Source organism: Heptranchias perlo, chromosome 33, assembly GCF_035084215.1.
Source record: "Heptranchias perlo isolate sHepPer1 chromosome 33, sHepPer1.hap1, whole genome shotgun sequence".
NCBI lineage: Eukaryota > Metazoa > Chordata > Chondrichthyes > Hexanchiformes > Hexanchidae > Heptranchias > Heptranchias perlo.
The window spans coordinates 13,316,089-13,460,267 of NC_090357.1; the positions used below are offsets into that span (position 1 = coordinate 13,316,089).

At 42.3% G+C, this 144,179-nt stretch overlaps 1 long non-coding RNA gene across 2 annotated transcripts; it reads left to right on the top strand.

The window, feature by feature from the left end:
• Positions 1–55,972: 55,972 nt before the first annotated feature.
• On the top strand, positions 55,973–95,456 carry LOC137301308 (uncharacterized). Of its 2 annotated transcripts, none has more exons than XR_010958264.1 (4): positions 55,973–56,091; positions 67,802–67,901; positions 69,649–69,688; positions 95,069–95,456. It is a non-coding gene; the product is annotated as an uncharacterized lncRNA (long non-coding RNA). The 2 variants fall into 2 exon arrangements; XR_010958265.1 differs by lacking the exon at positions 55,973–56,091 and adding an exon at positions 66,119–66,150.
• The last annotated feature ends 48,723 nt before the right edge of the window (positions 95,457–144,179 follow it).

The following is a 144,179-nucleotide window of genomic DNA, read 5'->3' on the forward strand; positions in this document are numbered from 1 at the left end:
AGCCCACGACAGCTCTAACTCTAGGAGCCAATTAGCTATGAGACTATCGAAGTAGCATTGCCAAATGAGCAGGGAAACTTTCTCTACAGAACAACAACTGCAACTTGCATTTATATAACACCTTTAATGTAGAATGTAGAAAAACAAACCAAGGCACTTCACAGAGGCATAAGGAAAATGGACACGTAGCCTAAGAAGAAGTGATTAGGAGGGGTGACCAAATGCTTGGCCATAGAAGTGGGTTTAAGGCACCTTAAACAGCGGAAGCAACATGCTATAGACAGAGCTAAGCGATTCCACAACCAACGGATCAGATCAAAGCTCTGCAGTCCTGCCACATCCAGTCGTGAATGGTGGTGGACAATTAAACAAATAACGGGAGGAGGAGGCTCTGCAAACATCCCCATCCTCAATGATGGTGGAGTCCAGCACGTGAGTGCAAAAGACAAGGCTGAAGCGTTTGCAACGATCTTCAGCCAGAAGTGCCGAGTGGATGATTCATCTCGGCCTCCTCCCGATACCCCCACCATCACAGAAGCCAGTCTTCAGCCAATTCGATTCACTCCACGTGATATCAAGAAACGGCTGAGTGCACTGGATACAGCAAAGGCTATGGGCCCCAACAACATCCCAGCTGTAGTGCTGAAGATTTGTGCTCCAGAACTAGCTGCGCCTCAAGCCAAGCTGTTCCAGTACAGCTACAACACCGGCAACTACCCGACAATGTGGAAAATAGCCCAGGTATGTCCTGTCCACAAAAAGCAGGACAAATCCAATCCGGCCAATTACCGCCCCATCAGTCTGCTCTCAATCATCAGCAAAGTGATGAAAGGTGTCGTCGACAGTGCTCTCAAGCGGCACTTACCAATAACCTGCTCACCGATGCTCAGTTTGGGTTCCGCCAGGACCACTCGGCTCCAGACCTCATTACAGCCTTGGTCCAAACATGGACAAAAGAGCTGAATTCCAGAGGTGAAGTGAGAGTGACTGCCCTTGACATCAAGGCAGCATTTGACCAAGTGTGGCACCAAGGAGCCACAGTAAAACTGAAGTCAATGGGAATCAGGGGGAAAACTCTCCAGTGGCTGGAGTCATACTTAGCTCAAAGGAAGATGGTAGTGGTTGTTGGAGGCAAATCATCTCAGCCCCAGGACATTGCTGCAGGAGTTCTTCAGGGCAGTGTCCTAGGCCCAACCATCTTCAGCTGCTTCATCAATGACCTTCCCTCCATCATAAGGTCAGAAATGGGGATGTTCGCTGATGATTGCACAGTGTTCTGTTCCATTCGCAACCCCTCAGATAATGAAGCAGTCTGAGCCCGCATGCAGCAAGACCTGGACAACATCCAGGCTTGGGCTCATAAGTGGCAAGTAATATTCGTGCCAGACAAGTGCCAGGCAATGACCATCTCCAACAAGAGAGAGTCTAACCACCTCCCCTTGACATTCAACGGCATTACCATCGCCAAATCCCCCACCATCAACATCCTGGGGGTCACCATTGACCAGAAACTTAACTGGACCAGCCATTTAAATACTGTGGCTACAAGAGCAGGTCAGAGGCTGGGTATTCTGCGGGGAGTGACTCACCTCCTGACTCCCCAAAGCCTTTCCACCATATACAAGGCACAAGTCAGGAGTGTGATGGAATACTCTCCACTTCCTTGGATAAGTGCAGCTCCAACAACACTCAAGAAGCTCGACACCATCCAAGATAAAGCAGCCCGTTTGATTGGCATCCCATTCACCACCCTAAACATTCACTCCCTTCACCACCGGTGCACTGCGGCTGCAGTGTGTACCATCCACAGGATGCACTGCAGCAACTCGCCAAGGCTTCTTCGACTGCACCTCCCAAACCCGCGGCCTCTACCACCTAGAAGGACAAGAGCAGCAGGCACATGGGAACAACACCACCTGCACGTTCCCCTCCAAGTCACACACCATCCCGACTTGGAAATATATCACCGTTCCTTCATCGTCGCTGGGTCAAAATCCTGGAACTCCCTTCCTAACAGCACTGTGGGAGAACTGTCACCACACGGACTGCAGCGGTTCAAGAAGGCGGCTTACCACCACCTTCTCAAGGGCAATTAGGGATGGGCAATAAAGCCCGCCTCGCCAGCGACACCCACATCCCATGAACGAGAAAAAAAAGGTGGGTTTAAGGAGGGTCTTAAGAAGGAGTGTGAGGTGGAGAGGTAGAGCGGTTTAGGGAGAGAAATACATTATTAGCAGCACCTCTAAATTTATGTGGACCAGACAACAGTTCATTTACAATTTCCACTACTGTAGATCATAACCATAACATATAAGCCGACTTCTGAAATTATGTCATGGGATATGAGTCCGCAAACACTTTATGTATTTGCTCGAAATTCTTCTCTCTTCCATTTTAACAGAGCCATTAACCTGTTAAAAAGAAATGGGTAATGCTTCCACTAAGTTTGCAAAGAGAAGAATTTAAAATGAATGTATTAAATGTTCATATATTAGTATCACATGGTGTAATTTCAGGGCCATTATCTTTAAACTTGCAACAAGTTTTGCTGTATCTAAATCTGATTACATAATGTCCTCTCACAGTTACAATGAATTCTTATAGGCTTTTTGTCTTTTGCTGCCTAGTCACATGTCCATGGAACCTCATGGAGCACATAAGCTTAAATGAACGTTCTCTGTAATTTACATGTATGTCAAGCTGCTGACCTGATTTAGTATTTATTCACCAATAAGACTGTGTTAAGAACAACTTTTTCCAATCCTCCAGGCCCTCAGAATTCAAACAGGACAAACCAACGTGTAAGAAATATAAATGCAAATACTTTTCAAAGCTGCCTGGGCTTAGTGACCTTGATTTTTAGAGCTCATGGACCATGTGTGGCCCACAGGGCATAGTTTGGACTCCCCTGAACTATAGCAATTTATTATATTAAGCCAGTTATTGTTGAAATAAAGAGCCGTGGAGGTTCAAAAACAAAAGATAATGTGGGTTAGATTTCTCACTACTTTTTCCCCTATCTTTATCTGCTTCCTTGGCTAATGTTTGAATTTATCGCTCCAAAAATAACACTTTTTCTGACACTTTGAGGATAGGATAATCTAACTTAAATTTAGAAAGTATCAGATGACTCTTTGAGTTCATTAATGATAAACTTACTTCTGTCTTCCTGTTCTGTCTAAAATTCTGGAAAACAATTCATGGTAGAACGATCAACTAAGTATTTGAAGATCTACCACTTCTTTCCTGTTGTCAATCACACTGTCATGCAAACACTTCATGGAAAATGTACAAACTCTCTTGTTCAATGAGGCACACAGAGAGATATTAGCCAATCTCTTTAATTAGGTAAAAGATATTAACTCCATTAATCACACAATTCTGCGTAGTAACTAAGTTAGCTTTGACCTATCAGTTAATTGGTTCATCAACTGGTTCCAACCTTATATATCCAATGGCTGGGAGATTGGAAAATTCTGTTAAGTAATTGGCAATACAAGTTGAAATGAGGAGGTAAAAAGAAAACTGTGAATGCTGGAAAACTAAAATAATACCAGAAAAGGAAGAGGAACAGTATATGAAGAATAGCGATGCATTAACACTTCAGGTGGAACCCTTCATCAAAAGCTGGAGTTGTCAGGACCCTTATCTCCAGCGCTCTATACTCATTTCATTATTATAGTTTGCTATTCTTGTCTTATTAATAATCTTCCTAAACATAGTTAGATAGCAAGGAGAAAGAAAGAACTTGTATTTATATGGTACTTTTTACATTCTCAGGACATCCCAAAGCATTTTTTGACTAATGAAACACTTTTGAAGTGAACTCACTGTCTGAATTCATGCAAACAATACTGTTTTATGCTACTTCTCAAAAATCAATTGAACAATTATTTAATTTTCAATCACAAATATAACAGGTTCCACACTTAACTTTTGCACATTATTCTACTCCAGGGCAAACTCTAGATGCCTCTTGTTATCAAGTTCAAATACTCTGGACATAGTTGCATAAAGAGAAAGTGATTGAGAGGCAGGAAATGGATTTTATCACTCAGAAGAGACGGGCGACATACTATGCTGCTGATTTAATATACTCTGTGGGAATAAATCTTAACAGTGTACATAATCAGACCTGGTTCAGCAAGCTTCACTCCATATATGGTTATGTGGGCAATTTGAATCAAATAAATGCTTCTCTGAATTATCTGTACATTCTAGGTCACTGGCAAACACACTATTGTGTTACAGAATCTGGACATTCCAGGAACTTGTATCAGTCTACACCCTCCGACCTTAAACTCTCTCCTGGCACTCAAAGTTGGACATTTTTTTAATACCCCGTAAGAACTATCTTGCTAGAAACAGTATGAACTACTTAGAGATTAGCACAAATTGAGAAAGTACATTTCAAAATTCCATGATATACCAGTGATTTTTCCCGAGGAGGCTGCCCTGGAATTTCTCCACCAAATTCTGCCAGGGACAGGCCTTTTAAACATGTTTTCCTCCCATAGCTCCGTACCAAATTTCACATTCTTTTGGCAGTCTCTCTCCCTGGTAATCACCTTGTCCATATTAGATGGCTGCAAGTCTAAATCACTGGCCTGGTCCACTGAAAATGATTTCTTAAAGCTAGATTTCTTTTGCAAAAGTTGATACTAGGCTTATGGTTTATTTTTAAAAAGCATTGGTATTTAGTTGCATTTTGCTGTTTGTTACTGTGAAGGGTAACAACAGTTTCTGCATAACAACAGAGTTTCCCTGGAATTGTTGTTTTCTGCAATTGAAGTATTGAGGATAGAAATTCTTTTGGGGGTTGTCATAGCACTCCATAATTTAGATGAGGGAGACGAGTTCACTGAGACCTGAGGTGTCAATTTCATACCCATCAATACCCTAGTCCCTGCATTTATTAACCCCCACACTCTTACCTGATGTGACAAGGAAGAGCTGCCATCATCGTCTTTGATTCACCAGAGAGAATGTCATTGAGCTACGTCCATCTGCTTCAGGCTTGTCTGTAGATAATTTCTACCATAGGCTCTTCCTGTAATTGTAGAGATTACCACAGCATAAAGCTTTTATGCTACTTGCCGCTCAGACATAAAGCTACTGTTTTGGATTGGCTGCCCATTATAGAAACTGCCCAATTTTAATTTCCATTTATTTCAATGGAAATGAATATTGGACGATTCCTATAACAGGCAGCCGACCTGCAATGTTAGCATTATGCTTGGCAAATTTAAAATCCACCCCACTATGTTTATTGAGGACTAACGCTTTTATCACTTTCCCTGTGGAAAGGAAGAATCAGCAGAGAGAGCACAGAATATTCACTAGATGGCAGGGTTGCCAAGAATCCAAGGCGTAATGGATGGTATTATAGCACCTCACATTAACTCCATTGTCTAGATTGACAGAAAAGGCTTTCATCTAATTGATGTTCAGTTGGTATCTGAGCACACAAATATCTCAACGTAAGTAAATGCCTGCAATGTGCTCCAGTCCACGGTGCCTTTGTTGTTTGAAGGCTCAGACTGAATGGGTGGCTGGTGGGAAACCTGTACAACCATGGTTGCTGATCCCACTGAGAAAACCCTGAACAGCAGTGGAACGTGAATACAATGAATGGCATATCTCCATCAGAAAATTTGTAGCGCACACCATTGGAATGCTAAAGTAAAAATTCCACTGCTTGGGCCGTTCATGAAAGGTGTTCCTCTGTAGCCCTGAAAAGGTGAACAAAACACTCATGGTCTGATGTGTGCTGCATAATTTTGCAATACAAAGAGGAGTAAGTATGCAGTGAGAGGAGAAAGTGTGGTGACAGGGGACACTATATCTCTGGGCACAGGGTCCTGAGTTGGCACTGCAACTGCTGAAGCCACATCCAAAAAGGCAATGGTGGCTGGTGCCTACTTGCTAATTGCCACTTCAATTCTTTGACTGAGGCGCGGGGGGGTGGGTGGGCAATGGGCAAGCTGGGATGGGCCGGTGTGCAGTAACCCAGAGAAGAAACTGCCTCTTCCTATGGCCTAGGTGCTGGACATACCTGCAGGATGACCAGCGATCTGCATGAGAGCAGGGTTAGTCACCACTGAGGAGTGTTACACTTGCTGCCGTGACTCCCTGGAGCTGATCTCATAGCCAATCAAATTCATTAGTGACAGACGTATAACTTGGTTGCCTAGGGTGACTTCCTCACGTTGGGGAATTTCCTGTCAATGCACGTTAACTCACAGTGATTGTATGTAGCCTGCTCCTGGAAACGTGCACAAAGCATTCAGGAGTCACAAATTGACTTGCTGAAGGTACTAGAGCTTACAAGTATGTTTTGGCTGATGCAATTTATAAAATAATGTAAAATAATATATGCAAAGGTGAGTACACTTACTTTGGCACTCCTGATAATGCAAGACTTCTTCTTCAACAACTACAACTTGCAATTTTATAGCGCCTTTAGCATAATAAAATGTCCCAAGGTGCTTCACGGGTGCACTATCAGACAAAATTTGACACCAAGCCACAGAAGGAGATATTAGGATAGGTGAACAAATGTGTGGCCAAAGAGGTAGGTTTTAAGGAGTGTCTTAAAGGAGGAGAGAGAGGTAGAGAGGCAAAAGTTTAGGGAGGGAATTCCAGAGCTTAGGGCCTAGACGACTGAAGGCACGGCCGTCAATGGTGAGGTAAAGGATATCGGGGATGCACAAGAGGCCAGAATTGGAGGAAAGCCAACTTCTCTGGAGGAGATTACAGAGATAGGGAGGAGCGAAGCTATTGAGGGATTTGAACACAAGGATAAGAAATTTAAATTTGAAGCTTTGCAGGACTGGGAGCCAATGTAGGCCAGCGAGCACAGGGATGATGGATGAACGGGATTTGGTGCAAATTAAGATACGGGCAGCAGAGTTTTGGATGAACTGAAGTTTATTAAATGATGTCTTCCTCATTTGTTCTCAGGTCCAATGGAGACTCATTCATTCTCTACGCTTCTTCCAACCAAACAGATTTGAGCTCAGCTTTGACAGGATGGTGTCCAAAGAGATCTACCCTCTATTTCATCTGCTGCAGCAGGACTTCCAAGGCAACCTCAATGAATGGAGGCCTTTTCCTTCACATCCTTACTAGCAGACATTTTTCTTCTCTACATAGTTGAAGCATTCTTACTGCAGCTGGTTAGTGTTCTTCACCTCAAAGCCAAATTTTAGCTACAACAAAAACTCTCCTTTTTAATGGCGAGCAGCAGCCCTTTAAGAAGTGCTGCCTCACTAGATTCCTGCCCCCCACCAGCCAAGCACATTGCTGGTCAGGTTCCAGGCTCCGATAAAATATAGAGTAGCTAATCACACAAAATTTAGCAGAGTGAGCCATCCTTTTGATTATCATAGGTTTACCTGCACCATTGCCGGATACAGTTTGCTAAAATTGCAATATTGAAGCTAAATGTCAATCGCATCATTAAACCCATTAACAGTCTCTTAGGGAAAAACTGTCGCTCCTCTTCTTCCCCAGCCCCAGTGTAGGTTTGTGTAGTTTGCAACTGCAGTGCTTCTGAAATATTATATTTCATATTCTTAACCGTTTTTTGATATTCTGTGTCATTGTAACAAGATAGAATGTTCACTGAAATGCTTGTCTGAAAAATTATCCTTTACTTAATGTCAAGGAAATCAATATCCCATTGTTCCTAGTTAGAAGCCCATAAATTATGGTGGTGCATAAATAGAACTCAAGTGGAACATATTTCTCATGTGAAATCCTGTATTAACTAAAAAGATACAGTTTCAGTACCAAAGCGGAATCTATTCTTAGTGCATATATAATTTTCTCAAAGTGCTGCTTATGTGCTGTTAATTTTAGAGTCAGACATGAAAAACACTTATTGATGGCATCAAAAGGTTCTTTTCACTGCGGATATTTCAATATTCTAAATTTATCTAAACTGAATCACCAGTTTCAGCAGCATACAATTGTGCCAGGTTTTGCAGTTTTGGCATTTGGTAACATGGCAAATGTTCATAAATTCTCACTGTTCTACAAATGTTTGCATAACCTTCCAATTAAATATTTGTCTGCTAAAATTTTCAGGCCAAATGGTGAAATTAGTATTCGCACTAAATGATGGTCCAATTTAAATTCCCATTCACTTACAAGTCTATTGGCGTTAGATCCAGTTAGACAGTAGCTTCTTTAAGGGTTGTAGTCAGCCATAAATATGGAGGCTGTGCTGGTGTCTGAAAAATGGACTATGTGTTCATGCTGGTACAACTGAGATATGTGGACAATGCTGCCCTCCTAGATGATGGGGGTTTGGAGATTCTGCAGCAGGAACTGCACCAAAGGAGGGTAGACTTATTTGGGGCTAAAGACCACCCTCCATTGAATGTGCGGGTACCAGCTGCACAGAGGGAAGCCACCAGCTGAGTCAGTGCAGTTACCCAGCTCCCTTATTTTTGGCAAATGTAAGTGTCCTCTTCATTTTTAGCACACATTTCTTGAATGTGGCCTGTCAAGCAAGGCATTAACCTAAGTTGGGAACTGTTATACGAACTCACAAAAATGATGGACGGGAAAAGACCAGCTGGTCCATCGAGCCTGCCCCATAAAGTCAAGATGCCTTAGGTATCCTGATTCACAACCTCCCCCACACACCAGTAACCAGGTAATCTCCTGGAAGAGGCATTACACTTCAGTTGCCCTCTGGGAGGTATCATTTGAAGCATTATGTATAAGTGTTGCCCTTTTGTGCACACTCTTCCATTGTGCCAAAGCTCCAAGGCACACTTTTCTTGAAGGTGGAGATGGCAACTGAGCAATAACAAATAGATGTTGAGGCAATAGGGCAAGATGCTTCTCTGCTATAAAGAGATTTTTAAATGAGGTCAAATACCTGCTTTCTGAAGAACTAATCCCTCAGTATTTCTTCTCCTTCAAATAATGCAGGCACTATGGATTGCTAGACAATGGCTGCTTTTTGGATAATGGTCGATGACACACATAATGATATTACTGTGGTCAGATTACATCTTAACATTAATTGAGCGCAAGCCCTTTCTGTTGATGGAGGCCATGAGGTTGATTTGAAGAGGTTGGATGCCCACTTGGGTTCCATCTATGTTGCCTTGCAATTAAGGGAAACCTACCACCTTGTGCAAGCTGTGCAGCCTGTCTGGCTGATGTCTCCTTTCCATAGCAAAAGTGATGAAGCTGTAGTCTTTTGTAAATGTAATGGTTTTTCTCGATATATCTATGGACTGCTTGATGTGGTGCATGCCCATTGGGGTGGCTTGGAAGATCCAATAGCATGAAAGCTAAATGCTGTAGTAACCTTCACTTCTACAGGAAGAATCATCCCTAATCTAGATGTTGTTTAGCAGATGGCACAACTATATGGCACCTGTCTTCTGAAATGGAAGCAACAAAGACAGGTCTCCTTTGATGTGTGGAGCGGATGTGGCTAAAATGCTTCAGAGAAACTGTACCTTTATTTGTTGGCTGATCCCAAACTTCTCTTCTCATCTTAATTGTGCCGTGCATTCAAAACTCACAATGGAATATCACCTTCACCTCTTTGTACAGCGCGATTTCAAAGCAAGAAGCAAAGTATTGGCAAGTAAAAAAAATCCCTCAAATAAAAATTAAGAACAATCAACTAATGCAGGGAGACAAATGCAGAAAGAGATAATAAAAAACAAAAAATATATATTCCTTTTATCTGGAACAAAAACCTATTTGATTAGGTCAGGTGCTGGGACTCCTCGTGGTTTTTTCTTAGGCAATCAGAAATGTCGTGAGATTCGACATGGGATCCTTTTTATATTTACTCAATAAAGTGAGGCCACACATCTCAATCTGTAAATCAGCTCTCCAGAACTGCAGCAAATTTGAGAGCAATTTGCTCTCAGTTCACTTTGTGTGGAGTAAGTACATCTTTATACAGTACTATACTATGTTGAACTGAATCCAGCTAATGTTAGGCTGTGGGAGTCTAGAACTAAGCTGTTGCTATTATCTTGTTTGCACTAGTGAAATAAATATATAATGTTTTTAACATGTAATCATGGGTGGCAATCTGGTGGAGCGGATTGCCCACCTGATTTTCAATGGGGTGAAAAATCGAGCGAGTTCTACAACAGGCGGGCGATCAGCTCTGCCAGGTATCTGCCGAGGAGGTGAAGTCCTTGATAATTCAGAGATAGGTATGTGTTAAATGGCACCTCAAACATTGTCAGTTGAGGGGATTTTGATCTTTTAATTTTAATCTGGGTTGTGATTTATGTTGAGGGATATAGAACAAGCTAAATCCCATATCAAATACTAGAGATATGTAAATTTTGATACTTTAGGGTAGAAATTTTGATTGATAAAGTTCACGTATGCAAGCTCAACACACTTGTACACATTCCTGTGCGAGCTATTTTTATGCAGAAATTATTCCCTTTCAAAATAATGCCCAAGTAAAAATAGCACACAGGGGAATGTAGTATGAACACATTAAGTGTTTGTACATGAACTTCACGAGATGGAATTTCTACCCTCTCTTTTCCAACAATGTCATGCATATGAATGTTCTGTAACTCTGTGTATTCAGACATAAAGTGGCTAAAAATTGAAAAATTTCAAATATCATTATTAATTGGACAAGAATAAGAATCTCTTATTTAATTGCATACTTAAAATTCTAACATTTTCATAATCATTTGTAATGGCTCATCTTATTTTAACCCATTGGCCTAATTTTTTAATTCTGCATTTTTCAGTCTTGCTGTGAGGTGTCACAGAAATTACAGTTAAGCTAAATCAGGTTTTGTTCTCAACTATACTATGGTTGTGAATTATCCTCCTAAAAGGCAACAACAGTCTATCTACATAGCAACAGTACTTGTACTCTGAAGTAATTAATGTGAATGTGAAGTACCTTTGAGATGTTTCTGATCTGTGATAAGGTGCTACATAAAATGCAAGTCCTTTTTAAAATTATATCAAAAGCAGAAACTTTACAAAGGACTCCTTTTATTGGCACCTTGAAGTAAATATTTTTCACTTGAACTTATATGAGACATTTAGCACCAAACACAGTCTAATTATAGGATGTGACAGTCCATGCAAAATCAGCTAGACTATCAGCAGAAGACTTCCTGGAATTAGGTATCAAAATTTCTTTGCTTCCAAGACAGAAAGTTTGCTTCACTCTAGCCTGTAGCATAAGAGTCACCCGGTGAGCCATTACAACTAGATACCAGGGCTTTTGTGGATATTATGGCAAAATGAAGATTGCCCTGACTTTGATTCCCCAGTGATCACTTTGGGATTCAGGGAAAAGATAGAAATACACACCAGAATTTCCCAAACCTCCGGAAGATGAACCATCCATCAATACTTATTGAAACAGAACAGCTCCAGTAATTGTTGTCACCTAAGATAAGAAGATCCATCAATAGGTAGTGCTATTCTAGAGTATCATGTAGACTACTGTTCTGTTTAGGATGAACATATGCGGTAGGACTGTATTGTGACTGAGGAAAATTGCCACTAAGTTTTCCATGCTGGCCTGGAAAGTTAGCTCGCTCCTCTTACACTAGTGCTCTGCTTTCACTGCATTCTTTTGCACATTTCTTGATTTTGTAGCTAGAACAAGGCTAGGAGTACAACAGTATATTTACTGGATATTGTCTGACTGGTAGGTTTTTGCTTAGTCAGTATAATATAAGGAAAATGCTTAGGAAACTGTTGTAACAATAGGCTGATCTAAAGGTTGATGTGACTTGAATATCACAAGAAAGTGTTTCAAGGGAAGCTTGGTTACAATACTCTTGTTCCTTTAAGGCTTGTGATTGAACTTGGTTCAAAGAGACAGTTAATTGTCCCTCAGTAGTTGACACCAAAAGGAAGTCATACACCATGTTTTGAATTTCAGCAGCTATTCTAATAACTGTAGTTATATATATCTTTACAAAGTAAGTGAGGCCTCTGAATGAAGAAGTAGTTCCAAAAGCTGAAGACTAAGGGTAAAGGCTTGACAAACAGCCATTTAAAGCAGGTCCTTGGAATCTTAAACCTCCACTTTTCAAGTGGTCTTATCCTCTTCTGCTGTTGAGTTGGTTACCTCAGCCTAGATTACATACTTGGCAATCCTATGAGATATGTCAAGCTGAGGAGCACAGAATGCCCATCATCATGCTGGCAACTTTCAATAGATCCACTTTAAGAATATTAAGATTTTGCTTTAAGAATGCTGTATTCAAGGTGCAGCATAACCAGAACACTGTACAGTTTGATCACAACTTTCTCTCACTTATACTCTACTGTTTTGGATTTGAGTTTAACATTCTATTGGCTTTGTTGATTGCTGCTCTGCATTAGTTGGACATGTTTAGCGCTAAGTCCATAACAACAACTTGCATTTATATAGTGCCTTTAACATTGTAAAACATTCCAAGGCGCTTCACAGGAACAATTACCAAACAAAATTTGACACCGAGCCACATAAGGAGATATTAGGACAGGTTGGTCAAAGAGGTAGGTTTTAAGGAGCGTCTTAAAGGAGGAGAGAAAGGTAGATAGGCGGAGAGGTTTAGGGAGGGAATTCCAGAGTTTAGGGCCTTGGCAACTGAAGGCACGGCCGCCAATGGTGAAACGAAGAAAATCGGGGATGTGCAAGAGGCCAGAATTGGAGGAGTGCAGAGATGTTGGAGGGTTGTAGGGTTGGGGGAAGTTCCAGAGATTGGGAGGGGTGAGGCCATCAAGGGATTTGAAAACACGGATGAGAATTTAAAAATTGCCGGATTGAGAGCCAATGTATGTCAGCGACAGGGGTAGAGGTTGAACGGTACATGGTGCGAGTTAGGATATGGGCGGCAGAGGTCTCTTTCAGCTTCATTCTTAATTACTTCAACACCATTCCTAGAGTATGTGTGTCACCTATTTTTCCTGTCTCTGTGCTGTACTTTGCACTTGTCTCTGTTAAATTTCATCTACTGTTGTTTTCCCTGAAAACAAATCTTGTCTAACTCATAAAAACATAAGAACATAAGAAATAGGAGCAGGAGTAGGCCATCCGGTCCCTCGAGCCTGCTCCGCCATTCAGCAAGATCATGGCTGATCTTCTACCTCAATGCCATTTTTCTGAACTATCCCAAAATACCTTGATGCCTTTAATATCTAGAAATCTATCGATCTCTGTTTTTAATGTACTCAATGACTGAGCCTCCACAGCCCTCTGGGGTAGAGAATTCCAAAGATTCACCACCCTCTGAGTGAAGAAATTTCTCCTCATCTCAGTCCTAAATGGCCTACCCTTTATTCTGAGACCGTGACCCCAGCCAGGGGAAACATCCTCCCTGCATCTACCCTGTCGAGCCCTGTAAGAATTTTGTATGTTTCAATGAGCTCATTTTGTAATTACTTAGCTGCCTCCTCTGATTCCACTGACCCTCCTAGTTTGGTATCATTTGCAAATTTGACCACTATTCATTGAATTTCTGAATCCAGACCATTTATGGAAATTAGAAACAGTGGTGGTCTCAGCACTGAGCCCTGGGGCACACCATTTCATACTTTGCCCCAGCCCAACATAATTCCTCTAATGAGTACTTGTTGTTTTCTACCCTTTAGCCAGTTTTTGGTTCATTCCCAGGGTTTACCGTGAATTCCCAATGCTTGAGTTTTACTAATAACCTTTAATGTAGAACATGCTTTTTGGAAATGTAGATACGCTAAGGCTGACTTTAACTTCGTCTCCCCATGGAAATGGGGTAATAGCAGCCCTAAAATGCTGCATTTGACACCGGGTTCCCACTCCGATCCCACCCACCACCATTTTTTCCTGGAACTTTCTGCTGGGCAGCCCAGGAGCCCACCTGAATCAGGAGGGAACATCATTACTGCATGCAAATCAGGGTCCTATGATGTATATCAGACCCTGATGTAATTTTAAGAGACAATGGGCGGAGCATGCATTCCCAGTCCGCCCAGTTGTACCAAGTGGTGAGGCAGTAAAGGTCTGAAAAGATAATCTGCTGGTAACTACCGAGTGATCAGTTTCTCTCTCATAATGTGTAAGTGCATCAGAAATTTCTTCCCCTTGTCTCTTTCATCATTCTGAGATATATACCTTCAATCCCTGGCGATTTATTTGTTTTAAATGCTAGAAAGGAGGCAAGAAAATTAATGGGAAAAAATAAACCAAATGGGGAATACACAGGCAGAATGATACGGAACCAAGTGTTAAGTGTGAGGATAAACTTGAAGATTTTTTTTTCTGAGTGAATTACAATGTATATGGTTTCCTGGATGAGCTAATTTGTGTAAAAATGGGTTACTCTGAACTCTCAGAACTCAAGGTGAAATACATTCTCTTGTTCAGTAGTCAGGCACATGATATTTTGCTTAACTTGAAAGAATTGGTTACAGCATTTGTTGTGCTAACCATATGGCGTTCACTTTTATTTGATAAGGCTAAGAGGTTCTGATTGTATAATGGCACAGTTTTCTTGATATAAAACACAATGCAGAACACAGCAGAGTGTGTTTTTAAAATAATCTAACGTGTAGTGCATCCATTAGTGTAATTTGATACAATGAACAAGATTATACAAAGTCCTGTCATTAAATGAAGTGAACACAATGTGTAAAACTGATGCAACAAAGATTGCTCAAGCCCCCTTATCATATTTCTTAGCAGTTTCTGCTGATTTCTGCAGTGTTATAACCGGTGCAGAAATTCTCCCTCTCTATCTTTAAGAACCTTCTCAAAGCCCATTTTTTCGACCAAGCTTTCAGTCACCCACCCCCTCCCAAATCTCTCCTTCAATGGTTCAGCATCTGTTCCTTTTCTCCCTTTTTATCTATTTATTTTCTTTCTTCCCCTGACCCTTTTTGTAAAGCACTTTGAGACATTTTATGTGTTGAAGATGGTGTCTCTCTTCTCTTCCGTGCCTGGCGGCATTTTTCTTCCGTTGCTTTTTACAACCAGCAGATCATCTTTGGATTGTTTCTATAGTGAAGACCCTTTTTCATTTGGGCAGGTCATTAACCTGCACAGTAATGCAAATTATTGTTGTGACAGGAGCTTCTCCTCTTCTTGGAGTCCAGCGTGGCATACATTTCCTGATAGAGAGAATGGGCCAGCTGGTCTAAGCTGTCCACACTGGTCCTGGATTGCAGCTGTGAGGTATATAATTCACTATTAACTTCCCTATGCTTTCAGTTGCCTGGAAAGCCCAGCTCAGATCAGGAACTCATATATGGAGGCACACAGAGAGGAGGCTACGTTTAATACAAGTGCAGCATGGGTTAATCTGCCAACTCTCTGTGGAGTTGGGAGGAGGAGAAATTGCGATGCATCTTGCATGTTTTTGGAGTGCGAAATGGGTGTAACGAAGTCCATTATAGCAGCACAACAGAAGACTGCTGGAAGTATGCGCATGCTATAGTGGTCCAGGTGCTCGATAGGCATCCACGTAGCCACCTGCAACAAACACAGCCATCGTTTAAATATAATAATAAGGGCTTTGCACGTGAATCAGGGCCCTTTTGTTAAATTGGTGTCCGCGCCAGAAACATAATTTCCTAAACCCGCCCATCACTTCAAGGCGGGAACAAGTGGTAAGCAACTTTCACAAGCAGTATTGAAAGGGATTCTTACTTCCATTAGGTTAAGTCAATGGTTAGTCCTTTTAGCCTGATTGGGTGTTTTGGGACCAGGATTTTGGCTGTTTTGGCAAGTGTTTCTCCATTTAATACTTTTGCAGAGTGAGTTTGTGGAGGGCAAGAACTGTTTCATGGAATTTGCTTGTTCTGTATTACTAAACATGGGAAGCTGCAGGGCTTACCATTAACGCTCGCAATTCCGGAGGAGGAGCAGCAGCAAGGAAGACGCAAAGACCTGCACAGGCTGCAAGTAGAGGGCGAAGGAGGCAAGGGCTACAGCATGTGGGGGATTCATGAATAGAACATCATACCTGAACTGAACTGCCTGTGGCCATGAAGGTTACTGTAGCTCTACATTTTTATACCTCTGGCTCCTTCCAAACTGCTTCTGGTGAATTCAGCACCGGGTGGGTTAGGTTACAATCGGGACTTGAGGATTGAACTGACGCATTGTTTGGATTTTGAATGTTTATGATCTCATCAGATCCACAAATCTGATTTGAACAATTTTTTACTAGTTTCCCGATAATTCCAAACTTAAAGCTTTAGTAAACTTTCTTGTTATATAAAATGCCAAAGAATTTATTTGCTTTGAACAATCCAAAAATTCCAAATTGTTCTAGGAGTACTTTTGGAGTATCTGCCTTTGCTAAACATAATATTAGATCTAAGGAAACTATTGAAATACAAGGCAGTAATTGAGTCAAAAGATTCAGGTGGCATCATAAATCCTGAGAACAAAGATTGAGCAGTTTATTTTTGTCGGCTGAAACCTGGGATCAGATTACTCTACAATTCACAGACATACAGGAGTAGAAATTGGTATACACTGCACCTGTTTTTTGGGTGTAAAATGGGCGCAAAGCCTACCAATCTAGCAGTGGGACTGCCTGCGCCCAAGTTGCACAGGCGTTGGTCTCACTGCTAAATTTGTGGGGCCCTTTCTTTAGACATCCCGGGCAGATGCCTAAAATAGGTGATAGGGTCCCTTAAATGTGTAAATTAGGAACCTAGCGCCTGTTGAAGGACCCCATTGAGAAATGTTGCAAGTCGCGCCTCCACACCCAGCTTGCCCAGCGTATGCTGATGAGGCCATTTTCCATCAATCTTCTGGCTTCTCGGTTCCGGCACACGCTGGTCTAAAAGAACAGGCTCAGACCAAAATCTACCCTGCATTGTCTTACATCAAAGATATTGGCATTAACGTAATATCACGTGTTGTAGGAAATAATAGGATTTGATTGCCATTTTACTAACAAGTTCCACAAAACAGCTCTTTGCTCTCTTACATTATAAAGTATGAATTTATCAATTTTCCTTCCTTTATTGTTTCCTTCCATTTTCCATCCCCTAAAGATCTGATAAGTCTAGAGACATATAGCGGCTACCTTCATTTGATCAGCTGCCAATATATTAGTGCTCCAGTTACCACTCCTCATGCTGCCATAAGTGCCTCAACTTTACTTGGCACATCATGGTGTATGATGCAACCTATGATGCCCCTGTAAGGCATAAAAATAAATGGCATGAATGTGTCAGATGCCATAAATAAATCACCAGTCTGACGCATTTATGTTTGGTGTTAAAAAAAATAGAAATCTGCCATCAAAATAGCCTTGCATTTATATATATCTTTGAAATAACTGTTTTCTACACAATTTTTCTTCCTTTTCTCCCTCCCTTTCTTGAAGATTCTAACTTTTGCTGGAATATAGTTCTGTAGATGGTAGAACATATTGGTTTTGCCACCCAAGTAACCTTTCTTTACGTATAGGCCTAGACAGTGAGTGTTGGCAGGCCATTTGTTCACTGGGAAACATTACAGCTGAACTTGATTCTGTCTTTACCCAACATGTACCATGTAAACTTTCCAGAGGGAATTCCTTGGTAGTGATAAAGAACTGAAAACTTGGATGACTTTTCCCCTCCCTAGCCTGTGGGCACTAATGGCAATTGTATGTTTTTAAAAATTTGTTCATGGGATGTGGGCGTTGCTGGCAAAGCCGGCATTTATTGCCCATCCCTAATTGCCCTTGAGAAGGTGGTGGTGAGCCGCCTTTTTGAACCGCTGCAGTCCGTGTGGTTAGGATTTTTCTGTTAGGAAGGGAGTTCCAGGATTTTGACCCAGTGACGATGAAGGAACGGCGCTATATTTCCAAGTCGGGATGGTGTGTGACTTGGAGGGGAACGTGCAGGTGGGGTTGTTCCCATGTGCCTGCTGTTCTTGTCCTTCTAGGTGGTAGAGGTCATGGGTTTGGCGAGTTGCTGCAGTGCATCCGGTGGATGGTACACACTACAGCCATGGTGCACCGATAGTGAAGGGAGTGAACGTTTAGGGTGGTGGATGGGGTGCCAATCAAGCGGGCTGGATGGTGTTGAGCTTCTTGAGTGTTGTTGGAGCTGCATTCATCCAGGCAAGTGGACAGTATTCTATCACACTCCTGACTTGTGCCTTGTAGATGGTGGAAAGGCTTTGGGGGGTCAGGAGGTGAGTCACTCACTGCAGAATACCCAGCCTCTGACCTGCTTTTTTAGCCACAGCATTTATGTGGCTGGTCCAGTTAAGTTTCTGGTCAATGGTGACCCCCAGGACGTTGATGGTGGGGGATTCGGTGATGGTAATGCCGTTGAATGTCAAGGGGCGGTGGTTAGACTCTCTCTTGTTGGAGATGGTCATTGCCTGGCACTTGTCTGGCGCGAATGTTACTTGCCACTTATCAGCCCAAGCCTGGATGTTGCCCAGGTCTTGCTGCATTCGGGCACGGACTGCTTCATTATCTGAGGGGTTGCGAATGGAACTGAACACTGTGCAATCATCAGCGAACATCCCCATTTCTGACCTTATGATGGAGGGAAGGTCATTGATGAAGCAGCTGAAGATGGTTGGGCCTAGGACACTGCCCTGAGGAACTCCTGCAGCAATGTCCTGGGGCTGAGATGATTGGCCTCCAACAACCACTACCTATGTTTCAGATGAGATCAATTAACCCAACATAGACTTTAAAACTGGAGCTTTTCTGATCTGTATTGTCAGTACCATATCAGCCAACAGGGAAATGGGACCAATTCTTTTAACTTGTCCCAACCCAATGGATATGGTAGGATTGTACACTTTTATGTTTCTAGACTTCGCTCTGCGGCAGTCATTTACTTTGGATACTTGTCCTGAGACAGTTACTACTTTTACCAGCTACATTCCATAGATTGTTTTTTTCCCCTGCAGTCTAGGAAGTACTGACAGTCACTGTGAAGTATTTATATAATGAATTCCAGATGGTCCAGCTTTTCCAAGAGTAGTAAAGGATTTTTGTAAATGATCTGTTTCTCTAAATGGGCTTTCATAGACTGTATTCTGAAGGCATGTCGCTGAAAATTGATGTGTTGAGCTAGTTTAATTAGGACCAGTGGAATTTTACCATTCCAGGACAAGATGAGATGACACAACACCCCCTTATATTGTTGACATAGGAGCATTTATCAAATATTTTGCTTTACACCTCACTATTGTAACATATTGTTAAAATATCCCAACTTAGGTCTAAAACTATCTAGGAATTAAAAGTTTTAGAGGGATAAATATTGAAATTATGCAGTAGGTCAGGATGAAGGAAAAAAAGGTTCCACATGACTAAACTGGCATGGAACAGGATTAACTACAGACATTATCCGGAGGAAAATTGGATAATAGTAACTGAGGAGATTGTCAGGCTCTTGCATATCAAGATTACATATACATTGGCTGGGGGCTGGATTTCTACAATTAATATATTTTGTTTTGGTTTGATAAAATATTTAAAGAACAGTATCTAGTTCTGATGAGATTTTTAAATAGTGATGCCCCTGCTTCTTAGGTTGTGCTGATGATATAATCTTGTCACTGGCATGTTGTAATTGGCTGAACTCTCCTAATTTAAATAATTAGGATATGGAAAGATCCCCTTGTCTCCCTTTCCCTTCCTCACAATCCAGCAGCCAAAAGCATTCAGTCAGTTCCTTTGGAAAAATAATGGAAATTCTTGGCATTTCTGGACAGGAAAATGCATCATAAATATATCTTTAGAGGCAGAATCCACAACTGAAGCATGTTGCTTGCAATAAATTGTGACAAATGAAGAGACTTCAGGACCCCACTGTGCAGTCACACCATTTCTAAGATTACTGCAGAGAGTCACACATTGCAAGCAATGGTAATTTGGAAGGGCATCAACTTTGGATCTTGTACAGTAGTTGTTAATGGGTGAAAAATGATTGGAAGCACTTCCCTATGTAACATAGTGTTTGCTGAATAGGGACAGTTGATAAAAAGAATAAATTGCTCCTCATGAAGAATTTCCGTTAAGAGGAATTTTATTAAGTATAAATGCCCCACTATTTTTCTCTTTCTTTTCTGCTGGTTTTCCTAAGCCATGCACCAACCATGGTTGAGGTGGCAGGCAGGTAATCTATTCCCAAGCCACCACCAGTGCCACTCAGAACCAGTTGCTAGGACATGCTCAAAGTGACCCAGTATTGACTTTACCTTGTACTTTTCTCTCCCACCCAAACATTCACTCAGCCTGTACTTGCTGCTTTTTATAGCGATGTGGTTAAAATTGGGTACTCAATGATTTTGGGGAATGCAGAGTAGAACCCTCATCCCACCACTGCTATTGAATGTTAACAGCTGTATTAATACACTGCCCACTTTGAGAGACCTGTACCAAGCTTTTTACCAGAAAGTTTTAACATTTTGGTTCTGTCCTCATCGATGATTCAGACTTCTACTCTCTTTAAAGCAGCTTTGCAACCCGTGCAAAATTCTTAGGCTAGTTCTGTCATGTTTGTTTATAAACATATAACATCATTCAAGTTATAGAAATGCCTTTGCATCAATTGTGCGGCTGGTTGATGCTGCTGGGGGAGGGGGTTATGGGGTGTATAAATTGCAACATGACATTATGGGATAGACTTGATGGACCAGCTGGTCCTTTCCTGTCTGTCATTTTATATGTTCATGTTCGTACATCATATGTCTTGAAATTGGATTCTTCGATATTAGCATACGATGCTCAAAGTGTTTCGATGCGAATCCTGTCTGCTATTTTAACAGAGGCATTAGATCATTTATTTTATCATCTCTGTTAAAATATTGAACAAAGGAATTTCATGCTAATATTCAAAGAATTCCAAGGCAATAATGGCTAAAATGATGCTTTGTCCTCCTGATGTGTTTCAAATCTCCTTCTTGAATTGAAAATGATATCTCTTTAAGCACTCAGGTTATGGTTAAATCTTCCAACTATAGATCCGAGAAGGTGTATTGTGGTTTGTCTAAGTACGTGTTGCTTGTGAGTCAGGCCTTAAGTTTCTTATTTGATGTTTGATGTTATTGCTTGAGTTAATTCAATTGAAAACAAAGAATTACATTATTTTCAAATATACTTGTGGAGCACTTTCATAAGTAAATGCTTTTTCATGTTTAGGAGACTTTGTAGTTCAGCTTGGTTAGTGTGTTTTGTTACAGCATAACTGTCAATGGCACCAAATGATTCTGTAGAGATTCCTTAAGGAATAAGCAGTAGGCCTATCCCAGAGTGCATTCAGCTTTTATCTTGGCTTTACCTGTAATCTCAGTTAACATTGTCACTCAGGCCTAGCTAATCCTGTGCATTCTTCTATTCACTACAAAAATAGAGTCTACCCTGTTAAAAACAAAGTAGTAGAAGGCAAATTCTTCAAATAAACACAAACCAACCAAAAGCTTACTTGAGGAATTATTCAAGCAGGCATTGCACATAGGATTATTAAAACCCCCACAACATCCATCATGTGGAGTTTATGTTATGACGAAAGGTATTCCAATAATATGGCTAAAATTCTCCCATGTTTCACAATAAGCAGTAAAGCAGGATATATAATTTTTAGAAAAAAATAATTAAAATGCACTGAACGAATAATTTTGTTAATCTACTTGTAATAATGTCATCCTGGATGTGATCTGGACTGTCAAATCTGTTAGATACCCATAGTAAATGGAAACAGAGTCAAAAAAATAGGATAAGAGAAAAGAAGTTTATTATACACAAATACACTTTGCTAGTTAATCTCCTCATTCCCCAACACATATATGATGCTGTGGAACAATTGTTGGTATCTACAAAGCATTTAAGCGATTACGGTAGCATAGTGGTTATGTTACTGGACTAGTAATCCAGAAGTAATGAGTTCAAATCCTGCCACGGCAGCAGGGGAATTTAAATTCAATTAATTAAATAAAATCTGGAATAAAAAAAACTAGTATCAGTCATGGTGGCCATGTAACTTTGGGATTGTTGTAAAAACCCATCTGGTTCACTCCCTTTAGGGCAGGTAACCTGCTGTCCTTTCCTGGTCTGGCCTATATGTAACTCCAGATCCACAGCAATATGGTTGATTCTTAATTGCCCTCTGAAATGCCTAGCAAGCCACTCAGTAATACAATCTCACAACAGAAAGTACCACACAGACTGCAGTGGTTCAAGAAGGTGGCTCATCACCACCTTCTCAAGGGCAATTAGGGATGGGCAATAAATGCTGGCACTTGCCAGTGATGCCCATGTCCCATGAGCAAATTAAAAAAAAACATGTACAACATCAATACTACATTGAACATTGATCAAGTACTTACTTAATTGCCATCACATGCCCTTAGCTTTCTTAGTTGTAGTGAAGAGAGAACAAATTCAACTAAAAAAAGTCTTTACAATTGATGTTTCTGTCCTTTTTTCTAGAAGGCTTGGCTGGCCTGGTTCCTTCTTCAGGTGAATACTTGAGTTAAGGTCTGATGTCTCTCTTTCTTCAATGTCTTCCAAAAGCAAGTATAAAAGTTGGAGGCATTGCATTATTCTTTTTCCTTTACAAAATCCAGGATGCAGCAGCTCAGACTTAAATTCAAACTCAAAAACCTGTTTGAGTTGATTTGGGGAGGATTTCTGGTTCCTTGTTGAGACAGCTCTGTGGCAAGCTCTTTCTCATCAACATGTCTTCAGCAGCCCTTCCCTGAAGCTCATCCATCACATATCATGGAATCAGAATTTTACACCACAGAAGGAGGCTATTCAACCTATCAACTCCATGCCGGCACTCTTGACAGAGCTATCCATGTGGTCCTGCCCTTTATTTTGTTTATTGTAACTATATATATACATATGACCATTGATCAAGGGTACAGTGATGGACCCTTGTAAAACAAAGCAGATCACTGAGACAAGAGAGAATCTGGTTATCATTCAGTGCAGCCTCGGGCCATTTGCCATCATTACAATCCTTTAAAAACACTGTGCTGAAAGCAATCTTGGCACTACACATAATCGGGCTTGCTTTAGTAGGCTTTACTCTAACAATGTTATGTAAGGTAGGCTGAGTCAAGTTGCTGCTATAGTATAGAAGCCACATGAGATCCCAAAATCATAGTCATTTGCCCAAAGCTCATGGCTGGAGGCCAGACACAAGACTTGGGCCACATTCCTCCCCACAGTCTGCAAAGTAATGATCCCACCTGGCAGTATTTCACTTCCAATTACCGTGAACGCTGTCATTCCAACCAATACAATCTCAACCATACAGAGCCTTTCCTCGCAGCCAGCACAGGCATGTTCTAAATCCCAAGGAACCTTCCTTCCTAGCCAACACTGTAAAGCTTCTAAGTTCTCTTCTCAGCCAGTACATGATCATTTTTAAGGCCCATATAAGCTGTCTTAGCAGCTACCATATTATCTCTCCTATGCTAAATGGTGACTCTTTCCAACAAATGCAACACTGCCTCAAGGCCCATGATGTCTCTCCTCTTTAACAAAAAGATATGCCACATTGGGTCTCTCTTCCCAATCCTCACATTCCATGCACTCTTTCATCAGAACAACCTTCCTCTCCTTTTTATGCTAATCAAGATGAGCGATGCCAGAGAAAGAAAGAAAGAAAGAAAGACTAGCATTTATATAGCGCCTTTCACAACCCCAGGATGTCCCAAAGCGCTTTACAACCAATGAAGTATTTTTGAAATGTGGTCACTGTTGTAATGTAGGAAACGTGGCAACGAACTTGCTCACAGCAAGGTTCCACAAACAGCAATGAGATAGTGACCAGATAATCTGTTTTAATGATGTTGGTTGAGGGATAAACATTGGCCAGCACACTGGGGAGAACTCTCCTTCTCTTCTTCAAATAGTACTATGGGACCTTTTATGTCCACCTGAAAGGGCAGACAGGTCTTGATTTAACATCTCATCCGAAAGACGGCACCTCCGACAGTGCAGTGGCCTGTACCTCATGAAGACTAGTAAGACTATTTCTTTAAACCATTTTTTTGATTGGCCCCTTTCCACAAGGGGGCTTAACAAGCCACATCTGAGGTGTGGGGTAGGGCCGCAGGGAATCCCCCCTAAATGGCAGCCAGGGGCCAGATGCATAGGCTAGGCGGGTGCCAAAGATACACCTGCCATGGCGCTTTCACCCACCTGCCCCACACAAATTAAGTATACTCCAACTGACCCCGCAATCTCAGACATTGTTGGAGGGCACACTCCCAGCATAACCTCCAGGATCATATTCCTCGGATTTTCGGGACCCCTCCTTGCTGCATCTTAGATTTTTTTTTAACAATTACGAATTGCATCACATATACATTACGTTACATTAGTATTGAAATGGTTAATGTTTTCTCCTCAAAAAAAACCACTCTTGACCCCTCTGTACTTGCAAAAACTGCCACCCCATCTCCAACTTCCCTTTCCTCTCCAAAGTCCCTGAATGTGTTGTTGCCTCTCACATTCATGCCCATCTTCCCCATGACTCCATGTTTGAACCTCTCATATCAGCTTTCCAATCCTGCTACAGCACCAAAACTGTCCTTATCAAAATCACAAAATGACGTCCTATGTGACTGTAACTGTGGTAAACTATCCCTCCTCATCCTTCTCAAATTGTCTGCGGCCTTGACAAGGTTGATCACACCATCCTCCTCCAATGCCTTTCCTCCGTCGTCCAACTGGGTGGGACAGCCCTCACTTGGTTCCATTCTTATCGATCCAGTTATAGCCAGAGAATCACCTGCAATTGCTTCTCTTCCCGCAACATTACCTCGAGTCCCCCAAGGATCTATCCTTGGCCCTCTCCTATTTCTCATTTACATGCTACCCCTCGGCGACATCATCCGAAAACACAATGTCAGGTTCCACGTGTACGCTGATGATACCCAGCTCGACTTCACCATCACCTCGCTCGATCCCTCCACTGTCTTTGATGTGTCATGCTGCTTGTCCAACACCCAGTACTGGATGAGCAGAAATTTCCTCCAACTAAATATTGGGAAGACAGAAGCCATTGTCTTCGGTCCCTGCCACAAACTCCATTCCCTAGCCACTGACTCCATCCCTCTCCCTGGCCACTGCCTGAGGCTAAACCAGACTGTTCTCAACCTTGGCATCCTATTTGACCCTGAGATGAGCTTCCGACCACATATCCACTCCATCACCAAGACAGCCTATTTCCACCTCCATAACATCGCCTGTCTCTGCTCATCTGCTGCTGAAACCCTCATCCATACCTTTGTTACCGCTAGACTTTACTATTCCAATGCTCTCCTGGCCGGCCTCCCATCTTCCACCCTCCATAAACTTGAGCTCATCCAAAATTCTGCTGCCCATTTTCTAACTCGCACCAAGTCCCGTTCACACATCACCCCTGTGCTTGCTGACCTACATTGGCTCCCGGTCCGTCAATGCCTCGATTTTAAAATTCACATCCTTGTTTTCAAATCCCTTCATGGCCTTGCCCCTCCCTATCTCCGTAATCTCCTCCAGCCCTACAACCCTCCGATATCTCCGCGCTCCTCCAATTCAGTGTTTGATAACGCTCCTGTGAAGTACCTTAGGACGTTTTACTATATTAAAGGTGCTGTATAAATGCAAGTTGTTGTTGTTGTTGTTAGTGTCACTCATTTACATCATTTTCAATATGGCTGCTTTTGTGCTTACGTTCTGAATTTACCAAAGATTTACCTCAAGCCAAGTCGTCGTGTCCAGTATGAGTGAGAGGCAATTGTGTTCTCAGAAATGCTAATTTCTTTGTTCAAGTGCAAACATATGCCAGATCTTGGCAAGAATCACCATTTACAACCTGGCAAGCCTATCCATTCCTTTCCTCCCCCACCATTCAAACACCTACAGCTTTTTTTGCCTTTTAAGGGGCTCCAGCATTGTTCTTGTGCAATTATTGTTTTCCATTAGTATGTTCAACAGTCCACAGAACTGCTTTCTGGGGTTACAAAGACATCTTACACAATGAGAGATTGTGCCTCCATCTTAAAAAGAATGAATGTCAATCACATTTCGGGTAGTCAGCTTTAATTTATGATTCATTACTGGAATGAAATCAATTCGTTGGTACATAACTTTATTAGATGCAACTGGGAAATTGGCAGTGCATTGTGGAAAAAATGTTTTTTTGCAGGGAGTTAACTTGTTTGTTTTAGCCATTTTTAGATTTTCCTTTACGCAAAAGTGATCACATCTTCAAAATAAAAATCAAAACGCAGCTTGTGAAAGAGTGCAGGTGTCACGACATGTTTAGCCTGTGACATTGGCCAAAATAAATTGTTTCCTTCTTTTCACAAGTTGCCTATTTAAAGCAAATGTGAATAGCCTTTACTCAATCTGGTGGATCTGGGAACCCTCCTTTTCACAGCAGTCATCTATCATTTGCTGAGAACTAGTTCCTTCTGTTGATAAATGCTTTTCAAGCTTTTCGATGAAGGTTCCTAATTGCCATCTAGTGGTAAGTTACAGCTGATCTCTGCTGAGTGAATTAGCTCAGTAATATGAAGAGAAGGTAATGCACTCAAAGTTCACATTACTGGTAGATATCACTGTGCCTTGTGGATGTGAGTTGAAGGAGTGTAGACCAGGGGCAGACTGGCTCCCTCGAAAGGGTGCGGGATTCTTTGGGATGCTCACAGTGAAAGTGGGGACGTCCATAACACAGCGCTATGGAACCATTCACAGGGGAACTCAGGAAATCTCCCGATTTCCCATGTCGTCAGTCCACCCCAGTGTAGACCATGGATCATTAGCAAAATTAGTAAATGAGTTAAGCTGCTAAACTCTGAATAGCATTTGGAAGGTTTTGAGGACCACTGCTCCGATGTTATTCGTGAAAGCCCTGGCCTAAAAATTGGTTTGTGCCCGACTTCAGGCACGAACCCAGCGGTATCAACCAATATCATAAAGGGACTGAAATAGGTGTTAGGCCCATTCCATATACAAATCGAGGGCCTAACGCCAGTTTCAGGTGAGCGCCCTGGGCGACTAAATGGTGCCCTAACCAATATTCCCTACAAGCATACCCAATGAGTTCACACATCGCATGCCATATTGGACCCGTCAGCGCTCATTTTTTTTGCCTGAGAAATGTGCGCCACACAATCCAATTTCAAGACTCCCGTGTAGAAGGGTTCATAGTCTTTTATGGCATGAAAAAGGGCACCCATGATGCCGGGTCTGCACCCCTTCTGCACACAACGCATGGGAGGGAGTGGAGAAAGCTTCTGTCAGATCCAGGTGGGAGCTCATTATAATATTCAAATGTTGCAGAAGTGATGTAATAGCATCTCCCATGGTTTTTTCCAGCCTTTATGCCACTTCCAAATCATGGGCAGATGAATAGGTATCCAGGGTTGCGTGGCTATATAATCTATATATGGAAGTAAGTTTAACAGGCCAGTAAGAGGATGCGTTCAACAGTTTTTAGGCCACTTATAACTTGTTTCTCTTACATTCTTTTTTTCTGCTCGCAGTTAGGTTCTCATGAGCTTTGTTCCAATTATTTAGATTTTTTTTGTTGCTTCTAGCGCTATCACTTGCATGAATGGCTTTTGCAATGGGAACCATTCTATGTGAGGTGCTTGGAAAAAAAGGAGGAGGACCACCAGAGGGATACAAGGCAGGTCAGGTCACGCGCAAAGTCTTCTCCTTCCATCCACTGGTACCTGGCCACCCAATGCTGCTGACAGAGGTGAGCATACCTCATTTTAGCCAATTAGTGCAGGCATCTCCTTTCACATGAGAAGGCCAGGGGTGCAAAGAACGAGTCTTTAACTGAGTCTGTCTGATGTTCGTAATTTTAGTAATGTCAAGCCAGCATTTTTTCTTAAACACAATGCAACATAAGGTTTCATGGATGGAGATAAATATTTAGTTTTTCTAAATAGAAAGTTTGAAGTTAAGTCAAGCAAAAATGGACAGATTTTAAACTATCAAAGTCTTTGGAGGCCTGGATTAGGACCCAGGGCTATTGTTTCATAACCTGGAATGGACTCATTCTCTTGTTTGAGGCAACTACAGTGGATTGGATGTTATATACCTGTCAATTAATTAATACTGCGTTGAAAGTATATGTGGTAAATTTTCATTATTGATCATTGATTGTGTTGGTTGCGAAATGGTTCCTACCAATCTTGGACTTAAAATGTATTTTAAAAACACAATAGGAAACTGAAGATAAGACTGAAAGAAAAGATATGGACAATTCTACACATCCTGATTCCTCATCAGCAATCAATCATCTGGATTCACTCCAAAATCAAACTGCAATATTTTCACAGCATGGTGAATTGTTCTCAATCCGATCAGTGTGACATGCTAAAATATCTCCAGAAACAATTTTACCCATTTTGCACAGGCCAGTGGCATTAGCCTTTCAACTAAATAATTTTCAGTGAGCTCGCAATACCCATGTGTCAGCACTTTAGGAAAATACAATTACCATTTCAATTCAAGACTTTCATTTTATTTTTGTATTTTTTTCAGCATCAGTTCTAGTAAATGAGAGAAATACTATATTTGTTCTGCAATAGAACCTTCCCTGTCAGGAAAAATACACATTAACACAACATATAGTATGAATATTATTTTAAGTGCATTTCTATATGGTAAATTATAATAATAATGTAAGCAAGAATATGAATACTCACACTTGAACTAGATTGTCTCCAGGTTTTTTGTGATTTTATTATATACTAGTCAGTCTCTTAGCAATGTTCACAGTAAGCCAAGGCCAACTGTTCCCTATCTGTCATCTTTTTGTTGCCAATTTTCTCTGTGTCTCACCTATTTAGCTTGTGATTTTTTCCCTTTAGTCATTTGATGTTTTTCTCCTTTTCTTCTTTATTCGTTATATTTCTTTCTTCTACTGTTTTCTTTCATTTTGGGTGGAAGAGGGTGTTGCAATAACACATGAATCAATAGTTCTTTGTTTAGTACTGAGAACTGGCAGACTGAGAGCAGTGTGAGTTGGATCTGGAGCTGAGGCCAAGGCCAAATAAACCCTGATAAAGGGAGAGTGGAACTGGTACAGGTTGAGGTTGAGGCAGGAAAGGGGGCTGCATAGACGGGGCTGGTGCCAGGGCTGAGCCTTGGCACCAAATAGCAGCAAGAATGAGAGATGGAGGCAGGCGAGCGGGCCTGAAGGACAGTGCGTGGTGACTGATGCAGGTTGGGGAAGAGGGAGAATACTGTCAGAATGAGGTTGGGTGAGGGAGTGGAACTGGTACTAAGCAGCACCAGGAGCAGATGAGCAAAGTTGAGTGAGCACAGCAGGGACTGAGACCATTGCCTGCCCTGCCCATTCATCCCCTGCATCTCCTTGTCCCCCCTCCTCCCAATAGTACCCTAACTAAAGCTGGTTCCCAGGACTGTGGGGTACTGGCAATTTGTCTTTAAAGGACTAATAGTACTATAAATAGATGACAGTGCAATAAGCAATTTAAAAATAGATTGTTAATCCCGAACTTAGTGTGAAGGGTGAACGCTGTGAATTGGAGCCAGGTTGGAGGCCAAGGCTGAGAGTCAAGCCTGGTGAAGAAAGAAGTGAGAGGCCCGGGATGTGACCAGAGGCGGGTGAATACCGTGGCGCCAAGTTGGACCAGGTGGTGGGAGAATGGTTAGTACAGGTCAGGACTGTCAACTTGGCGACAAATGGGAGCGAGTAGACTGAGGCTGAGCAACAATGACGGTGGCGCGGAAATGTGTAAACTTAAAAGTGTCTCCATTCAATAGAAGCTTGGATTGGAATGAATACACTGGATACTGGCACAATAGGTTTTGATATGTATAGTTTGAAACTGTTCACTGACAGAAACATCTCTCTTGAGTACCTAGCGGCACATGAGGCAACCCATTCTTCTGTTGTTTTTTTTCTTCTGGCAGGTCGTGCTCTGGGTTGTTTCTGTAACAAAATCCCTTTTTATGTGGACAGGTCGTTATCCTGACTCAAACCTCCCTGCCAGGAGAAATGGCCAGATGTGATGGGTGGTGGGGGAGAGGGGTCGCCACACCACACCCATCAGTCTCGAGTGCCCCACTGGATGTCAACTCAGTATTCAGAATCCAGAACTCTCGTCTCCGCTATACACTAACCACTGCACATATCTAATTCTTTCTTTCTTACCAATTTTTCCCTTTCCTCTCCTGAAGGTATTAATTCCTTTCTGGAGTGCTGGAGTGCGGCTCCATATATACCAGTAGCCATTATTCATGTGTGAGCATCGACAGTGAGTGGCGGTAGGTTGTTCATAGCTGAGAGCGATTCTTTATTAACCACATAAGCACAATTCCAGCAGGGGTTACTAGTTAGCAATCAGAAATGAGAGCCCTGGCCAGATTTCACCTCCTTTACCTAAAATTAGTAGTCCAACTGCTATTAGTCATCTATCTCAAACAGATTGTGGATTGAATCTGGGACCTTCCTGGTCTGTATGGTCCAGCTGTTCACTGGATAAACTAACTGAACCATCGGGAGAAGGGCTCATAGTCAAATATTTAAGGAATGTAGGCCATTTCCTTTTATTTCTTCTGTCTACAGAGATCCAGATTTGGATCATAATGAGGAATGTTCCCTTATCTCTTGCCTACTAGTTGCCCTGGTAGACCATCAGACTTACAAATTCAAATTCCAATCTCAGCTCTCATTTCAATGTCTTTTTTGTCAACATGTGGGATTCAGCCATTTTCCTCCAGACGAATAAATGGAATATTGTGCAGCAGAGGCTTACTGCAATTTGGAGGAGGTGGAGATAAGATGGGCGGGAACAGTTCCTCCCTGAAGGAAGGCACCTCATTTTCACTTAATTGTGAATAAATCCATGTCCCTTATTATCCCATTGACCCGATTGGGGAGAAGAGATTGCTGATGGGACGTAATAGTAGGGGAATATGTGGGAAAACTACAAATTAAGATGAGAAATGATCCTTCTGAAATCCTTAGCAACTCACCTCAAACCATTACTTAGAGTTACCATTTGGAATATTTCACTTTCTTTCTCAATCATTTTATTGCAGTTCCCATAAAGTGTCCTTGTACCCTGCAATCCCAAATGCTGTATTTTAATAATCTGCACTGAGCTGAAGTGTGTGATCCAAGAATTACTAATTAGCCTAATTGCAGTAATTTGCTCACTGGGTTAAATGTAATGGCCAATTTCTGAATGGCACATTAAAATGAATGGATGGAAAATTGTGTGTCTGCAGTTTCCTGATATATGCTTCCAGTGGGCCAGGCTTCCCCTTGGAAGTACGGATTTGGAAAATCCACACTATGGTCTCACACTACGCTATCAAGCACTTTTCAAATTGGCGGATGTTAAACACAGACCAGGTTTTACTTGCTGAAGCAACTGACACATTTATCTACAGACGTGGAGGCTGTTATAAGAACATAAGAAATAGGAGCAGGAGTAGGCCAATCGGCCCCTCGAGCCTGCTCAGCCATTCAATAAGATCATGGCTGATCTGATCCTAACCTCAAATCTAAATTCATGTCCAATTTCCTGCCCGCTCCCCGTAACCCCTAATTCCCTTTACTTCTAGGAAACTGTCTATTTCTGTTTTAAATTTATTTAATGATGTAGCTTCCACAGCTTCCTGGGGCAGCAAATTCCACAGACCTACTACCCTCTGAGTGAAGAAGTTTCTCCTCATCTCAGTTTTGAAAGAGCAGCCCCTTATTCTAAGATCTAGTTTCACCCATCCTTGGGAACATCCTTACCGCATCCACCCGATCAAGCCCCTTCACAATCTTACATGTTTCAATAAGATCGCCTCTCATTCTTCTGAACTCCAATGAATACATTCCCAATCTACTCAACCTCTCCTCATATGTCCACCCCCTCATCCCCGGGATTAACCGAGTGAACCTTCTTTGTACTGCCTCGAGAGCAAGTATGTCTTTTCTTAAGTACGGAGACCAAAACTGTATGCAGTATTCCAGGTGCGGTCTCACCAATACCTTATATAACTGCAGCAATGCCTCCTTGTTTTTATATTCTATCCCCCTAGCAATAAAAGCCAACATTCTGTTGGCCTTCTTAATCACCTGCTGCACCTGCATACTAACTTTTTGATTTTCTTGCACTAGGACCCCCAGATCTCTTTGTACTGCAGTACTTTCCAGTTTCTCGCCATTAAGATAATAACTTGCTCTCTGATTTTTTCTGCCAAAGTGCATAACCTCACATTTTCCAATATTGTACTGCATCTGCCAAATCTCCGTCCACTCACTCAGCCTGTCTATATCCCCTTGTAGTTTTTTTATGTCCTCCTCACTCTTTACTTTCCCTCCCATCTTTGTATCATCTGCAAACTTTGATATGTTACACTCAGTCCCCTCCTCTAAATCATTAATATAGATAGTAAAGAGCTGGGGACCCAACACCGACCCCTGCGGGACACCACTGGCCACTGGTTGCTAGTCTGAGAATGAACCATTTATCCCAACTCTCTGCTTCCTGTTAGATAACCAATCCTCCACCCATGCCAGAATATTACCCCCAATCCAGTGATTCTTTATCTTGAGCAATAATCTTTTATGTGGCACCTTGTCGAATGCGTTCTGGAAGTCTAAATACACTACGTCCACTGGTTCCCCTTTATCCACCCTGTACGTTATGTCCTCAAAGAACTCAAGCAAATTTGTCAGACATGACTTCCCCTTTGGAAAGCCATGCTGACTTTGTCCTATTAAATTATGTTTATCCAAATGTTCCGCTACTGTCTCCTTAATAATAGACTCCAAAATTTTACCCACCACAGATGTTAGGTTAACTGGTCTATAATTTGCAGCCTTCTGCCTACTACCCTTTTTAAATAAGGATGTTACATTAGCAGTTTTCCAATCTGCCGGGACCTTTGCCGAATCCAGAGAATTTTGGAAAATTATTACCAAAGCATCCACAATCCCTACTGCCACTTCCCTCAAGACCCTGGGATGCAAGCCATCAGGTCCAGGGGATTTATCTGCCTTGAGTCCCATTAATTTACTGAGTACCAATTCCTTAGTGATTTTAATTGTATTTAGCTCCTCCCCCCCTAGAGCCCCCTGTTTGTCCAGTGCTGGGATATTCTTAGTATCCTCTACCGTAAAGACTGAAACAAAATATTTGTTCAGCATTTTTGCCATCTCCATGTTTCCCAACATTAATTTCCCGGTCTCATCCTCTAAGGGACCTACGTTTACCTTAGCCACCCTTTTTCTTTTTATATAACTATAGAAACTCTTGCTATCTGTTTTTATATTTTTTGCTAATTTATTTTCATAATCTATCTTCCCTTTCTTAATCAATCCTTTCGTTACTTTTTGCTGTCTTTTGAAGACTTCCCAATCTTCTATCCTCCCACTAAGTTTGGCTACCTTATATGTCCTTGTTTTTAGTCGGATACTATCCTTAATTTCTTTACTTAGCCACGGATGGCTGTCATTTCTTTTACACCCTTTTTTCCTCAGTGGAATATATTTATTTTGAAAGTTGTAAAATAACTCCTTAAATGAACACCACTGTTCATGTACCATCTTACCCTTTAATCTATTTTCCCAGTCCACTTTAATCAATTCCGCTCTCATACTATCATAGTTTCCTTTATTCAAGCTCAGTACGCTTGTTTGAGAACCAACCTTCTCAACCTCTAATTGGATATGGAATGTAACCATGTTAAGGTCACTCATTCCAAGGGGATCCTTAACTAGGACATTATTAATTAATCCTGGCTCATTACACAGGACCAGGTCCAAGGTTGCTTGCCCCCTTGTAGGATCAGTTACATACTGCTCAAGAAATCTATCCCTAATACACTCAATAAACTCTTCCTCAAGACTGCCCTGCCCAATTTGATTTGTCCAGTTAATATGATAGTTAAAATCCCCCATAATTATAGCTGTTCCCTTATTACATGCCCCGACTATTTCCTGATTAATACTTCTTCCAGCAGAGTTGCAACTATTAGGAGGCCTATATACTACGCCCACTAGTGTTTTTTTCCCCTTATTATTCCTTATCTCTACCCAAACTGTTTCATTCTCCTGATCCTTTGTCCCAATATCATTTCTCTGTACTACAGTGATTCCTTCCTTTATTAACATATCCACCCCACCTCCCCTTCCTTCCTGCCTGTCCTTCCTAATTGTTAAATACCCTGGCATATTTAATTCCCAGTCGTTGTCACCCTGCAGCCATGTTTCTGTAATGGCCACAAGATCATACCCATACGTAGTTATTTGTGCCGTTAACTCGTCCATTTTGTTACGAATGCTATGTGCATACAGATAAAGAACTTTCAAATATGTTTTGTGACACTTCGTTCCTGCTTTTTCCTTTTTTAACACTTTACCTTTTACTCCATACCTTCTGTCCCTTTCTGACACGCTTTCCTCTGCCTCCCTGCTCAGGTTCCCAACCTCCTGCCACAGCTTTGATGCTGGGTTAATCGCCTTACGCCTTCTAGTTTTTATTTTATCTGTCGTGCCTAAAGTACACTTTCTTTCCGCTGCTCTACGCTTTTCCCTCTCACTTGTTCTTGAACAACTGTTTGTACTATTTGTATTGTAGATTTCCCCTGGGTCTTCCCCTCTCTTGCTGCTCTCAACTTTATTCCCTTCTGACTCCCCGCTCAGGTTCCCATCCCCCTGCCACTCTAGTTTAAACCTTCCCCAACAGCACTAGCAAACACCCCCGCGAGGACATTGGTCCCGGTCCTGCTCGGGTGTAACCCGTCATGCTTGTACAGGTCCCACCTTCCCCAGAACCGGTCCCAATGTCCCAGGAATCTAAATCCCTCCCTCCTACACCATCCCTGCAGCCACACATTCATCCTGTCTATTCTCCTGTTCCTATACTCACTAGCACGTGACACCGGTAGTAATCCTGAGATCACTACCTTTGAAGTCCTGCTTTTTAATTTATCTCCTAACTCCTTAAATTCACCTTGCAGGACCCCATCCCTTTTTTTACCTATGTCGTTGGTACCAATATGGACCACGACTACTGGCTGTTCACCCTCCCCCTCCAGAATGCCCTGCAGCCGCTCCGTGACATCCTTAACCCTAGCACCAGGGAGGCAACATACAATTGTTGTACCAATTAGTAAATTGGAGTGGGGCGCAGTATACATGTCACAAAGGCTCTTCATCCGCAGAGCTGGTCCTAGAAAAATAAAAGACCAGGGGGTCGAGTTTTCGGTCGTTTCCGCCTGTAATATCAGTGTAATCCAAGTGGAATTGGCCGAACCAGCGCAAAAGATCGGGGAATTTTAAATGGAAGTGAGTTACGCCCAAAACCACATATGTTCGTGTTTTCCGCGATCTTTTATGCTGGTTCAAGATTCAATTCTCCCGGATCAGGCCCCACCCACAAAGCTGGCCACATGTGCCAGTCGAGTCTGGGAGATTCTGCCGATTGCTCTGGTTCGGGAAGGCCTTTCAAATTGCGTTCATTTTCTTAGTCACAAATTTTTTAATGGAAATAAAAGAAAATGAAACTATTTCGTCCTATTACACTGCTCGATGGCGTTGGTTCATGGGAGATTTTATGAAAGGTTGTGATTATGCAAATGAATTTTAGCAGAAACTTGAACTGTAACCTAACCAGCCCAATTTCAAGTGCATTCTTGGCACAATTTCCTGATTGTGCCCAAAACGGAAACTCTACCCCAGAAACCGTTGAAAAGAACACTTGAGAAAAAACTATAGTTGCTGACTTTCTGAGATAAGTTTGTCAAGGATGTGGTGTGCAGTTCTCTCGAATGATTGCAATTTTTCAACACCTGCGCTTATACTGATCCTTGATTTCCTTCAGCTGCACTGAGATTTAATTTGTATTGTGCTTGGAGTAGATTCAGATTAGCTCTGTGCAAACAACACAAAGATTAGCAACTTCATTTTGTCAGTGCAGCTGATATCAGCAACACCAGCACAGAAATACACATAGTCTTTGAGGATAAGCATTCCATCAGGTGCAGTTCAGAAAAATTCGAGTCTCGCAGATGTCTTCATGAGTGTATTTAGCATTTGTTGACCTAGGTGAGGCAAACACTGTAACTGCATCATTTTTTTCTTCTCTTAAAGATCTCTTTTGTATAAATTCTTTGGGCGCTAAATTGGGCCGTGTAGCGCTCGTTGTTTCGGCGCTGTGCGGCCTCTGGAACATCCAAGATGGCGTCTTGGCTGCACATGCACATTTCCAGCATGACTTGCACCAGATGACATCTTGGTATGATAGTTAGTGGATGCGCAAATACCGAACACTGGAAGCATGTAAAGTAAGGAGAAAATGCATGCAATCAGTGTGCAATGCTAATTTAAAGTGATAGACACCATTTTGGACCTTAACATTCAACTCAATGCATTGTCTTAACCACGCACACCTGAATGTATCTTAGAGTGCCTGGACGACCCCCAACCAGTGCTATTTAAAGGGACCATGCAGGATTTACAGATTAGTTGCTGGATTATTGCTTCTGGCTGCTGGTGGAATAGAAAGTGTTTTTTGAAGCTCCCTATAATTACTGAGAGTTCCTAGAGTACATTTGAGAGTGGTTTGGCAGGTACTGCCTTATGGTTCGGAAAGTTATAACCGTGGTTGAACAACATTCCTTGCAACCATGGGTGGTCTACTAGGGCTCCTGCTGGGAGCATGCAGAGAGGCCATGCACGGCAGGAAAAGCTGCGAGGAAAGGGAGGATGAAGAACCGCAGGGCACGGAGCAGGAGGCCATATCCAATGAGGGCCTTCTGGAACCAATTCTCTTACCTCAACATGACTGAGGAGGATTGCATCCGACGCCTGAGGTTCACCAAGGAAGCCGTGACTGAGATCTGTCAACTGGTGCGGCCACAACTGCAGCCTCAGAGCAGGGCGAGGACAGCATTGCCTGTGGCTGTAAAGGTCACCGTGGTGCTGAATTTCTACGGCTCAGGATCATTTCAGGCCTCTGCTGGCGACATGTGCAACATCTTGAGAATGCAGTGCACTGCTGCATAAGGGAGGTCACAGACGCACTGTAGCAGATGAAGAACAGGTTCATCACCTTCCCTCTTGACAGACAAGCAGAATGAGCGAACACGGGGGTTTGCTCACATTGCTGGCTTCCCCATGGTGCAGGGTGCCACTGACTGCACGCGCAATGCCCTGCGTGCCCTACATTTCAACTCGGCCATCTTTGTCAACCGAAAGAGCTTCCACTCGCTGAACGTGCAGATGGTGTGCGACCACACGCATCGAATCATGGAGGTCGATGCCCGCTACCCTGGGAGCAGTCACGACACCTTCGTCATGCAGCAGTCCAACATGCTAGTTATCACCCGACTCAGCAAGTCAAAGGCTGGCTACTGGGCAACAAGGGCTATCCCCTCACCGTGGCTTATGCCACCGGTCAGGAACTCACGCACACATGCACAGCAGACCTATAATGAGATCCTTGCTGCCACATGCAACATCGTGGGGTATACCATAGGCCTCCTCAAACAATGCTTCTGCTGCCTGGACTGGTCTGGAGAAGCCCTGCAGTACTCTGCTGAGTGGGTGGGCAGATTCGTGGTGGTCTGCTCCATGCTGCACAACCTCGCCATCATGAGGGATCAGCCTTTGCCACCAATGATTGGAGAAGACCCTGAGCCAGAGGCTGAGGAGGAAAAGGCTGAGGAGCAGGAGAAGGAAGAACCTGAGGAGGAGGGGAAGGAGCCAGAAGATGAAGTGGAGGAAGACGCAAGGGTGCAGCAGGAATCACACGCCTTGTCTGCAAGGGCTCTGCGTGCTCGTCTGATCCGTGCCCGCTATCAATAATATCAACTACATCCCCCAACTCACCAACAGTCCTACACTCCCCACCTTTCCGCTCCCACAAGACAATCAAATCACCCTCCATCTGATTACACATTGGTTTCCCCCTCAGCTCATCGCCCAAATAAGAAACCACCACCAAATGCAAATTCAAAGTCACATTTATCAATGAATAAATGAAATTATGGAAACAGAACAGAACTATTCACCCTTGTGCGTTGCCTTAGTGCCTATTGTTAGTGTGCCTTTACCTATCCTGGTGCTCCTACGAGATGCTTCCCCAGTGGCTGGTGCATGGGTGGTGGGAGGCTGCTGACCTTCAATGGAGGAACGTGCAGATAGCCTTGGAGGATGACCTTGAGCAGCTTTGGGCCGGAAGGGCCCGGCTTCAGACTGTACCATCTCAGCATGGACTACAGCAGTCTGACCAGGCTGGCCGATAGACAACAATAGGGGCACTGGCGGAGTGGCAGGGGTGGGAGTAGGAAGGCTTTTGTCCTGAGAGAGGACAACAGATTCGACTGCCATGATGCCACTGCCACTCCCCCGGGGCGGCGCCTCAAATCCTGGTGATCAGCTGGAGAATGGATTGCTGGAGTGTTGTGAAGCCGTAGAAGCCGTTCCACAGTGGTCCCCAGAGCCACGATACCAGCAGTCTGAGCTTCCAGTGCAGCAGTCTGAGCTGCAACCATAGCTTGCAGACCTTTGATCACATCGGGCTGTGCTGTAATGGAAGCAGCGACATCAGCCATCAGACGCTGCATCATGGTGGGTTCCACAGGTGTGCTTTTGAAGGTGACCACCTGTTCCATGTTGGAAAGGATGGGCTCCAAGCTCTGCGCAAAGCTTTGTGCCACATTGGAGCTGGGCTCCTCCATGCCTCTGCTCATTATGCGCAGGTTTTCTGGCAGGCTTTCCAGTGCCCCAAGCATTTGGTGGTGTACACCCATCAGCCGTCATTTGTAGCCTGACCCATCCTCATCTGACTCCTCTGCAGCATAACTAGTGAGCGACCTCGCCCTCCGGCGAGCTGGCACCTGCGATATCCGTTCCCCCCGCCCCGGCTCCTGCGCACTTGTGCCCGGTGTCTCACCACGTGCAGATCCCTCCTCTAAAATACCCTCAACGACCTGCCGTGTCAGTCTCTAAGCTGGTGTAAGTGAGTGTCAGATTGAGTGACGATGTGGCTTCAGTGTCTTCCTCCTCCTCCTCCTCCTCCTCCTCCTCCTCCTCCTCCTCCTCCTCAGACGGTGCCACAATGTGTTCTTGGCTATCTGCAATGACAAAGGGAAACAGGTTGAGTTGTGGAGCGGGGAGAGGAGCAAGTAAGACCCGCGAGCCGACAGCGTCTGCAGCACGTGAGTCAGAAAAGATTATGGGAGGAGGGAGAGGTGGGAAACGAGAAGGAGCACTTGATATGCAGAGAGACCCATCATCGGGACCTCCAGCACAGCATTTTGTCATGGCTGCAGCGACGACCCGCCCAATGATCCAAAGCACTGTCTCCTCTAGGGGGTGAGGACATGTAAGAGTCCCCGTCGACCCTCAGGTCTCTCCTGCTGCCGGCTGTTATGCGCCACCTTCTCCCCAAGACAGAGGACAATGTGTCAGTGAGTATCCTGCAAGGTGTGTGAGTGCCTGTCGTGTGTGACCTGTGAGTGGTGGTTGTGTGGCCTGCAAGTGTGGTACTGTGTGAGGGTGATATGCAGCATGCTGAGTGCAGCATTGTGTACGGACGGGCAGTGTTTGTTGGTGGATGGGTGACAGGGGGTGTCGTGCATGGAGCAGTAGTGCAGTTGGTTGGATGTGCCTCTTGACACTTGCATTCACTCACCTTGACCACTCGTGTCAAATCATTGAACTTCTTTTGGCACTGCACCCACGTGCGTGGTGCCATGCTCCTGGCGGTTCACTTCCTGGGCCACAGCCTGCCAATGCCCGTGGAGCTGCAGTCTGGAGGGCCTCCTGCCATCCTGCAGGTACATGTTGGCCCTCCTTTTGTCCGCCCTTTCCACTGGGGCCTCCGGTGCATCATCCAAGAAGCATATGGGGCCCCCTCTCGCGCTAGGCCTGCCATCCTTGCAGCCATCTTTCCCTCCTCCTAGTGGACTGTGCATGTCCCATTTAAAATGTGCACCTGCACCTTTCAGAGGTGCAGGCTGCCGATGATGTGCACTGAGCACGTCCCTTTTCCGACTTCCTCTTTCTCCGTGCTGCTGAGAGGCTGCATGGAGATATCATGGTAAGTAGCAGGCAGCTCGAAATTCACATACTGCCTGCGTAGGGGCCACTGGGCGTGGGGTAATAGCGGATCACGCGACCAACGCCCGAAAATGGGCCCTATCGAATTTTTTTTCCCCCTATTTTTCTGTCATCCATCTGTTCCCCTCCCATTTCATTTTTCTGCCAGTTATGCTACCTCAGTCAGTGCTGCTTGATTTAAAAATATATATCCAATTCCCTTTTGAAAGTTACTATTGAATCTGCTTCCACCATCCTTTCAGGCAGTGCATTCTAGATCATAACAATTCGCCACGTAAAAAACTTTCTCCTCATCTCTACCTAGCCTAAAAATTTTTGTTAGCAATATTAGCAGACAAATGCTTAATATGTTTGTATGACATTCCTTAGTGAAAGAATTAACCCATTTAAAATACATGGTTAATGCCTGCATGAAATAATGGAGAAAAGAATATCACCAACTGAAAGTTCAAGACTTATATACATGCCAATTTTACATTCAGTTGTATTTTATTTTATTGAAATTGAGGCTTTGAGCTTTATGCTCTATAAATGGACATTTATTAAAAGCTGGTTTGTACTAAGTGGAGTCCACTATAATATTGTAACAAGGAATGTTATGAAGTGTTGCTTAACATAGTTATGAGTAATATAATAATAACATCCCAATTAAAAGTGGCCCATTATTTACTTTAGTTACAGAGTGTTCCAGTTAATAATATCCCATGAGTTATATTGTTCCATATGATCAATGATGTGTCTCATGGGCAATCAAGGGTCTTGATCTGTTCATTCCACTAATTGACTCATGTGGGTAATAATTATTTATGGGCACATGTCAACCTCATGAAATTAGACCTCTCACTGAAAGCTGGGAAATTTACTGTTAATGTCACAGAGTGTGGTTTTTATCTGAGGGGGTAGTGAATTTTAAGATTTCCTAAATAGCTTTGACAATTTTGATTGGGCCAATTGCTGACTAAAATATTGATGAGAGTGCATTTAATTTTGAAGATCAGAAATTCAGTTATTAACTGTTTCAAGGAACTAATGTTGCAGTGCTTAGTCATGCTGTTTATATGCAAATACTGCATATGGATGCTGGCAGTTGTTTATAAAAGTTGCTAAGAGATCGGTAACCAGTCTGTGCACGAGGGTTACTGGGAATTGCAGTCCTGGAATTGCAGTTCTTCTAGTTTAATGTATGTGAATATACAGTGTGATTTAATTCTCATTTTCAAGAATCAACAAGGTTAAAAATGGAACAATCAAAACTGCTTGCTTCTCTTCTTACTTTTTGTTATACTGGCATTTCTTAACATCTTCTTTTGGGGAGCACAATATGGAGAAGGTGTCCGATGATAAGAAGCACACCAAGCACAGTCTCCATTCATTTCAATGGAAATATGTCCCTATGGTTTTCATTAAAAAAAAATCACATTGATGCCCATGCTCTGACCTTCACAAACATATTCAAGGTCACTTGGACTCACTTGGAGGAGTTTGAATTGACTGCATTCACCACAGGTTTTTTAGACTAAACAAAAATGATACGTCGCAGCTTTTCAGGCAACAGCACCCAAAAGCTGTTATGCCACTGGATCCATCACAGCACAATTGACCTAGAGTGCATACGGTGATTATCGTAAAACATATATTATATGTGCCATATCTCAAATGAAAACAAAAGTACTGTGCAGCATAAACCAGCTCACAATCTAGCACCTTGAAAAATTATTAATTGCAATTATTTTAAAAGTGTGCTAGTCTATGTGAAGAAAGCATATCGGCACAAATAAATGGCAAATAATTATTTATTTAACAAAACAAGATACGTAATTTAGGACAAGCACAAAATCTAGTCTGACACTTCAGTGCAGTATTGAGGGAGTGTTGCACTGTCGGACGTGCCGTCTTTTGGAAGAGACGTTAAACCGTGGCCCCGTCTGCCCTCTCTGTAAAAGATCCCAATGCTCTATTTCGAAGAAAAGCAGGGGAGTTCTCTTGGGTGTCCTGGCCAATATTTATCCCTCAACAAAGATCACTAAAACAGATTATCTGGTCATTATCACATTGCTGTTTGTGGGACTTTACTGTGCGCAAATTGGTGCCATATTTTGCCATATCACAACAGTCACTACACTTCAAAGGTACTTCATTGGTTGTAAAGCACTTTAGGGGGTTCTGAGGTCATGAAATGCGTGATATAAATGCAAGTTCTTTTTTTTCTTTTACATGGCAATAATGTTGTATGTCTGTATACCTTTTAAATGGAAAAAATGCCAGAATCTGGAGGCTCACTACAGGTGGTTCCTTCCTTTCTCCAGATGCTGAACAGCTCAGCAACTTTCTTCTCCACTGTGGAAAGCAATCTTTTAATGGCTAACTGTGGGAGTTTCTCTAGTTGGCGGCCCATTTAACATTGTAAATTCTTTGTGGCAATCTCACTATCCCTCATTGTTTTGGAGACCGCATTCATTATTTGGCCTCCATCCACTCTGACCACAAGAGTCCTTGCATGTGCAAATGTGTAAGTTTGAAAGATTAAATCTGGCGTTATTTTTAAGATTTCTATCACCAGCAGCTGTCTCTCTAAAACACGATTTTCTGGTCTTCAGCACAGTTTCACAGGTTTATTTTGCCATCACTTTTTAAAAAAATAACAGATATTTTTTCTCTGCACCTCTTGACATTGCTGATTTTTGCTGGGATATGTTGCATGGGTCTCTGATACCTCACTCTAGTGGCCAGTCTTTAAACGGGCATCTAATTAGTAAGTGCCGGCAGCTGTTCAACTGTAGGAGCATCACAACCACCCCCAATTCTGTCCTCATTCAATACCCACATACTTGCACTTTCCAACAGGAATCACTGAAAAATAATTGGGAGTGGGATTTTCCTCTCCCTGGGTAAGATGTGCTGAAGCCAATTGCAACACCCTTAGTGCTAATCTCAGTTAGGATGGGGACTGAATCTGGGACTTTGTTGGTCTATATGGCTCAGTCACACACCAGGCAGTTCAGTCACCGACTGCGCCACTACTGCGGAATAATAATGTTGGACTTGTGGTAAAAATCAAATGGCTCAATTGAGGGTTATTAATCTGATAAATGTACATGACTTCTACTTCCATTTCATCAGACAGTTTAATTTACCATGGTAAGATTATTGTTGTAGCTAGAGCAGAACTCCTGTGTGTTAGTGGATTGGTAGTAAATCAGCAAAATTAGTGCCAAAGAACTGATACCTAGTGGAACCAAATCTTAAGACAGCTAAATTACTTTTGGATACATAGTTCTGTTTTTTCAATTTTATGATCGGATCTCCATAGACAACTGCATTTATGCCTTGCCATAATAGTTGAAGTCGAGGTGTTCTTTCAACCTCCATGGGTCAGAGAAGATATTTCAATCAGTGGGATCAACAGGTGAAAACATTTTTTGAATTCTGAAACCTGAGTGACACCCCATTTCATTCCATAACAAATAATTTCTCCAGATTCATAACGTGTTGACTGTTTTGCAGCAGTTTGCTGGGAACTAGATCAGCCACAAGTACACAACTGACCCATGATATTACCAGAGGTCAAACACCACAGGACAGAGTGAGATACTGAAAATATTCCACAGCTTCTCTCAGCATATATGAAGAAAGAACTTGCATTTATATAGCGCCTTTCAAGACCTCAGGATATCCCAAATCGCTTTACAGCCAATAAAGTATTTTGAAATGCTGTTGCAAGGAGGGAAGCGCAGCAACCAATTTGCTACAGCAAGATCCCACAAAGAGCAACGAGATAAATACCCACATAATCTGTTTTTGGTGGTCTTGGTTCTGCATTATAAAGAATGACATTGTTTTGAAGTGTATTACTTGGAAATGAATCAGCTTCTATGTGCAGATGGTAAAAGTCAGTCAAAGCTGTAAGCAACCCTTTCTACAGATTGCTTGTAGGTGTCTTGGCAGGTGCACTGCTTTCTTTGATAGCTTAATTTTACTCGAGTGATACATTACTGTGAGGAAAACCCTCACATCACTTTTAGGATCATCGTTTTCCATTGCACAAAATATATTGGGCTCCATCCAGGAATTTCTGGTTCAGAAAAAGCTGTGCGTCAACCTCAATATGTGGAACAGTCATAAATAACAAGAAATATGGATATGGAGCAGATGAGTGGCTGTTTCTTATCAAAGAGTCTTGCCATAATGGAAAATGTATCCCTTTTGTTGTGAAATCCATGCAAGAATTCCAGAATGTTAAAGAGACATTTTTGCCTTCAAGATCCTTTTAAAGAGCAAGTTCACAGAACTGGGATCCCTTTTATAAAGGTCTTGATATCAAAACCTCTTTTCCAAATAGTTGTAGAGTTCTGATTAACTTCTGCATCGTTTCTTTATTTTCTGTTATATACTGATGATCTCATTGTGGCTATTATCTCAGACAAGTTATTGAGCCAACAGTTTGGATGACATCAGTATACATTTATTAACCAACAGTGATAGTGTAATTTCATGTGCATTTGATAATCCAGCTCCCGCATACTATCAGATTTAGCAACTCTCCTAAGTGAGTTTGCCTTCATGAGCTCACCAGCACCTATTTATTTAATACAAAAATATTTAAAGTATCTATAAAGATAGACAGAAAAAATAATTTATTTAACATTAATTCGTAATTCTTTTTCAACTTTCTATATTTAAAGGGAGGATTAATAGTGACACTCACCCTTTAAGTATTAACCAGGATATATGCATCCTCTGCAAACTCCATTGGCATTTTGGTGGGAACGTGATACATCTTAACTTATTCAGAAAGTGGTATACAAGATTTTGTTTTGAGCATTATTGATATTTTCACATCCCTTGAAGGTAATGTTTCACATAAGTTGAAGTGAAAATGCTAGGGCATAAGTTGTGTGATTAGTTGGCTGAAAATCTTTGTAAAAACCACAGTAAATGCATGGCTTCACGCAACCTCAGAACTTTTCATAAATCTCATATTAGAGTTGCTGCTTTAAAGAGATGACAATGACAATCGTAGTATATACAACCATTTTATTACAAACATAAGCAAAAGCGTCACATTGAAAATCTAATGAACATAAGGGTCTGTGATTATTTATTTCAGTACAACAGGATTGACTTTGATATCCTACTCAACTTTTCCCCCCAAAAAATTCTCATTGCGTTAAAACCTGTATTAAATGCAGACCTCATTATTACATGTGGCAGAATATTCCCTAAGCATTTTAGCCCAAGCCATTGATGATCATGAATGGGCAGAATGCTATACTGGGAAATGGGGAATTGTTTCTTCACTCATTCAAAGAACACTCTTAAGTCATATCTGTGTCACTTATGAATTGTGGTAATTCTAACTCTTAACAAATAAGCAGTGGTAATGCAATATTATTGGTGTGATATCTATTATTATTAGCACATACCAATTTTTGTGACTTAATCTATGCTGAAACAATCGAACCTTTTTCTAATGAAATCTTACATTCCACTATATCAGGATTTTCACTTGAGCAGGGACTTACTGATTTGAACAACAATGACAGATACTTTCATGAAATGGTGAAAGCAACACATTTAAGTTAAGTTACAGTAAATAATTAGTTTCAGAGCTGAAACCTTTTGATAAAATACAATTAGTTCTAAGAGGGGATCCTGATGAAGCTCCCATGAATGACTAACCCCAAAGGATAATATAACTCTAGCTCTTCACACAGGAGGTTATGCCGGACTAGATGGAAAACAGGCTTATTCTAAAATTATAGCTTTAAATTCACAATGAGATAAGTCAACAGCCTAGTTCATTAGCCGTCTATGATTACTTCCCAATTTAATATGGGCATTCTGTGCTTGGATAATCACTGATGATAAACAGGGAAGCATATACGATTTAGATTCAAGAATCGGAAGTACAATTTCAAAATTTGCGGACGACACCAAATTGGGGGGTGTACAAAGAAAAATTAGGTCAAAATGCAAGAGGACATTAATAAACTTGCAGAATGGGCGTGTCATTGGAAAATGAATTTCAATATAGATAAGTGTGAGGTGGTGCATTTTGGTAGGAAGAATAAGGAGGGGTGCAGTGCATGGAGCAGTGGATGTGGCTAGTGGTACAGTTGGTAGGAGACGCCACTTGACAGTTGACCTCATTCAGCTTGATGACTCATGTCAAAGCACTGAACTTCTTCCTGCACTGCATCCATGTTTGTGGTGCTATGCGCCTGGCATTGACTTCGTCCCCAACTGTCTCCCACTGCCTCTTGAGCATATGCCTGGAGGGCCTCTTTCCCCTCTGTGGATATAGGATTCCCCTCCTTCTATCCACCTCTTGCACCAAGGCCTCTAGTGCATCAGCAGAGAACCTTGATGCACGTTTTCTTGCAAGTCTGGTACAAACTCAGATTGGCAGATTGGTGAGGTCTGGTGTGCAGATTGGAGGATGCGGGATTTAGTAGTGCGCAACCTTTATTCAATGTTTTATCATAACTCCAACAGTTTGTAAACATAGGGACAGGACCTGCATCTGTGTTTTATGTGTGTGATGTCTGATCTCCGTTTAGACTCTGTGCAGACCCGTATCTTATATTTTGTAAATAAGAGGTGCACGCTGCCTTTAAGAGGTGCAGAAGGACAAGGGCAGCAGGCGCATGGGAACACCACCACCTGCACGTTCCCCTCCAATTCACACACCGTCCTGATTTGGAAATATATCGCCGTTCTTTCATCGTCGCTGGGTCAAAATCCTGGAACTCCCTACCTAACAGCACCGTGGAAGAACCTTCACCACATGGACTGCAGCGGTTCAAGAAGGCAGCTCACCACCACCTTCTCAAGGGCAATTATGGTTGGGCAATAAATGCCGGCCAACATCCCATGAATGAATTAAAAAAAAGGCTGCCTTTAAGAGGTGCAGACTGCCTTTATGTGGTGCTAGCTGCTCGTGCTATATTGGGGCCCTCCTGCTGGTAAGCAGCCACACAACAGCGCAGCTTGGCCTGGTTGCTCGCAGATATCAGGTAAATGACCAGGGTCATGTGGGGTTAATCGCGCACCGCAACCCCTGCTCCCGGATTCGGGGGTTATCGAATTTAACCCCCATTATATTAAACTTGGATAGAACCTTGGTTAGACCACACTTGGAGTATTGTGCACAGTCCTTGTCTCCATATTATAGAAAGGATATAGAGGCATTGAAGACAATGCAAAAAAGATTCACAAGGATGATACCAGAACTGAGAGGGTATCCTTAGCAGGAAAGGCCGAACATGCTGGAGCTCTTATATCTAGAAACGAGAAGGCCGAGGGGTGTCCTGATAGAGGTCTTTAAGATAATGATAGGGTTGGATAGGGTAGACGTGGAAAAAATATTTCCACTTGTGGGGGAGTCCAAAACTAGAGATCATATATATAAAATAGTCGCTAATAAATCCAATAGGGAATTCAGGAGAAGCTTCTTTACTCAAAGGGTGGTAAGAATGTGGAAGGTGCTACCACAAGGAGTAGTTGAGGTAAATAGCATAGATGCATTTAAGGGGAAGCTAGATAAGCACACAAGGGAGAACGGAATAGAAGGGTATCCTGACAGGGTTAGATGAAGTAGAGAGGGAAGAGGCTCATGTGGAGCATAAATGCTGGCATAAACCAGTTGGGCCGAATGGCCTGTTTCTTTGCTATAGTTTCGATGTAACTTGATGAAACTATATCAGCACATATCCGACATTACAACAGTGACTACACTTCAAAAGTACTTCATTGGCTGTTAAGTGCTTTGGGACGACCTGAGGTCGTGAAAGGCCCTATATAAATGCAAGTCTTCCAGCATGGAAGGGACTTTGCTGTACTTCTAGCCTATAGTACACCTAACCTCAGAGGTGGCACCGAAGTGATAAACTTCCAACTGTGCATTCCAGATGCCGCCGGGGTACATATTAGCAATGAATGGCCAGAAAACCATGTGCAGCAGCAGCCAAATTTCTGTTATATTCTTCCAGCAGGCGAGGCTCCCTGCCCAGACCACAAAGAAAATACCCTTTTGATGCCAAAACAACCCAATTTTCCAGCACTGACATCTCCTTGTGTTGTTGAGCACAACTGATTTAATAAGTAGATTAATAGTATTACAACACTATAACTGCCCTAAACACACAGAATAAAGAGAGAGGTTTCTGGTAGATATTGTTTTTGAAAGGAAAGTAGAGAGATATTTATTGTCTTGTATATCAAGTTGCTTTTCCTGCCCTAACATTTGATGGGGAGAGAAAGTTCCTTCAGAAGCATAAAACAAAACCAAAGACATAGACTTGTATTATTCTGACATTATATAAATGATAGATGATCTGTGGAACAAATTATTTAATCACCTGCATTAAACAATCAGAACAGTTTAAACATTGTGGAATTAATATTATCCACAATAATTTATAATCTTGTGGCTAACCATGTAAATACCATTTACTGTAATGTCATGTGCTGTGCCTCTGATGTAAATTATAGTTGGCTACTGCTAATAGTACAAACTCTTAACACATCCAGGAGTCTCCTCTTAGGAATTTTCTAGTTTTTATAAATTAAATTCTTCATAGGGCAGCAAAGAAACGTCTCGACTTATAGAAGTTGATTTGAGTTTAGACCTATGCCCATAAAGAGACATAAGAAAAAAAAATTGCTTAAAGCTTTAATGAAAAACAGAAAAAGCTGGAAATATGCAGCATGTAAATGACCTACACCTGAAATGTCGACCTAAATGATCTGTTTATAGATGCCGACAGTCCTATCTGTGATGTTGGAAATTCAGTGCATAACAATCAGATTGCTTATCCTGGTTTCATTTATCGTAAGGAATTCAAATAAACAACTTTGCTTTTCAATGAATATGAATATCATAAATATTAAAAAGAAACAAAATAGTTTTGTCTCTGGTTGGCTTTGTTTAGAAGCAGGGGTACACACAATTGAACAAAACACTACTGGTTACATTGATTTCCCAATATTTGGCATAACAACTTGGAGTACCAGAGTAAATTCACAAATCCCATGCTTCCAGCGGGGAGCAATACTTGATGGGAGTACTTTGAATCGTCATTCCAGTGTTGTAGCCCTCTCTCATACCCGCACTTCCTTCTAGCATGGAACCCCCTTTGGGAGGGTAGAATTGCTGAATATGCCCCACTGAGTGATGCTATGAAATGGTGTGTCCTGGATTTGTGTCCATGATGTCCCAATCTGAGCTTCATCAATGTGCACAAGTGCGAAGCAGAGGGCGGGCGATTACCAACATGGAGAGTGGTGAATATCACAGGGAGATTCATCTTTCACCTACTCTTCTGCATTTTCTAGTTGCCATTTTCAGAGTTGCATTTGCACAGGCCCTAGAGCACGTCACTTGCCTGTCCTTCATGGGTTTCAATTATTTTTTAAATGCTTTTTTTAAAAGTTACTGAAATGTTTTTAGAGTGTATCAAGGCTGAAAATATTCTCAAATTATGGGATTTATTTCTTCTATCTAATTATCTATCCTGAATCAAGTAAAACTATTAGGTAAGGAGACTGAGTTATATGATGGATAGAACGCTGCCTATCTATTGTGCCTTGAGAAGCACTGAGAACTGGATCAACGTTGCCTAAATTATTTCACACAGAACCCTTACAACCAGCAGAGGAGACCTTACATCCCAGCAGTACTGGCTGGATTGTAATTCTAGTCCCCAGGAATGAAGGGAGAGTGTTCCAACCTAATTTTCTTTATCAATATTTCTTTATATAAGTTCTTTCACCCCAATTTTTGAAATATACAATGGGTACAATTTTTCAATTTATTGTGAATAAAGAAATAATAGAATACATGAAGATCAATCTCAAGATTGTGATTAGCTAAAGCAGTTTGTAAAAGCAGAATGACATTTTGGAATTACCCATTGTCTCATTAATTAATCCACTGCCCTCTAAAGACTCTCAGGAAACATGGATGATTCACCCTCCTCCACTGTGCTGTATTTTCACCCTTGCACCATCAGAAATGAAATTCAGATAATTCCACTTCCATCCCTGCCTGTGCTCCAGATGTTTAGCCCAACAACACCAGTAGAAACAATGAATGCATTTTCCACTACCAGATGTTGGGAATCATGCATATTCTCCGCCTAATTCACTGTGTTAAATGGATGCACATTAGTACATTGAGAATCTTGTTGACCCCATTATAACTACTTGGATAGACTAACAAAAGGAAGCTAACTTTATCGTATTGCGTCTCCATCTACAGATATGAGGGCAATTTAGGATAACATGAAAGAAGTGGTACTGAATTTATGAAGAGGGATTGATTAAATGGATAAAACCAAATCCAAATCAAAATAACCCAAATTAGACCAATTTTGATTTTCATTGAAGAATCAATAATTGCAGCTTCAGGTTCTTAATTAGGTTAATTGTTCCCTCCAACAATCTCAGTATTGCACAATGGGTTGGGACCATCGAACAAACTGATCAGATTTACTGAAGTTTCATCACACTTGCAGCAAGAAAAATAAATTATGTTTTAAAAAGCAAAAGCTCAAATACCTTGTGGAATAAGTGCAAATACAACAGTGTACATGTACAGCTTTCTATTCCACAGTGAAGGTCTGTGGCCCTTAGCTCTCATAGTGGTCCACAACCAATTCCTCCGGGGATGTAGGAACTAGAAATGAGTTCAAAACATACAAGCTGTTTGGATCAGCTTGTAGCCTCAAGGTGCAAGCCTCTGGATAAGTTTTTTCCCCTATCTCTAGAACACATTTTGCCAAATTGGAAACTATTGCTAATTCATTGGATGTCTTTTAATTTCTTCAGTTTTTTCCTTTGGACCTTTGATAGAAAAATAAATATTGAAACCAACACATATGTTCTACTTTTTCCAATTACACAGCTGCTTCTAGGTTGACAGAGTCCCTTACAAAGAGATTTATATCAATATTGTTTTGTTCGGTCTGGGAGGGGAGAATTTTGTGCTTATCAAGGTGAGCAATGTTTATGCTGGTGAATAGGACAAGGGGTCAAATTCCTTCTGTCAATGATTTTATAGAAATTCTGTTTTGTTACTTACACCAGTTTTTGAGTAAAATTAAGGTGGGTGATTTTAACCCTACTTGCCCAGCAGAAAAACTTTTACATTTTTACTTTTCTTCCCGGATGCGAAACCCCTGTGAACTCCCCACCCCCCACCCCCTGTTTCTCCCCCCTCCCCTAAACCTATCCAGCCAACCACCTGGTGTTGGCAGGCAGCCTCCGAGCTATGCGATTCTCTGTTGCTTCCCGCCCATTCCGACGGGAAGTGAGCCGATGGGATATCAATGAGGCCTGGGAGTTAAAATAGCCATGACTTCATTTCTGGAGCAGTGGATCAGTTTCTAACACACACCTGCCAGGCATGAAAACTAAGGCCACCGTTCCATTTTTTCAAACCAGCATTAGCATCAAGCAGCTCCAGATTATGTATATCGTATCAGGTACGAGGGTGACTTAAAGGTTTCTCCCAGTTATTGAACAAAAAAGGGTGCTAGGACAGTGCAGAAACTTGATCAGGTCAGGAAAGCACTTCAAGGAGGTCGGTCAGGATCCGGTACTGGCAATGACTCTGTGAGACAAACACAGGCAACATCAATGGGCTAGAGTGTAGGCTTTTGTTGGTGCAATCGAAATTGTGGTGCAATATGGAAGTTTGCATAGGGTTGATACAAGCATCAGTGACACTGTAGGGTAACTAGGAACACTGGTCAGAAACAGAGGGGAAAGGAAGTGGAAGAAGGAAAGAGAATGTTCTCATCAGGAAAAGAAGAAAGAGATTGACAGTAAAATAGCAGGACTTTAGTGAAATAGAGGCTGAGAACAATAAATAAGGTAAGAGGAGGCTGCAGCGGATTTTTTGATTAAAATGTCTAAGTAGAAGCTAAGGAGCAGAAAGGGTCTGCATACTCAGGTGGGTATAAAAGATCCCATGGTACTAATGTCCTGACCAACATTCCTCCCTTAACCAATACCACCAAAAACTGATGATCTGGTCATTCATTAATTTGCAGTGTGGGATCTGCATGTTTATCTACACAAGTGAACGCATTTCAAAAGTAAGCGCATTGAGACATTGAGACAAATTGTTATTGTAATCTATTGGTTGTAAATCACTTTGGGCCATCCTGAGGTCCTGATAAATGCAAGCTTTTTGACTCAATGCACCTTTTGATCCAGAGCTTATACTGTTAAGCAACCCTGGGAAAACATTACAGCCATTCTCATGTGATGCTGGCTGACTATATGGAAAATCAAAGTGGTAATCATTATGATTGGTCCAGGAAATGTGGTCCATGCAATTCCATCCAGCTTTCAAGTAAAAAGCAATAGCTGTATAAGGAAAGTAGCAGTCAAATTTAATTGTATTGTCATTTTTGTAAACGCTTCGGAAAGTTATTTTCCTGTTTTGAAGCAATAAATCATTTGAAAATTATTTTCTATTCCAGGATCTTAACGTGTTTTTTAACCTGTTTGTTCAAAAATATGCTTCAGTCAGGTCCAGCCTGATTTAATGTGGTAAAATGCATTGAAGTATCCATTCCCTGAGAATGACAGTCATACAATAATATAATTTACTAATAGCTTTCTTCGGACAAGAAAACTATTTTATTAAATAGTATCTTATGGATCTTCTGCAGAGAGAATGCACTAGCATTTTATTCTCTGTAGTCACACTCCATTTTTAAAAATTGATCATGAAATTTTTTATCTTATCCAAGGATTTGACAGAACTCAATGCAGAAAAGTTTGTGGCCATTTCTTTAATTAGCAGAAGCACTCATTCTAAAAATGTGTTTTCACATTCTGAGAGATATTGTTACTGTACAACAAGGATAATATAGGTATCTTTTTAAATTTGCCTCATTGTGATAAAATGTGATGTTACAGCTGCGTGCTAACTTGTTCATTAGTTTTGACCACTTTAATGTAACTCGGGGTTCCTTGATGGAGATTCTTGCTTTAAATGGAGGAAGTCCAGTGCATGGGCAAGGAGCTCCACAATTGGCAAAACAATGAAATCTTAGCACTGTTTGCAAACTTTATTTTTGATCTCGCCTTCACAAAAATGGCTGTGGTAATTTGCGTAATAAAATGACCAAAATATTGAGTCCGCATTACAAAATATACTTTTCCTTTTGATCTCCCTTTCTCCGACTCAGTACCACAGTCAGATACCATTTCACTACAGACTGCTACATGTATCTGATAATTTTCCGCTTCAGCTCAGTGTTTCGCTGCCAATCACCCTTCCCGTCACTCCATTCTTTTATAATTCTCTTCTCTATAATCCTGCTCTATGAGGTGGATGTCTCTGGCCATTACCACTCCACTTATTCCCCAGTGACAGAAAGCTACTGAATGTTTTAATAAGCAGAATATTTAGCTTCCCTCATCTTATAAAAATGTATTTGAAAGCTGAAGAACCTGTATGACAGGGGCACTTTATACATACACATTTCACCAGGCACAAACCAAATCTAACTCCCTCTTGACTGATATGTAGAGAGATTTCCAAAATGCTCCACTCCACCTGGCAGGTGAGCATGTTCTGAGAGGGTGGGTGGTTTGGGTGGGGGGGCGGGCAGAGGGAGGATGCAGTGCAGGGTGTCAGGTGCCACTCTACTGCTTCATCATTGTTCTGGGCCTTTTTGAAAAGCACAGGAATATTTTCTAAAAATACAGTCAGAATCTGGAAGTTATGGAAATGCCAAAACAAGACCGTAGTCACGTGGATATGGGAAAATTGGGAATCCCACATCCACTTCACCATAATCTTGTTTTACAGTCTTGATTGAATTCTTTGAAGTATAGTCAAATATCATTATTATAAACTCTTGAGGGCTAGCCATGTGGCATCAAGGCCTGAGCTCCTCGATTATGGATCTTTAACTGGGAACAACAAAAATATCACATCCTTAGAAAATTTGTATTTGTTGTTTTCAGATTTGGACTTTCTGAAGAATAAAAGTAAGTTACATGTAATAACATCAAAGTAGGAATCCTATTAGAATTAAACTTGCATTTCTCTGATGGCTTATTCAGTGAACAGCTGAACCATACATACCTGAAAGGCCCTAGGTTTGATCATCAGTGCTGAATTAGATGATTTCAGTGGGATGGTAGTCGGGACATTACAATGGGCCTAGGTGCCATCTGGTTGAGGAGTGAAAAATCACTAAGAGTTTACTGTTCTGATAACAATCCAGCGACCTCTGCTGGAAGTTTGCATGTGTGGGCAAAGAGGCCTAGCCTTGATGTCACCATGGTCGAATAATTTGCGGACACACATTGTCAAGACACCCACTTGAATAATGACCACTTGGGTGAGAAATTGGAGGAGGGCACAGTGCCCGTGGAGTTTCAACACAGCCAGGAGCCAATACCTTTAGATGCGGAAAGAAGAGGAAGCATTTGGTAGTGCTCAGGAATCAAATACTGAGTTCAAGAGTCAAAATGGAGAAAGAATTTGCTGTTTGATGTGAGTCCCTTGATGTGTCCATGTAGGGGAGACTTTACAAATTAGCTTTCCTGTTTTAAAACTTTGTCCAAATAGAGCGCATATCAGAAATTTGAATGTGAAGCTCAGCATGCCTTGTATGGTTTTCCCTTTGGGTCCAAATTCCCAAAATGCACTCCTGACACACAAAATTAACATGAGTGTTAAATGTTAAATCTGCCCTGTAGTCTTAACTAAGCGTGCCAGTAACATTGAGTGACAAAACATAGAGTGACAAAACATAGACACTGTGCTAACCCTTGTTTTTATGATATTAACAAGACGGCCAGTGGATAACCTTTGATCCTCTATGGCATCCAGCTGGAAGGTAATGTCAATGGGCATACAGTCATGGGACTAAATTTAATACAGGTGTGAACAGAGAGTGGTATCCTCTATTGACATGACTTGGGCTTGTTAAGTATTTATGTTTGTACATGTGTGTTGATTTTGTACAGCTTTCTGCTGTTTAACAGGTTGTCTTGAATTAAATATAAAACCGCAATATATATCTCTCAAGATCACAAGACAGTTACAGATGAGGAAAGCCAATTGGCTCATTCCAGCTCAGCCTTTCATTTTTATGTCCAACAAAAATAAATTAACAACTTTCTATGTCAAAAACAAGCAGTTCTATTTCATTACTTCTCTTTTTTCTTATAAATGCATTGGCAGGTTAGCTGGTACACGTTGCTACATGAGGCCACTTATGAACTGGGAGAAATTTTCCGAGTAACAAAATATGTCAAAAATAAAAAACATGTTCAGGATTAAAAAAGTGCACTGTTAGTGGTGTTACTATTTCCTTAAATGGAAATAGATGCAGCACACACTATGTCAAACTGACACTGGTGCACATATCTATTCAAGATGCTAAGCACATACAATCTTGTTCCACTTGTTTGCAGTGGTTATTATATATCTTGTCCCTATACACAGTTAGGGCTGACAATGAGATGTACATGAAAAATACAGGACTGGGCTGCCAGCTTCAAAACAATGTGGATAACACTGCTTTCAATTCCAAGTATTCTTTAGCCATCAATATAGCTGGGATTTTGCATACCATGAAATATTTATCACTCAAGTGCTCATACGTTAGGAACATCTGTCAATCCACCTACAGATTATTTTAACATTATCAAAAATCAGCAAGAAAGTATATGCTTCCTAACATATTTCTGTGCTTTTTCTCTAGCTTTCTTTGTGACACATTCAGAGCATTGCTTACAAATGACACAGAGCCATTTCCTTCCTGTCTGCAGATCAAGGTTTGAACCTGTCAAGAAGTCTGGTTGCCATATCGACTCGGTTAGTTTTCAGTCTAATTTATAGCCCCATCGTACAAGGGCATTCCAGTGTAAGCTATGGCTGGCCGCTCAACCCATGCAGCAGACACCTTCCAAATTCAGTAACTCTGCAACTTCAATAACAAATGTTCCCCGCTTTTTACTTTTGAAAGCAACTGGATGATTTTCAGAACAGTTCTGGAAGTCGCCTTCTCCACTTCGCTAAGGGTACGGATGTCCACTTATATATTGAATAACAATGTTCATTTGAATTTTCATGAGTTTAGCCCTGAGTCAAAAAGGTGAAAGCAGTGTATGCCCAAGTGACTCCAGGTAAAATGTCCACTCTTGGAAACTTTAACTGCTGTTAAATAATAGTAATACAATGCATTGATCCACTGAAAAGATTGTAATATACAATGACTGCTCCTAATCTGTGCAGCCCAAATCACTTTCAGATGTTACCTTGTACAGTGCAGCTCATTTAAGTGTAGAAGTGATTTTTCACTTTGTAAAACAGATTTGCAGTTATATGGTGACATATTGGCAAATGCATAGAACAAAAAATAATTCATTTGGAGAAGTAATTTTTTTTGTTTGAAAAACCCAACTTCTTGAAGAGTCATTTAACCTGGATTCTAATAGCAAGACAAATTATTAACAAGTTAGCATTTGTTAATAATTTGGGAAGTATGGGCTACACACTTAATAGAAAATGACATTACTATGTACTTAGGGCAAACAGACTTCTAAAGCAATGACTAGAGGGACATTTAGCTTTTAATATACAATATACTTAGCAGAGGCAAATATTTAACAGGTATGTGGTTAAGCAAAGTAAATGGTTTCACTGTTAAAGATTAATGTTTAACTCTAGAAATGTTTGTACTATACATAAATTGAGCAGCTGTTCACTTAAAGTATTCCCTGAATAAACTGAAAAATACCTGCAGTGTTGAATAATCCTGTCACAGAATTTCAATATTTCTTTATCAAATATATATCCTAAGCCATCAAATATTGGAGGATGTGAAAATGACGAAGGAGGAAGCCTCCGAAAGCTTGTGAATTTAAAATAAAATTGCTGGACTATAACTTGGTGTAAAATTGTTTACAATTGTCAACCCCAGTCCATCACCGGCATCTCCACATCATCAAATATTGGGTTTGGGGTTCATTCAAGATTTCCAAAGAGAATTTTGAAGGATATCGTACTGTAATATCTTAATTATCATCTGATGTGCAATGTGGGGCCCCCTCATACTTGAACAAATGAAGAAGATGTTGAGTTTTATAGAAGAGAGAAATTAATTTTGCTTTTATTTGATGCACCATTTCAAGATTTTCAGGTGTGGTGCATTCCATATTGACAACACTATTTTCAGAACTGTGGAACCAATATCAGAAGATGAAATAGGACTACCCTATACTGCCATCCATCCCTTTACATATCAGAACATTCCAAATTCAAATTTTTCTATTTTAACTGCATATAAGTAAACCCATTCTGGAGTGCTCCTCATAGATCATGCCCGGCAATAATTTGCATCAGTGGATTAGCACACTATCAACTAATTAAAAGTTTATTAATGCCCATGCAATAAAAAAACAATTAAAAACTTTGAGCCAAATACCATTTTTGGTTTTTGCACAAAATACTGTTTTGGAGTGTTCATTTGTTGCTAGGACCAAATATGTTCCACATAAATATAAGATGGTTCCATCTGCCGTTCCCTGGCACATGTCCAGGAATGTTTGATAAAGCACAGTGCTAAAATCAGATTTTTGGCTAATTCAGGCTTCATCCAGAATGGATTCATCTGGCAGAAGGAAGTTTGTTTACTGCTGTTTCTATGCAGGCTACAAAAGTATTATCTGGTATCTTTGATGTTATTGGGAAATATTATTCAGAATTAAGTCTGGATCTATTATTGCTGTGCATTCTCAATGCTGTATGACTAAGTTTGTTTTTGCATCCATTGTCATCATAGTAATGTCTCCCTCAGATTTGGACATCTGTTCTTTAGCATCACTTGTCATTATCAATCAGTTTCATAGAAGCTATTTAATTTACACTCCTGTGAAGCACTTTGGGATGTTTTCCCATGTTACAGGCGCTATATAAATGTAAGTTGTTGTTGTTAATGGTCTTACTGAATTTAGGAATGATTTTTGAAGAGTCATAACATAAATTTAATGAAATAAAAATGTACACAAATTTTTAAAAAAGTAGCAAGGGTTCTAATATTTCATAAAAATCAGTCAGAGACAATGGTCCTGATTTTCTTCCCCTGCCCTCAGCCTAGCATGAGTTGGGTGGTGTGCATCTCACAAGACCCAATGTGGCCATATCTGAATCCAGCTGTATTTCTGGGTTCCTGAATACGTTGGGCCGGACTGTAAATTCTCCGAGCTTTAGTGGTTAGTGGTGCACCACTACAGGCCTTAAAAGCATTAGCTTGGCCTGCTGGCTGCTGTCAAAAACAGCAGTGCAGTGCGGCCCTAGAAAATGACATAGGAGGCCTTATGATGTTACTCTAATGTTACTTGTACATTACTTAAATGGTGGAAGCTTCCTGTTCACACCAGGTGGGCCTCAGGAAATATGTGTCAAGTGGAAATAGGGTGGAGATGCTGTGTTACAGGCCCTGCTTTTATGTCCTCTCTGGAACACACCATAAACTGGTGCAGATGGATTGTTAGGCAGAGGAAAATTGGCCCCATTACTTTGTGATAGAAGAGGTGATTCCACGATCCTGAGCTGCCAGCAGGAAGTCAGACTCAATGGGAGTGCAGTTCAGAGAATCTGGGCTATAATGTTGTAGCCTTATTTCCAACCATGCTCCCTTCCAGCCCAGCTTCCTTGATGGGAACACAGGATGATGGAACTTCTCCTGAAATTCATAAAATTAAGCTTCCCCAATGGCGTGTTAGGTAAAGGCACCATGTGATGTCGTACTAAACCATGATGTGGAGATGCCGGTGATGGACTGGGGTGGACAAATGTAAGGAATCTTACAACACCAGGTTATAGTCCAACAGTTTTATTTGAAAATCACAAGCTTTCGGAGGCTTTCACCTTCGTCAGGTGAGTGTGACGAAGGAGAAAGCCTCCGAAAGCTTGTGATTTTCAAATAAAACTGTTGGACTATAACCTGGTGTTGTAAGATTCCGTACTAAACCATGTTAATCAGAGGGCTCACCTTCAATTCCCAGTCTGTGCTAAGTTAGCTGATCTCAACTTGGGGAACATCAGAGTGCTACAGTTGATCTCAGCATCCCTAGACTAGTTGGAGTAAAGATCTAGCAAGGTTCTTGCTGTTGATCACTATTCAGCCACCCCTTGCTGGAACATACACATGTGTGGGCATTGGGTGAGGACAGGATTGGGTTTTACTGCTATACCCTCCATGTTCAAACAGTCTATAAACACTGGTGCTTAGAATTATCACGTGGTGAGTTGCACCACTTTTACGCCAATGGAAAAATCGTTGTGCCCGCTGACAGTCTGAAGACGTATTTACATGAGAATTTGCTGGGTCAGCTTATTTGCATAACCATTGGAGTAATGATTGGTTTAAAACATGTATAAAATGGGAGTAATCTGCTGGAAATTAGAGTGCAGCCTTTAAAAAGCCCTTTCTGGCTGTAAATTGCAGCAGCAGACTGGGGAAACAGCAGGTAAACAAGGAACAGTGCTTGGCTCAATTACTTGACTGTCAGTTAACTTGACGGCATGTCTCATGAATCTTTTTGTGCCACTTTTCAAGAATGCCTAACACAGGAGCAGCTGGTACAGGCAGCCAAACATGGTACCAGGGCATGGAGCAAAGGAAGAGAAGAAGATGCCAGAATTCCACTGGAACTTTTGGTGAGAGCTTTGCACATGCCTGGATACAAGCATCCAGTGAACTCTCTCCCAACAATCAGCAATTTTAGTGTTTTGAGAGCAGGAAAGGAAGAATGCTGATTCTCTAAACATTTAGGGCTCGAATTTAGCAGGCCTGCGGGTTCCCAGCGGGTGGTCCTCCGGGAGCGTGGAAAACGCGGACGGCTAATCGTGTGCGTCCCCCACGCGATCGCGGGATAATTGGACCCATTAAGCCCAGCTTCCGGGTTCTGCGCTCCCCAGCTGCGTGCCGGCCGGCTGCGCATGCGCAGTACCGTCGACGCGATGTAGGAGCTCCAGTTAAAGGGGCAGTCTCCCAAAGCCCCTCCTGCTACAAGCAAGCGGTTTGAGACGATGGCTCAGCAAAGGGGAAAGGCTGCGCCCCGTTTTTCAGATCTGGCACTGCAGCTGATGCTGGAGGGCGTGAGGAGGAGGAGGGAAACACTCTTCCCAGAAGATGGGCGCAAGTTCCCTGCCGCCGCAACCAGGAAGGCATGGGCAGAGGTGGCGGCGGAGGTGAGCAGCAGGGGCAACACCCCAAGGACTTGGGAGCAGTGCCGCAAGCGCTTCAATGACCTGACTAGGTCTGGCAAGGTGAGTACACCAACGCACCCTCCCACATCCCGTCCCCACCATCACGCCAAGCAGATCACAACCCCCTCCTGCACAGCCACCACTGCGCTCCATCAGCAATCCTCACAGCCACTCATTCACCATCCTCGCCGTGCACGCAAGTACCCACCGTCCCTGACCCCACCCGAACACTACCACACACCCCAATCCCCATGCAATGGGATGGGCACGTGGCCCACGCTTCCTCCCATCCGTTCCGCGCCACGCTCAACCCAACCACACCGATGCTCGATGCGTCTCACGATGCAAGACGCACCCACTCACACATCTGTGTTTTGCCTTCACAGGAGAAGAGAAGCAAGAACAATAGGGAAAGGGCACGCACCGGAGGTGGGCCGCTGCAAGTGGTGGAGCTCACCGACGCAGAGGTGGAGGCGCTCGACCTCGCCCGCACGCGACATTGCCTGTCGGTGGCCGATGGCGAGTGTGTCGCTGCCGAAACGGCCGGTAAGGGAAAGCTGACACTCAACACCCATGATCGCGAGTTACCGTCTCATCACCTGCCATCAGGCGCACTGTCAAGTTGGTCCACATGCCTCAAAGTGCCCTCTGTTCTCTTGCAGGTCCGTCTTTGGGTCAAGCGAGCGTGGAGGGCGATTCCTCAGAGGACATGGCGGTCTCTGAGGGTGCATCGTCACATCAGAGCCAACCATCCACCAGCGCAGAGACACGCACCACGGTGGGTCCCCCTCGCCAACTAGTTGGGGTAGCACTTGGTGAGTCACCGTGCACGAGTGAGCATGAGCAGACCCTGGTGGCAGGGGCAGCCGCGGAGGGTCCGCGACGGAGGGAGCACTCATCTCCAGGCTCTGCTCAGCCGGACCCAGATGCTGAACCCAGGGGGCCACCAGTGAAAAGGAGAGTCGTCGAGGGCCACCAGCTAATTGCTGAGGTACTGGCAGAGGTGCCGCGCGCATTGTCCACAATAGCGCAGGCGATGGAGGAGTCCAACTCCTGCATGTGGGCATTGGTGGCGCAGGCACAGGAGGGTACCGGCGACACAGTGTCGCGGTTAGGTGCGGGACTGTCTGCGGTGGAGGACAGGCTGGCCTCCCTCGAGCGTCACGCACAGCTCCAGATCGAGTCCATGCAGGCCCTGACAACGTCTGTACGGATTCAGGGTGAGCAACATTCCGACGCCACCAACAGGCTGAGGGATACACTAGGGGTGGCCTTGCAAGGCCTCACACATGCCATCCAAACTGCCGTCCAGCAGGGTGGAAGGGGTGATGTGGGCCGAGGCCAAGAGAGGGATGATGGTGACCGGGGACATGGAAGCGGGGACGCCTCTCAAGGCGTCCCCACGTCCCACCCGTCGCCCACCTCTCAACCAGCACCCGCAATGGTGCCTCCTCTCCAGGTGGCCGAGTCTGCCCCTGCCCCGGTGCAGGAGGAGCAGTCTGTGGAGGTGCCCTCACGGGCACCGAAACCCAGGGGCCGTCCGCCAAAAGCATCTACCCGGTCAAGGCAAGAAGACGAGCAACCTGCCACTACCTCTGCTGGAGCCACAGGGGTAGCACCACGTAGGGGTTCCCGGAGAAGAATTGCAAAGGCCTTATAATCACAAAGGGAATACACCAGGGTGTTTATTATTTTGTACTTTGTTTCTTATATAATGTCACATTCCAGATATTAAATAGTCTATACTCACCACTCCTGCCACCTCTCGTCCATTCTTCCGCGGCTTGTGCAATAGTTGCGTTCCGTGGAGGCCATCATGACGGCGAACACCTGCTGCCACCCATTGGGCACACTGCTGTGGGTGCAGGATTACTGTCAGCACTCTTCAGTGGAGGGGGCTGGTATGGCCGCTCGCATGTGCAGGTGAGGAGATGCGAGCGCCTCGCAGTGTCTGCCTCTAGGAGAACCGTTGACGTATGAGTGCCTCCCTGGCCCGGCGACCATCTCGGTGAGTCGCGGCTCGGCGCATGGGTCGACCAACATCCTCTGGCGCGTCCTCCTCCTCCGCCTCCTCCTCCTCCTCCTCCTCCTCCTCCTCGCCCTCGCCTTCCTCAATGTGGGTGGCGGGTGTGGATGGGGCCTCCTCCAGCGGCACCCCTCTCTGTTGGGCCATGTTGTGCAGGGCACAGCAGACAACTATGATTCGTCCCACTCTGAATGGTGTGTATTGGAGCGCTCCCCCAGAACGATCAAGGCTCCTGAAGCGCATCTTGAGAAGCCCTATGGTCTGCTCAATTGTAGACCTGGTAGCAGTGTGGCTGTCATTGTACCGACGCTCCGGCTCGGTGATGGGGTTCCTCAGAGGTGTCATGAGCCACGTGTGGAGGGGATACCCCTTGTCGCCGAGGAGCCAGCTGTTGCCGGCGTTGGGTGCTTGCAGGATGGGCGGGACGGCGGACTCCCTGAGGACGAAGGCATCGTGGCAGCTGCCGGGGTATCTGGCGCACACGTGTAGGAATCTCTGGCGGTGGTCACAGATGAGCTGGGCGTTCATGGAGTGATACCCCTTCCTGTTGATGAACAGCCCTGGCTCATGCGGAGGTGCCCGTATTGCGATGTGGGTGCAGTCGATTACACCCTGTACCCGTGGGAAGCCGGCCATGGCATGGAATCCAACCACCCTCTCCATCTGGCTGCGCTCGTCCATGGCGAAGTTGATGTAGTGGGAGGCCCTGCGGAACAACCCATCGGTGACCTGCCTTATGCACTTGTGTGCAGAGGACTGACAGACCCCGGTGATGTCCCCGGTGGCACCCTGGAAGGAACCGGATGCGAAGAAGTTGAGGGCAGTGGTGACTTTGACGGCGACAGGTAAGAAGATGCTGCTTGGCCCATCAGGGAGCAGCTCGTCGTTAAGGAGGCTGCAGATGTCGGCGACTACCTGGCGATTGACTCTGAGCCGACATATGCACTGCTCCTCGGAGAGGTCCATGAAGCTGAGCCTCGCTCTGTACACCCTGTGCGGAGGGTAGTGCCTCCTGCGACGCATCTCTCTCTGCGGTTGCCCTCCCTCCTGCTGTGCAGGTGGGTGTGCCGCAGCACCGTGTTGGGGGGCCCCACCTCTCCGAGGCGGACGGCGTGGACTGCGAGGCTGCTGGGGCTGGTCATCCTGTTCGTCCTCCGACGATGTCAACGCACCACCCATCTGGCAGGTGTTGGTGTGAGGGGTTGTGCAGGGTAGGTGGGTGGGTCCTCGGACTGGGGCTGCGGTTTCGTGTCGGTCTGTCCTCTGGCTTGGCGGGGGTTGGTGGAGGGCAGGGGTTGCCCTATGTGACGCGGTGGCCTCCTGCGTGGGTGAGGGCTCTCCCCCGTGGAGCGCACCTTGGCACCTGCCACAGGCTGCTGGCTGCAACACGCCTGGTTTGAAAGGTACTGTTTCCCCCAGTGTGGGAAACTCACTGCCTTGAACCTAAAATCCCACACTTCCTCTTTTGACAGCTGCTTCAGCTCATTAACTGACCACAACGAGCAAGTTAAGTACTCTCAAGTGGAACCCCGCTGGCTTTAATTGCCTGCGGGATTCCCACCAGCGGGGCTTGCGCGCGCAGCCCCGCACGTCAGCGCGGTACCCGGAAGTGGCCGGGATTTCGTCGCAATCCGGTCACGTGACCGGAGATCGGGATTTTCGGGGCCCCCCCGCTGGAAACCCGCAGGTAACCCGACCCTAAAATCGAGCCCTTAAATTCAGGTAAGATAGGTTTGCAAGCAAGTCAGGGGTCCAAAATAGTGCTCCCTAAGGCCTTTGTAAACCAGATTTGACACTATACTGGATTTGCACTGCATGTGATGTGAGGCCCAAGTGGTGTTAGATTATTCCTTCCAGGTTGTCTTGCTCTTTTTTGCTTTCGGGTCAGATTAGGCTGGATTTCGGATTTACACTGCAAGTTTGGCACCAGCACTAAGCAGATGCCATTTCTCGCCAACACTAAACTTGCAGAGTAAATGTGCCTTTAAACTACCCTCGGTGTGTACCTTATATAAAAATGTAAAGGGCCCAATTAAATTTTGCAGCAGCATTCATAACTCAAGGTTCAACTAATCCTTGCTCTTGTGCTCTGTGACCTCATCTGAACCCATGGATAAGATGACTGCTTAGGGATCATTCCGAGGCAATTAAAACCACTCTATTTTTTGGTTACCTTTAATCCTTCCCAAACAAAAATTTGGAATAAACAAATAGACAGATCATTAATGACTAAATAAAGTGTTTAAAAAAATGACTCTTAAAGTGAATCTTTAACAGAACAGCATGTACCTTTTATTTTTCAAACAAGCCATTAGATTCAAGGCCAGTAAACAATTTCTTCGCCTTATGGTTAACTAAGGCAGGTTCTAACATGTTCGTATTGAGCTATTTTGGAGTTAAGGAAAAAATTGAAAGGAAATGGATTGATTGACCCATTGATCATGGCCTGGCATGTCTCTGACATTTTCCAGGCATTGTTGGCAGTTAAACAATCTATCCAAATATTCACTGTTCGGTTTCAATTATGTACAGGTGATTTATTACAAGATTATGAAAACCTCATGGTGACAAGCTTTAGAATATCTTCAGTTTTATTACATAAGTTTATATTCATAATTTGAACAATATTCTCAAAAGTTCAAATATTTTTTCTCCAAAGTGTATCTTGATACACAGTGTTATCTGAACATTTGAAATCAATCAGCAAATGTTATGTCTGCTGCCCGGAGTGAAGGTTTAAAGTTTATTTAGTCAGTATGGACCCTGCATCACAGAAATGTAGTTTGGAGCCAGAAATTCCAGTTTATAAAATATGAGTGCACAGTGACATTGCTGTAGAGAAAGGAACCAATTGCATAATATCAAAGATGCCAACAAGCAGATTAAATTTACAATGATCTTTTGTACCATTAAATATAGTTTTGAACTATTTGAATGGAAAACTATTCATAGAAAACCTTTTCCTGAAGATTTTACTGTGATGATGATTTAAGGAGGGAGCTTCACTCATAGATCTCTTTTGAATTGAAGGGTAAATGTTCTGCTTGCAATGTGGAGCCTTACCTGTGGGCAACAGATAACAGGAAATCGTGGATGTACAGCCCGTGATTTTTCTGTCGATTAAAACGAATCGATGGAAAATTGTGAACTTTGTGTGTGTAGTTTCTCATTATATGCTCCTGACGGGTAAGATTCCGCATCAGGTGCACACAAGTGGAAAATTCTTTCGTTCCTTTGCTCTGTTCTGCCCATTTTGGTAACTATTTTGATTTAAGCAGTGTGTATGGATAATCAGTATTACTGAGTCTGATAACGTCAGAGATGAACTGACAGACACAGTTATCAAAGCACTGCTGGGTTAGTGACAGATAATCCTGCTGTACTTGATTTGTAGTGTTGCTTCCAAGTCATTCAAGTCACAAATGCAGCGCTAAAATTTGACTGTAGACATTGCTGCTCAGTACTAATTTTAATTGTGCTGACAGGGGCAGGAACTCTCTATGATGGCAATCTGGCAGTGGGTTTGAATTGTGGCAGGTCAAGTGTAACATCAGGAAGTTAGACACCTACAGAAATTATTGTCCATCATTACACCACAGAGTTATGATATAAGTCAGTGCTGTCCTTATATTTACCTGCTAGATCAATTCTAACTGCTCAGGCTGACAGATGATAGGCTTGCAGATAAATGTTACTCACACCACACTTATCAACTATTAATACTGGTTTCACATAAAGGACATCCACCTTTGTCTAACTCACAGAGTACTGCCACTACCATTGCTGTACGCATGCAATATATGGTGGAGATGATGCTTCGCAATTTGGAGGAATGAGGGTAAGTAGCAAGAAACCTAATCAGCCTTAGTAACTCCTTCAGGTCAATCTCCCCATGATGTGTTTGGTTGAAAGTTAACAGAATAAAAGTATGTTAGTCATAACTTTTGTAACTGATTTCTAGAAGTGGTCCTGATGGTGAAACTCTCTCAAAGTTGTCTGCCATTAGTTTTGATATTGCTCCGTTGGCTCCTTCCGTGTTGCAGTAAATCATTTAAAGTCTTTAAAATGAAGTAATCTCTTATAGAAATCCTATCCTCCGGTATTCCCTGTTCCCATGGAATGAAACAGCTTCACATATCCCAGCGAATCCTGATTTCTGGGAGATCAGAACAATCGCATTTAATGAGACTTCAATTTCAGATTATCGCCTGGAATTTCCACAGGGATTTTCCGGCAGAAGATCACTGGAATCCCCACAGAAACGGTGTAGATGATAAAAGCGGCCATTTCTCCAGGGCTTGCACTGAAGTTATGGCAAGAGATTGGGAGAACCCTTCAGGAATTCTCCCCCAAAATGTGTTTTCTTATGCTGATCTTATGCATTCTCTATATCTGTGGTATTATTCCCAACAACCTCAGTGAAATAAAATGATTGAGGTTACTAGGAAAAGATGGCCAGTCAATGTTTTCAGATGAGAAGCAAAAGGTGAAAATGTTATATTTTACTTTTTGTGAGATTAGTAAATCCATCAGAAATAGGAAAGATGCTAATTTGTAACACAAACAAATATACAATGATAACGGTAGTGTGGTTATGTTACTGGAGTAGTAATCAAGAGAATGTGAATTCAAATCCCACAATAGCAGTTTGGGAATTTGAATTCAGTTCAAAAAATCTGGAAATAAAAAGCCAATATCAGTAAAAGTGACCATGAAGCCGTTGGATTGTTGTAAAGCCCAACTGGTTCACTAATGTCCTTTAGGGAAGGAAACCTGCATCCTTATCTGATCTGGCCCATATGTAAAAAGAAAATAAAGGCTTGCATTTATATAATGCCTTTCATGACCTCAGGGCATTCCCAAAGTGCTTTCCAGTCAATGAAGCACTTTTGAAGTGTAGTCACTGTTGTAATGTAGGCAATGCAGCAGCCAATTTGTGCACAGCAAGATCCCACAAACCACAATGTGGTAATGACCAGATAATCTGTTTTTTAGTGATGTTGGTTGAGGGATAAATATTGGCCAGGACACCAGAGCAAACTCCGCTGCTCTTCTTAGAATAGTGCTGTGGGATCCTTTATGTCCACTTGAGAGGACAGACGGGGCCTTTGTTTAACATCTCATCCAAAAGATGGCACCTCCGACAGTGCAGCACTTCCTCAGCACTACACTGGATTGACAGCCTAAAATTTGGGCTCAAGTCAAGAATGTGACTCTAGTCCTATACGTGGTTGACCCTTAACTGCCCTCGGAAGTGGCCACTTGGTTGCATCATTTTGCTACCAGCGGTTTAAGAAACAGGCCGATCACCACCTTCTCAGGGCACTAAGGATGGGCAATAAATGCCGGCCTTGCCAGCGACACCCACACCTTGAGAATGAATTTTTTAAAAACAGATTAATTAATTCAAATTATTTAAATTATTTAAACAAAAGTAACATTCTGAAGAACAAAATGCTCTAAGATTTGCATGCAATTATTTTTGACAGAAGTCCAGTTTCACTCGGCATGCCTGCAACAAACAGATCCAAACTGAGGTACCTTCCAAAGACAGTACCGTTGTGGCCTCTTAATGAGAACATGTTGGTGGTAAGCAAATTGTTCATTTTATTTAACTGTTCTTATTAAGCAAATACTATTAAAAGCATGTGTGAAATCTGAATTGGCAGTAACATACTCAAGAGTTTATGCCAATAATCTCCAACAATGTGTTTGTGTTGGGTAGTAAGAGATAAAAATGTTCCATTTATTACAATGAAATGGGATGTGCATTATGGTAATAAGACTGGGGTTTGGAAATTAGATCACGCAGCACCCGTTTTTCAGGCGCTCAGTCGGGTTCCAGGCGCATATTGTCATCCAGGGCCTGAAACAGGTGTTAGGCCTATTGCCTGTGCAAATAGGGGGCCTAATGCCTATAACAGTTCCCTTTCCAATATTGGATTGCATCTAACCACACCATGCGCCATGCATGCTGCAGCCAGTTTTCTCAGATGAACAGCAGCCAAACCAAGGGTCTTTAAATGGGCTGCTGAAGGCTATCAATAAAAAGGTGAATAATTGTGGAGCCAAAGGAGCAGGGGGTCGCTTCCCCACGCCACATTAAAAATGTGGGCCGCTGCCGGCCACCGCTCGCCCTTCTCCTGATCTCTGCACACCCAAGGACTCACAGTAGGTCCAGTGTCGGTGTCTCTACCGGCTGATCTTCGTCTTCTTCAAGTCAGGAGCACTGTCTCTTGGGCCGCTACTGGAGTCCGCAGCTGGAAGTCGGGCCCAAAGCAATTTCTGGTCCAAGGTTTCGGAAATCTAGCCAATCACCAGTTATATTGGGGGTGATATTAAACCCCAAAAACTGGTGGGTTGGGAGAGGGCGTTAGTTGAAGATAGTTGTTTTTTTGGGTCGTGACCGCAAAATCTTTGGACTTGGCATTCCCAGTGGGAAGCCTGTACTTTTCCACGCCGACGTTAAACTCGGAAATAAAGCCGGGTTGCGGTCGCGACCCTTAAAAACAACTATGTTGGAACAATAGAATTGAAACCAGTGACTCAATAAGGATAGAAATTACTGTTAACAATGCTATCGTCCAAACGTTTAACATACTTGTATCAAATTCACCTCTTCACTATTTTAATGAAACCATGAACCCACTTAAAATAAATGGGTAATGTCTTCATTGAAGTAGTGGAGAGTGGAGTTGTTATGACCATGTGATAAGATTTCCAACAGTATTTCTACACTAATGAAGAGTAATTCAGTGTGATGGATGGGCGTGACCTACTTTATCTTAGAGTCTATGCAACGTTGGAGAGGTATGACTGGGTTGTGAGTCCTCGACAGGGTTATGACTGGAACAGCATCACAATGGGTGTTAATGCTAAAGTGATGTTTACGTCAAAACCATGAAGAGATGCTGTAGCTGCAGCTCAGGATTCTGTACCAATCCAAAAGTCTGCATGGAATACAAGCAGCGAAGCTTCACAGACCACTTCCGCTGCCTGCGGATCTCTCTTGTGGGTTTGTGTCTTCAACTGCAACCTTGTCCTCGTTTGCAGAGAGACCCCATCACCTGTCGAATCAAGGTTGCCCAAACACACAGTGTGCTAGAGAAAATTTGATTTGCCCATTGGCACCTTGGTACAATCTCCTTAAGTCTTTATGCACAACCACCTACTACCAACATCACATTTGTGTGCCATCTAACCTCAGTACAGTTTTCTCCAGCTTCACAATGTTGCATTGATAACTGAAGGATGTTCATTTAATTGTGCCTCTTGTTCCCACTGCTAACTTAAGTGCTATTTTTATTTTGAAATTTCTTGAACTATTTTATTACAGTATATTCGTCTGGAACGAGCTGCCAGAGGCAGTAGTAGAGGTGGGTACAATTTTGTCTTTTAAAAAGCATTTGGACAGTTACATGGGTAAGATGAGTATAGAGGGATATGGGCCAAGTGCAGGCAATTGGGACTAGCTTAGTGGTATAAACTGGGCGACATGGACATGTTGGGCCGAAGGGCCTGTTTCCATGTTGTAAACTTCTATGATTCTATGATTCTATGATTCTATTTCTGTTATTCTATCCCATCCATAGTGTTTTCTTAAATAACCAATAACAATAGCTCATTCACCAACCCAATAAGGATAGGTTTCCCAATATGAATGTGGAGGTGGAGGGAACTTTGCTGTGTCTGCCTACATTATGAATGGCTGACCCCAATGAATGTTTTGGGCTCAGACCTCATTAGGCATTAAGTTCGAGCTCTCGGTGAGTAAACTGTCAGAGTTTGCTCTTTTGAGGGTGGGAAATCGAGTATTGAAATGGGTATTTAAAGGGTTATGATAGGTAAATAGTGACAGCTTGTTTCCATTTTAGTCAATGAAATGGTGTCAAAAAGATCACAAGTTTAAGATGCTCGGAAAAAGAAAGGGGAGTTAGAAACTTTTTTTTGCAGGTGGTGGTTAGAATGTGGAATTTTCTGAAGCAAACTATTGTTGATGCAGATTTCATAAATTCTTTAAAAAAAGATTTAGATAGTTCTTTGAGATTAGGCTAGTTGGCTCATGTGGAGAATAACATTGGCACAGATTTGATGGGTGAAATGGATTGTCTCTGATTCTCTGGTATCAGCCTTGTCTCCATGGTAGTACACTTGCCACTGAGTTAGTACCCTTACTCTAGGACTTAAGGACACCATCTTGGCTGGCACTCCGGTGTAGCACTGACATAATGCTACGCAATGATGGTAGTGCCATCTTTTAGATGAGATGTTAAACCAAGGCCCTGTCTGTGTTCTCAAGTGGACATAAAAGATCCCTTAGCACTATCCAAAGAAGAGCTGGAGAGTTCTTCCGGTGTCCTGGCCAACTTTTGTCCCTCAACCAACATCATTAAAATTGTTTATTGGGTCATTTATCTCAATGCTGTCAGTGGGGCCTTGTTGTGTGCAAATTGACAGTCGCATTTCCCTCCAGCGGTGACTACACTTCAAAAGTACTTAATTGGCTGTGAAGCACTTTGGGATATCCTGAGGCCATGAAAGGCGCTATATAAATGCAAGTTCATTTTATTGTTATAATTTGAAGGGATGTCATGCAGCCAGCATTCTAATATATGCACCTCTTTTTCTATAGGCATCCTACAAGAACCAATTGCAGGTTTCAGTGCCTCCTAAGAAGGCAGCACAGCACAGCAGGCTGTATCATTCATTCCACCTATCGCACGCATCAGCATAGGTGCCTCCACTCCAGGGGATTTAGTTTGAGGAGAGCGCACTGAGTGAATCACAGAGCATACATGAGCAGGAACAGAGGGTAATGGCATTGAGGGAACAGGAAACTGTTGGCCACTGAGCCAGCCCACATCCATCATCGGCAAATGATGTTCTAGAAGTCAGCCATTGCAGCCAGCACAAGGAGGGAGGTATAGGACCATGTCAGTCCAAGAGGCTCCCAATGGCACTCAGCAGCCAACTACTTACTACTGCTCTGGGAAAGTAGCTAGAAAGAGCATAAGATTAGATAACACAAAGTACACACTATCACCAAGAGATAGTATTGGGGTAAACAAACACAGAGAATACATGCACGCAGCACTTGTGGGCAATAATTTGGATTTATTTTATTACCACTTTGTCCAGAGAAGGTTTTTCCCCCCCGCTGGCGCAGAATAACGTGCCAGCAATTGGCTTCATTCATCTTGTACTAGTCAAAGCTTAAAATGCTTCTGTTGGAGCACTTCAAAGCAAACTCCAGCATTAAATTCGTATTGCCAAATTGCAGTGCATTCTGTAGCTTGCAGTTAGATGCTCTGGTACTCCTTGGGGTATAATGAAAGTTGACATTGTAGCAGGTATTTTGTAGGTCCCCTCTTCTTGTCTTATTGACATGTCCTATTGAAATCACGGAAATATTTTCTTTACTGGCAGGTTTTTTTGTGATATTGGAAACAATGATTTGGCTGCTTGCCCAGTAACATAAACATTTCCTCCATTCTCTGATCCAATAACTAAACACATATTCAACTAAAAAAGCTCTCAAAAAGCAAGTAAAAATCCAACAAAAACTTGAGAATAAGAACTTATATGAAAAAACTTATATAAAAAATCTTGCATCCCTTTAACAGCTGCCTCCTGCATGGAGCTGACCTTTAACACCCAGCATGATCATTAGAAGTAATGCCAGACAGTGTTTCTGCCCAAAGATTGGGAAGTATTTTGATGCACCAAAAGCCCCTATTTTGCAAGCAGGATACATGTGAAATGAAGCTCTTAGACAGAATGTGCCAGAGTAAATTACATGGACATAAAGCCTGATGAGAAAATTGCAAGAGGGAGGGGGATTCCAGTGGGAATTCCACTGGTAACATTACTGTATGCCTAGTTTTCCTTTCCCACTGGTAAGAACAATCCCACTTATTGGATAATGTTCCCTTCTGTTTTTCTATGTCTCAAGTACATGTTGCTCTGATGTGAAAAAATCTAACACAGGGGGAAAAAATTGCTCCTTATTACATGTAGCACCATTGTAAACACATTTCCTTTCCAATATACCAGAGCAGTTCTTCTCCCATTGCATTATTTTTAACCACGGGGCCAGGGAGCACACACCATTCATTCTCATTAGGCCCGATATTAGGAGGGAGGCAGGTTGCCAGCGGTGGGTCGACTGGGCCCGTGGGTAACTCGCCCAGTAAAATCGGTGGGTTCCCCACGCGATCATAAGTAAATTGAAGCCACTTACCTTGGCTTCCGGGTTTCGCGCTGGAAAGCTGCGCAGCAGGCGGACTGCGCACCCACATCATAGGCTGTCAGCTGGAGGAGCCCTATTTAAAGGAGCAGTCCTCCACTGACTGATGCTGTAGAAAGGAGCCAAAATGACAGCATGGAGCAGCCCAGGGGGAAGGCTGCTCCCAAGTTTAATGATACCTCACTCCACGTCCTAATGGATGGGGTGAGGAGGAGGGGGAGGACAGAGATCTTCTCCCTGGCGGACAGGAGGAAGTGGCCTGCCTCTGCCACCACAAAGGCCTGGCTCGAGGTGGCAGAGGAGGTCACCAGCACCACCAACATATCACGCACCTGCATACAGTGCAGTAGGCGCTTCAATATCCTAAGTAGATCAGTCGAAGTGAGTACACTTACTCATTCCCCTGCCCTCCGTCTGCCACATCACTGCCCCCACCCCACACCTCCTTCTGCATTGCCAACATTACTCTATCACATCACTCCTCATACCCACTCAAAGCTCATCCTCCTTTTACCTGCACTCACTCACCTCACCAGTACTCATCCCACCACTACCACTCAACCCAATCCTCATACAATCTCATGGCTCTATCTCATACTCACTCTCTGATGCATCTCTTTCACGGTCAGCCTCACCCAACCTGCCACTACCTGTGCTGCAGCCACAAGGCATGCATCACATATGTGTAGTAGGAAGCCTAAGGCAAACATGTCACGAGCATGAAGGAGATGCACAAGGGCGTTTGAGGGTTTGTCATAGTTTTTACTTATATTTGATTTCTGATCAACTCACATTACATATTATATTGTCACCACTACTGCCACGTCTTGGCCATTCTTGACTGGCTTGTGCAATAATGCCCTTTCATGAGATTCTCCATGAACACCCTTGATGCCACCCATTGGGTCACCCTACAGTGGGTGTATGTGTAGTTGCACAACTACTTTGTGCAGGTGCCTGTTGTGCAGCACTGTGTTGTGTAGCTCCACGTGGCGGAGGTGGACAGCATGCCTGGGGAGGCTGGTGATGTTGCTCGTCCTCCAATGGAGTGATGAATGCAGCAATGGAACCCCCATCCTGACAGTGTAAGTGTGAGGGGGTCCACAAAGTAGGTAAATGTGTTTGGACAGCAGAGTTTAGGGTATGATTTAATAATTTGGAATGTGGAGACAACGGTGTGGCAGGCAAAACTTTGTCTGAGGTGACAGAGTGCCCTGCTGCAATGAATGAGGGTTTACCCCGCACCTGTTAAATGGACCTTTGCAACTGCCACTGGCTGCTGGCTGCAACACGTCTGTTTAAACAGGGAGCGTTTCCCCCAGCATGGGAAACACGCTCTGGGTAGTCCAAAATCCGAATCCTCCTAAAATCTCCAACTAATGAGGTCTGTAAACGACTTCAAGTACCCAGATAATGATCTGAAGTGGGATCCCGCCGGCTTTGATTGCCGGTAGGAGTCCCACATGCGGGGGCTGTGCGCACACCGATTCGTGTCATTGGGGAACCCGGAAGTGGGCGTGTTGGAGTCGGGCTCCGGACCCCCTCTGGGAATCCCTAATTTTAGAAGCCTCCCCGTCACGAAAGCACCCGCTCGGCCATCCGAAAATTGACCCCATTCTTCCAGTATATTCTCGGTGGGATGAAGTCAACATGACTGGTTTGTACTTTATCTCAAATTTTGGTGATAGTTAAAAAGAAACCATTTGCAGTGTCACACTTTCTAATTTATCCTCCTTCATGAAAGCAAATAACAACCTGTTCAGTCTTAACCCATTTCTATTAACGTTTACAGTCCTTTACTTTAGAAGAAAGCAATGGAATAGTTATTGATGGTGTTGAGCATGATGATGTACCGACAGGCTATAATAAGTTATGGAATATGCCAATACACTATCGAGGTTTCCTTAGAAATATCAAGGAGCTTCTATGTGCTTCACGGTGGGCAGCCTGGGGTAGTTTTGAACATGTTGGGAGAATCTGAAGTCAATCTTTGGATTTAGTTAAACTTAGGTCTCCAACTCCAATTTTTATTTTCCAATTTTCTTCCCCTTTGAAGCCGATGACTCATTCTTGGATATAGTTCCATTCGCAATGGGTGCCTCACCACAAGGCCAGTCTTTACATTTGAGTCTACACAGTGCATGTCAACAAGCTATTCAGTGATGGATGGGGGACATCGCAGGTCCTGGATTGTGAAGGTTAATTGCAGCACCTTCACTACCACAACAGCTGGGATAAACTAACTCAGCCCAGATCAATGATCGAACCTGGGCCCACCCTATTTGTATGGCTCAGTATCACAGTGGTGCTTTGCCCACTGAGAAAATGGGATTTTCTAATAGCAACATCAGTTTCGTTAGTAGCTTCAAGTATTTTCTGTTGCAGCTACTGCCTGACAGTGCAGTTATTCGGAATGGGTGGAGTTAGTATTTCGAGTCTGAATGTAATGCAAACTGGACACATTTTAATAAAGAAACATTGGAAACAAGCTTGTAGTTTGCCCCTAAATTGGGACCATGGAGCCAACTCTGACCACATGAAACATTTTCATTGGCTCCAGGGACAAATAGAAAACTGCTGAATTGGCTCCAAAGGCAGCAAAATACAATTTCTGAAACCAAGCTCCCCTTCTGTTCAGAGTCAAAGCCACTCAAACTTATCATGAAACTTATCATCCTTTCAGTTTTAAAGAATACTGCCATTATTGTCACACTCAATTGTGCAAACTAATGTAATGATGAGACAGCCCATTAAATTACAAGCTCCAGTCACATGGAGTGGAAACCCATCCAAAGACAATCCACTGAACACAGCTTTGGAGAAAAATGTGATGGGATTCAAAGTAGGTACCCAATTATTTCTGGAGCCACGGAAGGTATCTGCTTGCCTGTGAAAGAGGTTGACAGATTGCAGCAGATAAATAAAGTAACAGATAAATAAAGTAGCAGAGAGCTGTCAAGTTAGTTATTTCTTCATTGACAAGAAATATATCCTGACGCATTTTGGTGCTTTGCTTAGCAGATTCTTCTGCCAACATCTTCATTCCATAACGAGTAATTGAGTCTGACTACAGCAGAAGTTTATTGCACTGATTATGGTTGCAGACAGGACCATTGGGGTTATGGAACTTTGCTAATCAGTAGAAAGTATCTGATGTATATCCTGACCCATCGGCTAGCAGAGCCAAATCTCTCAGGGATGTCTGGTACTTGGTCGATTATGCAGTAGATTATATGATAAAGAAAGAACTTGTATTAATGTGGTGACTTTCATGTCCTCAGCACATCCTGAAGTGCTTCACGGACAATCAATTATTTTCAAAGAGTAGTCACTGTTGTTTTGTAGACAAACATGGCAGCGAATTTGTGCGCAGAGAGATCCCTAACCCCACAAACAATAAATGATATTAATAACCAGTTAGTCTGTTTTGGTGGCATTGATTGACAGATAAATGTTGGACAGGATACTGGGGAACTCCTGTTCTTTTTTTAAACAGGGCTGCGATATCTTTTACATCCATCTGAGCAAGCAGAAGGGGGCCACAGTTGAATGCCTTATCTAAAAGACAGTACCTCTGACAATGCAGCCCTCCATCAGTATTGCACTGCAGTGGCAGCCTAGATGATGTGCTCAAGTCTTACAGCTTGAACCCACAACCTTCTGACTCTGAGACAAGAGTGAGCCAAACTGATGTGATGAGCAGTTGAAGAGACCCCCATTTGAACAAAACTAAATCTCATATTAAAATTGGTTGGTGCTTGACCGTCAAAGTTGGGTGGACATGTTAGGTACAATTTAACATGTATTGTTATTTTAGCTAGAACATATTCACATTTTAATTGATTACTTTTGAAGATAAATGCATTTGAAAAATAAATAATCTATTTTGAATTAGTCCACTGTGAGCTATTGCATATAAGGGGATGGTTTATTAGGAAATGCCATGGGGGTAATTTTCACCTTCACCACTTAGGTAGCAAACGGATGGAGCAGATCGCCTGGCAATTATGGAACCTACCTGATTGAGATGAATGGAAATGAAAGTCGGGTGGGTTCTATAATGGACGGGCAATCCACTCCATCAGTTTACCACCCAAGCAGTGGAGATAAAAATTACCCCCATGACTAAAGTGACTGCCTTTGATTAAACACCACATAGAATGCTAGAAAGAATTGCAGAACAAAAAGGCAGCATGTGGACAGCATCAAAAATCAAAAGATTTTTTTTAGCTATGTATGAAGTGGATGGAATGTTAAAAGCCAGATAGGTCATTTAAGGCACAAGTTGGGTAATAATATTAAGGGGAAATCAGGAAATGGCAGATGTGTTAAATTAATTCTTCATCAATGACGACCATGGACAAATTCCAGGAATCTGTAACACATCTAGAGTTCAGTAAAATATTTTGTTACCAATAAAGTCATAGAATTTAGGGCCAAATATTTGGAATGTCGTGCATAAAGTCTTTAGATAGATTTCTAGTAGTAATCACATATGCATTCTGCTGAGTCATTAATGTTGAATATTCTGATCCACTTGGAATGGTTGTTAAATTTTGGCTTTTCACCTCTTGAACCTTGGTCTGACATTAGCCTAGACTGATGGGATGAAAGTGTCCTCTGTTTGCTTGCTATAAAATCTTGGGTCTTTGGCAAGTTCAACAGTATGCTCTTACCATCAGGACCTAATAGAGGAGATTTGCCTGAATCTTGATGAGGTTATTGCCCTTTGCACATGTGTTGTCATCTGTGATGAACAGTCAGTCTTATCAACTTAAACATATGGTGAGCATTCTTCTCTATAAAAGTAAGAATCATTTAGTAGCCTAATCTCTATACGTTTTTCACTGTAAGGATTTCACAGAGAGCTCCAGTTATGTTTAAATTTAATAAAGCAATAATTGCAATAATTAGTAGCTTCCAGAGGTTTAAATAAAATGCCTTTCAACAAAGAGGAGGAGCATGAAGAGGAAGACGAGGAAAGGCATCAATCACTAGTGCTCCTCGCTGCCAGGACTCTGGGAGAGCAGCTAATCAAAGAGTACTTCACCTAAACCATCCCTCCCATCCCCAAAACATCAACAGTCCCACAATCCTGATCGCCACCATCCTTACTATCTGATTGCCTTCCTTTAGTCGAGCCTTATGTTTCTTGCCCTCACTTCGCCACAACGAAAAACAACACCACCAAAGCCAGAACAAAAAACAAATTCATCAAACAATGCAACAACTCAAGGCCACTCTCCTGGGACTGGACTTCAGCACTCCTATGACTCTGCTCGAGAACAGGGTGCAGGAGTGAGGTGACGCCCTGGAAGCCAATGTTAACAGTGGCCCCCAAAGCCAAGATGGCAGCCGTCTGAGCTTCCATGGCAGCTGTGAGAGCTGTCAGGAGAGGCTCCATGATGATGGGCGCCACTATGGTGTTGATGGAGCTGACTGCTCAGTCTATTGGACAGCACCATGGGCTCGATTTTCGCATCCCGAGTGGGTGCGTTCGTGGCGGGGGGGTCTGCGAAAATCGGGGATTCCCGGGGCGAGTCCGGAGCCCGGCTCCAACCCGCCCACTTCCGGGTTCCCCAGTGACGCGCTGACATGCGCGCGCAGCCCCCGCATGTAGGACACCCACAGGCAATTAAAGCCAGCGGGGTGCCACTTGAAGCAATTGAACAGGTACTTCAGGTCATTTACAGACCTGATTGGCCTGATATTTACATATTATTCAGGAATAATATGTAAATCAGGGTCCTATGACATACATAGGACCTCGATTGCAACTTTGACGGACAACTGGACAGAGGATGCACTATGCACACTCCATCCACTTCCACAGCAGAAGAGACACCAAAAAGTTACGTTGAAAATTATATTTGTAGGGCCAGGAGGAGTAGGAGTGCAATTCAGAGCTCCACAAGAATAATGTTGGCTGCTACTGACCCAGGCCACCCCCTCCCCTCCCAAAAAACCTCCTGGCCACCTGATACTGCACTCTCGGAGCTGGCGAACTGCAGCAGGACACTCGTCCGGTGCCCACAGCTCACCAGCGGTATGATAATGAGGCCTGGTCCTCAAAATGGACCAGGCCTTCCCGCTGGCAGGATTGGGCAGCCTGAATTTCGAACTCCCGATAGTTAAAATCTACCCTGCCATCTTGTAGATGAGATGTTAAACTGAGGCTATCTGCTTGTTCAGATGGATGTAATTGATCCCATGGCACTATTTGAAGAAGAACAGGGAGTACTCCTGATGTTCTTGCTAATATTCCTCTGCCAAGCAACACCACCAAAATCAGACTAACTGAACATTCAGTCATTTGCTGCTTGTGAGACCAGGTAGTACACAAATTAGGTGCTGAGTTTGCCTACATAACAACAGCAACTGTACTTCAAAAATAACTTGTTGGTTGTGAAATGCTTTGGGATATTCTGAGGACATGATAGGCATTGTGTAAATGCAAGTTCTTTTTTTTTCATTTTCATTTTCCTTTTCCTGTTCCCTTTTCTTTTCCCTTCTTCGTGAGTTGACATCACAATGGTTTATAAGTTACGAGCGTCTGAACAATCTTTAATTGCCTTTTGGGAAGTAGGTGCATTTGAGCTATCTGAATGTAATCAGTCAGCAATGATGTTTGAAATGCTGATCACGTTTTCGGTCATGTACGTATGTCTGGCTGCGATGGTGTGACCTGTTGTCAAAGTAAATTTAATTTAGAACTATCTATTCTAACCTTAAGAAAGGAAGCAAGATATTAATTAAAGAAAAATAAGATCCATGACAGTTTTGTAATGCTGGCAAATGAGCTGTAGTTTGAGCCCAGAACCAATAGTAAATGGAGATTTTGGTATTTGATGCACAAAATTAACATCTGGGGAAGGTTTATGTAAATAGTTATAATCCGAACATTCTTTGTTGAGACATTTAAACTTAAATTTCAACTATATGCATGCCCTCAGTTTTTGAAATCCCAGCCCACTCACTGCTTAATATTATGCCAAATTCAATATACATTTAAGGCAGGCAGACTGATAAATGTACTACACAAGACCTGCTGAAAATGAAACATCCATTATTCCCACTGGAGTAATTATTCTGCTTTGTTATATAAAAGCCGTATATATTTATAACCAACTGACAAAATTAATTACACACATCTGCAAAACAAAAATCCATTAACTGCATTAAAATGAACCAGAACAGATTGGATGATTTCAACATTGTTATTCAGTGCCATTTTTAAAGTGTACCACATCATTTTTTATTCATTCTCGGGATGTGGGGGTTGCTGGCAAGGCCACATTTATCGGCCATCCCTACTTTCCCTGAGAAGGTGGTGATGGCCACCTTCTGTTGCGGTTTGATACAACCGAGTGGTTTGCTAGATCAATTCAGAGGGCAGTTAAGAGTCACTCATGTTGGTATGGGACTGGCGTCATATATAGGCTAGACCAGGTAAGGAGGCAGGTTTCCTTCCCTAAAGAACATTAGTGAACCAGCTGGGTTTTGCAACAACCTGACAAATTCATGGTCACTTTTACTAATTTCCAGATTTAAAAAAAGACTGAATTCAAATTGTAAAATTGCCATGGTGGGATTTGAACTCACGTTCTCTAGATTACTGGTCTAGTAACATAACGACTACACTACTGCACTCATCATAAACTAAATCCTTCATCCCCCCCACCTCAGTTGATGTGTTGATTCTCAAGCACATCTCAAAATTAGCAGCCTGTAATTCCAGGTGGTTAGAGATGCTTTTTTTGGTAAATCAATAATTAAAATACACCACATCTTTACCATTTGAAAACTTGATTCTTTAAAATTCATTTTGCAGTTAAATGAAGAAAATACAGCAAAATATTGCATTGCAGGAAGACATCAAGAGTTCAGCCAGAGGAAGTCAGAGAATATGTCTTCTAACCAGTGTTTATATCTGTGTGCCTGGTTTGTTTCTAATCCAACTGGGAGACCTTCACTTCTGTTTTTTAACCCAATCTTCACTACAGTTTGCTCAGTTTGTCCCTTTTCCTTTTACTCTCCCAAAGGCATTGACTCCTTGCTCGTCTATAATTCCAGGGGTACCAACTGTCCTTGCCCAAGTGCCAATTCTTCATGAGTCTCAATAGTGCTTGTCAGTCGACTATTTCACCACAATGACATGACATCCAAACCTCTATCCAATGTCCACACACTTCTACTTCCAGCAGTGATCATTGGATAGTGATCAGGAGCAGGAACCCCAACCATTAGCACTGAAGTTACTACTACCGCCTGAGATATGTTAACTCAGCACAGACAAAGGATTAAGCCCAGTACATTTTAGGTCTATCTGCCTTTGCTGAACTATCACAGATACTATCATTTTGTTGCTTGTAGCAAAAGGTTGGTAGGGGCTGGTTTAAAAAAAGGTTAAAAATCCTTTGATCTTTCATGGACGCTGGATAGCAGATGCACTCAGTATGGAAATACCATATGGCAAGAGAGGTGAATAGCAGCATTCAAATATCCAAGTCCAGATTGGTGAGCCAGTGGCATGGTGTAAGTCTGAAATGCTGCCAGCAAACAATCGAAGCGGGCCTTGATTTACAATGTGGTCCATAGTTTGTGACTGGTGTCAACAGTCATTGTGTGTTGTCTCTCATCTTGCAGAGGTGTAAGAAATGATTGCATCTGCCATGCAATGTTCTGAAATGGTTCAATACAGACTATTGTTTCTGGGGTAGGTTGAAGCCTGGGAATTCTTTTGTAGGGTCGGCATTCAGGTGTTCACTGGGGACAATATCATTTGCTCCAGAACTCTTTTCAATATGCCTCAGGATTAAATGAGGATGCTTCAAGAGCATTAGCTCGATCCCAAAAAGGCTCAAGATGTCAGGCGTGTCTTTGGAAGATTCTGGAGGTCCTTATGATTTGGTAAGTTCAGGTTGGCCATGGTTCAATTGGGAATGGGATGATAACCTTTATATAGTGCTCCTGTTACATTAACACAACTAATGTCATCAAAAGGCTATTGGACATCGAGATTGTCGCTCTCCCGGTATGATCAGCAACATAAAATTTGATGCACTCAGTGAGGGACTCACTGGTTTGACATCAAGCACTTCACATAAAGAGAAGGTTTTGAAATACAGATTGTAAGCAAGTACACAGAAGAAGTAAAAACTGACCCTAATAGAATGCATCTATTCCTTGAAGTCTTTGACTATTAGTATACAATTGCTTAACGTGTTCATATTACATTCCTTTGTCTGCAATATTAATGGTGCATTAACCTGTTTATTTTAAATAGAATAATGCCTCCGCTAATGTCACAGACAAAGAAACTTCATACAAATGCATTAAGGATTTATATCCTAATATCCAAAGAGCACATTTTCTAGACACTGAGTTGATTAATTTACACTCAAAATACTGAGTTGCAGTTTTCTTCTCTTCTAATCAAATCATTTGTGAACTATTTCCTTTGATCTTTTAAATGATCCTATTATATCTAATGATTTTGTACCGTTTTCTAAATTCATCTTCATGACATTATACTTCCACATTTGAAAATTTGTCATTTGTATATAATGAGAGAGAAAGTGTGGTTATAATGAAAGAATTAGCCAATGCAGGCAAGTTTTAATAAAGTTGTATAATTTAGAAAAATGATCTAAACAAACATTTAGACATTTCTCGGTTTCATGGGACAGTTTTTACTTTCAGGAAAAAAAATATGTTGATCAGGAATTCTTAATTGAGTTTCAGGTTGTGAAATGCATGCACTTACCTACAACAGTTCAGGTAATTATTCAGCTAAATAACCTCAATTATTTTCCATTCATCATCTACAAAAGGCTGTCCTCTCATTGTTGCCTTGTCTTGCTGCAGCTTTGTCCCAATGTCATGTATAATTCCTGCATCACTAAGTGCTTTACCTTGCCTGTGGTGCCTTTAAGCCAAGCTTCACTAATTACAGCTAGTATTATATGTAATCACCTATTTAATAGCTTAATCAGAATTTCACTCTCATCCGGACATGTCCTGCCCACATTCTCAGTCAAGGTTCTTGGTAAGGTTGTTATTTAAAACAAAGTCTTAAGAATTAAAGAAATCTGGAATATTATTTCCTTTCCCCAAAATATAAGCCTGGCTTGACCTGACATTTTTTTCTATACTAAGTGGATTGATCTTATATAGAGCAGGATCCTATCGAAATGAATCAGAAATTCTAGTTTTTGTAAGATAGGATATATACTACACAGAAGTCAACTGTGTCACCTTTACTGCTGTGAACATAATCTGTTAACAAGGTTAGTGTATGTGTTTCTGCTTTTTGTTTAATGCAATCTCTTTTTGTAATGGATTGTTCACACAATAACACACGAGCTGTGTCCAGCTCTGCCTTTGAATCTGTGCAGGATCATTTGGCAGAATATTCCACGAGAAACAGTTCTGCTGGAGGAACAAGAAATGCTGTTACAGAATAGTTTCTTGAAAGATCCAGTGGGGATTAAGAAGTATTTAACTTTTCCCCTCTTCCTTTTTGGGGAGATATTGAATGTCAGAGCTCTATGTAACTAACCATGCTGCCTGATCAAAGACCGAAGAACAGCTGGATTAACGAGAAGTAGACCTCCCACACTGCAACATACTGGGAATTTGGGAAGAGTCAAGAGCATCTTCTGTGCAGGTGGTCCACCTGCATAGAAGATGCCATTGTTTGAAAGGGAACAACTTGGGCAGCACAACTACTGCAGAAGAAAATAACAGGTTCCATATGGAGTCCTAGCATGGCTAATGTCCATTAATAGTTCAGGACTGAGAATTGGAACCTATGCAGGCAATCTGGCTGGGAAGACAGTTGAACTTTTTTGGGGTCAATAATCAGGCGGGAAACCTGGAGAAAAAAATCATGCGGTTTCCCGAGCGATCGCGACTAAACTGAAACCACTTTGCTGAACTTTTGGGGCATTCTCAAGTTGCGCAACAGGTGTACGGCGCACCCGCATGGCAGATTAAAGCCCATTATTTAAAGGACCACTTCAACAATGCATTTTGAAGGAGAAAGGAGGCTACAATCAATATGCAACGTTCCAGAGCCAAGCCAGCACCTGGGTTCACTGATGCCGCCCTGGAGACCTTGCTGAGTGCAGTGAGAGACAGGAGGGAGGTGCTTTATCCAGCAGACAGGAGTAAGAAATCTGGTTCTGTCACAAAGAAGGCACGGCTGGAGATGGCAGACCAGGTCAGCTGCAGGAGCACAGTGTCCCGGTGGTGGCTGCAATGCAGAAAGAGATTTATTGACCTAACCAGGTTAGGAAAAGTGAGTACAATTACTGCTTGACCTGCATTCTACGAAGAACATTACGCCCCCTCACACTGCCCTGCGAAGTCTACTCCATAATATCGCTCCTCACACCCACTTAAGGCTCAGTTTCAAGTTGCTTTCACTTTCTGTGCACTTCTTCACCCCCCAATTTGTGCACCCACCTCTCCCACTCACCCCAAACCTGATGCAGTGTGATCAATCTGTCTGATAGTCACCTTCTGATGCATCTGCTTCATTGTCATCCTAACCCAAAACAATGCATCCATTGGGTGACCATGTCACCCTCACTCACTCACATGTCTGAACTTTCTCCCCTTGTAGGAAAATGCCAGGGACAGGGCAAGGACTGGAGGGGGACCTCCAGAAACTGTGGCCCTCACAGAGTGGAGGAGGAGGCATTGAAGATGAGCCGGATGTTGGAGTGCCTGGCCGTAAGGGTCGAGGCCGACACTGGCACCCGACAAACATCTGGTGACAGAACTTTAACATCCCTCACACACAACATGGATTAATGTTTTCAATGATTGATCTGTTGCACAGCTCAGTTGCTCATCGCAACATTACTTCTGCGATGATTCTTAATATTGCTGTATGTTCTCTTCCAGGGCCGTCATGGACTGAAGACGTGGACGAGGGCGATTCTTCAGAGAAGCTCCCTACCTCTGAGGGGGCACCGTCACATCTTAGCGGGCCATTCACCAGCGCAGATACTCTCACCTCGGTGGGTCCTATTAGAGAGGTAGTTGGGTTGTCACCTGGTGAGTCACCACACACAAGTGAGCACAAACAGACACTGGTGCAAGGGGCAGCGGTGGGGATTCCATGTCAGTGGCCGCACACCTCTCCGAGTTCTGCTCAACTTGGCACAGATGCTGAGCCCTGGGGATCATCCTTGAGAAGGAGAATGATAGAGGTACAGGAGCAATTTTGCAAGGGAGTGCAAAACGTGCCATGCATACTCTTCAGAATAGCGGAGAGGATGGAGGAGTCCAACTTCATCGCTAGTGGATTGGTGGCGCAGGTAAGTGCGGGAATGTCTGCGATGGAGAGAAAGGCAGCCTCCATTGAGTTTCAATTACAGCTCACAAATGAGTCCATTCAGGCCCTGACAATGGCTGTGCGGACTCAGGATGAACAACATTCTGCTGCCTTAGAAGACAGAAACATTAGCACTGGCCTTACAAGGCATCACAAATGTCCTCCAAACTGTTGTCCAGAGTGATGTGGCCCTGGCCATGGAGTGGGATGATGACGAAAGGGGATATGGAAGTGGGGACGCCACTCAAAGCGCTCCCACGTCTCACCTGTTGCCCCGACCTCCCTCCAACCAGTACCTGCAATGCTGCCTCCTCTGCAGGTGGCAGAGTCTACCCTTGCACAGGTGCAGGTGGAGCAGTCTGTGGAGGGGCCCTCACTGGCTCCAGAACCCAGAGGGTGTAGGCTGAAAGCATCTAACTAGTCCGGGCATGAATCTGAACAACCTGCCATTACCTCTGTTGCAGCCACAGGGGATGTACCACATAGAAACTATAGGAAGAGGAAGTCAAAGGTTTGTAATCACCAAGGGAATGCACAAGGGTGTCTGACAGACTGTCATGTTTTTTATTTATAATTGGTTTATGTTAACATCACATTAAATATCATGATTCTCACCACCACTGCCACGTCTTGCCTATTCTTGAGTTCCTTTTGTGAAAGCGCTTTTTCATGTGGTTGCTCCTGAACGGCGAGACTTAATGCCACCCATTGAGTGCATTTGCAATGGGTGTATGTGTTGTTGTAGGTCTGTTTTGTGCAACCTGGCGAAGGGGGGTTGGTGATGTGGTTGTAGTGGTCATTACAGGTGGTCTGAGTAGTTGGCTGTAGTCACTATGCGGATCTCCCTATGAGAATCTATCAAATATGATTGACTCCCTGGCATGACGAGCAGCCGGATGAGACGCTGCTCTGCCGATGGTTTGCCCATCGTCGTCCTCCTCATCCTCATCTTCTTCAATGTTGATGGCAGTTGTGGCTGCTTCTGGAGCGCATGGGACCTCATGCACCGGTCACCCTCTCTGTTGAGAGATGTTGTGCAGGACACAACACACGGCTATTATTCTACGCACCCTCGCTGGTGCATACTGAAGGGATCTCCCAAATCGATCCAGGCACCTGAAGCGTATCTTCAGCATTCCTATGGCTTGCTCAATGACAGACCTGCCGGTAAGGTGACTGTCGTTGTACCACTACTGTTCCTCGCTGGTGGGGTTCCTCACAGGTGTCTGCAGCGGCTAAGCCTTGTCTCCAAGGAGCTAGCCTTTAAGTGTGACTTGTGCGTGGAAGAGAGCTGGGATGTTGGATTCGCGCAGAATGAAAGAATCATGGCAGCTGCCCGGGAATTTGGCACACACTTGCAGAAACCTCTTCTGGTGGTCGCAAACCAGCTGTGCATTGATGGAGTGATATCCTTTTCTGTTGATGAACATTCCTGGCTCATGTGGAGGTGATTGCTACATGTGTGCAATCAATTGTGTCCTGTACCCCTGGCAAGCCAGCCAGAGAGTGGAAACCCCCTGCTCTCTCAGTCTGGCTGATGTCATTGATGGCGCCCTGGAAGGATCTGGAGGCGAAGAAATTGAGGGCAACGGTCACTTTAATTGCGACGAGCAATGTGTTGCCACCAGGCCCAGTCGGGAGCAGCTCTGCATGAAGGAGGCTGCAGATGTCTGCAACTACCTGGCTACTCAATCTGAGCCTTCGTAGGCACTGCTCCTCAGAGAGGTCCAGGAAACTCAGCCTCTGCCTGTAGACCCTCTCACGAGAGTAGTGCTTCCTGCGACGTCGGGCCCCCCGTTGTTCCCCTCTCTGCTTTTGTGCATGTCCCTGTGGCGCACCTCTGTCTTGTGGAGCTGCAACTCCCAGAACTGCACGCCATGCCTGGCATGGATGCTGTTGTGCCTTCTCCTCAGATGTAGTGCTGAATAATTCCATTGCGCCCCCTATCCTGATGGAGTCAGTTTGAGGGGGTCTAAAATGCAGGCAAGCATGTCTGGACAGATGAATTCTGATTTTGTTTAAACTGAGATTTCTTTGTTCACAAAGAACTCCCAGCCAAAGGTTTGTCTGAGGGAACTGCTTGCCCTGCTGCAAAAGCTCACCTTTTATCCCCATGTGTCAATCACTAGTTTAAATGTCCAAATGGCTGCCGGCTGGAACTCGCCTCAGTTTCCATGGCGTGTTTCAGAGGCCACCAGAGACAATGTTCAGGCGGAGTTAAAATCGTTTGTCTGCCTCAATTCCCACAAATTTAATTGATTTATGTACTTCAACAATCTTAATTCCCCCTTTAAATGTCATCCCGCCGGTTTTAATTGCCGGTGGGACTTCTGGGTTTCTGAAGCACCTGCACATCTAGATGTGTTTGGGTGAAACTCATTTTTCAGGGCATTGGAGCCGGGACTCGTTCCCGCTGCAAACTTTTAACATTTTTACTGCCCTCCCCGACCCCAACCACCTGTTCTTCGGGGTTAAAATCATGCCCTTTGTCTTTTCCTAATATTTCTGATTTAAAGGGAGAGTTTTTCAGTAGATATTATAAATGAAGAGGTATATAGATACACTGGGATATTTATATAATTGAGCCCATGACTGTGTGCTTTATGTGAAATAAAGTATATATTTTTGTTGATTTGTAAACAGAGATGTGCTAAGTCATTAACTATAACATTCTGTGTCATTATTTTTAAATTATTTGTTCTGTGACAGTAAATTAAAAATTACAAGTGAGATTTCATATTCAGAATATTGAACTAATGTAAAATGATTTAATTCACAACTTATAATACTTTAAAAGATTTGAAATAATGTATAATTAAAAATCGAAATATTTTTCATGTTAACTCATTACATACAAATGGAAATGAGAGTGTGAAGTTAGAAATTGATTCGATTTAGAGCAGAGTTCAACTGACAATTGAAAATAATTTATTTGTATACAATGACCCCTCTTTATAATGCGCCTTGGGAGAGGTTGGGTTGTAAACTATAATAAACAAAGAAGAGTGAAGGCATGATGAAAACTGAGTTACATATAATGCAACATTTAGTTATTTCCTGGTAATCTACTACCCAAGAGTACTTCCTAATGCTAAAGTACCTTCAGGTCTTTACTCTTTCAGCTAACATCAAGCCATCTCTATTGAGCTCAATGTACCTGTAATATAACATTAAGAAAAGCTAAGGTAATTTTTAATACAAACTTTTATATTATAAATACTCATAACGGCAGGCAGTAATTCAATGTTAGAGTTGTGTTTATGTTCATAAATAATTTGTGCTTTACTTCAATGGTTTAGGACACCATCAGGACCGATCAATTGAATTCCTGCATCATATTATATGTATTACATATTGCAAAAATATGAATAGGCATACATATTAATATTTTTGTTATTTTTAAATATATTTTTGTAAGATGTAGCTCTTATTATAGCTTCAAGATCCCTTTCATCCCAGGGATTTGACATTTTAACTGATAGTCTTAATATATATAAAATCACATTTATGGCTGTATTGTACGTAGGCTTAAAAAAGAACTGAGCTTTAAATAAAATGCAACCTGAGCTGGATGGTCCAATATAACCTTGGATTCCCAACCCAGAGAGTTGAGTTCAAGTCCCAGCCTTGACTGGTAATGATACTTGTCGGCCCCCATCGGAAGAGTTTTGTCAGTTTCCTGATTTTTGTTTTAGATGGGATGCTGTCCAGCAGCTGAGCTCTCTGTAACTCAAGAGGGAGGAAGCACTGGAAAGAGCGAGTGCATCCCACAGAAATGCACATCCTGCCAGTTAGTCATGGTGCATCGTTGATGGTGGCCATCAGTGTATGACACATACTATCCTGGTTTTATGACTTAAGTATAGAAGTGTTGAAACTTAAAAAAAAATGAAAAATCTAAATATAGTACATGTCAGTTACTGAATGCCTGTAATCAGGTTTGGATTAATTTCCCATGTGCTGTAATAGATTAATTGCTGGTTTGTAGGTTCAGCGTAAACTGGGTTGATATTTTATTGTTCTAAGACTCAGAAACCGTGATGGTAAAGAGTGTATTTTGTTTGTGGGCAGAGCTTTCCTTGTTAGGGAAGCTATATTACGTGAGATTGTGTTCAGGTTCCATCTTGTGCTGAGGACTCCATTTTGTGATTAAGAGACAGTGTCTGCAGAAAGCTACTGAAGCAAGCAGTATCTGGAACATGTCCAAGTAGCTCAGACGCTCATGGACCCTTCGTGGCTGGTACAAGCTTGAGTCATTAAGATAGTTGTCTGTTCTTTGTGTAGATCTGACCTTCTTGTAGATATATCTGTCTGTCTTACAACCATATAAGAAGTCGCATTTGCCTTTCCCCTAGATGTAGTTAGACAGGCTGCTTATACTATGTCTTAAGCCCACCATTGGATGAGTGAAGGCCATAGACCTTACCATAAAGATATTGGGGGTGATTTTAAACCCCAAAAACAGGTGGGTTGGGGGCAGGTCAGAGTTGAAAATAGTTGTTTTTTGGGACGCAACTGCAACCCGACTTTATTTCCGGATTTAACGTTGACGAGTAAAAGTACAGGCTTCCCACTGGGAATGCCAAGTCCAAAAATGTTGCTGTTGTGACCCAAAAAAACAACTATTTTCAACTCCCACCTGCCCCTAACCCACCTGTTATTGGGGTTTAAAATCACCCCCATTGTTACTGGAATGCTGAGCTAATGGAAGTTAATGTAAACTAAGGGTAAAGGTCATGGAAGGTATATGATGTAATGGTCCACAGCTAAAGGTATAATAGCCGGACCATTATAATGAAAAGTTAGAGAAATCAAGGGTTGGCAACTGTAATGTAAGGTTTTCCGTAACCTTTGCATCTTTGCATGTATTGTCTGTGAGTGCTAGTTCCTCCAATATACCTATAAGTGAAAGACAGTGTGTGTCTAGAATTCTCATTCCTGGCAAAGAGGAGGCAATTCCAAGCTTGTACAAGTTTCCTACCTGTTTGATCAGCACAATAAATATCAATTTTGGCCTAAATCTATTCGAAACTTTGAAAGAAATAGTTTGAGAAGTTTTCATGGGATGTTGGGGAACGCAGTTCAACAGACTGTTAGAAACCCCTAACAAACTAACCAGTCTGAGGCATGAGCTAGGTTCTTTCAGTGTTTCCTCCCTCTTGAAGTAGAAAGAGCGCAATTGTTCTATCTAAAAATAAAAAAGTTTGGAAACTGATGAAACGCTTCCATTGTGCAGTCAGCAAGTATAATTATCAGTCAAGGCTGGGATTTGAACTCAGAACCTTCTGTGTTGGGAATCCAAAGTAATATTGGGTTGACTTGCTCAGTTACTATTCCTGTGGTCATAGTTGTCTCTGCAGTATTGTTCAGTATCATTGTCTATCTTTCTAGTCTGTAAACCAAGCACTCCCAGTTTTTCTGCAATGTGCATATGTTAAAGGAATCCCGAGAAAAGTAATTTGCCACTGGGATTTGAAGTCTGTGTAAATTTCCAGTAAATTTCATCTTATTTTACAACATCTATGTAAGTTCCAACAAATAGTTCCGATTTTTCAATTGTCTAAGTTCTGAGTGATGGGGGTGAAGGAGGTCCACCAGTTTGAGAAAAATATAAAAAATGGTTGATTATGCACAGAGGCAGCAGTCTTTTGCTATTGATTGAGTGCTTCTGCCTAGTTGGATGATCAATTGTAAGTATTTGTACGAAAGTTAACATTTCATTTGATGCATGGACCAAATTCTATGACCCTTTGTGATAAGTGTTGTCAGGATGTTCAGATTTGGATGAAATATAGCTAGCGTGATTAAATAGATTTTACAGACTTTTGTGCGAGTATTGATCTAAATTCACCAGAACTGCAGCCTCTTATCAAATAATACAAATTTACTATAGAAGATATGTTAATGATCTTAGTTTCTGATCACTTATAAGACATGTTATTGCTTATGACAACAAAAACAAATATTTTCGCTGTCATTTGTTTAATTGGAACACTTGCATAAAAGAAATATTTAAGTTAACATTGTGGCACAGTTTCTCATTCTGCTATGAAATAAATTCACCAAGTAAGGCCATTTATTATTAATTCTGCTTATGTTCATCTATGCAACATTCTAGATTGCACGGAAACTACCCTTTGGGAAGTTTACATTACTGTTTAGTGAAACTCACCTTAGCCAGTGTCATGTGATTTAAAGTGGGCCCATGTTAATGATTTATGGAGTAGAAGGTAGTGTAAATTCGAAGTAAATCCAAGGCCTGAATATAAATATGGTATTTATCACAATGCATTTTTTTGCTGTAAGAACATGCTCATTGACTGTGGATGACAACAAATTCTGCTCCACCTTCATGAAGAAAAATCTTTGAGAATCTTTTCTCATTGGAATGAGAACAGTTAGGAGAGCTGCATGATAATCTCAATCTTCACAAGTGATGCAACATATTTTGATGTGGTTTCTGCCAATATGTTAGTTTTGTAAGGTGCCTATTTGTGTCTGAATGGAGAGATAATTGAACAGTAATGTTAGGATTTTCATTTATAAGGATATGTAGCTAAAGTCAGAAATTTGTCTATAGGTCAAATATCAATTTCTGTTGGTATTTCAATTTGTGTTCATTTAATAACAACTCTGAACACGAGCCAATATGTCACTGCTATAGTTCTGTGTAAATAGTTCTAAATACAGCCCCACATCCATTAACCTCTATGGATGGTTAAAATTAATCTCTAATTTATATTTCAAAGTTCAATTGTTTTAGAACCTTTAAGTTATTTTTGTAGTTTAATAAGAAAGCATTACATTAAATGCATTTAACCCGTTTATATCCAATTGTTCTTAACATAGAACTGGAATCTTTATTCGCATTGTTATATTTATTTATTTTTGATAAGACAATCAGCAACTCTTAAAGCACATTACTTTTAAAAAAAAGCTCTCAATTTCAGATTTGGATTTTCAGCAATATACGCTGGTAATTTCATTTATGAACAATTTTGCTCTCTTGGTATGCAAAATATTGAATACTGCTCTCTCCTTTCAATGTGAGAAGCACCAAATTGTACAGAAGGTAAATTGAGTGAAGGTGCATATGTAGGACCAGGATCTATTGATTGTGCACTGAGGTTTAATATACAAGCTTTGGACAAACAAATCAATCATTATCCCTCAATATTGATATGCTAGTCTAAAAGTTGCAAAACAGTTATACATTTTGGAAGTCTGCAATGGACATGACAATACCATATTTTAGGAATTCTTTTTGACACTATTTGCTCAGATTAGTAGAAATGTAAATCAAGATCGCCACTCCTGTCCACTAGACTATGCATCCCTTAGATCTTTCAAGACCAAACATCAAAAAATACTGTTGATCACATGTACAAATAATGGAAATCCAAGTCAGTAGCAGTAGAAAATAATCATAGTTCTTAGGGTGGCTAAATTGGTTAACCACTTGACAAGTGTGGACCTGATTTTACATTTTCTAGAAGTGTTGTGGTTTTGTCATAAATGTGGTGACCACCAGGACACTAGAGTCATTCTTTTCAAGACCAGAAAGGAGTCAGTCATATACTCAGCATTAGACCACCAATTAATTAAATACTTCACTACCAATAACTCAGCAGAAAATGTGACTGAATACCACTACCAGTGAATCAGATTCATTTTGCTGTTAGAGTGTCAAGGAGTCAATCATATACTCAGCACTACATCACCGGGGACTTTGATCCATACCAGAAGTAGACCACCATGCAGTTATACTTAAAGTACTGGCAGAAAATCAATTACATTCTTCCACTAGACCAACAAGGAATTTGACCCATACTCACCACTAAACCATCAGGAAGTTAGGCTCATACTTTCACCACCCCAGATTTGGATTCTTTCCATTAACAACCAAGGATATGGACACGACCCATTACTAAACCACTATCTTCTGCTGGGTGCTAAAACTAGTGACAATGGAATAGTGCACTAAAATGGTGAAAACCTAGGTAAAATGCAGCAGTATACATACTGCTGATATCATTCTGACTTTTCCATCCATTCCTAACACTGTGTGCAAATATTCACAAAAATATCAGGAAAAAAAGTAAATGTTTATTTATTAAGGTCTTTTAAAGTCTTGTTAATAATATTTTTTGCTGGGGGAAATAGGATTGCCTATTGAGCTGGAGTTAATTTAACAGTGGGGTAGCAACAGTGACAGACTACAGCAATGTTTTCAGAAATTGACCTATGAGCCTTTAAAAATGGGTCAAGTTTCTCAGTGTGCCACGAATGGCAGTGGATAGCTATCCAGGAGCATAGTCTTGGTAGATGGCTTACTACACACAGCACAAACCCTCCCAGAGCTCGGGTCTATCACAACATAAAGAACTACCTTGATATGGAGGATCAGTGCCTGTTGAATCTTAGGCACTATAAGATAACTAATGTAAATGTGTCGTGTGCGCACAGAATATTTTCTCAGAACTTCCGATATTCAGTCTAAATACATTACAGTAATCAGACCAATCTTTGTCCTTTATCCTCCTTCATATATACAATCGAGATCATATTTTTACTCTGTACATCTAAGGTTTATAAGATGCCAACTAATCTTGCAGCTGTCTAACATCCCCAATCCAGAGTAATAATTACACCCTGTGGCTGAAATTCTCGACTCAGCCCGTTTTTAAAGGCTCACAGATCAATTTCTGAAAACTTTGTGTAGTCTGTCACTGTTGTTGCCCCACTGTTAAATTGAGTCCAGCTCAATTGGTAATCCTATTTCTACCTGGACATTTTATTTCCCCCAGCAAAAAATATTATTAACACGACTTTAAAAAACCTTAATAAATAAACATTTACTTTTTTCCTGATTTTTTTTTGTGAATGTTTGCACTCAATGTTAGGAATGGATGGATGTGCCAGCAGATTCGGATCTGGAAGTGTCAGCGCGGTCATCGGAGTGGATGACCTCTTCTTGCAAGGCACCTCCTATGATGTGAAACACAGAAGAGGTTGCTTAGTGCACCCACACTGACATTGCCCTTGAAGAAATAACAGCTAAGGCATTGCAAAACTTGGAGAAAATGCAAAAAGTTGCCATTATCTATCATGAGCATTTCTCAGCTTTAACCAACCCTCTGTTGGTACTTTGGCTCCAACCTCACCATCTTCCACAGCCTCTCCTGTCTGTCCACATGCGATTTCTAGCATCCCCTGCTCATGCGTTCTGAGGGTTTTCACCAGTTGCATTTCTCTGGTATTAGTTATGGGCAAGATTTTCCTTTGGACAGAGAGAAAAGAAAGTTGAAGGCATGAGAGTGGCGTGGACACTCCCCCCATATGGGTGCATGTATTCCATGATGATGAGAGGTGGCGGTGCATTGTTCCTTTGAATGAGCTGTCCTTAAAGACTAGCAGAAGCTCTTCCAGCAGGCAATGTAAGTTGCCAGAGTGATGTTGAATAAAGATGGTGCTTGAGGGCAGGGAGTTCTGGTGTCCTGGCCAACATTACTGTCTCAAGCAACTACACAAGAAACAGATTAAGAGGTCATTCATCCAATTACTGTTTGTGGGATCTTGCTGTGTGAACATTGGCTGCCATGCTTTGCTAGATAATAACAGTCACTCCACTTCAAAGTAATTAATTGTGTGTGAAGCGGTTGGGATGTTTCTGAGAGATATAGCAAAGTGCTGTATAAATGCAAGTCTTTTTTTAGATGTCATCAATTGTTTGGATAGCTGAGTTTGTTAGAGAGCCTGAAAAATGCCACCATGTGATTTTTATTGAATGTGTCATCTTATGTCCAAGTGATTTATACGCTCCTTCTGACATCTTCCATTGGCTTCTCTTGACATACTCTTCTAGATGAAGAGCTACAGAAAGGTGAGCGTAAAGTGCCCTGAGTGATGTGTGAGATAGGAATGTAATGAAAAAGGGATCTGGAAGCAGGTGGAGTTTATTGGCTTGTAGACCCTCCTAGAAATAGATCATTCTGAGGTGGGAGGACTAGGCAGGCTCACTGGTAAATACAACAGTAACACCGCTCATGAGATATAACTATTTAGGAACAGTATCTGTATAATCGAGGTATATTTTTGTATAATATTATAGAAATATAAACAAAGTGTCCTCTACTTATAATGTCCCATTTCCTCTCTCTTCAGGTGAAGGGAAGCCAAGCACAAGTTGGGGTGAAACAAGGAAGAGCATTTGCCATAGAAGCAACTGTTGACATTCCCAATGTCATCCAACACCAACATAGAGACATCCATATAGATGCACCAAGATAATGATGTAGAGCACAGTTCACTAGATGAAGAGCTTACTATTACTTGGCAAATAGAGCAGAAGGTATCAGGAGGCCAAAGATAGTTCTGGGCACAGGCTCACCCAGAATGCAGCTAATTCGCTATTACCTAGGGATACAGATGTTCATTTGCCTGTTCGTGAACAGAATATACAGAAATATATACTGGAGGCTTTTGATAGTCTGTGACGAAGGAGAAAGCCTCCGAAAGCTTGTGATTTTCAAATAAAACTGTTGGACTATAACCCGGTGTTGTAAGATTCCTTAGATTTTGTTACACAACATCAAACCTGTAATAGGAAAAAGGTTTTTCTCATCTGAAGATTACCACAGAGCAAAAGGCACTGTCTGTGGCATCTGCAGCTTCTACCTCCAATGTGCAAAGCAATTACATAGTAAGAATATCCATAGTAACTATTTAGTCTGCAGCTATGAATGTACTGGAGATCAAATGCCAATAAATTGTGAGGAATGTATTTGACTTTCTTGCGGAAAGATTGCATGATGGAGGGGTTTGCAGAGCTCATCACTGCCCAGTAGGCTTTGCTTTCAGTCAACACCCACATACACATACTGCTTGGACAATAAGAGTCTAAATAGGGTAGAGGAGCAAAGAGATCTAGGGGTAAATCACTAAAAGTAGCAACGCAGGTTAATAAGGCCCTAAAAAAAGCAAACCAAGCATTGGGGTTCATTTCTAGAGGGATAGAATTGAAAAGCTTGTATTGATCCTTGGTTGGACCACACTTGGAGTACTGTGCACTGTTCTAGTCTCCATATTATAAAAAGGATATAGAGGCACTGAAGAGGGTGCAAAAAAGATTCACAAGGTTGATACCAGAACTGAGAGAATCTACTTATCAGGAACATTCTGGGGCTTTTTTCTCTAGAAAAGAGAAGGCTGAGAGGTGACCTGATAGAGGCATATAAAATTACTTGTAGGGGAAGACCAAAACTAGGGGCCATAAATATAAGACAGTCACCAATAAATCCAATAGGGAATTCAGGAGAAACTTCTTTACCCAGAGAGTGGTAAGAATGTGGAACTCGCTACCACAAGGAATAGTTGAGGCGAACAGCAAAGATGCATTTAAGGGGAAGCTAGATAAACACATGAGGGAGAAAGGAATAGAAGGTTATGCTTATAGGGTTTGATGAAGAAGGTTGGGAGAAGGCTCGTGTGGAGCATAAACACCGGAACAGACCAGTTGGGCCGAATGATCTGTTTCTGTGCTGTAAATTCTATGTAATATGGCCACCATTAGTATTTGTAAAATGTTACTCTCAGCAATTCAACAGTAAAAACTTTCAGGTCTCATGTTGTTAAGGTGACAGGATGCAGATTTGACTCGAGAAATATGGCCATCCTTTTCATACTGGTCTTTGAAGCCTCCTCTAATGTGTTCCTATTGGTTTACCTGGGTGCTTTTCTTGAGATCAGGAAACTTTGTCCCCCTCTTATTCCAGGTGGTGAACACAGAGACGTCCTCCTGTATTTGCTTATGATGGGCCTGAGTGATGGTGATCACTGATGGACCACAGTGATCAGTCCTCTTTGTAACCACAGCATCAACATGACTGAGAAATGTGCTACGATTATGCTATCAAGCCATAACTCTTAAGTGATTGCCTTTTAAAATCTTAGCCATTACTAAAGAAATTCTGTGGATATTGAGCCACTTGAGAAATCAAAAATGGGATTAATTGAGGCTCGAGAATTCTGAAATTGTCTATAGCGAAATAATGCGCTGCAGAATTCACCAAGGAGAAAAAGTTGGGATACCGTTCCAATTCATTGTCTCTGAAAATAAAAATTATATGGGGAGTTTAAGACTCCTGTTTCTGAAAGTGGAAAGCATAGCCATTTTATCTTCCATTTGGTAACTGAATTAAATTTGACGGGAATTCAGTTATGTTGATCTTTAAAAAGTGCATGACTCCATCAACCACATAGAGCTATAGAGAGCTGCTTAAAGTTACTTGTGAAAGATGTGACCACCAATATCTGATGTAAAGTGGCATTAAAGCTTCTTCAGGTATTTTAACATCACATTACTGCTGTTGCTTGAGTTGTCAGATGTACTGTTTTATAGTAATCTGCAGATATCAAGCAATCCATCTTGATAAAATGATGTGACCAAAGCCTTTGGTCTTGTGATCAACATGAAGAAAGCAAGATGGTGCTATTAATATCCCATCTAGATCTTTATCTGACTTAATAGATTACATCACGAATATTGTAGGTCCATAAAACCATTCTGACACCATTTTGCTTGACCAACCATGATATCAACATGGATGGTAAGGTTTACCATGGACTATAGCCTGCCAATAATGCTGAACATCTCTTTAACAAACTCTGAAAGTGTAGTCTTGTCCCAATATTAAATATAAAGGATGTCAATCTACATATCTTGTACGCCTCTATACAGCTGTGAGATATGAGCCTCCAATTGGGAATTGAGTCCAGTAAATGAAAATGTTCCAAAACTGTTTCATGAGGAAGATATGCAGAGTTAGTCATCAGGATTAAGTTATAAATTAATCGTCACTTCAACAGCTAAGTCTCTGGTCATTCTCATGCAGAGCAGATGCTGTTTGGGTTCCGTTCATTATATGACAAACTCCCACCTAATGGAGAAATGATTATTCATAGCCAGGAAGGAAAATCTGTAGGCAGATCATCGCAAATTTGGAGAGAATTGCTGGAATTAGATCTGCAAGAGAGGTGTCCACAGATGGGAGAGAAATGTAGACAAGTCTCTGTGGATAAGAATAATTCATTTCCAGGCAGATTTATGACAAATTATCATGATTATTTAGTAGAATACAAATGAATCCCTTGTGATTTTCCTCATGGACAGACCAGGACTTGGAGTGTGATTTCTGATGTTTACTGCAGTCTTGCAACAATGTTTCACCATTGCTATTATACATCAAGCTTACTGAAATAATTTATCACATGACTGACATAATGTAAAAATATTGTACACCTCACTAATACTAAAAGATGCAGGTCTCAGCTGTACAGGAGTAGATTTTCCATTTCAGTGCCAGAGTGTAAGAGCTTGGTGGTTGTAAGCCCTTTTTGCAAAATTGGTCATAAAAACATAAGCAATAGGAGCAGGAGTAGGCCATACGGCCCCTTGAGCCCGCTCCGCCATTCAATAAGATCATGGCTGATCTTCTACCTCAACTCCACTTTCCCCCCCTATCCCCATATCCCTTGATTCCCTTAGTATCCCTTGGTGCATGGAAAATGGATGGAAAACAATGAGCAGCTTGTCCTAATTTTGCGGTAAGTTCTTTGTCCCATCGAGCTCTTATACCCTGGTGTTGAAGAGAAAAATCTACTCCCTTATTTCTAATATTATTTACTGATCACTTTACAAAACTCACTTAAGATATAACTAACATTGCTTCCCTTGTACTTCCCAAAATCTCTTAGTCTTAGATTTTTACATTATAATTTTTTTGCTTTACTTCCCATATTGGATTTGCAGTGTTTGCTCAAGATGCAGGTACTTTACTTCCCAAATCCTTCCTTTATCTCAGTTATTTACATGATTATAAAATACATTTTTCTTCTCCCTACTTTTCATGATAGGTTTGTACTTCTTGCTGAAGCTATCATTGGTACAAATATCAGGAAAGACTGAACAGGCTGGGGCTCTTTTCTCTAGAAAAGAGAAGACTGAGAGGTGACCTGATAGAGGTCTTTAAAATTATGAAGGGGTTCAATAGGGTAGACGTGGAGAAGATGTTTCCACTAATGGGGAAGTCCAGAACTATCGGCCGCAAATATAAGATAGTCACTGATAAATCCAATAAAGAATTCAGGAGAAACTTCTCTACTCACTGGTGTGAACGTGGAACTCGCTACAAATATACAAAATTGATGGGCAGGAAAAGACCAGCTGGTCCATCAAGCTTGCCCCACACTATGATGGCTGAACCATCATGGTTTAACGCTCCTTCCCTCCCCCAATCCTCCCCCTCACACCCACCCCTCCGCAGGCATGTAATCTCTTGGGAGAGGCAAAAAACAGAAAAAACCCAGGGCCAATAAGGGAAAAAATACACAGTAAAATTCCTCTCTGACCCCCTGAAGCTATCAAAACCAGTCCAGGAGATGACATGGACCAAGTGTTATCTATAAAGTCACTTACCATCTATATGATGCGATCTCTGCCCCAGTCAGGAATTGGTCCAGCTCCCTCTTGAAGGCAATGCAGAGAGTCAGCACCCACCACACCACCCGGCAATGTATTCCAGAGGCTCATAATTCTCTGGGAAAAGAAGAACTGCCTAAATCCAATCTATTCCTACTCTTCCATAGTTTAAACTCGTGTCCCCTGATCCTCCCCAATCTGTTAAACTGGAATAATCTATCAATAGGGATGCTATCCAGCCCTTTAATTATTTTATAGACCTCTATCAGGTCACTTCTAAGTCTACGCTGCTCTGGAGTAAATAGACCAAGGTCCTTGAGCCTATTTGAGTAGCTGAGGTTCTTTAAGCTAGGAATCATTTTTGTAGCTCTCCTCTGGACCTTTTCCAAGGCCACTATGTCACCCACCATGTGGGGGGACCAAAACTGGGCACAGTACTTCAGATGCAGTCTGATCAGCGCCCTGTTTCGTGATGAGATAATGTCCTTTGATTTATACTGAGTGGTTCTATTAATACAACCCAATACCTTGTTGGCTTTAGTTACAGTTTCTCTACATTGGTCATGAACCTTTAGTGATCTGTTCCCCATAATACTAAGATATTTTTGTCGCTCAACCTCTTTCAGTATTGATCCCTGCAAATGACACCGATCCCTGGGGGACACCACTAGTAACATGTCTTCAAGATGACCCACATCCATTAACTACATCTTTTTGGCCCCAGGATTGGAGTCAATCCCTAATCCGGTTTGTCAAATTTCTACTGATACCACAAGATTCCATCTTGTGAAGTAACCTAGTGTGAGGTACCTTATCAAAGGCTTTCTGAAAGTCCAGGTAGACAATGTCTACCGGATTACACTCATCCACTATCCTAGTGACTTCCTCAAAAAATTCTATCAAATTTGTTAGGCAGGGCCTATTTTTGCAGAAGCTGTGTTGTGTATTTCTAATGGCCCCTTCTCTTTCCAAGTGATCAGAAAGGGCATCTTCCCAATAATTGATGTCAGGCTTATAGCCTGAAGCTCCCCGGCTCTGATTTGTCCCTTTTTTTGAAAATAGGAACTACATGAGCTGGCTTCCAGTCTAAGGGAACTAACCTGACTCTATTGAACAATTAAAGATACGGGCAAGGGGCTCACAGAGCACCTGTCCCATCTCTTTAATCACCCTTGGATGAATATTATCTAGTCCTGAAGCCCTATCAATTTTGAGCTTTCCTAATCTATCCAACATGACATTACTATCTATTTTAATGTTAATAATGCTATTCAATACTAAGCACCCCTCATCAGGAACATAAGCATTGCAAAAGAGTCATTTAACAACTCTGCCATAACCTGAGAACCAGTTTGAAACTGCCCTACAGTATCCTTTAGTGGTTCTTTATGGTCTTCTGACTACGGACATAGCTAAATAAAAGGTTTTGCTGTTACTACAACAATTATGCTCTATTTTCTTTTCCAAAGATGTCTTGGCTAATCTCACGGCTGTTTTTGTCTTCCTTAATTGCATGCGATACTTTTCCCTGTTCTCCTGCGAGTTAATTGCCTTAAGTATGTAGGACACCTTCTGTTTCATTCAAATTCGCCCATATACATTCCTCGTCAACCATAATGGCTTTGTTTTACCATATGCCCTTCTTTTAACCATTGAGACATATATGGCTTCATTCTTTTTGAGAATGGTTATAAATAGAACCCATTTGTCCTCAGTACTTGATTGCCTATTTAGTAGGGTTGCCCAGTTCTTCAGCAACTTTTGCCAGTTCTTCAGCTATTTTTGTAAAGTTAGCCCTCTTAAAATCAAGGACCAGCATTAGATTGGCTGCATCCTTGGATTGGCCAATAAGATTAAACTTAAATATATTATGATCAGAGCTGATCAATACATTTGAATGGGGGAGATGCTGTTTTCACACAGCTTATGGAGGAGCAATGCATCTCGGACAGCAACTTCCGGATTTTCACATTTAGCTGCACGTCTCCGCTCGCTGGAAGTTGCTGTGCGATTTGCGCATAAATAACGTTGAGTGCTGTTCGCCTCACTGTTATTTTGACAGTAAATTCTGGCCCAGTAATTCCATCAAGCGGTTCAGATGTTTTCATAAACCAAAACTTCCTCATCCAAGGATAAAACAATTGCCTTTAATTCACTCCCCAACATATTTACTTTGTGTGATTTCTCCTCTGCTGTAAACAGTTATAATGTACTTCAGAGGTTAATGGCCTTTGACCTGAATGTTACATCTACTGTAATATAACATCTAGATAATTTTCAGTCAGTAACGAGGGAATAGGACATCCAGTATTTCTTACAAATTCAGATAATGAACTGTAAGGCAGTGATGGAGGGCTGGCTCCTATATTGTATACTGTGTGAATTAAACAGTAGTGATATCCAGATTTTCTTCAATGCATGTACTAAAAGAATACCATGACCTGTATATGTACTTTGACTCTCCCACTAAAAGACATGCACACTTTACCTACAGCTCAGTCTTGTCCATCTTCTGCAAGCCACTCCACACATCAATATAGACATAAACACTGAAAACTGAATATTAAGAGAATTGTGAGAGGTCATGTTAAAGATGAAAGAAGCTAAGAAATAAAAAAACGAACATTCTTCACCATTTCAACCAGGTTTGATCATCAGGTCACCTAAGCAGGGTAAATGTTTTATTTAGAATTGACAGGAGGAGAGGTGAGTGAGTCTACAGAATTTGAAGATATCTCTTAAATGTACACAAGAAAAAAATGGTCATCAGTCAAAAATCGGTCGTATTGTAATATATGATAATCTACAAAGTTTTTTCCAAAGGGATTGAGTAATATAGTGCAATATGTAGATAACAGTGGCCTCTAGTGGTTACTTTTATAACATAATTATTATTGATATATTCCTAAAATAAAGCTTAATTTAACATGCATTAATAAAGATAAATATATATCATTAAATAATTATGAAGTAAATTTCTATTTAATTTATTGCATTTGCTAGGACTCTGGATTTCCTTAAATGTAGGTTGTTGTGCAACTAGTGATATTTGATAAGATTAGTTTGAAGGGGATTGTCATTAAAAAAAACTCTGGCTTAACAGTCAGTCTTTAATATTGGGAGATATTGTTTCATTCCTGAAATGTCTCTCCTTTTCCACTTTACTCAGCTTTTCTTTTAATGTCTCGTGAGCCTGAACCCTAAAATCCCTCTGTTCTCCTACATTATCCAGCTTTCCCCCATTCAAAGTATAATTATTACATTTTTTTAACCAAGATGTACCACTTCACATTTACTGATATTGAATTTCATCTGCCACTTTTTTGCCCATCCCACTATCTTATCAATATTCCCTTGCAGGTTCCTTTAATCCTCAGAATTGCATTAGTTGCTCCCCTGTACACAAGAATTATATTTTCGTTTTTTGTACAGGTTATTCATGGGCTTGTTTACATATACTTGTGATTTTTTTTTTTTTTGCCATGGTTTTTGACGGGGACTGAATCTGTATGCAAGCTGGCATTCACTCTACAACCGTAGAGTCAGTGTGAATCAATTTGACTTTGCCCTGGCACTAGGTTAGAATGAAAATGCAGCCTGACGTCAGGGCCCGAACTGGCACTGGAGCAAAGAGAAACAAAACTCCCTGGAGGAGTAGTCTTGCTCCACTTTGCTTAGCAGTTCAGTTCAGTTATTGACACCCAATTTATGCTCCATGGGGCTGATTTTAACTCACTACTGTCCTAGTTTTAGGCATAAATAGGGCAGTAGTGGGATTTATGTTTTTTTAAAATTACCGACGTGCCACTGGATGTCCACCGCTTCCAATTTTTGCGTGGACCTCAATTTAGGCAGCCAGTGCTCCCGCCTGAAACAGGCGGCGGCCTAATAAATATCTGTAAATCAGAATCAAATGATGTTGTCAAGATCCTGACGCATTTTGGTCTTTGCCCGTGTTGCCATTACCAATTCCTCTATTACATTGTAGCTTTTGATGATTTCAAAGTGCTTGTCCTGCCTGTAGAACAGTCTGAACTCTTAAGAGTCTTCAGACAGCACACTTTTATCATCATGGGGGTCCTCTTGGCAATTTCACTCTGACAGGAGGAGGAGGACCAGAAGGAAAGAGCAAACGAAGCTGCAGGGAGGGCAAACACAAGGAAGCATTGCCTGCATGAACCCATGCTCGGCAGCTGAATTGCACTTTAATCAGATCCACAGCTTGAGTAGAGTCCTCATTGAACAGATCATTAGAGACCTCAAGCAACTGTTCCACTGCCTGGTGGCTTCCAGCAATATAAAAAGTGTCTGCATGATAGTGGTTTGCTCTATGCTGCATAAATATGCTCTGCAATGGAAAACACATGGAGCCGCCATTGGATGAGGACCTTTAGCATGATGAGGAAGATGACGTTGATGACATAGAGCATGGCGAGGAAGTGGGAGAGCCCCAACTGAGCTCTTCAGCAACAACTGATTGAAGAGCACTTCAGCTGAACAATCCCTACTCCCATGTCTAATATCTCTCCCAGTCCTTCCACTCTCAAACAAACTGCATCTGCCAAACGTTGCAGGGTCACCAACTTTAGAAGCACTCTCCGCACAAACAGATTTCAAAAATGATTGTGATTGTCATGACTTAAAACAACTACTAATACTTATTATCACCCTGGTGACATCACCTAGTGCCTGTTTTAAGTGCTCTCTTAAGAACGTTTGTGCTCCTTTGAGGTGCTCCCCCAGTGGCTGCAGCATGGTAGGTGGAAGGCTGCTGTGGCTCAGTCCAGGGCATCTGAGATGCTGGTGATCAGCTAACAGATACTGGTTACCCAGAATCCGAATTAAAATGGCATCAATATAATGGCAGTGTAAAATCCTGCTCGTGTCCCAGGACATAGTGAGCTTTAGGTGAACGTTTTCTGACAGCGTCTATACACAGCTTTCCTCCAAATAGTAGATTTTTTGGTGTTATTATTTCCATCCCCTTCCCAACCCCCGCCTTTGCATCTCCCATAAGGATCATTTGGCAAATGGACCAGTTTGTGTAGCCTACCTCAGAAGGACTTGGGACACTGTCACCTTGTCACTTTGGAGGAGACTTTGGATGCTGAGATGTGGAACTAGTAACAAGGAGCAGCACAAACTTCTTGGCATCCATCTAAAGTTTGAAAAATGACTGACCTTATCCTTCCGAGGTAATAATTTCAGCTGCCTTGCGGGAAACAATAGAGAAACACATTGATAGTATTTCACTTGAGTCATTGAGAATGGAGAAAGGTTATCCTGTGAATAAGAGTCTATGTAAAAATTAGATATTTTCTAATTTTGGTTTACGAGAAGAATATTTTTTCAATGAGAAGATTTGATCTTCTCGGAATGCTGGACATTGGGACCAGAAGACTGGCTAAAATTCCACTATTAATTTCATCGAACAGATAGCAGACAGTGACTCATTCCTCAAAATTAGTCATCACTGTTTCTTTGCTGATGATTAATTAGACTTCCATTCCTAATAAAGCTCGAGGCACTTTGCATTTAAACCAGTGTAATCCAGGCAAAACCAGATCCATTTAAAATAGTTTTTTTTTAAATTAGCTTTAATCCAGTCCTTTCTTATATTTCAGCCACATTCATACAATAAATGTACTTTTTTATGTTCATGTTCTGCTCTTTGACACCTCGGGCAGCAAGTTAAAAATCTATCCCACTATGTTTGGCTTTCAAGGAGCTTGTAGATTGTAGGAAGAAGAGAAAATTGAGGGAAGTATGCATCATGGGGCCTTGGGAAAGAATGATTTAGAATGGAAGAGGGTGCAACAAACAATAAATGAAAAGATCAGTTAGTCTGATTTTTATGGCGTTGGTTGAGGGAGGAACGTTGGCCAGGCTTCATCGTCGCTGGGTCAAAATCCTGGAACTCCCAACCTAACAGCACTGTGGGAGCAGCTTCACCACACGGACTGCAGCAGTTCAAGAAGGCAGCTCACCACCACCTTCTCAAGGGCAATTAGGGATGGGCAATAAATGCTGGCCTTGCCAACGACGCTCACATCCCATGAGTGAATTAAAAAAAAGACACAAGGAGAACTCCCTGCTCTTCAAATAGTGTTATGAGACGTCTTAGGTCCACCTGAAGAGATAGACAGGGCCTCAGTTTAACATTTCATTTGAAACATGGCACCTCAGACAATGCAGCCATGAAACGTCAGTCTAGATTATGCGCTTAAATCCCAGGATGGGATTAAAGCAACAGCTTTCTGACCCAGAGGCAAAGCTGGGTTGCCTTGAACGCAGCTGGCGCCGAGCTGGCTGCATTCAGGAAAACATGGTCTACATGCGGCCACCAGAAAGGTAAATTTTTAAAAATAAGCTGACCTCAGTTTGGAGCTAGGAGGTGAAGGAATGTACCTCTTAGGTGCACTGCTGTATCGAAGACCATTGCTGGTCACTGCTCGGCCCCCTCCTAATCGTCCCCCTCCCTATCCTGATGGCCCCCCGCCTTCCGATCATCCCCCCTCCCTCTCCCAATCATCCTCTCTTCTCCTAGGACCTACCTAAAGGCCTCTGCAGGCAACGCAGTGATTTGGATGGGAACTTGCAGGTATTGGTGTATCCATGATGTTGCTGCTTTTGTCCTTCTCAGATGTAGAGGTTATGGGCCTGGGCGGTACTATTGATGTTAGCTTGGCAAGTTGCTGTGGTACATACAACAGCCACTATTGGTCTAGGGAGTGGATATTGAGTTCAGTGCTGGGATGCCAATCAAGCATTCTCCTTTATCCTTGAGTGTTGTACCACCTGCACCCATCCAGGTGAGTATTCCATCACACTCCTGCCTTTAGAAAAGGGGAAATCCTTAATGTGCTGAAATTATCAAATCACGTTTATATTTCTGAAAAATATTTTCCGATTGAGGTAGCATTATCTATCAATTACATTTCTGTGCAAAGTTATGATTATGCACCCAGATGCAGTTGTTCTATTACAAATAATGTTGACCCTGAGTGGAAGGAGAGGAACTGAACGTCATAGGATCCTGGCTCTGTACCAAAGGACAGCAAAGGCATTGGTCAGCGCACATCAAAGAATGATTATCTTCTGGTATAATGGGTCTAATGAGAAGTTTCCAGTGTCTTGTGAGGGGATTGATACTACGACACGAGATAGTCTCTTGTTTTGGAATGACAGGGTTAATTCTATGATCCCATCAGGAAAGCTGCACTTGAAAGGAGTGCAGGTTGCAGACAGAGCTACAGATCCACAGTCCCGATTCTCTGACTCATGGTCCCTGCAAGCATTGCTCAATGCTGGAAATGTAGGATTGCAGCATTAGACCTTGCATTTCATCCCTTGGAATTGTGACTCCATCACATTCTGATGAATACTGACCACTTATCACAGCATATTGCAACTGTGAGACCTGACAGTAGGCCTATTGCTCCTGAAATGCATGATTTTCTTAGAATAGGCCTTTAATAGAACTTCCATGCACTTGGAGTTTCCATGGTGACTCTCCCAATCTCCAGCCATAACTGCAGCAGAAACTCTGGAGAAATAATGCAGGCAGCCATTTGCCTGGGATTTCTGCTGCAGTTACTTGGTAGATCAGGGAAAACCCAGAAGGAAATTCTACCCCATAGTCCTTGACAAGCAATATTTCCCTATAATTTCCTTGCACCCCCTTTAGGCTGCGACCAAGACTTAGAGTCACAGGAATGATAAACAGAAAGTCCATATCCTTTTGTGTACCAGTCTTGCCTAGCTGTTTACTTACATCGATTTTTTTTTAGCACTTAGAGAGAAAAATACACCTTTAAGCTCTTGAATACCTGTAGAAAATCAATCAAACGAGCAAATTTCTCATTATAATAGTCAGAACAGGTAACCGGTTTACTAGAAAAATATTTAAAGATCAGTTTTAGTGTAAGTACAAGGAACTGCAGTGTAAATCACATCTCGTTAGTTTTGCCCCTTTTTGTCATGAATTTATGGAGCTTCTGGAATGCAGCATTTTTCTGGAGCTGGTACGTTGTGATGATGCAGCACAAAGAGATTCCCCTCACCGTCTGTCAGCTTTACAGGACTGGAGGCAATGTTTCAGCACCTGCTGAGCAGATAAAAAGACTTGAATCTTTTTAAACAGGTCAATGATGTAAGAGAGACTCTGCTGATAAAGCTGTAAAACAGGCTTGCTGCAACTAAATCCCTCTTCAATATTGTGCAAATTACCCTTTTGTGGCTCACCCTGGATGTTTTTGAATTTTGTGACCACATCAGGTGGAAGGAAAAGAAAAAGCCTGTTAATATATACCAACAATGGATTTCCTGTAATCAACTGTAAGTCATTTTTAATAATCTAGCTGTAATACATCACAACCGTTAATCCTTAGAATGTTGACCGGTCCAGGGAAATTCCTATTTTGTATACAAGTTGGCAACCCCAAAAGCTCAACAATATCCAGATAAGTAAACTCATCCTAGGCACTCGACGGTTAAATCTTTCAATGAGCATATCATCAGTGGTAGAGACTCCACTTTATACTTTTTTAATGATTAAATTAATGTGTTTGGAATGTTTCTATTTGTGAGTCTAATAAAGCCACTGACCCATTTAAAATAGCAAAAAGAGAAAATGTTTATAAACCAAATTCTGAAAAACAAGTATCCGTGGCTATGATAGATTAGGGAGCTTCATTAAAAGGCATGACGGTGGATCGGGAATGGCTAACATTTAAGGAACGAATGCATGAATTGCAAGAGTTATACATTCCTTTCTGGCGCAAAAACACAAAAGGAAAAGTGGCCCATCCATGGCTAACAAAAGAAATTAAGGATAGTATTAGATCCAAAGAGGAGTCATATAAAGTTGCCAGAAAAAGTAGCAAGCCTGAGAATTGGGAGCAGTTTAGAATTCAGCAAAAAACGACCAAGAGATTGATTAAGAGGGGAAAAATAGAGTATGAGAGTAAGCTTGCAAGGAACATAGAAGTGGACTATAAAAGCTTCTACAAGTATGTAAAAAGAAAAAGATTAGTGAAGACAAATGTAGGTCCCTTACAGTCAGAAACAGGAGAATTTATAATGGGGAACAAGGAAATGGCAGAGCAATTAAACAAATACTTTGGTTCTGTCTTCACGGAAGAGGACACAAATAACTTCCCAGAAATGCTAGGGAACCAAGGGTCTAGTGAGAAGGAGGAATTAAAGGAAATTAGTATTAGTAAAAAAATAGTGCTGGAGAAATTAATGGGACTGAAAGCCGATAAATCCCCAGGGCCTGATAATCTGCATCCCAGAGTACTAAAAGAGATAGCCATGGAAATAGTGGATGCATTGGTTGTCATCTTCCAAAATTCGATAGATTATGGAACAGTTCCTGCAGATTGGAGGGCGGCAAATGTAACCTCACTATTTTAAAAAGGAGGGATAGAGAAAACAGGGAACTATAGACCGGTTAGCCTAACATCAGTAGTAGGGAAAATGCCAGAGTCTATTATAAAGGATGTGATAACAGGACACTTAGAAAATATCAACGGGATTAGACAAAGTCAACATAGATTTATGAAAGGGAAATCGTGTTTGACAAACATGCTGGAGCTTTTTTGAGGATGTAACTGGTAACTGGTAGAATAGATAAGGGAGAACCAGTGGATGTGATTGGCAAAATAACCAAAGGCGACATGAGGAAAAACTTTTTTACACAACGAGTGGTTATGATCTGAAATGCGCTGCCTGAGGAGACGGTGGAGGTAGAATCAATCGTGACTTTCAAAAGGGAATTGGATAAGTACTTGAAGGGAAAAAATTTGCAGGGCTATGGGGAAAGGGCGGGTGAGTGGGACCAGCTGGATTGCTCTTGCAGAGAGCCGGCACAGACTCAATGGGTCAAATGGCCTCCTTCCGTGCTGTAACCATTCTATGATAAACCATTTACTTAAATAAATCCAGTTAAAGGAACACTTTTAAATCCTGCAATATAAATATATCTATCTACCTACCTATCTATAAAAGTTTTGAGACTGTCCGTCACACTTCAAAATTATATAAAAAAGAATGGTAGTCATTTCTTGTTATGTTTTTCTAACCTGTTGTTGGGACTTTGCAAGTACTGCAAACTTCCCTGATCAAACAGCAATTAAACTCTGACTGACCTCAGGCTGCGTATACTCACAACAATTTAAATGTGTAGCCTAAAAGAGACATCCTGAGGTCATGAAAGGCAGTGCATAAATGTAAGTTCTTTCCTTCTTTCTTTTTACAAAAATTCACAGAAATCAACTTAAAATAGAAAAAAATACAAAACCCCGATGAAGATTTAGGACTTAAAAAAATTGTGAAGGGATCTTAGATCTGCAATCTACTCTCAGACACAAAGTAGCATCTCAGTTAATAATTCATCAGATGTGGAGAAGTATTGAGATACAAAAATATATATTTCCATTTTTAGTTAATTGCTCAAGTTTCAAAATTAAAAAATAAACTGAGTGCATAAATAAAGGATCGAAGGCAGGACCCAGATAGATACACCAAAGAGGCTAGACAGGGAGAGGCCAGGGACTGTACAAGGAAACAAAGAGAGAGGTTTTGGTATTTTAATATTTGTTTTAATGTGTTTTAATGTGATTGGTCGTACTGTGACTTCGCTAATCAGATGGCATTACAGAAATGTTCTCTTGGGAATTGATTGGTTGAAGTTCTGGGATGTGATTCATTGAAGGGGCACTGGTCAAGTCGCATGATCTGATTAGACGAAGGGATTCTACAGGATTACAATGCAGCATCACACAAACACTGCATTTTTAATAATGATTGAAAGTATTTTGTAGTGAAAGGAGAAATGCAGAACAATACAAATCTATTAGTATTAGAGCTTATGTATTGCAGTGTAAGTGGATTATTTTTCAACTTGTTGTAATATGCAGGTTTGATTCCTGCATATTCCTGCCAGGAAAATAAAAAAAATTCTCATCAGTTAATCTATTGTTGATATTTTGCTTTTGTACAAAAAAACCCTATTGCTTTATTCCTTTCTACTGGATGTCCTATAATGATATGCTGCTTGATGGTGACAATAGTGACAAATCTCACTGGCCTGGATTAATCTGGTGTGCTTGACCAGGATAGATTCAATAATGCCGAATTTGATTGATAAACAATTCTGATCACTCTCTGTAATTTGTTGTATAATTTACTTTTATTCTGTGTATTGCAACATTATGGTGAAACAGCCACAGCAAGGTCCAAGGAGGACTTTTTATATAACATTGTCGGCTAAGTAATAAGGGATGATTTATCATGATATCATCAACCTGCCTCCCATGCAGATCTCCATATAATGCCAAAAGGCAGTTTTTTGTTTGGACTGGGAATTGGATTGAGACTGTCCAAACCCATTTGACTTATGACTTTTAATAACTTACAAAGAAAGGAGACCATTATGTGATCAGTCTGGCCTGAATATGAACCCCAATTTCAGAGGTGAAAGACAGTGTAACACAGCCCACCGGCCAGCTGATTATTCAGCCTATTGACTCTAAGCCCTGAATTAATGTCACAGCTGTGAAAATTCATCATCAAGCCACAAGACTCAATTACCTCTTGTCTCTTCATACTCAGCTCATTCTCAGCTTTTCACTTACAACTATACAGTAACTATTGTCATCAGACTTCAAATAAAGCCAAGTGCGGAATGCACCTTAATGAGGAGTGGAAAATGGAGTGGATACTTGAGCTCCAAGATTCGATCCCAAATAACCACAAATCATGATGATGTACCTGCCTGTGAGAGTGAAAAACTCTGTAATGTCAAAGTTGGCATCACTTTCTGGAGATGTTCATTGTAGTGTTCATTTCAGCTTGTCCAATGACACAGGACGAAAAAATATCAGTCAGGTTTTGCTTAAATATAGCACGGGCTTGACACTATGGCTAGGGTTAATTTTGCCTCATGCCCACTTTGTCAGATTCCTATAAAGTAAAACAATTTTTAGTGCAGGCGATTGCAATGTACTGTTCTCTGTGTGAGTCTCCAAACCAAGGATGTTTAAATGAGGTTTATGTAACTGACAAAAATAATATACAATCTGACTGGTAGATCTAATAAATAGAGTTGTAATAGAATAAGGTGATTATGATAATGCGATCAGTGACATATTTGCTTGACAGGCAAACAGGCACAGACCTACCCATATAATCTGCTTCTTCAGGGTTTACAGTCTCAATGATTTTAATCATCTTTGATAAATAGTTGTGTTAAGCAATGAGCACAGTCCAAGCCAAACCTTCTATTACAATAATAAGCTGGATGACCAAGGCAAGAGAATTCTATTCAATACTCTGAACTTCAGCTCGACAGCACAAAAATGAGAAAAAATGTCCTATTTTAGGCAATAGCAATGACTTGATTACAAAGCAACCCACTTGTACTGATCCCCACCTGGAGCTGGCATGTGGATATCATTTACATTTTTTCCATCAGTTGTATAGATAAATTTGTGCTGGAAATCCAGATTAGAAGCTATCAAATCTCGGGAAGAAGGTGATAATCTTAAAATGCCCTGTGAGACAGCTGGCACTTTGAGCCAAGTGCTGCTCAGCAGTTGATCCATGCTGAGAACAGCCACTCACCTCAAACTGTAAATTAACTTTAGAGCTTTGATTTGTCACTGGCATCCAGAAGGGGACAAGATTTTGACTTGCTCCATTGATACCTGCCCTTCGGTCTATACTCCGTTAAATATAACGATTCTTTGCTTATTTTCTCAGTAACTTTACTGGCAATTTAAACGGTTATTCTGCAAACTGAAGCATCCCTCCCCTTCAATATACATGAAGTACTTTTCAACTTTAGCAGACGCAATGCATTTAATGGAGCAAGTAACGACCTTGTGGCCTTCTGGGTGCTGGTGGCACATCAAGATGCTGATTATGAATTTAGGCGCACAATGGGCGACTAGCTGGTGGAACATGCCTGCGGCCCACCAATTGTAATCGCTATGAGGCCTGAGTCATTTTGAGGCTTGGGCCTTATTTGCATGCAGTTGGCAAGCTGTGCGTGCTAAACCAGTACTCCAATGCATCTCACCGGTTGGGGAAAGCAGGAAATTGGACCCTGGGGAAAATGCGATCCCAGGAGAGCCATACACAGCCCAGCAGTGTGCCGGAGTACTTTTTGTGCAGCCAGGAAGAACGTTCTTGCTCCTACTGGCCTCACAGATATAAAAGTTAAAAATTTCTTTTGGACTGTTTTTTGAGCGGCCTCCGGCAATCCCTTTAAGTACCGTTGGTTAGGCGTTCAATGCTGATACAAGTAGGCAGAGGTTATCGGACCACAATTTGCATATTAAAAGTGGCCTTCCACCAGAAACAGGTGTGCATTCCGACTGCCCTTCTCAGGACCCTACACAAGATAGCAGTGGCTGGCGCGCCAGCGTAAATGGGGCGATAAGTGACCTGACGCTGTTTTGAGGCCTCTACTGCCCTAGTTACATTGTTCGGAGACAGTTAAAACTGGCCACCAAAGCTCTAAAGCTTAACATACAGTTTAACACCAGTTGCTGCTCTCAGTGCTGTTTGGCTGTTCAACAATGTTGCTCATAGGTAGTAGGGCTCTAATCAAAGTGCCATCTTCCTGGCATAGCATCGTGGAATTCCTGCCCTCAGATTTAATGATCATTTGGTTGTAGTGATTATTTGAGGGCTCGTCCCAATTGACCATATTAACAGGCTTCCATAGTATCTTCTTGCCAGTTTTATAAAAATACAATATATATTTTAAAGATTTTTTTCTCTTCTAAGAACTTTGTATTTCACAAAACAAATACTCCAAGCCACGATTGCTAAAATTAGTCAATGTTCAAAGCTGTAATGAGCTTGTTGAACATAAGAACAGATCTACATGCAATGCGTACAACTTATGAAGGACAGTGAATTTCTTATCATTCATCATCAAAAATAATTTGGAATCCTACATCAGAATCCTGTCACGTATTTTACTTTATTTGTGTATCAAACATGTTTATGTCGTTGGATTAATATTTAAATTCTAACTTTCAAATGCTAGGAGTGCACATTTGCATTGCCACCACTGTAGAAGTGATGGGACGCCAAGCAGAATTGCCGTATAGCACACTGGGAATTAAAGTGGTCATTCCCACTAATAGGAAGTTTTGAAAAAAATCAAATCCCATTCAGAAGCCATCAAGGTTGAAAGCGGGGACTGATTAAAAAATGAAAACTGACCCGATATTATATTGTGCTCCAACTTAACGTACCATAATCTGGCAGAATGCAGGTTGCTTGCTACACTCTTGACACAGCAGATTTCTTATACGAATTCTACCGTTGTGTGAAATCACTGAGCAAAAGTCTTGTCCAACCCCAGTGAGATGGAGGTAAAATCAAAAGGTGGGTCACCCAATCCACGAGCACACTCTTCTAGGCCATCGAACATGGCAGCTAGTTTTAAAGCAACAAAGACAAAGAGCTAGGAACAGGTCTCTAGTTCCTAATTTCAGCCAAGGGATGTATGGGGAAACTTTGGAAGAAATGGGGAAGAAAATAGGAAATAACAATTTTCAGCTTTCGAAGCTCTTTTGACACCAAAAAATCGTAACAAAATTATACTGCAACTCCACAAAAGGCATATTGTTCTGCTTTGAAGGTTCTGCAGGATTTCTTAAGTAATTGAAAATGTTTGTGGGAGATTTCTGAGATTGAGGGCATTTATTCTGAGAAGGCAACCAGTTAGAAGAAGGCTGGATCATCCTTGCAATGCCGAGATCCTTGGTTTATATTTCTAAAATGGAGCGGATGCTTTATAAATAACATTTGTTGTGAGCAATGACCAGAAGCCGAGTAGACCTTTTATTTCTATCTATGCCTCAAAAGAGAATGTAGGCTTTTGAGGATTTACCTTTCACTTTGCACTGGACATTCAATTCCCACCATTACTATTTCAAACAGGACTATCAGAGCTATAGAAAGTTGTAAGCCTGGAAATTAATGTTTTTGTTATTAGTGGACAAGCACTTAACGTGTCTGTATGATAGTCCTGCACCCATCTACTATTGACAACAGTAATTTCGAGGCTATAGTTATTTATAGCCCTGAGTTCTGTTATTTCATTTAACCTGTTAAGTGAATCATGAGTGTAAATCATTCATGTTATGGAGAGTCCACACCTGAGGGTAGATTTTAACCTTCACTGCCAGGCAGAAAACTGGCAGTAGCGGATCGGCCACCCGTTATACATCCTGCCCTATTCTCCTTTCCATTGAAGTCCAGTTTTTCATCCGACAGCGAATGTTAAAATCTACCTCATGAGCTATCAAGGCACTCACATGGGTTACGTGACCTGATGTGACTATGATTGTAACTAAATACTGGAAATTTCCTATCTTAGAATATACAGCTTTGTGTAGACAGTAGAGTAACAGAAAGTTACTCAAAATTCTAAACACGTTATTTTTGTGACTCTGAACTGACAGTTTTAAATGAAAGTTAAAAGGCAGAACTTGCATTTATATAGCACTTTTCATATCCTCAGGAAATTTCAAAGCGCTTTACAGCCAGTGAAGTACTTTTGAAGTTTAGTCACTGAAGTCACTCTTAAAACCACCTGTTAGAGGACTAATTCTTTTTTATTCATTCATGGGGATGTGGGCGTCACTGGCAAGGCCAGCATTTATTGCCCATCCCCAATTGCCCTTGAGAAGGTGGTGGTGAGCCGCCTTCTTGAACCGCTGCAGTCTGTGTGATGAAGGTTCTCCCACGGTGCTGTTAGGTAGGGAGTTCCAGGATTTTGACCCAGCGACAATGAAGGACCGGCAATATATTTACAAGTCGGGATGGTTTGTGACTTGGAGGGGAACGTGCAGGTGGTGTTATTCCCATGTACCTGCTGCCCTTTTCCTTCTAGGTTGTAGAGGTCGCGGGTTTGGGAGGTGCTGTCGAAGAAGCCTTGGCGAGTTGCTGCAGTGCATCATATAGATGGTACACACTGCAGCCACGGTGCACCGGTGGTGAAGGAAGTGAATGTTTAGGGTGGTGGTTGGGGTGCCAATCAAGCGGGCGGCTTTGCCCTGGATGGTGTCGAGCTTCTTGAGTGTCATTGGAGCTGCACTCATCCAGGCAAGTGGAGAGTATTCCATCACACTCCTGACTTGTGCCTTGTAGATGGTGGAAAGGCTTTGGGGAGTCAGGTGAGTCACTCGCCGCAGAATACCCAGCCTCTGACTTGCTCTTGTAGCCACAGTATTTATGTGGCTGGTCCACTTAAGTTTCTGGTCAATGGTGATCCCCAGGATGTTGATGGTGGGGGATTCGGTGATGGTAATGCCGTTGACTGTCAAGGGGAGGTGGTTAGACTCTCTCTTGTTGGAGATGGTCATTGCCTGGCACTTGTTTGGCGCGAATGTTACTTGCCACTTATCAGCCCAAGCCTGGATGTTGTCCAGGACTTGCTGCATGTGGGCACGGACTGCTTCATTATCTGAGGGGTTGCTTTGAGAGTCTCCTGAACTGAATCCACAACATCACAGTATGCTACAAATTACTTTAAGCAGAATACTGAAAACATATGTTTCAATTTGTAAAAAATAATAACCTGAAGCAGAGAAAGCATTTGGTGAAATGGTAACTATTCTTTGACTGTCTGAAGAGCAACGTATCCCTTGTTGTATTCAGCTCTATTATGGGACTGTTCATTCGATATGATCAATTTTGCTGAGCTCTATATCACTGGTGAGGCCTTGCAGGCAATCAGCACTTATGAGAAAATTGGAGCCAGTGCATTTTTAATTTTCCAATATGCGCTGGCTGCATTTGAAACCCCAACAATAGCGCGGACCTCATAGACTTACTCTACACCTTTTACAGTAAAACCAATGATAGAACTGCACTTACTAAGATGCCGTGCCTGCTATGAGAGTGTGAACTTTTCACACTCACAAAAGACACATTTTGTAGTTGTTAGGGTTCATTTGGGGGAATGTGACCCCTAAGATATATTGTTTTTTGTGTCTTTATCTTACCAATGAAGGAGTTACATAATTATGTATATTTCAAGTTTGCTGAATGTTAGCAGGTATCAGATAATCAGACCCAGATAGTACCCCAACAGCTGAGACACATTGTGCCAAGCCTACAGGAAGTCTACACTTGCAAAACACAATCCTGGCTCAGGCCTTGAATTCCAAACATTTCCAACTTATCCAAGTACTGATTAAGGATGTGGAGCAATGTTTGCACAATTTAACAGCAATTCCTAACACAAGGGACTTGTAACTTAGACTACACACTCAAACTTCTGGGCAGTTTTTTCACATTCTTTCTGCAATTTTTTTTCAACTCTCATAATATCCAATTGCTAAACATTGCTAATAGAATCTGAAATACTATGAGTTCATTTTTTAAAAATTCATTCATGGGATGTGGGTGTTACTGGCAAGGCCAGCATTTATTGTCCATCCCCAATTGCCCTTGAGAAGGTGGTGGTGAGCCGCCTTCTTGAACCGCTGCAATCCGTGTGGTGAAGGTTCTCCCACAGTGCTGTTAGGTAGGGAGTGCCAGGATTTTGACCCAGCGACGATGAAGGAATGGCGATATATTTCCAAGTTGGGATTGTGTGTGACTTGGAGGGGAACGTACAGGTGGTGTTGATCCCATGCGCCTGCTGCCCTTGTCCTTCTAGATGGTACAGGTCTCGGGTTTGGGAGGTGCTATCGAAGAAGCCTTGGCAAGTTGCTGCAATGCATCTTGTAGATTGTATACACTGAGGCCACAGTGCGCCGGTGGTGAAGGGAGTGAATGTTTAAGGTGGCGAGAAGGATGCCAATCAAACGGGCTGCTTTGTCCTGGTTGGTGTCAAGCTTCTTGAGCGTTGTTGGAGCTGCACCCATCCAGGCAAGTGGAGAGTAGTCCATCACACTCCTGACTTATGCCTTGTAGATGGTGGAAAGGTTTTGGGGAGTCAGGAGGTGAGTCACTCGCCGCAGAATACCCAGCCTCTGACCTGCTCTTGTAGCCACAGTATTGATGTGGCTGGTCCAGTTTAGTTTCTGGTCAATGGTGATCCTCAGGATGTTGATGGTGGGGGATTTGGCAATGGTAATGCCATTGAATGTCAAGGGGACGTGGTTAGACTCTCTCTTGTTGAAGATGGTCATTGCCTGGCACTTGTCTAGTGGAAATGTTACTTGCCACTTATCAACCCAAGCCATGTTGTCTAGGTTTTGCTGCATGCGGGCATGGACTGCTTCATTATCTGAGGGGTCACGAATGAAACTCAACACTGTGCAATCTTCAGCAAACATCCCCACTTCTGACCTTATGATGGAGGGAAGGTCATTGATGAAGCAGCTGAAGTTGGTTGGGCCAAGGACACTGCCCTGAGGAACTCCTGCAGCAATGTCCTGGGGCTGAGATGATTGGCCTCCAACAACCACTACCATCTTCCTTTGAGCTAAGTATGACTCCGGCCACTGGAGAGTTTTCCCCCTGATTCCCATTGACTTCAATTTTACTAGGGCTCCTTGGTGCCACATTCAGTCAAATGCTGCCTTGATGTCAAGGGTAGTCACTCTCACCTCACCTCTGGAATACAGCTCTTTTGTCCATGATTGGACCAAATATGAGTTATAATTAAGTACAATGCAATCTATTAATGTATAAAATGGTTGGCATTATCACTAGAAAAATGTATTCATGTATAACAGATATTAAGAAGTGACATACAAAGTTTATACAGTTAGAATGTCATTGAAGGTTTCTGTTGCCTTCGTTCATCAGTTGTGCTGAATGGCCCCACTAACAATGTTAACCTGTCTTTTCTCTTTTTAGATGCTGCTGGGCCTATTGCGTATTTCCAACATTTCTTTTAGTTAACTTCTAGGCGTAAGATAGTCACTTCTAAATGGGGTCGTTTTTCCTGTCCCTGCATTGTATTGGCCCCGATTTTGCTGGAGTGGGGCATCTCGTGGTGTGACCCGTTAGTTAGACTTTTTCCCTCACCCTTCAACTCGAAAATGTTTTGCTGTGTAAGTTGCTGGAAGTACAAGCTGCTAACGACATGGCACGAGCAACCTGGGACCTTAGTGAACGACGGGACTAACAGTCTATCTCCTTAACCAGTGAGATTTGAGGATTGAGAAAGGAACAGAGGAACGACAGAGAAAGAGGGTGAATTAGAGTCAAATCAGGCACAGAAAGAGATTAAGAGAGAGAAAAAAGAGACAGAAAGAAAAAGTAAGAAAAATATTTAAAATTTAAAATTTTATAATTCTCTAAGAACAATTTGCTACCTGTAGGAATGAGGCTCCACAGTTTAAATTGTTCCCTTTCGGGGCTGGAGAGGTTGATTGGCATTGTAGGAACATAAATCTCCTAATTAAAAAGGTACTACACTGTTAAGTAGCAGCTCTAACTTTCTGCGGCAAGTTTAATTGGCAATTAATGCGCAAATGCAGCAACTTCATGAAAATCACGGGGAGGCTGAGGGCGAGCTGCCATTTTCGCGAGGCTAACAGCGGAGTGGCGCAAATCATTCAGCAACTTGTGGCGATTCGCAATTGGCAGTAAATTCTGGGCCATTGAATCACCTCAGTGATATAAAGGGAAATCTGGCAGGGAGGATCACATGCCCAAGAAGGAGGTTGCTCGGTTTTCCATCCGTTTAAATGAATGAATGGAAAATTGGGTAGTATCCATTATGGAATGTGATACTTCCCACCCAATTTTCCTCTATTTGGTGCACGCAGGCAATCCAATACTCCCAGGCACAGGAACAGGAAAATCGATCGGAATATCTTTTTAGGAGGCATGGTTAGTAAGTTTGCAGATGACACCAAGATTGGTGGCATTGTGGACAGTGAAGAAGGTTATCTAGGATTGCAACGGGATCTTGATAAATTGGGCCAGTGGGCCGATGAATGGCAGATGGAGTTTAATTTAGATAAATGTGAGGTGATGCATTTTGGTACATCGAATCGGGCCAGGACCTACTCCGTTAATGGTAGGGCGTTGGGGAGAGTTATAGAACAAAGAGATCTAGGAGTACAGGTTCATAGCTCCTTGAAAGTGGAGTCACAGGTGGACAGGGTGGTGAAGAAGGCATTCAGCATGCTTGGTTTCATTGGTCAGAACATTGAATACAGGAGTTGGGATGTCTTGTTGAAGTTGTACAGGACATTAGTAAGGCCACACTTGGAATACTGTGTACAGTTCTGGTCACCCTATTATAGAAAGGATATTATTAAACTAGAAAGAGTGCAGAAAAGATTTACTAGGATGCTACCGGGACTTGATGGTTTGACTTATAGGGAGAGGTTGGATAGACTGAGACTTTTTTCCCTGGAGAGTAGGAGGTTTAGGGGTGATCTTATAGAAGTCTATAAAATAATGAGGGGCATAGATAAGGTAGATAGTCAAAATCTTTTCCCAAAGGTAGGGGAGTCTATAACGAGGGGGCATAGATTTAAGGTGAGACGGGAGAGATACAAAAGGGTCCAGAGGGGCAATTTTTTCACTCAAAGGGTGGTGAGTGTCTGGAACGAGCTGCCAGAGGCAGTAGTAGAGGCGGGTACAATTTTGTCTTTTAAAAAGCATTTGGACAGTTACATGGGTAAGATGGGTATAGAGGGATATGGGCCAAGTGCAGGCAATTGGGACTAGCTTAGTGGTATAAACTGGGCGACATGGACATGTTGGGCCGAAGGGCCTGTTTCCATGTTGTAAACTTCTATGATTCTATGTTATTTAAATTCATGCCGAGTTCTTTTCGTTTGGTTCATCAAAAAGAACTTCTTGTTAATCCCACTAATTCCCTCCATGATTTAAAAGTAATTGCATCATGCAAACATATGGAAAGAGGGGCGAGAAAAGGCCTCAGGCCAATCAAGCCCACCCCATTCGGTCAACATTGCAAACTCACACATTGCTCGTGCACACCCTAGCAACACTACCTACTGTGAAAGGCAAAAATAGAGAAAGGAACCTGTGGCCAATTCAGGATAAACTCTGGGAAATTCCTCCCTGACTTTCCAAAGCGATCAAGCAGGTTGGAGGAGACGGTAGGTGCCCATGACTCATCACAATCACAACTAACGAACTACTTACCCTCTATAAGTGGAAATACTCTCACTCAGGAACTTATTCGGGCAGATTTTTCTCTGTAGTTATACTGGTATAACTGCAGCAGGCAGGGGAGTAAAGTCAAGCAAGGAGCTGTTCTGCCAGGTACTTGGCACCTAACGTCACTTCTTCAAGTTCCTGCCAGTAAGGCATACAAAACATTTGTGCAAATGTAAGTGAACATAGTATAATAAGATGTAAATGATGGGAATAAGTCATTAGGATTTTTTTTCTATCATTGGTGCCACATCTTTTATTCGTTCATGGGATGTGTGTGTCGCCGGCGAGGCCAGCATTTATTGCCCATCCCCAATTGCCCTTGAGAAGATGGTGGTGAGCCTCCTTCTTGAACCGCTGCAGTCCGTGTGGTGACGGATCTCCCACAGTGCTGTTAGGAAGGGAGTTCCAGGATTTTGACTCAGCGACGATGAAGGAACGGCGATATATTTCCAAGTCGGGATGGTGTGTGACTTGGAGGGGAACGTGCAGGTCGTGTTGTTCCCATGTGCCTGCTGCCCTTGTCCTTCTAGGTGGTAGAGGTCGCGGGTTTGGGAGGTGTTGTTGAAGAAGCCTTGGTGAGTTGCTGCAGTGCATCCTATGGATGGTACACACTGCAGCCACTGTGCGCCGGTGGTGAAGGGAGTGAATGTTTAGGATGCTGGATGGGTGCCACATCAATGCTGGGCACTAGAAATGCTGGTGTGTTCTTGACATCCAGGGTTGATAAGATGGCAGAGGGAGGAGGAATCTAAGATTTAAAGGGTTGCCTGGCCTAGTGGAATCGATGATTTTTTTAAATTGCATCATATGAGCATATGCAAAGTAGGGCTAGAAAAGACTATCAGGCCTCTCAAACCTACCCCATCTAGTCAACAGTGTAACCTCACACACCATTCATGCACCCATTAGTCATGCTACCTCCTAGGAGAGGTGAAATAAGCTGTGGCCAATTCAAGGAAAACTCTGTGAAATTCATCTCCGACCTCATATCAAGGAAGGGACATAATCAAAATGATTTTTTATTTTCTCTTCTGTCGAGGCCACTGACCAGGCATTTTAGCTATTCCCACCTCCATCCAAGGAGAATATCCCAGCAGTGGTGGCCAGGGTCAGAGGCAGAAGTAAATCCCCACTGTAGTGGAAAGCAAATTCTGGCCACTTTTTAAGTTTGTTCCAAAACGTGATGATTCTATGTAAAAAGAATATTCTAACCTCTGTATGCCGATGGATTTTATAGGCATCCTTAGTCCTACCATATCTATGCAGTTCAAATAACCTATCTAATTGGATTGTATCTAATCCATTCATCATTTTAAAAACTTCATTCATATCCTCCCTAAGCCTGCCTTTCTCCAAAACAAATAACCCTAATTCTTGAGCGCTATCCTTATAACAAAGAGCATTCAGATTTCGTATCATCCTGGCTTCTACCTTCTGCAGCCTCTCCAGAGGTTCAATATTCCCCTGAGTGAGGACCCAAACAAGACATAATATTCCAAGTGCAAACATACCAGAGCCGTCTTCATTTTGCACCCAATGATCCGAGCAACACAACCTAAAACGCTATTTGCTTTGTATAAAGAATGCTACAAATAGTAAACAGACGAAATCTCCCAATTCTTGCTACTGAATGGGATTGAAGATCAGGCGGCCTCCAGGCCGCCCGATGGCAGCAAGAGAAGGCTGGGAGGGAGATGTTGCAAGGGTCTCACAACTGGTGAGGTAGGGGGTGGAGAGCCCAGGGCATCAAAGGCCTGGACTTCCCTTGTGGAGTGTGGAGGAGCAGGAGTTGATGATGATGCTAGTATGGTAGTTATATTTTTTGTAGGTTAAAATGAGAGCAAGAAGCACTTGTATTTGATTTCCTGCTAAGTGTAATTTTGAAACCAGGAGAGTGATGTGAATAGATAATAAATAATTTGATCTAAAATTCAGCAGTTAGCAGCAAAACAATATGCATTTTTGTAAAGGATCTGCATCTGATAAACCCTCAGAAATGATCACATATAAAAATTGTATAGAATCTCATTTCTGTAGATCTGCAATAATGCAAACTGCTAGCTCCATCTATTGGACTTGTTGGTTTCAACCAAAACATAGTCTGTGTGCAATCGTACAGTTAAATCTGGTGCACAGATATTGAGGATTTATTTTCCTAAAATAGTTTAAATCCTTGACTTACTCTCCGAGTCTTTACTGGTATCTTAAAGGAACTGGTACTTCTGTAGAAACTTGTGTGAAAAAAAATACAAAGGAGTTATTTCTTATTTAGACTTTGTCATGTCTGAAGGACAAAGGTGCTATTATAAGACAGGTGATGTCTGATTCATAGAATTAGCATGGAAGCCCAATGTAGTTTTCATTGACAAAGAGTCTTTCTGAAGTGTGATGGAACTGTTCTTCCTGGCCATGATTTTTTTGTCTTTCATCTACAATGCCTCTGTGTCTCCCTGACATAGTAATGAATATGTATGTCCAAGGTTTGAAGGATATAAATTTGGCACAGAAGGAATAAAACCGAGAAAGCCAAAGGGTACCTTTACTTCAAGCTCCTTATCTTATTTTGAAAAATGTAGGATCTTTGAAAGCTGATACCCACAGTCTGTCTAATTTTTAATTGATACAAAACAAGTCCTGTCATTGTGTTCAGTTGGTATTTAATATAAATTTCCCCTAAGAGGACAGCACTTTTTCTTGAAAATTGATAACTATTCATTAAGTCCAGAAAGTTCCTTCTAAGCCGTACTGTACACCACTTCATAACCAATCTCATACAAGGAAGGCTGGAAACAGCTTTTGGAAGGCTTTGTATGTTGTAGATTAGAATACTTCCAATACAAATAAACACAAAATGGCATGGGAATGAATTAAATGAATGAATGAATGAATGAAATTGCACTGTAGGATAATAGTATTGTTCTGAAATTCCGGTCTGCACTATTTAGTAGAGAGAATCAAATAAACAGGTTAACATCTGCACAAAAATGGTTTCTGATGAAGTTACGGCAATGGAACAGGAGAAGCTTTGAGGAAATTCAACCCATGGGCTTCTGTTTCCTTTATTAAACTTTTTGATATTGATCAAAACTTGATCCTATTTATAATTTGTCACAACATAAAACTTATGGATCTCAGTATTTCAAACTTGTTTTCATGAGTACCATTTGTATGCAGAAGTACGTTGAACCATTAGACAACTCTTTGCGTTAAAGAACTCTGGGGTCGATTTTGAGTGCCTTTGCCTGATGTTAACGAGGTGGTCATGGCCTCAAAATGGAATCGGGGTCCTATGACATAAATAGGACCACGATTGCCATGTTAGGGAGGAATTGTCAGAGCCTGCACCGTGCAGGCTTCAATCAGTTCCATGGGCGAAGGTAGAGAAGAGGCCCTCTAAAGGTGAGTCTTGAATTATTTTTGTGGGCCCCGGAGGAGCAGGTGTGCACTTTCAGGGCCCACAATAATAATCTGGGCTGCTGCCGCTCCAGCACCCTCACCCCCCGCGAACACGACTACCTTCCCCCACCGTGACTTACCTTGCTGGCGGCAGTTCCAGCCCGATCTCCAGTCTTCAATCTGGCGAGCTTTGTCGGGAAGCTTGTTTGGCAATTTGCAGCTCGCCTAGCAAATTTAAATGAGGCCAGAGCTTCAAAATCATTGAGGGTGGGGGCGGGACGCTATTTCGCTGCTGGAATGGGCAGCCGACCAAAAGTCAAAATCTACCCCTCTGTGTTTAAGAGATCTTGATGGATATTTTTTCAATTGACAAATCCTTTGCGATGACCCCCAAAGGATGTACCTTTACAGAAAGAAATTCTATTTACTTCCAAGTATTTGGTTAAAGGATTTTGGAGTGTGATGACTCCTGTCTGTAATTGCATATCTTGAGATTCTGAAGTTACCTGAGACTCTGTCTAGAATCTGAATTGAATACAGTCTGACTCCAGTCATACATAAACTAAAGACAAAATAATCACAGAGACACAGAGGTGAAACTACTTCTTGTCACTATATTTATTAAAACCTTTTCACTGGACAGGCCTGTGTCAATCAGTCAATTATTCTCTTAGACATGACTTCCCATTGAATATAAAATGACTTTGTCTTGAGTCAGAATGCCTACAAACAGTCCTTTTGTCTCTTGATTTCGACTGTCATGCTTTGCTTACATTTTTTTGACAGATTAGTAGTCCTGCATGAAAGGCAGGATTGATGGTCTCGAGGGTGCAGCTTGGAGGAGAGGGCCAACAGAGAATTGTTCAGGTGCCAGACACAGACTGTCAAAACACTGGGACCAGTTTGCTTCCCTTTATTTCACATCACAATGTGGTGCCGACAGTTGCATCTATTGAAAAGAAACAATTCATGGACCCTATGGTAAGCTGTTATAAAAGAAGCAGTGATCCAATCCTGCCAATTTTCCTCAAGTTGGAACTGCGTGCTCCTACAAATCATAGGAAATAAATATGTTTGCAATGCAGTGTCTGATGGGACCTGATTAATATTTCCTACCTTTTCGTCATCTTGAGCTGTTCCTCAATTTTTTTCCAGCTTTATCCTTCGGGGAGTTCTCTAAACCAACATTTAAAACAGATTATCTGGTCATTTTCACATTACTGTTTGTGGGACCTTGTGTGCGCAAATTGACTGCTGTGTTTCCTACATTAAAACAGTGACTACACTTCAAAAGTACTTCATTGGCTGTAAAGTTCTTTGTGACGTCCTGAGGTCGTGAAAGGTGCTGTCTAAATGCAAGTTCTTTCTTTCTTTCTTTACCTATATTTCTATGTTTTAGCTAAGTCTCTATTTTCTAGCCAACTAATTACATTGTCAATCTTTCTTTAAAAGAGGGGAAATCACCAACAGTACTTTTAAAAGGCTAACCATCATATAAAATTATGTTTCATTGCAACATATTTTCCCTATTTCTGATGATTTTCTTTTGAAAAATAATTTTGATTAAATAGTGAGTGCAGATGATATTTTTGGGGGAATTGACTTGGAAGAGTTTCTGAATCCAACGTGATTAAAGCAATTGACTTGGGCCAAGTGATTAGTTATCACTCAGATCTGGTCAAAACAGCCTCTTGGACTTGTTATGCAGAATAAATGTATTTGACAGCAGAGTGTGCAGCACATGGTGAGTTTATAAGTTTATAAATTTGCAAAATTTGTCATGGGTATCATGTCATGCCATTCCATGTCACACCATGCAAAGTCACACCATGCAAAGTCACTAAGCAGGAATAAAGAAGCTGAAACAACAAACACTGTTGAAATGAGACAATCACTGAAACTTTTTCTGTTAATGATTCTATTAATGTTAATTTAGCTGAGCTATTTCATTCTTCTGGTTTTGCACTCATTATTTTATATTGAATTTTGGACTATGTATGAACTGCAGGCATTGTTGCAATAAAGTAAATGGCTAAATCACATTCATGAAGGTAGTAAATTAGTTTCTATTCACCTCTCACTGGATGGTTTAATTTGCTGCTGGCAGGTGAGATTACAGCCTTGGAATCAATCGGAGTTGTCTTTTATTTTTGTAATATAATCCTGTTCTAGCTATTTGAATAACTTTTTTCTGTGTTTTTTCTCCAATCTTTTGCTAACAGTAATAGCGAAAGATGTTGGATGTTGATGTTTAATGTGCCCTCTATGATTTAAGTGTGATGATGTTCATGATTGTGAACTAGTTGCTTTATGTTCATGATATAATGGTCAGCTGATGAAACTGGTTCATTTATATTTTACAATAGAATCATTTTTATCAGATGGAAGACAAACTAAAGAGGCCACTGCACAAGTTATATATTCTTCATATACCATCTTTACATCATGTTCTTCATTTTTAGGACTAATCCTTATATATAATTTGTATCATTTCTCATTACCATTTAGTTCCTACTGTCCACTGATATAAGTGCATGGAGTAATATTTTATGAGGAAGCTGGTGATAAAAAGTAGGTACAAATTGATAGAGAAAATCAGAAAATAAATATTTACACCCATAAACAATCTTAAGCATCTAGTTTCTTACAGACACTGAAAGGATTTTTCTTGGAATGGTACTCAGAGCCTGGGTGACTGTGCCCAGTGTCTTTCCCAGGATTACCTCCGAGTCCAACCAGCTAATCAGATAAAAAGGGCACAAACTCCAGATAGGAGAGGCTGCATCTCTAATCCCCTTTTACTGTGACAAGTCCTCCTCTGCTCCAGCCTAATTATGAGTATTAGAGATCAAGGGATTAATCAATTTGTCTGATTTAATCTATATTAGTTAAATCCTCAACTTTGACAAATCACGTGTCACCTTCTGTACAACATAGTTGCAAACAGTGAAATCCTGCTTCAGCACTCAGACCTCATACTGCAGGATTATGGTCAGTTCCTATTGTTCAATATAAGAAAGACTTGCATTTATATAGCACCTATCACTAGCCCATGACATCAAAAAATGTTTTACAGCCAGTGAAGTACTTATGAAATGTAGTCACTGTTATAATGTAGGAAACACAGCAATTTGCACACAGCAAGGTACCTCAAACAGCAATGAGATAATGATCAGATAATCTGTTTTAGTGATGTTAGTTGAGGGATAAATGTTGGCCAGGACACCAGAGAGAATTCCCCTGCTCTTCTTTGAAATAGTGACATGGGAACTTTTATGTCCAACTGAGAGGACAGATAGGGCCTTGGTTTGATGTCTCATCCAAAAGATGGCACCTCTGACAATGCAGCACTCCCTCAATACTGCACTGGAGTGTCAGCTTGGATCATTTGCTCAAGTCCTGGAGTGGGACTTGAACCCCCAACTTTCTGACTCAGAGGAGAGAGCGCGACCACAGAGCCATTTACTTATTAAAAATACTTACACTGGATATCTCAAGGATATCTCGTAATGAGTTTTCACTCAACAGAGATTTACTGTGCAACCCTAACACCACAACACACAGAAAAGATCGAGTGTGGAGCAGAAAGTATTGTATTGCTAAGGTCACTGTTAACAGTGTTTCGAAGTCTTAGCTTTTGTTGAAAGGCTGAGAAAGCAAGTGTTGTGTGACCATGGAATAATTGAGTTTGAGTTATTGCCCCACTCCCAGGATGAATAAAGCTTTGCTACAACTTATTTTCACCATGGAGACATAGCCATTACCTTTACTGGTTTCTGTGGTAGGGTGTGCCGCGACTGACTGTTATTGGGCATTCTAAAACTTGTAGCAACAGGCCAGTGCGTGTGCATGGGTAACTTGTGCATAATACATGCCTCTACATGTGCGGTGGTGCTTCAAGATTCAGAGGAAACTGGAACCCCGATTGTGCAAGGCCCATTTCACCCAGCCCACGTACTTAAATTTACGTTCTGGCATGGGTCTACCAACCTAAGGGAAGGACATCTAGCTCATGCTGGCAAATAGACAGGCTGGTTTCAACATATATCGACACATGGCTTCATCACTGATGCACATTACCATCTATGCACTGTGCTGACATCAGCTGTTAAACTGGAGCTGAGTCAAGCTATCTACTCAGTGTGTACGCTATTAACTATAAAAAACTCTCAATAATTTACTCACACTCAATGGGTAAAATTTCTCTATGTGTCAGAACTAGTATGCGTGGTAAGTGTGCATTAAGGTGGTAGTATTGTGCATTAGCATTAATGGAGCAGTCAGTCATAGGAACATAGGAACAGGAGTAGGCCATTCAGCCCCTCGTGCCTGCTCCGCCATTTGATAAGATCATGGCTGATCTGTGATCTAGCTCCATATACATGCCTTTGGCCCATATCCCTTAATACCTTTGATTGCCAAAAAGCTATCTATCTCAGATTTATGTTTAGCAATTGAGCTAGTATCAATTGTCGTTTGCGGAAGAGAGTTCCAAACTTCTACCACCCTTTGTGTGTAGAAATGTTTTCTAATCTCGCTCCTGAAAGGTCTGGCTCTAATTTTTAGACTGTGTCCCCTACTCCTAGAATCCCCAACCAGCGGAAATAGTTTCTCTCTATCCACCCTATCCGTTCCCCTTAATATCTTATAAACTTCGATCAGATCACCCCTTAACCTTCTAAACTCTAGAGAATACAACCCCAATTTGTGTACTCTCTCCCCATAACTTAACCCTTGAAGTCCGGGTATCATTCTAGTAAAGCTACGCTGCACTCACTCCAAGGCCAATATGTCCTTCCGAAGGTGCGGTGCCCAGAACTGCTCACAGTACTCCAGGTGCGGTCTAACCAGGGTTTTGTATAGCTGCAGCATAACTTCTGCCCCCTTGTACTCTAGTCCTCCAGATATAAAGGCCAGCATTCCATTAGCCTTCTTGATTATTTTCTGCACCTGTTCATGACACTTCAACGATCTATGTACCTGAACCCCTAAGTCCCTTTGGACATCCACTGTTTTTAACTTTTTACCATTTAGAAAGTACCCTGTTCTATCCTTTTTTGATCCAAAATGGATGACCTCACATTTGTCTACATTGAATTCCATTTGCCACAATTTTGCCCATTCACCTAATCTATCAATATCCCTTTGTAATTTTATATTTTCATCTACGCTGCTTACAATGCCACCAATCTTTGTGTCATCGGCAAACTTAGATATGAGACTTTCTATGCCTTCATCTAAGTCATTAATAAATATTGTGAATAATTGAGGCCCCAAGACAGATCCCTGCTGGACTCCACTAGTCACATCCTGTCAATGTGAATACTTACCCATTATCCCTACTCTCTGTCGCCTTTCGCTCAGCCAATTTCCTAACCAAGTCCGTACTTTTCCCTCAATTCCATGGGCTTCTATCTTAGCTAACAGTCTCTTATGTGGGACCTTATCAAATGCCTTCTGGAAGTCCATATAAATAACATCCATTGACATTCCCCTGTCCACTACTTTAGTCACCTCTTCAAAAAATTCAATCAGGTTTGTCAGGCACGACCTACGTTTCACAAATCCATGCTGGCTCTCCCTGATTAACTGAAAATTCTCGAGGTGTTCAGTCACCCTATCCTTAATTATAGACTCCAGCAATTTCCCCACACCAGATGTTAGGCTAACTGGTCTATAATTCCCCGGTTTCCCTCTCTCTCCTTTCTTAAAAAGCGGAGTGACATGTGCAATTTTCCAATCTAGAGGGACAGTTCCTGAATCGAGAGAACTTTGAAAGATTATAGTTAGGTCATCTGCAATCTGCTCACCTACTTCCTTTAAAACCCTAGGATGGAAACCATCTGGCCCTGGGAATTTGTCACTCTTTAGTGATATTATTTTCTTCATTACTGTTGCTTTACTTATGTTAATTTTATCGAGTCCCTGTCTCCGATTCAATATTAGTTTTCTTGGGATTTCCATCATGCTATCCTCTTTTTCTACTGTAAATACTGACGCAAAGTAATTATTCAACATGTCCGCCATTTCCCCATTGTCAATGACAATATCCCCACTTTCAGTTTTTAAGGGGCCAACACTGCTCCTGACCACCCTCTTGTTCCTAATATAACTATAAAAGTTCTTTGTATTGGTTTTGATATCCCTTGCAAGTTTCTTTTCATACTCTCTCTTTGTAGCTCTTACTATCTGTTTTGTGACCCTTTGTTGATCTTTGTATCTTTCCCATTCGCCAGGATCTGTGCTATTTTTTGCCTTTTTGTATGCCCTTTCCTTACGTCTTATACTGTCCCTTACCTCTTTAGTTGTCCATGGCTGTTTTTTTTGGCAAGTAGAGTTCTTGTCCCTCAGGGGTATAAACCGGTTCTGTATCTCGTTAAATGTTTCTTTAAACACTTCCCACTGATCATCAGTTGTTTTACCCATTAACAGATTTGCCCAGTTTACTGTGGACAGTCTCTGTCTCATCCCATTGAAGTCGGCCTTACCCAAGTCTAGAATCTTAGCAGCTGACTCACTTTTATCCCTTTCAAACACTACATTGAACTTGATCATGTTATGATCACTATTGGATAGATGTTCACGCACAGTTAAGCTGTTAACTAAATCTGGTTCATTACTCTTTACTAAATCAAGTATGGCTTGCCCCCTTGTTGCCTCTAGGACATACTGCTGTGGAAAACTATCCCGGACACACTCAAGAAATTCACTACCTTTCTGACAGTTGCTTGTCTGCTTTCCCCAATCTATGTGAAGGTTAAAGTCCCCCATTAAGACCACTGTGCCTTTCTTACACGCTTGTCTAATCTCTGCATTTATACAATCTAGCACTTCAGAGTTGCTGCCAGGGGTCCTATACACAACTTCCACTATAGTCTTAGATCCTTTCCTATTTCTCAATTCAACCCATAAGATCTCTGTTGGCTGCTTACCTCTGGTTATAACCTCCTTTATCATTGAATTGATTTCATCTCTAATCACTAAGGCTACTCCTCCCCCTCTTCAATTTTCCCTATCTCTCCTGTAGACCTTATAACTCGATATATTTAGTTCCCAATCCTGACCATCCTGCAGCCATGTCTCAGTAATAGCTATCATGTCATACCCTCCAATTTGAATTTGAACCTGTAGTTCATTTAATTTATTCCTTATACTCTGTGCATTTGTATATAGAACTCTTAGTTCTATATTTCCCCTGCTAAATTTACTCATTTGCTCCCAATTTCAATGGGCCTGAGAAGCTGCATTCACTCCCTTGATAACCTTCTCCCCAAAAGCTTTAACATTTGCTTTGAGAAGAGGGATACCTCCTCCTCCAAACAGGACTGCACCTCCTGAAGTGGTAACTCAAAGGCATTATCCTCAAAAGTGGAGTTTTCCCCACATTCCTCCTTGCATCCATTGTATGTACCATAAAAAGAATTTGCAACAAAAAAGCACTCCCTTATAATAGTGTTAGCAGCTCTTTAAAAGCTTCTTCCTCCCACAGCCAATTGCATTGCTGGCCAGGCCTCCTGAATCTGTTTTCCAAGCTCAGGAAGTCTATAAAATTAAGTGGAGGGACTAGCTTTGCAAAATTTGACAAGGCTAATCTAACTTGCAACCACCATAAGCTTGCCTATAATATGGGTAGGGCCAGCCTCAATTTGCTTACATCACAAGGTTGGGGACCAAAAGGCAATAGTACTCATTTGTGGCTCAGTGCCATTTACAACTCACTTCCCATCTCTGGTGTGCCTCAGCAAACTTACTGTTCTCCATGTGTCTCTGAGACGCCAAGCATAGCCCTTCAGCTTCAGAATACTGCAGCAGCTGGGATTCAGGGAAGAGAGAGGGGGAGCGGGCAAGACAGGAAAAGAAAAATATAAACAAATAAGCACATAGAATTATTTCATGCTATATCTGTGAGAATGGACCTCAAGCAAGTTAGTGGTCAGGATTGTTGACCTCAATGAAATGTTAGTGAGCACCCTGTTAAAATGTATCTCTTTCTTTTTGGTTATATCTCCTGTGAAGCGCCTTGTGACATTTTACTACGTTAAAGGCGCTATGTAAATGCAAGTTGTTGTTGTTGTTGTTGTTGTTCTTCTTCTTCTTCACACAGAATAGTACACATTTAGCCCCAAGTCTGAAATCATCTCTGCATGGAACTTCTAGGGGGAAATCACAAGGATGGCTTATCCAAGCCTATTCATTTTTCCTAATCTTGAAGGATGGCAAAGCAAAGTTCCTACTGAGTAAAACATTGTATTTCTTTTTACACCATTTTCTTTTATGGTCCAGTTCCTGCTGGATTCAAAAGCTATTGGGTGATTTATGACCCTTAACTCTTTGAACAAATTGCTAGATAGGGATGAGGGGCCTCATGTTTTTTCATACTATACCATTACTTCCTATTTTTGTTTTGCCTGAGCCATAGCTTTGTTGTACAACCCTTTGATGTTATCCTTTATAGCAAAGGGAATTTTTTGCACTCCCCCCTGCTATGATCAAAAGCCTGTGTTTTAAAACCCTATGTTTTTTAATCCTAACAACCCTTTTAGCTCTTTATTATCAAACCAGCTTATTTATTTAATAATCTATATGAGCCTATCCTTACAGTACAATGGCTTCAGCCCTGAAATTCATCCTTCTCCAATGTTATCAGCATCATTGAGGGGAAAAGACAGGATTTACAAGAACACAGATTAAACCAATTCTGTCTACATTACTGTTCTGTTTTTGTTCTGTATTAGAATAATGTAAAAATATATCTATATTCTTACAAGGGTGATACCAGAACTGAAAAGATATACTCATCAGGAAAGGCTAAACAGGCTGGGGCCCTTTTATCTAGAAAAGAGAAGGCTGAGGGGTGACCTGATAGAGGTCTGAAAGGTTATGAAAGGGATTAATAGGGTAGATTTGGACAAGATGTTTCCACTTTTGGGGAAGACCAAAACTAGGGCCATAAATATAAGATAGTCACCAATAAATCCAATAGGGAATTCAGGGGAAACTTCTTTACCCAAAGAGTGGTAAGAATGTGGAACTCGCTACCACAAGGAGTAGTTGAGGTGACGAGCATAGATGCATTTAAGGGGAAGCTATAGAAGCACATGAGGGAGAAGGGAATAAAAGGATATGCTCATAGAGTTAGATGAAGAGGGGTAGGAGGAGGCTCATGTGGAGCATAAAGGCTGGCATCGACCATTTGGGCTGATTCTATGATTCTATACAAGGCTATGTACCAAGTGCTGGAAAGTGGGGTTAAGCTGGGTGGCTCATTTTCAGCCGACAAGGACATGATGGCCTGAATAGCCTCCTTCTGTGCTGTAAATTTTCGATGATTCTTCTATGATAATAGGTCTGTTTCTGTGCTGTAGACTCGATGCAATGATGTAATTTAATACGCAAATACAAGTAGAATAAGGAGTTCTTTGACTGGCTCATAAGAATTGCAACTTTGCCCTAATGTGTAACACTGGCAACAGACTGATATCAATAAGATGCTGTTTTCCAGTCACTGTAATTAGAAGTGTGGTGCTCTCACTTCATGATGCACCGTTTCTTCCTTAAGTTATTTCCCGTGTTTAATACGAAGTGGAAGACTATATAACCCAAACCCAGTGATCCCAGATGGCTGTAAAAATAGTTTGAATGAATTTTTTCCATTCATTTCAGTCTTGGCTTGGCACAAGTGTTTAATAGCATTATTAATGCACTAAGATGTAATCCAGAGAATGGAAAATGCTGCCTGCTTTGCCAGAACAACTAGAAATTCAAAGCAAATAACGCCCTGCCAGTTTGTGTGACCTACACATGAAGGACCTGGCCAAACTAAGGCCATGGTTTCCAAGTGAAGCCTTTGAACATTCATCTGTCACAGTAAGGGATTCCCAAAAAGTTAGCAAAATGTATCTAAGTGTAGATATTTTAAAATACAGTCCTCACCACGTACATCATTCACGCTTATCATGGGCAGCCGCCTATATCGAGCAAATGGCACTCACCATTTGCTAGTACCATTAGAGTCAATTACAAAGGTGCCTCTTATAGCATATCAAGCATGCCAGCTATTTCAGGTAGTTCTTCACACCTCATTAACCCCTGTACAGTATTGTTTGATGTGCAATGTTCAGTTTTTATTCCTGATTTTATTCCTGATGAGAAGTCCAGGAAACGTTAGTGCTGCCATGTGCCTCTCCCACAATTCTCCCTTTGCTGGCAGACTCACATTTTCCGTTGGCGCTTCTCTAGATCAGTACAGGAACTGATTGGAAGCTGCATCCTACACTCATCTGTATTTCAGTGATCAGTAGAGCCCGCAGTGATCACAGCAGTGGTGATTGGTTTTACCATCCACTGCTTATAGAGGGTAAATTGCTCGCTATAAGCGATGGGAAGTGTGTCTCAATGTTGAAAGAGAACTTGAGATTATTTAGAAGAAAAATTGAGCATCTAAAGATGTAAAGTCAGGTCATCCTTTCACATGATGTGATGCGAATTGGCCCTGCGCACCCTCCATTGTGGCAGAGAAGCTACCGTATTCCAATGGAAAGGATATTATAGGATATGGAAGGCCTTTCCAGAAATAAATGGGGGAAGATTTTGTTTAATTAAATCATAAATCTGGTCCTGAAAATCCTTGGCCATTCCGGCAGACTCTCACCGCAAATTAGGTGGGAGTCTACCAGAACAGCCACAAAAATGGCCACAGTGTCCTAGATGCCCTTGTGGGCCAGATCTTCGATGTAAGGGGGGGGAACAAGGACTCCCTATGTCAGGAGTTCCCACGCCCCAGCCCTCAAATGGGTCCCAGTGTAACATTGGTGCAGGTACGCCAGGAAAATCTACCCTAACAGCTTTTAGAAATGACTCTTTAAAAATACTTTAGTTTATACAAGATAACTTAAACTAAGAATCACAAATGCTTGGGAACTGTGAGATCAGAGATGCAGCTGCCAGCTTTTGCCTATACAACAGTCAATACACTTCAAAATAATCCACTGAAGTGCTTTGAGACATTTTCGAATGATGTTATAAGGTGCTATATAAATTGAAGTCTTTAGGGCCAATTTTCATTAGCTCCAGCAGGTAGGAATGGGATGATAGCATGGTTAAAATGGCACCGCAACACTTACCATCCTGTTCCCACCAATGGCCTGTGTCTTGATTGGGCCCTTCAAATGGGAAACAGGACCTTGATTTGGATGGGCCTATGACATCAATAGAAACTTGATGCAATTTTGAAGTACCAGTGAGCAGTCCTTAAAGGGATCGCTGCAGGCCTCTCCAAAAAAGTTGAAAAAAACATGTTTATAATTAATGCTCCTTCTGGCTGCACAAAAATCAAACCTCGTGATGCCCGCCTCTCCAGGGTCCTCATTCAAGATCGCCTTCCCTCCCCACCCCTTCATTAACTTACCTGAATCGAGTGGGCTCCACGCTGGAGCTCCCGGATTTCCTGCCCTTTCGGGATTGGCGAGGTGCTCCAAATACGGGCTCACCTCCCGCCTGATGGAAGCAGTCACTTGAGACTCTACCCCTTTATTTCCTGTAAACAATCTTACAACACCAAGTTATAGTCCAACAATTTTATTTGAAAATCACAAGCTTTCGGAGGCTTCCTCCTTCGTCAGGTGAACTAACCGAGTTCAGGTTTTCGCATTCTGAAAACAGAAAGTTGCATAAAGATATATTCAAACAATGGCTAAAAAAACTGTGTGAGTATGTGATTCAGAACATGTCTGAGCGTGTTTGCTAATGACTACACACCTTGATATTGTCCTTTGTTAACTACTGGCAGACTTATGACAGTATGATCATTAGTTTCTTCGAGATTTCTGTGACAGCACTGAGCAACTCGTTTAATCCTCTTCTTCAGGCTTTACAGCCTCTGAATAGGATTAGTGAATTACAAAGGGTAACAGTGACTGCAGTGGGTGGTACAATTACCACTAAGAATTTTAAGGACTTAGACAGCCCTCGAAGGAGCTGGCTGCAACTAGTGCCAATAATTTTCCCACATATTTCCTGTCATTTCTACATTCATTTTTTATAGTTAATTGAGGCATGGTTATTCCTGTTGTCGTTTATTGTATGAAAATTGTTGCTTATTATCACTGGGTGCAATGCTCAGGTTATTAACAGCTCATTATTTTGTGTACGGAGGATTTATTGGTGATTAATGTAAAACACTTTAACCCTTTCATTACTGAACAGCTCTTATAAATTAGAGGAATGAAGGACAATCGTTTCTCTGACCAGCTGTGCAGAATATTTTTTGAGGTATTCCAGTGCTGAGCAATTGAATGTTTTTCCACTGTGGTCCTGGTCAGCAGTATGCACTCCCAGCTCAGATGTAGCATAGCTTGATGCAGTGTAAAGGGTGGATTTTCCTTGTTGTCACAGGTGGCGAAGTATCTTGCATGGTGTGTGCTTGTATCAGAAAACTGCAGGCCCACTGTCCATGGTTTTCCAATGCACCTTCACAACATGTAAGGACTTGGACAATCAACTCTTGAAGTTCCCACTACTCTTCCCCAACAATATGCCTGAACTCTAGTCTCAGAATAGCAGCACATCCGCTGAGTGAAGCTGCTATTTTACCGTTAATTGGTGACAAACTATGGTCAGTTTTGTGCTGCAGACATGTCGATTGAGACTTAATTTAATTGAGATTCTTACAGAAAATGAGAGAGAAGATCCTTTCATCCCTATGCTGTGCCCTGAATTTAAACTCAGGCTCTGATATTTCCCTCCGTGCATTAATTTTGATGAATCCATAAACATATTTGTGAAATATATTTATGGATTTGGTAAAACTAACTCACAGCGGAAAATTTCAGGCAATGTTTGCCTCACTTTCTCCTAAAAATCCCAAGAACTTAACGTTAATCTTTGTTCAGTCCCCACATTGTTGAGTTCCTGGCCTCAGCTGCGTTGCTGTATGAAGTTGTTGAGTGAAGGCCACATATCTCCCTGTAGGAGGGGAAGATTGGAGAATTGCCTCAGCCTGTTGTCACTTACCTTCTAGCAGTTGGCACAGCGCAGCCTGGGAACAGGTCACCTGACCACTATTGATTGACCACTGGTGATATGTAACCTGGGGATGTCAGGTACACTGAGAGAAAAGTAAAGACATTTTGGGACTGATTGAGTACATCAGTGGTCGGGAGATTTAAAAGAAAATCAGTCTGCTGATTGACCCATTTTTCAGCATTAACAGAACGTTAAGCAGAGGAAAATCGCCCTTTTCTGTCTTCATACACTTAAAATCGAGATGAGTAACAAACTAAGTAGAACTTACTAGTAAAATGCACCAATCCCATCTGATCCAGTACATTTTTTGACTTAATATTCTTGTATACTGAGCATGGTTTTCTAGGCCAGACTGTATTCAGTTGGAATGCATCTGTGACTAATGGAGGCGCAGTATTTGGAAAATCTCTCCCTTCAGTAGCCGTGGTCACGATGGCTTGCGGTGCTGGCTTAGGTACCAGAAAATGAGGTGAACATTCATCTTGCTAAGTCTCCGCCATACATGACCTTCCAGCTAACCTATAAGGCTGGCTATGAGATGCACTGGCTCAAAATAAATGAGCACTTCATTTAAAATCACATACACATACATGTGCTATTTCCTATTGCGAAAATTTTATAACGTAGCAGCATTTCTCTTCCTATCTAAAAAAAAAATCTTCAGTCACGTCAAGCACAGCAATCCAGTCCCTGGAAATGGCTGCAGACTCAACATAACTTTGGATCTGTTAAAATTGCCACACTCTAGTTACAGAGTACACTACTGACATTTAGGGGCCGATTTTTGGATGGCCGAGCGGGTGCGTTGGGGGCGGGAAGTCTTGTAAAATGGGGGAATCCCGGAGCGGGTCCGGAGCCCGGCTCCAACCCACCCACTTCCGGGTTCCCCAATGACGCGTTCAGGTGCGCGCGCAGCTCCCGCATGCGGGACTCCCACCGGCAATTAAAACCGGCTGGATGATAATTCACATACTTATTTACATAGTTGAGGTCCTTGACAAACCTTATTGACAGGAGATTTTAACAGGGGGTGCAATTTTCAAGTATCCTCAGCGTATTTTCCGTGCTGTGGGAAACACTCCCTGTTGGAGCAGACGTGTTTCAGCCAGCAGCCAGTGGGAGATGCAAAGGATTCTTTGACAGGTGGGGGGAAACCTCATTTATTGAAGCAGGGCATTCTGTCACGTCAGAAAAAGTTTTGGCTGTAACACCTTTGTCTTTCCACTCAAAATTATTAATTTATAACCAAAACTCTGTTGTGCAAACACATTTACCTACTTTGCGGACACCCTCAAACTCACACCATCAGGATGGGGGGCGCCATAGCTGCATTCATCACTTCATCCGAGGACGAGCAATGTCACCAGCCTCGCCAGGCACCCCGTCCACCTCCACCACGTAGAGCTCCACAACACAGTGCTGCGCCATACGTACCTGTACAACAGCACGGAGGGCAACAACAGAGAGAGTGGCGTCGCAGGAGGCACTACCCTCTCCACAAGGTCTACAGACAGAGACTCAGCTTCCTGGACCTCTCTGAGGAGCAGTGCATACGGAGGCTCAGACTCAGTCGCCAGGTAGTCACGGACACCTGCAATCTCCTTCATGCCGAGTTGCTCCCGGCTGGCCCGAGCAGCATCTTCTTACCTGTCGCTGTCAAAGTCACCACTACCCTCAACGTCTTCGCCTCTGGATCCTTCCATGGTGCCACCGGGGACATCGCCGGAGTCTCTCAGTCGTCTGCACACAAGTGCATAAGGCAGGTCACTGACGGCTTGTTTTGCTGGGCCTCGTACTATATCAACTTCCCCATGGATGACCTCAGGCAGACAGAGAGGGCAGTGGGATTCCACGCTGTGGCTGGCTTCCCACGGGTGCAGGGTGTAATCGATTGCACCCATATAGCAATACGAGCACCTCCACACGAGCCAGGACTGTTCATCAACAAGAAGGGCTATCACTCCATCAACACTCAACTCATCTGTGACCACCACAACAGATTCCTTCACGTGTGAGCCTGATACCCTGGCAGCTGCCACGATTCCTTCATCCTCCGGGAGTCCAACATCCCGCCCTTCTTCCACGTACCGAACACCCGCAAGGGCTGGCTCCTCGGAGACAAGTGATACCCCCGCACACGTGGCTCATGACACCTCTGTGGAACCCCACCACCGAGCAACAGCGTCGATATAACGACAGCCACATCGCTACCAGGTCTACAATTGAGCATGCTATAGGGCTGCTCAAAATGCGCTTCATTCTGGGGGAGCGCTTCAATACACGCCAGACAGAGTGGGATGCATTATCGTCGTCTGTTGTGCCCTGCACAACATGGCACAGCAGAGAAGGGTGCCGCTGGAGGAAGCCCCATCCACATCTGCTACCCATATTGAGGAGGAGGAGGAGGATGAGGAGGTGGAGGCCGAGGAGGAGGAGGCCGAGGAGGAGGAGGCCAAGGAGAAGGAGCAACCCATGGGCAGAACAGCGGCTCACCTGGCTGCTCGTGAGGCCAGGGAGTCACTGATATCTGAACGTTTTCCTCACATCAGACAGTGTGAAGAGTCCAGTCCTCACCACCTGGACAGTGGAGCGGCCACACCAGCCCCCTCCCCTGCACAAAATAGTCGTGCAACTACACCTACACCCATTGTAGGGTGACCCAATGGGTGGCATCAAGTGTGGGTGTTCATGGTGCACCTCATGTAAGGGACTTATTGCACAAGCCAGTCAAGAATGGGCAAGAATTGGCAGTAGTGGTGATAATAATAAGATTTATTGTGAGTGGAAAAAAAATTAAATTAAATGAAAAACATGACAAAGTGTCAAACACCCTTGTCCATCCCCTTTGTGCTTACAAAACCTTTGCCTTACGCTTCCGGCTACTCCTACGTAGTGCTTCCCCGGTGGCTGCAGCAGTGGTAGTGGCAGGTTGCTCTTGGTCATGCCCTGACTGATTAGATGCTTTGGGCCGATGCCCGCTGGGCTACGGTGCCCGTGAGGGCCCCTCCAAAGACTGCACCATCTGCACCTGTGCAGGGGCAGACTCAGCCACCTGGAGAGGAGGCGGCATTCGGGTACTGGTTAAGAGGGGAGCAACGGGTGAGACGTGGGAGTGCTTTGAGTGGTGTCCCCACTTCCATGTCCGCTTTCGCCATCATCCCTCTCCTGGGCCAGGCCCACATCACTCCTACCACTCTGCTGGACGACAGTTTGGAGGACGTGTGAAGCCTTTTAAGGCCAGTGCTAGTGTATCTGCCTGCCTGTTTAAGGCGGCAGAATGTTGCTCACCCTGAGTCTGAACGGCTGTTGTCAGGGCCTCAGTGTTGAGCCGTGCTTGAAGCTCGATAGTGGCTCGCCTTCCCTCCATCGCAGACATTCCCGCACTTACCCACGACACTATCTCAGAGATGCCCTCACGTCCCTGTGACAGCATTCCACTCATGCAGGAGTTGGACTCCTCCATCCTCTGCGTGATTGTGGAGAGTGCGCGATGCACCTGTTCCAGTACCTTGCAAATGTGCTGCTGCCCCTCGATCATTCTCCTTTTCATGGATGGCCCCCAGGGTTCAGCATCTGTGTCCAGCTGAGCAGAGCCTGGAGAAGAGTGCTCCCACCGACGCAGACTCTCCAAAGCTGCCCCTGCCACCAGTGTCTGCTTGTGCTCACATGTGTGTGGTGACTCACTTTCCCCTGGGCTGCTCCATGCTGCTCTTTTGGTTGTTTGCTGCAGGAGCAGCATTAGAGGACTGCCCCTTTAAATAGGGCTCCTCCAGCTGACAGCCTGTGATGCGGGTGTGCAGTTCGCCCGCTGCGCAGGTTTCCGATGGGAAACCCGGAAGCCACGGTAAGTGGCTTCAATTTACCCGCGATCGCGTGGGGAACCGACGGATTTCACTGGCCGGGTTACCCATGCGCCCAGTCGCCCCCCTGCTTCCAACCCGCCTCCCTGGTAATATCGGGGCCTTAGTGGCAGAAGCTTATCACTATATCTGAGAGTTAGTAAACCAGAATTTCTGAATTAAAAGACAGTTTCGGATTTAAAAGCCAGCATCTGATTCACATTTATGTTTAGAAACAATAAAAGCTAGCCTGCTTCTACTAACCGAGGGGTTGAAATTGTGCTGTGCGATATTAATAACACACGTGTTAACATGTTTGTATGAAACGTCTTTGTTCACTACTTAAGCAAAGGTATTAACACATTTAAATAAATGGATTAACTCCTTCATTAACATAGCTGATTAAGGAATTTCTTATGAGCATGTTACTAATAATTCAGAGCAGCTTATCAATGGCTTTAGTATTGATCAGAGAATATTGTCAAAAATAAAACAGTTTTGTCTTTTATTTATTATGGTATTGGCTTCTTTCTTTATGCCATTAAACTTCTGAGGTTAAGAACCAAGCTCATTCACAGAAAATGGCCAACTTGTTTTGCTACAATAGTCCCAGAATATAAACTGTCCTCCCGATGGGGCAAGTGGGGCATTAAGCTAGTTGGGGTCCTCCCTGCTAGTTACCGACAGTTCTGGGATTTTCTGCCAGATGTTAAGGCAGCTGTTGAATACATATGGACAGGTGTAGTCAAATGCATGGTAACAACAGGATGACACCATAATTACCATAGCAATGCTGCACACTAGGAACACCAGCACGTTCCTGTGATCTAGCATTAATAATGGGAAATTAAAAGTTTAAATCTTCCCCCGAGGGACTTTAACTGACAGGGACTCTAACTGGCAGTGCCAAACACACAATTTTTTTAATTTTTAAGGTAAGTGGGCCTCCTGTCAGCTGGCCCAAGTCTACTGCCACAGGCACTCAAGACTTGCAACAGCCATATTCCATCTCTATCAAGGGCAGGCTTCTTTGGGGCAAGTAAAAATATGAACAGGAACCTGCCAAAAACATTATAATGAGGCTGACCCAGGGAAATCTGCTGGGGTCAACGCAGGGCCGAACTGGCAGGTGGAAAGCTCCATCAGTTTTCTAGCAGGTTTCCTGATGAAGAAGAAAATCTAGGCCTTTGTGTCTAACCAAGCATCTAAAGTAGGGGCCAAGCCATTCAGTTCAAATACAAGCATCTTATGAGGTTTATTTGCATATATATTTGATTTGCAGCCCTTGTTTATTTAAGCTTCATTTATCACAGTCACTTTTTTTCAAAGGTATTTCTCAGCCTCTGTTGTTCAGATTGAATAGTCCATCTAAAGCCATCAGGGAGAAGTAGAGAGGCCAGAGAGATTCCATGGATAGTCAGCAATAAACCATCTCATAAATATTCAAGAGGCGGGAGGGCAATTTTTGATTTCTATCCCAAATGGACATGAAGGCAGTAGAAGAGCCATGTCACCTGCCCGCAACCAGCATCAGGAGGCCTGAATCATTTTTGAGTTCGGTCCTCATTTGAAAGCCAAGCTGAGGGTGCCAAACGGGTGCTCCACCGCAGCAAGCCAGTTGTGGGAGGGTGGGAAAATGGCCAACTCCCACGTTGGGCCGGCTGGCAGGTCAGGCCTGGGAGAGGGGAGCCGATCTTGGAGGGGGTTGAGCACTGGCCATCAGCTGGCCGCAGTAACATGTGGAACCAGGAGGAGCACTTTGATTGCAAAGGTCTGAGATCCTGAATCTAAGAAATATATCGAAAGATTCCAAAATCTCCTAAGCACCGGAGAATCATAAAAAATATTTAAATAAACTGACCTTGCATTATCAGATGAGGTCAGCTCAGCTTGGACTCCCTATCGGCCCCATTGCTTCCAAAAGAAAGAGTGACATGGTAAAATGCTTTAGTTTGGTTTGTCACCAGTGAGTGAATGAAAGATTAGCAAGAGAAGAAAGAGCAGAAGAAAATGTTTAGCACAAACCCTATGCTGGAGCCAGCCCTCCTACTTCCGTGCCTCCAACTCCCCCTATTGCCTCGCCAACATTTGCAGTGCTCTCTCCTCGTACGAGGTTAGTGCATGAATGTTAGTAGTCTCCCTCCTTTGTGTGTTTTCTTTCTTTTGTTATAGGCTGTCTTCCGCAAACAGAGTTGAAGTGAAAGGTTACAATTCTTATGTTGATACGCAGTGACACTCAAGTGTCAGAATGTGGCCCACTGTGGGTGTTGTGATTGGCACATGCATCATCCAGCTATGTTAGATGGGATAATTATTGGCCTTAATGTGTGCAAGAATGTGACTAAAAGAACATTTGCAGGGTGAGAGTGATGGTGGTAAGCGTATCCTGTACTTAATGGGCATTTATCAAGCATAGCAAGTTATTTAAGACAGTGTGAGAGGGAGGTAATTGTAAGTGTCATAGAAGTGCAGTGACTGTTGTTATGTAGGCAAACATTGCAGCCATTTTGAGAACAGCAAGATCCCACAAACAGCAATATGAAAAATGACCGGTCAATTTGGTTTTGGTGGTGTTTGCTGAGAGAGGAATGTTGGTCAGGATGCTGGGAGAACCTCTTACTTTTCTTCAAATGGTGTCACGGCATCTTTAATATTCATCTGAACCTAGAGAACAGGGCCTCAGTTTAATGTCTCGTGTGAAGTGGGACATCTCCAACATTCCCTCAATATTGCCTATTTTATGCCCTGTGAATGAGGAAGACCATTCAGCTCATCGGTTTAGAAAAACATATTTCCCCTATCACAGCATCTGGCTGTGTCTTAAAGGACTCTGAGGTTTTTACCTCTACTGCCCTGCTGGGAGTCTATTCCAATCACTCTTTGCATGTTTTCCGTTTCAACAGCACTGTGGGAGAACCTTCACCACACGGAATGCAGCGGTTCAAGAAGGCGGCTCACCACCACCTTCTCAAGGGCAATTAGGGATGGGCAATGAATGCTGGCCTCGCCAGCGACACCCATGAACGAACAACAAAAAACTATGCCCCTTTGTCCTACTGTTATGGGATGCCTTGAAGCGGTGTTCAATCTTTACTTTTTATACTATTTAATAGTCTAATATCTTATATGCTTCTATAAAGTCAAGAGAGTATTTTTGAACATTATTTTCATGCATTAAAATGTAACACAAGTTGCCATAGAAATGATTGTACATGTGGATTCTATGTGCCTTCTGTGGCAAACGACATTCCTGATTCGAGAAGTATAAAATAAAAAGATGATGGAAGCACATTTAGTGGCCGATTTTCGGATGGCCGAGCGGGTGCTTTGGGGGCGGGGGGACTCCGAAAATGGCGGAATTCTGGAGCAGGTTCGGAGCCCGGCTGCAACCTGCTCACTTTCGGGTTTC